Source organism: Nicotiana tabacum, chromosome 19, assembly GCF_000715075.1.
Source record: "Nicotiana tabacum cultivar K326 chromosome 19, ASM71507v2, whole genome shotgun sequence".
Lineage (NCBI taxonomy): Eukaryota > Viridiplantae > Streptophyta > Magnoliopsida > Solanales > Solanaceae > Nicotiana > Nicotiana tabacum.
The window spans coordinates 85,607,598-85,751,776 of NC_134098.1; the positions used below are offsets into that span (position 1 = coordinate 85,607,598).

The 144,179-nt window shown below is 38.2% G+C and overlaps 6 protein-coding genes and 1 non-coding gene across 12 annotated transcripts; 2 read left to right on the top strand and 5 right to left on the bottom strand.

The window, feature by feature from the left end:
• Nucleotides 1-21,473: 21,473 nt before the first annotated feature.
• Nucleotides 21,474-21,580, top strand: LOC142173983 (small nucleolar RNA R71). The gene has a single exon (XR_012703347.1). It is a non-coding gene; the product is annotated as a small nucleolar RNA R71 (small nucleolar RNA).
• A 6,492-nt stretch (nucleotides 21,581-28,072) lies between these two features.
• LOC107781589 (transportin-1) lies at nucleotides 28,073-53,946 on the top strand. Of its 6 annotated transcripts, none has more exons than XM_075238134.1 (29): nucleotides 28,073-28,436; nucleotides 29,212-29,605; nucleotides 29,945-30,034; nucleotides 30,179-30,256; nucleotides 30,356-30,436; nucleotides 31,803-31,853; nucleotides 32,485-32,570; nucleotides 33,790-33,856; nucleotides 33,957-34,013; nucleotides 34,111-34,140; nucleotides 34,232-34,294; nucleotides 34,383-34,496; nucleotides 35,827-35,940; nucleotides 36,187-36,285; nucleotides 37,379-37,504; nucleotides 37,578-37,652; nucleotides 37,735-37,806; nucleotides 37,959-38,069; nucleotides 45,054-45,137; nucleotides 47,701-47,808; nucleotides 48,005-48,106; nucleotides 48,284-48,346; nucleotides 48,428-48,502; nucleotides 50,109-50,180; nucleotides 50,498-50,622; nucleotides 51,448-51,499; nucleotides 52,131-52,199; nucleotides 52,287-52,346; nucleotides 53,065-53,946. In XM_075238134.1, exons 2-29 carry the CDS (start codon nucleotides 29,390-29,392, stop codon nucleotides 53,146-53,148), a joined length of 2,424 nt encoding a protein of 807 aa, XP_075094235.1. In that variant the 5' UTR covers nucleotides 28,073-28,436; nucleotides 29,212-29,389; the 3' UTR covers nucleotides 53,149-53,946. The 6 variants fall into 6 exon arrangements, with proteins under 6 accessions (XP_075094235.1, XP_075094232.1, XP_075094234.1 ...); XM_075238131.1 differs by having other exon boundaries at nucleotides 29,318-29,605; XM_075238133.1 differs by lacking the exon at nucleotides 34,111-34,140 and having other exon boundaries at nucleotides 33,957-34,039; nucleotides 34,219-34,294.
• A 259-nt stretch (nucleotides 53,947-54,205) lies between these two features.
• Nucleotides 54,206-56,310, bottom strand: LOC107800096 (serine/threonine protein phosphatase 2A 57 kDa regulatory subunit B' beta isoform). Its single transcript, XM_016623243.2, has 2 exons — nucleotides 55,132-56,310; nucleotides 54,206-54,627 (listed from the first exon to the last, which is right to left on the bottom strand). Exons 1-2 carry the CDS (start codon nucleotides 56,188-56,190, stop codon nucleotides 54,334-54,336), a joined length of 1,353 nt encoding a protein of 450 aa, XP_016478729.2. The 5' UTR covers nucleotides 56,191-56,310; the 3' UTR covers nucleotides 54,206-54,333.
• Nucleotides 56,311-68,886: 12,576 nt separating this feature from the next.
• Nucleotides 68,887-70,474, bottom strand: LOC107800095 (putative polyamine transporter At1g31830). The gene is made up of 3 exons (XM_016623242.1): nucleotides 70,401-70,474; nucleotides 70,248-70,359; nucleotides 68,887-69,501 (listed from the first exon to the last, which is right to left on the bottom strand). Exons 1-3 carry the CDS (start codon nucleotides 70,472-70,474, stop codon nucleotides 68,887-68,889), a joined length of 801 nt encoding a protein of 266 aa, XP_016478728.1.
• Nucleotides 70,165-72,520, bottom strand: LOC107800102 (tyrosine--tRNA ligase, chloroplastic/mitochondrial-like). Its single transcript, XM_016623248.2, is given in 2 exon segments — nucleotides 70,165-71,932; nucleotides 71,935-72,520. Coding segments are annotated over 2 exon segments (1,563 nt in total). The 5' UTR covers nucleotides 72,323-72,520; the 3' UTR covers nucleotides 70,165-70,757.
• A 2,520-nt stretch (nucleotides 72,521-75,040) lies between these two features.
• On the bottom strand, nucleotides 75,041-76,720 carry LOC107800099 (putative polyamine transporter At1g31830). Its single transcript, XM_016623246.2, has one exon. The coding sequence runs from the start codon at nucleotides 76,639-76,641 to the stop codon at nucleotides 75,241-75,243; it is 1,401 nt and encodes a 466-aa protein (XP_016478732.2). The 5' UTR covers nucleotides 76,642-76,720; the 3' UTR covers nucleotides 75,041-75,240.
• A 44,449-nt stretch (nucleotides 76,721-121,169) lies between these two features.
• Nucleotides 121,170-122,652, bottom strand: LOC107800100 (24-methylenesterol C-methyltransferase 2-like). The gene has a single exon (XM_016623247.2). It carries the CDS (start codon nucleotides 122,510-122,512, stop codon nucleotides 121,439-121,441), a length of 1,074 nt encoding a protein of 357 aa, XP_016478733.1. The 5' UTR covers nucleotides 122,513-122,652; the 3' UTR covers nucleotides 121,170-121,438.
• Between the last annotated feature and the right edge of the window lie 21,527 nt (nucleotides 122,653-144,179).

The window sequence follows — 144,179 nt, forward strand, 5'->3', positions numbered from 1 at the left end:
CCTCACGGTTTCAGAAGTTGCGGTGAGTGCAGTTTTAGTCCGAGAGTACGAAGGTACGTAATCTCCCATTTATTATGTTAGCAAGATTATAACGGGAGTAGAAACTCTCTACCTATACCTGGAAAAGCTGGCCTTAGCTCTCGTAGTCGCCGCTCGGAAGCTGAGGCCCTACTTCCAATGCCACCCGATAGTTGTGGTAACTACTTTCCCATTGAGGAATATCCTCCATAAACCAGATCTGTCATGTAGATTGGCCAAATGGGCCGTCGAAATGAGCGAATTTGATATAGAATATAAATCGAGGACTGCAATTAAGTCGCAAGTCTTAGCTGACTTCGTGGCCGACTTTAGTCCGGGACTATTGCCTCTGGTAGCTAAGGAGGCAATAATGGTATCAGAATCGACATCGGGAGTTTGGACCTTATTTACGGACAGAGTTTCAAACGTAAAAAGGCCCGGGCTCGGAATAGTTTTAATCACGCCTTCGGGGGAAACCTTAAGGCAAGCCATCAGAATGATTCCTTTAACTAACAATGAAGCAGAGTATGAAGCTTTGATTGCAGGGCTCGAATTGGCCCAGGGACTTGACTCCGAAGTCATCAAAATCAAATGTGATTCGCAGTTGGTGGTAAATCAGGTCTACGAAATTTTTGACACCAAAGAGAAATGTATGTAACAATATGTGGTAAAGGTTCAAGCTATATTTGCACGATTTCGGGAGTGGTCAATAACTCATATCCCGAGGGAAGATAACGCAGAGGTAGATGCATCGGCAAATTTGGGCTCATTAACAGAAATCCAACGATCGGAATTAGGGACGGTAGTACAACTGATGAAATCAGCCTTGGACACAGATGGTTGCTATCAGGTGAATTCGACTAGTTTATTTTGTGACTGGAGAAATGAAATAATCAATTATCTCAAGCATGGAAATTTGCCTGAAGACCCAAAGCATCAAGAGTGTTGCGCGCTAAAGCTGCACGTTATAGCTTCAAGAAAGAGCAATTGTACAGAAAATCCTTTCAAGGCCCGTTGTCCCGGTGCTTTGGGGCATCATAATCTAACTATGTCATGAGGAAAGTCCATGAAGGGATATGCAGCAACCACTCGGGTGCAGATTCTTTGGTGCTGAAATTAGTTCAGACAGGATATTACTGGCCCCATATGGAACAAGATGCCAAAGACTTCGTACGAAAATGTGATAAGTGCCAATGCTACGCACCACTAGTACATCAACCGACAGAACCCCTATATTCAGTTCTGTCCCCGTGGCCATTCATAAAATGGGGGATGGACATCGTCGGACCACTACCACCGGCTCCTGGAAAGGTAAGGTTTTTTTTAATTTTGACTGACTATTTTTCTAAATGGGTGGAAGCATGTACTTATCAGAAGATAGGAGAACGCGAAGTGGTCGACTTCCTGTGGAAAAATAGAATTTGCAGGTTTGGAATACCAAAAGAGATTGCATGCGACAATGGGCCGCAGTTTATCGGCGCTAAAGTTACAAAGTTCCTTGAAGACTTAAAGATAAAGAGGACTACTTCTTCACCTTATCATCCAAGCGCAAATGGTCAAGCGGAGTCAACAAACAAAGTGATTATTCAAAACCTCAAGAAAAGGTTGGAAGCAGCAAAAGTCAACTGGCCCGAAGAATTACCTAGGGTTCTATGATCCTACCGAACAACGGCCAAGTAAAGCACGGAAGAGACCCATTTTTCCCTTGTATACGGTGCAAAAGCTTTGATACCATTGGAAGTGGGGGAACCAACCTTAAGGTATTTTGAGGCGAGCGAAGGATCGAACAACGAAGAATTGATAATCAACTTGGAGCTACTTGAGGAACGCAGGGACTTGGCACATGTCACAATGGCAGCCCAAAAGTAAAGAATGAAGTGTTATTATAATCGAAATTCCAACCTTTGATATTTCAAAGTAGGAGACTTGGTCTTGAAAAGGGTAACTCAAAACATACAGGAACTCAACTCGGGTAAGTTAGGCCCAACATGGGAAGGCCCTTATCGGATTTCAGCTATCATTGGGAAATGATCATACGAGTTGAAGAACCAAAACGGAGACAAGTTGCCCAGCAACCAGAACGTGGCTCACTGATCTCGCCCAAGTCACACCTCAAATTGGGGTTGTGAAGCGGTCGATTGCAATAATAATACCCAACTAGAATTCAGGATCGAATCCACAGGGAGCGTAGATGGGATTAGTGGTATGTATTTGATTTAAGCCCGTGAATTGTCTAAGTTGCACTACCACAAAATTTGTTTTGATTTTACTTCAAAAATTATACTAAAAATTGAAATTGAAAAATATGAAACTAGAGAAGAATGTTTTTGTTGTTGTATTTCAAATGTGTAAAAGGCCTAAGGCTATGGCTTCCACCTAGGTGTTTGCCTAACAGGTTTTGGGCTTTAGAGTTGTAACGACCCGGCCAGTTGCTTTGAGAGTAATAGCCTCGATTCCCTATTTATTGTTTCCCCCGTATCTTTTTTCTTCTTATGTGACTTGTCGGGAGGTTTCGTTTTTGGTTTCGGAGTATTTTGTGACACTTAGTCCCTAAAACGGAAGCTTTAGTCTAAGAATTTTGACCGTAGTCAGAACTGTGTGAAGACAACTCCGTAATGGAGTTCCGTCGATTCTGTTAGCTCCGTTGGGTGACTTTGGACTTAGGAGCATGTCCGAACTGTGAATGTGAGGTCTGTAGCTGATTTAGGCTTGAATTGGCAAAAGTTAAAATTTTGGAGATTTTGACCGGTAGTGGACTCTTTGATATCGGGGTCGGATTTCAATTTCGGAAGTTGGATAGGTCTGTAATGTTGAATACGACTTGTGTGCAAAATTTGAGGTCAATCAGACGTGATTTGATAGGTTTCGGCATCGGTTATGTAAATTTGAAGTTTCAAGTTCTTTAAGTTTGAATTGGAGGGTGATTCGTGATTTTAGCATTGTCTGATGTGATTTGAGGGGTCGACTAAGTTCGTATGGTGATTTAGGACTAGTTGGCATGTTTGGTTGAGGTCCCAGGGGCCTCGCGTGTGCTTCGGATGCTCAACGGGCCATTTTGGACTTAAGGAAGATAGTAGATTTTCTGGTATTTTGTTGCAGACTTTTCTTCATCGCGTTCACGAGGGAGGTCTCGCGATCGCATAAGGCAATATGAGAGGCCATCCAAAGTTGTTCTTCGCATTCAGGAATTTGAGGACGCGAGCGCGTAGTCTTAGCTGGGCAGAGGAAGTTTTGTTCTTCGCGTTAGCGGGCAGAAGGATGTGAATGTGTAGTGGTGTGAAGTGGTGCTTCGTGAACGCATAGAGTTAAGGAGGCTAAAGCTGGGCCACGCGCTTTGCTCATCGCGAACGCGTGAGGTCATTCGCGATCGAGTAAGTCTGAGAGTCAGAGCATCGCGTTCGTGTGGTGTTTTACGCGTTCGCGTAGAGTAAATTTCTGGGGCAGCAAAGTTGAGCTTAGCGATCGCGAGGCTATTCCCGCGATCACGATTCAGGAATCACTGGGCAGACTTATATCTTTCCAAAAACGAGGGTTGGCCATTTTTATCAAAACTTGAGTTTGGGAGCTCGGATTTGGACGAGATTTTGAGGGATTTTCAGAGATATCAATTGGCTAATGATTCTACACTCCATTTTGGTTATATCCCACTAAGCTATCATTAATTTCCTCTTTAATTTCGGATTTTGGGGTTGAAATTGGGAAAATTTTGGAAGAACTTCTTCAACAAAGATTTCGAGTTTTGAAAGGGGATTTGTGGTCGGATTTGAGTAATTTTTATATGGTTAGACTCATGAGTGAATGGGTGTTCGTATTTTGTGACTTTTACCTGATTTCGAGACGTGGGCCTGGGTCGACTTTTTAGGACGGATTTCGGAATTTTTATTAAAACCTTGATTTCAATATTTCATTAATTAGATTAGTTTATTATAGTTGTATTTATGATATGTAATTATTTTTGGCTAGATTTGGGCCATTTGGAGTCGGATATTCATGGAAAAGGCATTGTTACCGATTGACCTTAATTGTTTATCTCAACTTCGTGCAGCATGGTTTTAGTGAAATTCCTGTTTTTCCCTTACTTGAACTTAGTCTCAATTGTAGTATTTCCTGTTGTAATTGTTATTTCTGTTAGTTGAGCTACATATTTACTTTGGGACTATGGAACGGTATTCCGAGAGATCCCCTTGTACTGCATATTTACTTTAGGACTACGGAACGGTACTCCGGGAGATCCTCCTGTCTTGCATATTTACTTTGGGATTACGGAACGGTATTCCAGGAGATCCCTCTATGCATTACGTTTGGGACTACGAGACGGTATCTCGGGAGATCCCCTGTTATATTTCTATGCACTGAGTTGTTACCTTCTATGAATTCTTTCTTGTTAAAAATTATGCCTTTATTTTTCTATGATATTTCTTTTTTGACTTGCCTTATTATTATTTATACTAGTAGGGTCCTGACCTGACCTCATCACTACTCGACCGAGGTTAGGCTTGGCACTCATTATGTACCGATTGTGATGTACTCATGCTACTCTTCTGCACATGTTTTTCGTGTGCAGATCCAGGTGCTCCTTATCAGCCGCACTATCAGTGAGCCGGAACAGCTTTGGAGACTTCAAGGTATATCTGTCGCGTCCGCAGACCTCGAAGACCCATTTTACTCTTTCACTTGTCCATTATCTTCTGTAATTTTCTTTTGTTAGACTCTGATATATAGAGACACTAGATTTTCCTTCTGTAGTTTATGATTCACGATGTTCCGGGTTTTGGGATTGCTGTGTATTTTTTTTTTGAATAGTTGGTTATTGTACATGCCAAGTGGCATGGTACCTAGTATGTTGCTATTGTTACAGTTAGTTGTTAAATTTATGTTTTCATTCCATTATTCCGCAAATGTTAGGCTTAACTAGTCGTAGAGACTAGGTGCCATCACGACGTCATAAGGAGGGAAAATTGGGTCATGACAAGTTGGTATCAGAGCTCTAGGTTCGTAGGTGTCGTGAGTCACAAGCCGGTTTATTAGAGTCTCGCGAATCGGTACAGAGATGTCTGTACTTATCTTCGGGAGGCTATGGAACTGTTAGGAAAATTTCACTACTTTTATTCCTTGTCATGCGAAAATTGTTGACTTTAAAAGTTCTAAACTTCTGTATTCTATTCTCTCACAGATGGTGAGGACACATACAAGCGGATTTGATGACCAGGCACCCGCACCCCCTGCTAGAGCCGCGAGAGGCCGGGGCCTTTTATAGGCCAAGGACGTCCATGCGGTGTAGCCAGAGCACCCGCACAAGCTGCTATAGAGGAGCCCCTAGTAGCTCCAGCTGGAGGGCAGACACCTCAGGTACTTGTTTCTGCACCAGCCCTCCAGGAGACTCTAGCCCAGTTTCTAAGCATGTTCAACACCTTAGCTCAGGCTGGATTGATTCCACTTACTCCTGCCACATCTCAGGTCGAGGGATGAGCACAGACTCCCGTCGTCGGTACTCTAGAGCAACGGGTTCAAGTCGACCAGGTTCCAAAGATTGTACCAATGCAGCCGGTAGCTCCAGATCAGCCCGAGGTTAGGGTAGCAGCTTCTGAGGTGGAGCAGCTCAGACTTGAGAGGTACAAGAATTACCACCCACCTACCTTCAGCGGATTAGCTACAAATGATGCTCAGGGTTTTCTGGAGGAGTGTCATCGTTTTCTCCGTACTATGGGCATAGCAGAGACGAGTGGGGTTTCTTTTACTACATTCCAGCTTAGAGGAGCAGCCTATCAGTGGTGGCGTGCTTATGAGCTGAGTAGTCCGGATGAGGCAGTTTCACTTACATGGACTCAGTTTTCGGACATATTTTTGAGAGAGTATGTTCCTCAGAGCCTCAAAGACTCATGGCCCGCAGTATTTGAGCAGTCGCTCCAGGGATCTATGACTGTGTCAGAGTATGCAGTCCGTTTCAGTGATTTGGCCCAACATGCACTGGCCTTGGTTGCCACAGTTCGAGAGAGGGTTTGATGGTTTATTTAAGGACTCCACCCCAGCATCCGGATTAGTATGGCCAGGGAGTTGGAAATGGATATTTCTTATCAGCAGGTTGTAAGTATTGCCAGGAGATTGGAGGGCATGCTTGCCCGGGATAGAGAGGAGAGAGAGGCCAAGAGGTCTCGAGAGACTGGTTATTATTCTGGTGCTCGTGCCCCAGCAGCTCGCCATGGTAGGGGTTATGTGAGTCGCCCCGTTCATTCAGCTCTTCCAACCACTAGTGGTTTTCCAGCCCCTTCTAGGCCCCAGGAGCCTTATTATGTGCTACCAGTATCTAGTGTGCCTCCTGCACTGGGTGTTTCTAGAGGCCAGTCTAGCAGATCTGGCCCGAGCCAGCCACAGCAGCCACGCCCTCTCAGAGCTTGTTTTGAGTGTGGCGACACTCGCCATATAGTGAGGGGTTGCCCCAGATTTAGGAGGGGTGCACCTCCATAGACTTCTCAGGCACAACGTGCTCCACTGGGTCCTCAAGCTATGATTACAGCACCAGCTTCCACCCCACCTGCTCAGCCAGCCCAAGGTGGAGGTCGGGGAGGTAGAGGTCACCCTAGAGGAGGAGGCCAGGCTAGATACTATGCCCTTCCTGCTCGTACAGAGGCAGTTGCTTCTGCTTCTGTCATTACAGGTATTGTTCCAGTCTGTCATAGAGATGTGTCGGTATTATTTGACCCAGGCTCTACATATTCCTATGTGTCCTCTTATTTTGCCCCATATTTGGGAGTATCTCGGGATTTTTTGAGTTCCCCTATTTATGTGTCTACTCCTGTAGGAGATTCTCTTGTTGTGAACCGTGTGTATCGGTCGTGTTTGATTGCTCTTAGTGGTTTTGAGACCAGAGCCTATTTATTATTGCTCAGCATGGTGGACTTTGATATTATTTTGGGCATGGACTGGTTGTCGCCCCATTATGCTATTCTTGATTGTCACGCTAAGACTGTGATGCTGGCTATGCCAGGATTTCTGCGATTAGAGTGGAGAGGTACCTTAGAGTATACTCCAAGCATAGTTATTTCATTTCTTAAATCTCAACGAATGGTTGAGAAGGGGTGTGACGCGTATCTAGCTTACGTGAGAGATGTCAGTATTGATACCCCTATAGTTGAGTCAGTTCCAGTAGTGAGGGACTTTCTAGATGTGTTTCTAGCTGATCTTTCGGGCATGCCGCCCGACAGAGATATTGATTTTGGCATTAATCTGTTGCCGGGCACTCAGACCATCTCTATTCCTCTGTACTGTATGGCTCCTCCTAAGTTGAAGGAGTTGAAGGAGCAGTTACAGGAGTTGCTTGATAAGGGCTTCATTCGGCCCAGTGTATCACCTTGGGGTGCTCCTGTTTTGTTTGTGAAGAAAAATGATGGTTCTATGCGTATGCGCATTGATTATCGCCAGTTGAACAAAGTCACAGTGAAGAACCGATATACTTTGCCTCGTATTGATGACCTATTTGATCCGTTACAGGGTGTCAGAGTGTTTTCCAAGATTGACTTGCGTTCAGGGTATCATCAGATGAAGATTTGGGAGCCAAATATCCCGAAGACTGCTTTCAAGACCAGATATGGTCACTATGAGTTTCTTGTTATGTCTTTTAGGCTGACCAATGCCCCGGCAGCTTTTATGCACTTGATGCAGAGTGTGTTCCGGCCTTATCTTTACTCATTCATCATAGTGTTTATTGACGACATTCTGGTGTACTCCCGGAGTCAGGAGGATCATGAGCAGCACCTGAGGACTACGCTTCAGACCTTAAGAGAAAAGAAGTTATATGCAAAATTTTCAAAGTGTGAGTTTTGGCTAGACTCAGTGGCATTCTTGGGTCATATAGTATCGAGTGAGGGGATCCAGGTGGATCCGAAGAAGATTGAAGTAGTGCAGAGTTGGCCCAGACCATCATAAGCTACAGAGATCCAGAGTTTTCTTGGTTTGGCGGGGTATTACCGTCGATTTGTAGAGGGTTTCTCATCTACTGCAGCTCCTATGACCAGGCTAACCCGGAAGGGTGCTCCGTTAAAGTGGACAGAGGAATGTGAGAAGAGCTTTCAGAAGCTCAAGACAGTTTTGACTACATCCCCAATATTGGTATTGCCTACAGATTCGGGGTCTTATATTGTATATTGTAATGCATCGCGGATTGGTCTCGGAGCGGTGTTGATGCAGGACGGTAGGGTGATTGCCTACGCATCCAAACAGCTGAAGGTGCATGAAAAAAAACCATCATGTCCATGACCTTGAGTTAGCAGCTATTGTTCAAGCCTTGAAGATTTGGCGGCATTATTTGTACGGTGTTCCTTGTGATATTTACACCGATCACCAGAGTTTGCAGCATCTGTTCAAGTAGAAGGATCTTAATTTGCGTCAGAGGGGGTGGTTGGAGCTGCTTAAGGATTATGATATCACCATTTTGTACCACCTTGGGAAGGCCAATGTGGTGGCCGATGCTTTGAGTCGCCAGGCAGAGAGTTTGGGGAGCTTAGCATATCTACCAGCAGCAGAAAGGCCCATGGCTTTGGATGTTCAGACCTTAGCCAGCCAGTTTGTGAGATTGGATATTTATGAGCCGAGTCGAGTATTGGCTTGTGTGGTCTCTCGGTCTTCTCTTTATGATCGTATCAGGGAGCGTCAGTATGCTGAGTAGGCTATGTATGCCCAATTTAGATGGTTTGTGTGAGTTGATTCTCCAGGAGGCTCACAGTTCGCGGTACTCTATTTATCCCGATGCCGCAAAGATGTATCAGGACTTGAGACAACATTACTGGAGGAGGAGAATGAAGAAGGGCATAGTAGAGTATGTGGCTCGATGTCTGAATTGCCAACAGGTAAAATATGAGCATCAACGACCAGGTGCATTGCTTCAAAAGTTAGAGATTCCGGATTGGAAATGGGAGAGGATCACGATGGATTTTGTTGTTGGACTTCCATTGACTCAACGAAAGTTTGATGCAGTTTGGGTGATTGTAGATAGGCTGACTAAGTCAGCTCATTTCATTCCTATGATGATACCTATTCTTCCGAGCAGTTGGCTCGAATTTATATCTGCGAGATCATCAGGCTTCATGGCGTACCGGTATCTATCATCTATGACCGGGGTACGCAGTTTACATCACGGTTCTAGAGGGATGTACAACAGGAGTTGGGTACTCAGGTTGAGTTGAGCACAGCATTTCACCCTCAAACGGATGGACAGTCCGAGCGCACTATTCAGATACTGGAGGATATGCTTCGCGCTTGTGTGATAGATTTTGGGGGTGCTTGGGACCAGTTCTTGCCACTTGCAGAGTTTTCTTACAATAACAATTATCAGTCCAGCATTCAGATGGCACAGTATGAGGCTCTGTATGGTAGGCGGTATCGGTCCCTAGTGGGTAGGTTCGAGCCGGGCAAGGCCAGATTAATGGGTACGGACTTGGTTCAGGATGCCTTGGAAAATGTTAAGGTGATTCAGGATAGACTTTGCACAGCCTAGTCCAGATAGAAGAGTTACGCGGACCGAAAGGTTCGCGATGTTGCATTCATGGTTGGAGAGCGGTTCTTGCTCCGGGTTTCGCCTATGAAAGGCGTTATGAGGTTCGGAAAGAGGGGCAAGTTGAGCCCAAGGTTTATTGGTCCCTTTGAGGTGTTGCGGAGAGTTGGGGAAGTTGCTTATGAGCTTGCCTTACCTCCCAGCCTAGCAGGAGTTCATCCGGTATTTAATGTTTCGATGCTCCAGAAGTATCACGACGATCCGTCTCATGTATTGGATTTTAGCTTAGTCCAGTTGGACAAGGATCTATCTTATGTTGAGGAGCCAGTGGCTATTTTAGACAGGCAGGTCAGAAAGCTAAAGTGAAAGAACATTGCTTCCGTGAAGGTTCGGTGGAGGGGACAGCCGATCGAGGAGGCGACTTGGGAGACTGAGCAGGATATGGACAGTCGTTATCCTCATCTTTTCACCACTTTAGGTATGTCTCTATACTCGTTCGAGGACGAACAATTGTTTTAAGAGGGGGAGGATATAACGATCCGGCCGGTTGTTTTGAGAGTAATAGGCCTGATTCCCTATTTACTATTTCCCTTGTATCTTTTTTCTGTTTATGTGACTTGTCAGGAGGTTTCGTTTTTTGGTTTCGGAGTGTTTTGGGACACTTAGCCCCTAAAACGGAAGCTTTAGTCTTAGGATTTTGATCGTAGTCAGAACTATGTGAAGACGACTCTAGAATGGAGTTTTGTCAGTTCCGTTAGCTCCGTTGGGTGATTTTGGCCTTAGGAGCATGTCCGGACTACGAATTTGAGGTATGTAGCTGATTTAGGCTTGAATTGGCGAAAGTCGAATTTTTGGAGATTTTGACCGGTAGTGGACTTTTTGATATTGGGGTCGGATTCTAATTACGGAAGTTGGAGTAGGTCCGTAATGTTAAATACGACTTGTGTGAAAAATTTGAGGTCAATCAGACGTGATTTGTTAGGTTTCGGCATTGGTTGTGGAAAATTGAAGTTTCAAGTTCTTTAAGTTTGAATTGGAGGGTGATTCGTGATTTTAGCGTTGTCTAATGTGATTTAAAGGCTCGACTAAGTTCGTATGGTGATTTAGGACGGGTTGGTATGTTTGGTTGAGGTCCTGGGGGCCTCGGGTGTGTTTCGGATGCTCAACATACCATTTTGGACTTAAGGAAGATAGCAGATTTTCTGGTGTTTTGTTGCAGACTTTTTCTTCATCGCGTTCATGAGGGAGGTCTCGTGATCACGTAAGGCCATCTGAGAGGCCACCCAAAGTTGTTCTTCACGTTCGCGAATTTGAGGACGTGATCGCGTAGGCTTAGCTGGGCAGAGGAAGTTTTGTTCTTCGCATTCGCGGATAGTAGGATGCGAACGCGTAGTGGTGTGAAGTGGTGCTTCGCAAAAGCGTGGCCAAGGTCGTGTTCGCGTAGAGTTAAGGAGGCTAAAGTTTGGGAGCTTGGATTTGGACGAGATTTTGAGGGATTTTCAGAGATATAGATTGGGTAATGATTCTACACTCCATTTTTGTTATATCCCACTAAGCTATCATTAATTTCCTCTTTAATTTCGCATTTTGGGGTTGAAATTGGAAAATTTTGGAAGAACTTCTTCAACAAAGATTTCGAGTTTTGAAAGGGGATTTGTGGTCGGATTTGAGTAATTTTTATATGGTTAGACTCGTGAGTGAATGTGTGTTCAAATTTTGTGACTTTTACCCGATTCCGAGACGTGGGCCCGGGTCGACTTTTTAGGACGGATTTCGGAATTTTATTAAAATCTTGATTTCAATATTTTATTAATTAGATTAGTCTATTATAGTTGTATTTATGATATGTAATTGTTTTTGACTAGATTTGGGCCATTCGGAGTGGGATATTCATGGAAAAGGCATTGTTACTGATTGATTGAGTTAGTTCAAGGTAAGTGGCTTGCCTAACCTTGTTGGGGGGGGGGAATCCCCTTAGGATTTGGTACTGTTTTGATATGTGAGTGTCGTGTACGTGAGGTGACGAGTACGTACACGGGCTAATTTCTTTAAAACCCCGATTTCTACTAAGTAATAACCTGTTTTTCCTTCTTATTTGAGTCTTATCAACATGTGTAGTATCCTGTTACTGCATATTTACTTTGGGACTATGAAACGGTATTCTGGGAGATTCCCTTATCTTACATATTTACTTTGGGACTATGGAACGGTATTCTAGGAGATCCCCATGTCTTGCATATTTACTTTGGGACTACGGAACGGTATTCCGAGAGATCCCCCGCGCATTACGTTTGGGATTACGAGACAGTATCTCGGGAGATCCCCTGTTGTATTTCTGTGTACTGAGCTGTTACCTTCTATGAATTCTTTCTTGTTAAAAATTCAGCATTTATTTTACTGCGATATTTCATTCTTGCCTTGCCTTATTATTATTTATACCAGTAGGGTCCTGACCTGACTTCGTCACTACTCGACTGAGGTTAGGCTTGGCACTTACTGGGTACCGATTGTGGTGTACTCATGCTACTCTTCTGCACATGTTTTTCGTGTGCAGATCCAGGTGCTCCTTATCAGCCGCACTATCAGTGAGTCGGGACAGCTTTGGAGACTTCAAGGTATATTTGTCGCGTCCGCAGACCTCAGAGTCCCCTTCTCCTCTTTCACATGTCCATTATCTTCTGTATTTTTCTTTTGTTAGACTTTAATGTATAGAGATACTAGATTTTTCTTCTGTAGTTTGTGATTCACGATGTTTCGAGTTTTGGGATTGCGGTGTATTTTTTTTTGGAATAGTTGGTTATTGTACATGATAAGCGGCATGGTATCCAGTATGTTGCTATTGTTATAGTTAGTTGTTAAATTTATATTTTCATTTTATTATTCCGCAAATATTAGGCTTACCTAGTCGTAGAGACTATGTGCCATCACGACGTCATACGGAGGGGAAATTGGGTCGTGACAAGAGCGAGTTTCGTTGGTTGGGGTGCATTATAGCATTCAACACTCAAATACCCTCTCAGTACCTCTCGGTAAGAGAGTGATTTTGCCCAATTTGGTTTTCTCAAGTCCAAATGGGGATTAAACTAAACAGTTGACAAATTGCTCAAGTCGGGTTTTACTATCTCTAGGTTCAACCCTTTAATTGGGACTATCAATCTCTTGATTTCATCCCAAACTCTTGTTAGCCAAGTTTTTCTATACTAAGTCTCTCTTTCTCAATTAGAGACCAAATCAAATAGGCTTGAACCAATGTTTGCAACCATTAATTCTACAATTATAGCAAGAACTATGCTAAATAATACACACCCAACCATAAACAAGCCCTAAATCAAACACCCATTAGGTTCTCACACTAGGGTTAGGTCACAACCCTAGCTAGAAATTTAGCTACTCATAGTGCGTAATGAAGAAAATAAAGAAGAAAAGATGATAAAACTCATATTGAAAGATAAATAGATGAAAATCCAGTGTAAAATCAACAAGATGAGCTAAAGTTGCCTAAAAGAGTAAATAAAAACAGCTACAAACTTTCTGGTATTCAAAACTTGACCTAATTTCGTCAAAAAAGACTATTTATACATAGCTGATATTTTCGAACAAAATTGCCCTTTCGGAGGTTTTGCGGCTGCACAATTCTCTGTGTGGTCCGCACTTTGCTGCAACTCTTGATAGGAGTGGTTTTTGCGGCTGCACAATTCTGAACTACGGCCGCACTTCTTGAGTTCCACGGACCGCACAATTCTGGGTGCGGACGCACATTTGATTTCTGCGGCCGCACAATTATAGTGTGGTCCGCAGGTCTTGATTGTCTTGAATGCCCAACTCTCTAAACCTTGACTTCTACGGCCGCGTAATTATTGTGCAAATTTTCTTCTTGTTGTGCAGTCGCAAACAGAATTCTGCGGTCCGTACTTTAGCCTTTTTGCTTGATTTTTGTCCTTGTTCAAAATCACTCCTCTTGAATTGAATTTCATCATTTTGGCTTATTTTCCAATACTCCTGCAAGTAAGCTTTTCATCAGTTTTCGGGAATACCTTAAATCATTTTTGAACTAAAACGAAATTTAAAAGGCGCAAATAAGTAGTCAAAATCTCCACTTATCACTCACCTCAAAAGATATTACTGCTGGCGAACAACAGTCAAACGGAAAGTATGTGCTGCACTATTTTTCACTTCGTTCAGTTTTTGCCCAATTGGGTTTTTCTGGCAAGGTTTTTAGAGAGGCAGCGACGGAAATCTTACTACGAAGACAGCAGTGATAAGACCTTTGATAACTAGGCAAATAAGCAAGTTTCCACTCGGGGACGATTAGATAATCTTTGCTTCGATAGCAAATTCCCACCAGAAAGTTAAGTTTGCTACCGAAAAGAGGTTGCTCGATCATTCACGAGCGTAAACCACTAGACGATTGTTAGGTATTCTTTCGCTCAATAGCATGGGTTCCTAATGGGAAACAACATATGTTGCCGAGTGAAGAATTACCTAGCAATTCATTGGTGAGATCTTCGAAGGTGCAAGGCTTCCAGTGTTCCAATTTGCATTCTTCGCATTCGAACACTGGGGGGGATGATATGAGGTTACGGCAACACTAAATGCCACGTCAACCGAGGAACGTAAATCCGAAATAGAATACATCATCGGGACCGGAGACTGCACAGCGAGCCCCGTAGAAACAAGTTGTACAAGATAGCCACAAGTCATGGCAATTTCTTTATAGTCACAAGTCATGGCAATTTCTTTTCTGCATAGCAAAATGCTTATGTACGTTTGAAAATATAAGGAATTAAATAAAATGAAATCCCTTTGTTTTATCTTGTTTCTTATCTAAACGGTGATTAATTTTACCATTTGAAAGTTAAACAAGTACTTCAAATATTTGTGCGTAGTGAACAGGAGACGTTCCCTTCAAGAGCACTGTAAACATAAGAGGTCCCTCTCTTATAAAAACCCTCACGTTAAAGGGTTGGTTCCGGAAGAATCAATGCCCGGAATCCATAATGCCATCGGGGAAAAATATACATGAAGCTGCATACGGAAAAGACGCAAAAAGCAAACTTGCACAAATACTTATTTAAACCCTCATGTAAAAGGGATAATTCTCGAAACCGAAATACTTCGAAGAGAAAGCATCCGAGATTACACACAATAAAGCACGAACAGAATAACATGCGCAGAATACTTAAGCAAGTACGAAGTTAAAGACTTGCATGAATATTCAAAACGAAAATAAGACTCAAACGGTACTTGCGCAAAAAATATGTTTTTATTTACAAGGACGCGTCAGAGTGATAAAGGTACAAAATAGAAAAATAAAGAAAAAGGTAAGCTACAGCGTCTCCGGAATCAGGAGGAAGAGAAGTATCCGCATTCCCGGGAGTTGGTTCCACTGATGTCTCAACATTTTCCTTAGCTTGGTCTTCGGCATCATCACCTTCCGATCCCTCTGCAGTTTCCGAAAACTTGAAACCGGAATCAGAAGAACCTGGAGCGTCAAACTGCGTCGGGAGTTCATTCTTTGCAGCCAATTCAAGCTCTCTGGCCTTAGCAATTTCGGCATCAACATCAATGATACCGGTCTTGGCCTCTTCCAAGGTTTTTCTCCTCATACTATACATAGAATAAGTTTTTTCAACAATGAGGGAAGCCGCTCGGCACTTGAGTTCTTCTTTGAGTTGAGTAATTTCGGCGGAAATGTTTTCTCGGGCGGACCTAGCAGATTTGAGACTGACGTCCAGCTCACGAACAGTTGAATTATAGGGCCTATTATGCTCGATAGTTTTCATGTACTTATCCTCCAACTGGGCATGTTTCGCTACCACAGCAACAACCTCTTCGCTTTTGGAGTTTAAGGCTGCCTCTAAGTTAATCACTTTTTCATCGGAGGCAGTCTCACGGTTGCAGCAAGAATGACATCCTGGACTTCAACCCATTTAGCCTTGGCTTCATCAAATCTAATCCTTAGCGGGCCAACTTCTTGGATGGGGGTTATCATTTCTTACTCACTTTGCTACAAACGAGCTTCCAAAACATAGACCTTGGTGGCTCTGTTTTCTAGTTACGAGAGGCGGAGAACAGTCTGATCCCGTTCCGCCAAAAGCTGATCCCGTTCAGAAGTAAGTTCTTCCTTCTCACGAATCAGCCTTTCAAGGCCCTCAGAAGCAAGAAAATTGGCTTGCAAAACAAGAAGAGGTAAAACTCAAAATACATTCATTCAAAAGTAGGGGAAATAACAGAGAAAGAAAGAAATGTACCGTTGTGGCGTTATGCATAGCAATGTTCAACAAACACTCCCCCGAGAGTGTCTGAATCTTTTCCCAATCTTTTTCTGAAGCCAAAGGCTTCAGATAGTTAGCAAGCTCCACCGGCCTCGAAAGCAAGTTGCACACGGTGGAGACTGAAAGAGTAACACTCCTCCTCCTTTGTGGATGTTCAGAAGGGGCAGCATAATTTTGCCCCAAATTCCCATGAACTGGGGACTGTGAAAGAGGAACACCTTCTTCATGGTCAGGTGTATGCTCGCTAGTTAAATATAGTATAATATAATATTGTATCCACAAAGATGGAGTTAAACAGTATTTTTGTAGTTTATAGCTTGGTTGCTATCCAAGATGATCAACAGTTGAGAATTATGTGATTAAAAACTAAAATTAAATAAGAATCTAGAGCTAATTGACTATGATAATCGCAACAAAAATAAGCAAGGAAGATATCAATGGGAGAAAATAGGGGTTGATTGGATAGGTGCAAGGTAATTGTCTGGGATTTAACTCTAGTTAATTCACTTCTAATGTTCAAGTGAGTCTCTTGAATTCACTCAATTATTAGTTCAAGCGTTTAGTAGAAACTCCTCTCTCGATTAAGTCTCAACCTCACAATGTGAACCAATTTAAGCTCGGTGAAGATATCCAAGAGTCTGTAGTGGATTGGTCTTTAGGAGAACCTCTCTCGATTATTCTCCTAACTAGGTTTAAAAAATAATTCAACTAGCCTCTTTCAATTACTAAGAAGAATTAATGAATTCAACCAACAAGATAATGCAAAGATATCACAAGTATGCCTCTCTCGATTACATGAACATGTGAATATAGATGCAATAATTAAAACACCCAAAACGATTCAATGCATAAAAACTAGAGTTAATATCCATAAACAAATATCAATACACCAAATTCATCAATCCCTAAAGAGAACTACTCCATAGATATGGAGTAATTCATCACAAATATAAAGAAAAACATAAAGCGATCCAAACTCTTGTCTTGAGTGAGAATTGAATGATGAATTCTTGTGCTTTCGCTTCTCCCCCCTCCTTCTTAGCCTCATTAGGTCTTAGATATGTCAAAAGTCCCAAAAATAACATTTTTTCATGTATATAATCCGAGTAGGATCGGGCCCAGACAAAGATACCTTCTTTCGCGTGAAATAGGAAAATACTCTGTAAAAATTGCACAGGCACGTCGCATGGGGCGACGCGCCATGCGGGGCATTAGTGGGAAAGTTCAGAGAGTTAAAATCTATCAGGCAGCCGAATAATGTACAGGTGCGCCGCGCCACGCGCCACGGGTGTACACTTTTCTCAGAGTTCGGCTTTTTGCTTCGATTTTTGACATCCAGACGTGGTATTCGACCCCCTAACGCGATCCCGGTTTAATCCCTTGGGCTTTTACTTAGACTTCAAAGCTCCAAATAGCTCAAATTATCTCCATAATATTTACATAGCTCGGAATTCTCCTACAAGTCATAAAATACACAATTAGTGCAGAACACTAGCGATTAAAGCTCAAACTCAATTAAAGTGCAGTACATTAGAGTGCAATAAGCGACTAAAATTCGAGATTATAGCCTACCATCAACACCCCACACTTAAACCATTGCTCGTCCTCGAGCAATCAAACTACACTTCATATAGACACGACCTTTTTTAAATAACTCTCATAACTCATCAAACCAATAATATTTAAAATAGATTAAGCACAATAACGTAACATCATAGCCTCAAAATTTGACTCAAAAGCACCACACATTATTTATAACCCGCTCACTTACTCTAACTTAGAGGTCAACGATATTAAATTTCCTTCAGGAATCAAGTGCCCTCACTAGGGGTGTTCATAGTTCGGTTTGGGTCGACTTTTCCCTAAAAAGAAACCAAACCAAGTAAGACGGGTTTTCAAATATTGGAACCAAACCAAACCAATTAAGTCGGTTTTTTATCGATTCAGTTTTTGTCGGTTTTTCGGTTTTTTCGGTTATTTATCGATTTTTTCTTAAATATGAGACATACACTACCAAACGCATATTCCGGCGACTACATTTTCAACGTAACACTATCAAACTAATTGCTCTTTGATGATAATTGACTCAAATGGTGATGAATAATTTAAGTACTCAATTAAAAATCGATTATTTTTAACATGAAATAAAGTCTTGTACTTAGCAAAAGAAAACTACCGGTCAAACTAGAAGACAAAGAATTAGATTATTATAATAGCAAAGAACTAGACCAAAAATGCAAATGACTAATATGTACCATAAAATTTCAGAAACTTTATATAAAAATATACATATATATATATATATATGTGTAATAATAAATTTATATAGCTACTTTTATAGTCGGTTTGGTTTATTTTTTTCGGTTATTTTTTTATTAAAACCAAAATCAAACCAAATTTGATCGGTTTTTAAAATTTAAAGCCAAAACCAAACCAAACCTAAAAAGTATCGTTTTTTTTAGTTGGTTTGGTTTGATTTTCTATTTGGTTCGGTTTTTCGGTTTTTTATGAACACCCACAGTAGAAAGTCATTCCACACACCATATAAATTAAGAACAATTAGGAACTCAAGATAAAAAGAATTCACTCACTCTCAGAAACAACATTCATATGCCACGAAAGATGCACCATAGGCTTGCCCGTAGTGTACTAATACTCAACTAATCGAGCTCATTCAGTCAAGGATCAAGTAGGACTTTAATTGGTTGTAATGTAGGCTGCGGGACGGGTAGGATACATTTAGATATAAGAGTGACTACACCTCCCTAAGCACTTTAATACATACATTTTATTGTTCAAAACCCCCACACTTATGTCAAATCATAACTCCACATTCACATCAATATACATTAACTCCCAACTTCTTTAAGCACAATTACATCAAAAGTTACCACTATCAAAGAATATTTTTGCACATCAATACAATAATTTTTCCTTTTCCTATTCAATTCAAGTGGCTCTTACTTACTTTTTTTTTCAAAACAAGTGCACCTTTCTCCTTAATTTATTAGTTCCACTCAAAAGCCAAACCAATCACCCACACTTCAACTTTTGCAAAGTTCATATCAAATTCAAGTGCTCATGGGAGGTAAATGATTCAAATATATGGTCAATTTAAATAATTGGGTAAAGCTTGTAATGTGGTTGCCAAAGAAACATGATTACAGGCTCAAAAGAGGTAACTAAGATACATAACAATTAGGTGGCTAAAATCATACGACTGGTTCAACAAAGAAATGCCTAAATCACTTCCAAGACTGAACAACATTACTATTTCGCTTTGCAAACACACGAGGCAAGTTCTAGTCATCAAATGCAATGCACGGAATATACAAAACCTCACACTCACATGGCATATAAATCACTCAGGATTGGATTCATCAATACACTCTAGTCAAAGAAGTTAAGCAAAGTTAAAATCATACAATTTAAGGTGCTTATGCAAGAGTCAAAAACTGAGCCTAAGCGTCACAACTAAAACACTTACTATTCTCAAAGTATAATAGAGTCAAGAGATATTGCTTTCAATTCAAAACACAGCACAAGGTTCCCTACTACTAACAAAAATTAAAAAATTAACTACACCCTGTTCAAACAAAACCCTTGGAAAAGAACCGCGACACAAAAAATAACCAGGGGAAATTATTACACTACCTAACAAAATAAATTTTTTTTTTGTCTTTTTCTTTCAACTTTAATCCCTCAAGAAACCCGTCGAATGATATTCATCGTCGGGAAAAGTCAAAAATTTTAAATTTTTATGGTTTTTCTCATTTTCCTATCTCTTACTACTAAAACAGCAAAACCAAATTACTAACACAAATACATACAACATATAATTTTTTCCACCCCACACTTTAAGTTGTGGCATTTCCCCATGACACACAATTAAAAAGTATAAGGTAAAGGAAACTTTCCTGAATTTTTAGTCGGGGTCTGAGTCGAAGTCGGGCTTCATTCTACGTGCCCGAACCAATGCACACATCCATGCATACAACTTTTTCTCAGCCTTCTTGGGGTACACCCCACACTTATCTTTTCCAATCACCGGAGCCTTCTCATTCGAACTCTTCACTTTTTACTCAACACTTGCAGCTGGCTTCTCCTTTATCACCCCCGTCTCTACATTCATCTCGAACGTCACAGTCTCCTCACCCACTCTAAGCATGAGTTTTCTATCATGTATATCCAATATTACTCTACCTGTTGCTAAGAGTGGTCTTCCTAAGATAAGGGCCTATTTGTTCTCTTCCATCCTCACGACTATGAAATCTACATTAAATACAAACTGATCTACCCGAACTAAGACATCTTCCACTATCCCATCGAGTATGATAGTTGTTTGGTCTGCCAACTGCAAAGAAATTAGTGCAGACCTTATCTCTCCAAGCTAATTCTCCAGTTTTCTGTAAATAGACAAAGGCATTAAATTAATTGAGGCACTGGAATCACACAAAGACTTATCAAAATTAAGAGTGTCTAACGAGCAAGGTATAATAAAACTCCCTGGATCTCCACACTTTTGTGGGAGTTTGTTTTGCAAGATTACATTGCAATGCTCTAAGAGCTTGACTACTAATATTTCTTCTATCTTTCTCTTCTTTGTCAGGATTTCCTTCAAGAATTTGGCATAAGCTGACATTTGTGAAAGCACTTATGTGAATGGCAAGTTTACATTAACATGTCTCAGCATATCTAAAAATTTCTCAAATTGGTTGTCCAGCTTTTTTCTATATAGCTTTTGGAGAAAAGGTAGAGCATGCATGTGCTCGCTCTCATTCTGATCTTCCTTTCTCGAATTCTCTTCCTTCTTCTTTTTCTCAGTTCCCTTCTTGCCTTTCTTCTTCTTATCAACTTCATTTTTCAGCTGCTCCCCACTTTCTTTTTCATGTACCACCTCTTTTTGGATAGGGGTAGGCTCTTTCAACACTTGCCCGTTTCTCAGAGTTACAGCATTCACCGTTTCTTTGGGTTTTTTTCCAGTATCATCTGGTAGAGTACCTGGGATCATTTCAGACAATATGGTGGCAATTTGTCCCACTTGCTTTTCCAAGTTTCGCAACCCTGTGCCAAGTTCTTTGATGGCTGCTCCGGTGTATATCTAATCTCCCATCTGTCTTGATAATGAAATACTTCATCAGATCTTCTAGCCCAGGCTGATTGGATTGTTGAGGTTGAAACTGCTGCCTTTGCTAATTTTGGAAGCCTGGAGCTCCTTGTCCCTAGAATCTGGAGTTGTTTTATTACCATGCATTTGCAGTACCCCAAGTGAACTCCATGAAAAATCGGGGTGCTTCTGACCTATTGCATTGAAGTTATAATTCCCTACATCATTTACTTCCTCAGTTGAGGCTTGATACTCATAAGTAGGGTGTCCTCTTCCACATATATCACAAGCTGCATGATTCTCACTTTGTATAAAAGCTAAGGTCAGCTTCCTTATCTCTTTCGCCATGGCATCAAGTTGTACCTACACAGATGTGTTAGCATCAACCTGGTGAATACCATTCGCCCTTCTTCTTTCAGCACTTTCAGAGGGCCACTGATTTGCATCTTCAGACAATTCATCGATTATAATGACTATCTCCTCTGGTGTCTTTTTCATCAAAGGGCCTCCAGCTGTATTACTCAATATTCTACATGAGGCCGGTGTCAAACCATAGCAAAAATCCTAAAGTTGCATCCAGAGTTTAATTCCGCTATGTTGACACTTTCGAACTAATTCCTTGAACCTCTCCCACGCTTCAAACACAGTTTCAGTATCTTTCTGGCAGAAGTTATGGATCCCTCTTCTAAACTTTCCCGTATTAGCCGAGGAGAAATAATTATCAAGAAATTTTCTGGTCATCTCCTCCCATGTTCTAATTGATCCCTGGGGCAAGCTTCGAAGCCACTGCTTTGCATCGTCTTTGAGGTGAAGGGGAATGCCCTTAAGTACACTGCATCTTGTGACATACCATTATATTGAAAGGTGTTCATAATCTACTCGAAGTCCATTAGATGTGTATTTGGATCTTCGTTTGGCTTCCCTCTGAAGACACAACAATTTTGAAGAGTTTGGAGCAACCCTTGCTTCAATTCGAAATTGTTCGCAGCCACTAGAAGTGGTCTAACACTTGATAAGCCTTGGTTGTAAACCGGTCTAGCATAATCGCCAAGTGGTCTCCCAACACCCAAAGGTTGATTCTGAATAATTCTCCGAGCTCTCTCCTCCTCATAGACAAGTTGTGCATTCCAAAGAGCATCTTCCTCCGCATCTTGTGCAGCTTTTTCCCATTGTTGGACTACCTCTCTTGCAGCTAAATCAACATTATCATCATCTCCCACCATAATTTCTTTGGTTAAGGATTGCCCAACCTTCTCTATATTCTCCCGAAGATTTCTTTCCTTCCTCAGTTGTCGTAATTTTTTCTCGATTTCTGATTCGTATGGTAGCACTTCCTTCCTAGAAGATCGAGTCATGCACCAACATAACCTGCAGCCTGCGCATAGTCAAAGAACACTAGGCATAAAAAGGGAAAAATAAAATAAAATAAAATAAAAATTTCTGAATTAGCACTACAAACTATTTCAAACACTATTGATTGCCAATCCCATGTAACGACGCCAAAATTTGACAAGCGCAGAACATACACTAAAATATGCTCGCTAGTCGAATATAGTATAATATAATATCGTATCCACAGAGATTTGAGTTAAACAGTATTTTCGTAGTTTATAGCTTGGTTGCTATCCAAGATGATCAATAATTGAGAAATATGTGATTAAAAACTAAAATTAACTAAGAATCTAGATCTAATTGACTATGGCAATCGCAACAAAAGTAAGCAAGGAATATATCAATGGGAGAAAATATGGGTTGATTGGATAGGTGCAAGATAATTATCTGGGATTTAACTCTAGTTAATTCACTTCAAATGTTCAAGCGAGTCTCTCGAATTCACTTAATTATTAGTTCAAGTGTTTAGTAGAAACTTCTCTCTCGATTAAGTCTCAACCTCACAATGTGAACCAATTTAAGCTAGGTGAAGATATGCAAGAATTCATATTGGATTGATCTTTAGGAGAACCTCTCTCGATTATCCTTCTAACTAGGTCTAAACAATAATTCAACTAGCCTCTTTCGATTACTAAGAAGAATTAATGAATTCAACCAACAAGATATTGCAGAGATATCACAAGTATGCCTCTCTCGATTACATGAACATGTGAATATAGATGCAACAATTAAAACACCCAAAATGATTCAATGCATAAAAACTAGAGTTAATATCCATAAACAAATATCAGTACACCAAATCCATCAATCCCTAAAGAGAACTACTCCACGGATATGGAGTAATTCATCACAAATATAAAGAAAAACATAAAGCGATCCAAACTCTTGTCTTGAGAGAGGATTGAATGATGATTCCCTTGTGCTTTCGCTTCTCCCCCTCCTTCTTAGCCTCCTTAGGTCTTAGATATGTCAAAAGTCCCAAAAATAACATTTTCCATGTATTTATACCAAGTAGGGTCGGGCCAGACGAAGATACCTTCTCATGCGCGAAATAGGAAAATACTCTGTAAAAATTGCACATGCGCCTTTTGCTTCGATTTTTGACATCCAGACGTGGTATTCAACCCCCAAACACGATCCCAGCTTAATCCCTTGGGCTTTTACTCATACTTCAAAGCTCCAAATATCTCAAATTAGCTCCATAACATTTACATAGCTCAAAATTCTCCTACAAGGCATAAAATACACAATTAGTGCAGAACACTAGCGATTAAAGCTCAAACTCAATTAAAGTGCAGTAAATTAGAGTGCAATAAACGACTAAAATGCGAGATTATAGCCTACCATCAGGATACCTTCTTCATGGTCAGGTGCGTCTGATGGAAATGATGTAGCAACCGCTGTTTGAAAAGGGGACGAAGATGGAAATGATGTAGCAGTTGTTAGTGATGGTGAATGTGAAGCTGAAGCTGATGGAGTTGAAAAGTGTGAAGCAACTGCATCAAATGCAATGCTAGTTGTTTGATGCTCGCCAACCAAAGATAGCACAGACCCGATACTCTGCCTTGCAGTACCGAGCACAACAATTGGGGCCCGAGAACGGGAGTTGACATTATCTACCAAATCAAATTCTCCCTAATATGCCGAGACATCATCCTCGGTTGGTATGACTGTCTCAACAGGTTGAGCATCTTGTTGAGATGATGAGGATCGTCGCCTTCTATGTAAAGAAGCTCCCTCATCATTAGCTTTTTCATAATCATCGATCATCACAGTGTCTATGACAGGCCCGGAAGGAGGACCAATCATCATCGCCACCGAAGATGACTCGAGGGCATCAATCTTTGCCCTCTTATTCTTTTCCCCGACCATAAAGGAATGTAATTTTTTTGGTTGCTTGTTCTCTAGCCGGGGACTCCGTAAAGAAACATTTGCGCACGAAGCAGGCCCGGAGATGCCTGTTCGAGTAAGTGCCTCCTGAAGTAGCCTCGCCGCATCAGCAAGGTTAGCCAAAACATCCTCCTCGGGGACATCAACTGAGCCCGCAGGTAGACCTAATTTCGTGAGCAAGCCAGAAGGGTTCGACCAAGTTCTTCATATACAAAAAGTGGAAACGAGCTAAATTAAAGTTACCATGATTTTTGGCCTTCCACACGTATTTAATGGACAATTCTTTCCACAAACGGTTTTCGGGCATTGTGATGTTCAAGATCTTCTAAACCCACCGGTCCAAGCTTTCTATCACCGATAGGATCCACTGAGTTGCTGTAACAAACGAAGATTGAAGGATCAATACAAGCATGAAAGAATATTTAGTAAGAAAAGATGTATTAAAGAGAACTTACGAGAGCGATTCCAAGCAACCAGAAAGGATGATGTCGTTGTTGGAATAATGTCACTGGTGGCAATTGCAACGATCCGTTACATCCACCCACAGTTGTTGTTATCGTCCATGCTAGACAGCAAAGCTTGGTGGCCACGCTTGCAAAGGTTTATCATTCCCCCGCGAAAAATTTTGGGGGAATAAAGATTCATCATATGAGTTAGGGTTAGCTCCTCTCTAGTTTCTAGGCACAAACGCCGAAGGCAGGCGAGCGTCCTCTACACCGAAGGACTTACCTGTGCCAAACACACTTGGTAGCGAAGGCAAAACTCCTGCAATCACGGAACCAAGCTCTCCGTTCAAAGAAAATGCACCCAAAGTAAATGGATACGTGAAAAAATATGTAAACCCTTCCCTGGGAAAGGTCACTCGCTCCGATAGGTCAGGAGCAATGATGTCCAACTCATGGCAGCGACAGTCCTCCTTTACAGCAGGAATACTGGAAGGGCGAATAGAAGAAAGGTATCTACTAACAGCCTATGTGCGAGGGTTAGCAGTAGGAAATTTCTCTTCAAAATCATTCGAAATACTAAGCCTTCTTGGGATGATGGAACCCACTGTTGGAGGAACAAAATCCTCAGTTTTGTTCTTGCCATTTGAAGAACTAGCACGTTTTGAAAAGGAAGCCATTGAATAGAAGGAAAGAAAATTTTTGGTTCGAAGAAGTTTCTAGTTCGAAGAAGATCAGAGGAAAGTTGGGAAATAAAAAATGCAAATTAGAAGTTTGAGAGATTATGAAGTACATAAGAGAAGGATGATGCGTATAACTAAAATTTTGGCGGCTAAATTCATGGCCATGATTACCTCGATAATCGACAAAAGGCATGCTAAATCATGGGAAGATACGTGTTCGGGGCATGTAATGCGGAGAGACAGGCGTCTAATCAACTGTTAGTGGCCTTCAAAAGGAATTATAGCGCCAAAAGAGTATTTCTACCAACTTCCCAGTAACACAAAGTTATGTCACCGGAAAGTAGGAGGACTATCGGTATAGGAAAAAATACGACATGTCACGTGGCTGCTTAAAGGAAGAACACGTGGAACACAAGATGGAGACGGCCACCGAACATAGCTATTCCGCTTATCACCGGAAGGAATAACGATCATAAAAGGAGTATTAAATATTTTGCGCCCGGTAACATTTAATACGGAATATTTTGCAGCATTAAGGATGATGTCCCGTTACAAGGAATTTGGTATTTATGTCTAACGTTATATTTTCATCAATGGCCCTCATAATTGACATTAAAGAAGGGCATGATCCTAGGACTTCCTTCCTAGGCATATTTATAAATAGAGAGATCAAGCTCTCCGCTAAAAGAAAACGCACCCAAAGTAAATGGATACGTGAAAAAATATGTAAACCCTTCCCTGGGAAGGGTCACTCGCTCCGATAGGTCAGGAGCAATGATGTCCAACTCATGGCAGCGATAGTCCTCCTTCACAGCAGGAATACTAGAAGGGCGAATAGAATAAATGTATCTATTAACAGCCCATGTGCGAGGGTTAGCAGTAGGAAATTTCTCTTCAAAATCCTTCGAAGTACTAAGCCTTCTTGGGATGATGGAACCCACTGTTGGAGGAACGAAATCCTCGGTTTTGTTCTTGCCATTTGAAGAACTAGCACGTTTGAAGAGGAAGCCATTGAATAGAAGGAAGGAAAATTTCTGGTTCGAAGAAGTTTCTAGTTCGAAAAAGATCAGAGGAAAGTTGAGAAATAAAAATGCAAATTAGAAGTTTGAGAGATTATGAAGTACATAAAAGAAGGATGATGCGTATAACTAAAATTTTGGCGGCTAAATTCATGGCCATGATTACCTCGATAATCGACAAAAGGCATGCTAAATCATGGGAAGACACGTGTTCGGGGCATTTAATGCGGAGAGACAGGCGTCTAATCAACTATTAGTTGCCTTCAAAAGGAATTATAGCGCCAAAAGAGTATTTCTACCAACTTCCCGGTAATACAAAGTTATGTCACCGGAAAGCAGGAGGACTATCTGTATAGGAAAAAATACGACATGTCACGTGGCCGCTTAAAGGAAGGACACGTGGAACACAAGATGGAGATGGCCACCGAACATAGCTATTCCGCTTATCACCGGAAGGAATAACGATCATAAAAGGAGTATTAAATGTTTTGCGCCCGGTAACATTTAATACAGAATATTTGGTAACATTTAATACAGAATATTTTACAGCATTAAAGATGATGTCCTGTTACAAGGAATTTGGTATTTATGTCTAACGTTATATCTTCATCAATGACCCTCATAATTGACATTAAAGAAGGGCATGATCCTAGGACTTCCTTCCTAGGCATATCTATAAATAGAGTGCTGAGTTATCATTGTAAGGACACGAATTTTCTGGCCAACTTATGTTACATTCTATACAACATTTTAATATAATTTGATTCTCTCGCTTTTGATCTTATCATTGTTGTGCCCGAAAACCTTATTCCCGGACTCATTAGCTCTGCTATTTCATCTACATTCTAAGGCTAAGTATTTCATATTTCATTAGTTATTTCATTATTTTTGGATCAAATTAATCCACTTGCCTAGAAATTATGAAAAAATTCAACTGTACCGTTTTTCGGGTAAACAAATTTTTCTTAAAGAATATTTATTGTTTAAAGGAGAAGTATAATTATGTAGGACTGTTTAGCATAACTTTGGAAAAAGAAATCTTCCTTTCGATAAATATCTGTATGGGAATCACTCTAAGCGCAAATATTTTCTTGCCTTATTTACATTTTGACCACTAACTTCATTGATGGACCCGTTTTTCTTTTTAAATCCTTTTTAGCTTACTCTTCAAAGACTTGATATTACACTTTTATATTCTCTTTGTCCAAGTTTTGAGAGTGCTATTCCTAAAAACTAGAGTCAAGGACCCAAAACATCTTCTTAGTGAGTCTCTTCTTACCTTTCTTTTCTTTATTATTTTTCCTTAATATTTTAAGCATTGCAGCGATCATATTTAAGGAGCTAACGTCAATTATGATTTCAAGATATTAACTTCTTGAATCAAATTTTATTATTTTAATTTGATATTATTTTTTCAGCTAAAATTTGATAACGTTGAGATAATAGTACAAGTAGAAGATATACTTTAATGATATATCTATCTAGATTAAGAAAATTAATTATTTTCAGAAACGTATATTGCTTATAGAATAATGTTAACAATTTTTACTGTCGCCTCAACGGAAAAGAGTTTTTCAAAATTAAAACTAAGAATATCTTACCTAAGATCAATTGAAAAAGAGTTATCAGAAGAAATCGGCTATACAAAATTAATTTTGCATCTAATAATTTTAACGACAAATTTAATGACTCTTATTAAAGTTTGGTTTTAGTATCTATCCGCGTGTTTAATTTGGGTTGGGAGCGACACAATCCCACACCGTAAACCCTCACACAGACGATCCAACCTTTTCCACAAATGCCTGAAAGGCCGAAACCCCTCTCTTCTTTTGAAAAACACAAAAGCCTCGTCGTCGGCTCTCCTTTCTCTCTGTAAAAAAAAAAAAAAAAATCCTTTTCGCTGATTAATCACTTGCTGCGATCATTATCGTTATTGGAGATGGCGGCGGCGAGTGGAACAACATGGCAACCACAAGAGGAAGGGTTCAAAGAGATCTGTGGATTATTGGAGCAACAGATGTCTCCGACTTCAGATAAGTCTCAGATTTGGCAACAACTTCAACACTACTCTCACTTCCCTGATTTCAATAACTACCTCGCTTTTATCTTCGCTCGTGCTGAGGTATCACTCCTTTATCATAGACTCTTCTTTCGTGATAAAATTCATTGACTCTTAGCTAATAATTCAATTATTTAACGGATTGACTTTTTTCTTACTTAGTTCGAAATCTTCCTTGTTGAAATGGTTGTGGTGTGGATTCTTTTAGCAAAGTTATCCCTAAGTGCTTACTTGAAAGTTAAATTGACTTTTGGATGCGTTTTAAACTTAGTTGTTACATAAGTTATTAGTCTTCTTTATGGAGTTAGCAAAGTCATACCTATGTGCTTCCTTGATAGTTGAATTGCTCTTTGGACAATGGCAATGAAACTTAACTGTTGCATTTAGTCTTAAGTCTTCTTTATGGCGATGCTGTGAGGAGTGGCGTAGCCAGGATTGTAACAAGGGGATTTTAAAAAATTTGAACTTGTGACCTCAAGCAATTTTTGAACTGCCTTTGCCACTACAAGGGGATTCAAAAGTTAATCTATTTACGAAAAAGTTGTTTTTGTCCTGTTTGCACAGAACGATTTTCCAACGAAGGGGATTCAATTGAACCTCCTTCCTTGGCAGTGGCGGAGCCACTGACAGTGAGTTCTCTCTCCATTTCTTTCATTCTCTGATTTAAATATTGCATTGAGTCCTAGGTCTTCTTTGTTGGCGGCATTGTGATCTCTCTCTCTCTTTCATTCCCTGATATTCTATAGGATTATAACTTTCTTATGTTGCTAGCATGTAGTGGATTTCACAACAGTGAAAAGATGGCTTGTATTGACATCTATTTTTTGATGCATGGTAGATCATCTTGTTCATATTGCAATTGGAACGGGTTTGGTCTAAACATGGTGATATTTTGGAAAGCTACTATATTTTCCACTCAACAATCTGGTTGGTCCTTATAACAGGGGAAGTCAGTGGACGTTCGGCAAGCAGCTGGGTTGCTACTGAAAAATAACCTGAGAACTGCCTTCAAAAACATGCCTCCTGCTAATCAGCAGTACATAAAATCTGAGTTGCTACCTTCTCTCGGGGCGGCAGATAGACACATCAGGTCTACAACTGGGACTATCATTAGTGTTCTTGTACAGATTGACGGAGTTGCTGGATGGCCAGAGTTGCTACAGGCACTTGTCAATAGCTTGGATAGTAATGACATAAATCACATGGAAGGAGCCATGGATGCCTTATCAAAGGTATCATTTTACTGTTATTTAACTAATATTTCACTCGATAATATTTCACGGGATACAGTGTGAAACTTGGTGTCAATATCTGTATTTGAAAATGTTGCATAACTATAATAAAAAAGAACTATTTCTTCTGTAGTGTGCTCATTATGTGAGATCCTCAAAGATTGCTAAATTCTCTTTGCAACATATGTTGTAAGGGCGATGAACTTAGCCTCGTGTTACATTGTTAGTGAACGTGAGTGTAAAGTGACAACAGTGGTAAAAATAGCCACAGTGGGACATGTGTCAGATCTTTGTTAAACTAACACATAACTGGCCTGCTGAACATTTTCTGTAATGCAGATCTGTGAGGACGTTCCTCAACTTCTTGATTCTGATATTTCTGGATTATCTGATCGACCCATTACTGTTTTCCTTCCAAGGTTTCTCCTGGTAAGCGAACTCTTCCCTTTCCTTATATTCACTTCTTTGCCCAATTTTATCTGATGTTGCTTCATTTATTATATAGTTTGCTGTATATTTGATATTCGATGCTAAATTCATAGTATCATTCTAACTTGACCTTTGCACGGACAGCTTTTCCAGTCACCTCATGCTACTATCAGAAAGCTTTCACTGAGTTCTGTGAATCAATTTATAATGCTGATGCCTAAAGTGAGTACCTCTTCTGTTGGGCTATCTAGTTATTACCCTTTCTGCTGCCTTTGTGCCATTTTGACTCCATTGCTCATCTGATCAGTGCTACTGTTATAGGTTTTGTATCTATCCATGGATAAATATCTTCAAGGTTTGTTTCTTCTTGCCAATGACCCTGCTCCAGAGGTGCGGAAGTTGGTAAGTAACTGCTGGGATATCTTTCATATACATTCTCTCTCTTCTGTGGTGCACATCATCAAAATTGCTATCAATATCATTTGATGTACGCTTATTTATGATAGCTGTAGCAGGATAAATTGAGCTCGTAAGACTGAATTAAATCTGTTAAGAGATTTATGACTTTAGTTCACAGATCAAGCATCTGGTGTATTAATAGGTTAAAATGGTCTTTGTAGTAGGCACCTGGTAGATGGGATGTTTCTTCTGAGTGTTTTTTTCTAGTTGTTTAGCTTCGTCGTAAGAGGTAATGGTAAATTTGTATGTCTATTAGAACTTAGCTGTCTTTTGTGCTAGGGCTATGATTTTTCTATTTCAAGAATGATGGGAGTCATATGTTCAGTTCTCTATTAAATAGTGTTATTAAAGACGTGCTTAAAGCGCGCTTGAGCCCTGAAGCAAGGCTCAAAGCATGTTGAGCGCTTCGCCTCGCGTAGCGGGCGCTTCAGTGTCGTCATCAAGGCTATAAGGCATACTTTTCCTTGCCAATGAGCGTAATGCTGAAGAGGCGACACTAAACAATTGATATTTTCTTCAATTTCTTGGTCTATATATTTGGTATTCATGCTTATAGATATTAGTCCTGGAATACACATACATATTTGTAATTTTTCTCCATTTGCGCCTTTCTTCATTAAAGCGCATGCTTTATTTGCGCTTAAAGCCCCAACAGACCTTGGAGCTTTTTTGCGCTTTTCGCTTTTGATAACACTGCCAGTGTTGTCAAAGGCGAAAAGCTCTCTTGGTCTGCTGGGGCTTTAAGCGCACTGAAAGTGTGGGCTCAAGTAATAAAAGACGTAATGAAGGAGATAATATATGTAATTCAAGAACAAAGTACCAAATTCATTCATAATATTTTCCTTTACAACTAGTACACTTATTTTCCGATTATGTTTGCTGTTTAGAACCGCTTAATTTACGACAAAACTCATGGAGAATGAGGTGCATGTCTTAGTGCCTTGCCTTAGGCTGAGGTGCAACTTAAGCGAGGCGAAGCGCCCTCCCTGAGCTTTTCTGAGCTTCAGGGCTTAAGCGCGCCATAAGTGAGCCTTTGACAACACTGTAGTGTTAAATGACATGGAAGATGGTTTTCTAACTGACATGATTGTTCTACTTATTTGTCACTCGTTCTTTCTTATATCACTCTTCTCTACAAAATCTATTTTTTTTTAATTTTTATTTTAGCATGCCCACCTGCAAAGAGATTTTGAAGTCTGCTCCTGTGATATCAATTATGCTTTTGACTGTTGTAGAGAGTTTTCTTCTGCTACCTTAGTAAAAAAAATAGTTTTGGCACCAATTACTCAGTTTGCCTTTTTCTCAATAGGTTTGTGCAGCGTTTGTTCAACTAATTGAAGTTCGTCCTGCCTTTTTGGAGGTGACATCTCTTTCCATTCTAAATTAATTGCCTATTCTCTTATTTGTCACATCTCCTTTCCACTTGCACTTGCTTTTATTTGCCGAAAGAGTTCCAGGTTTCTAAAAGTTTTAAATTTTTAAATACAATGAAGTTAAAACATTTTGAAGGAACAGTATTTTTAACTGTAAGTTTATTTTGATTCGTACTTTTTGATTGTTTGAGGCTTATTATTGCCTTTTTTTTACAAGTGAAGATATCATTGAACTGCACCAAGTAAGTCTTATTATTGTCTTATTGGGGTTAGGGGGAATGTGGGCAAAATGCCGCATCACTTGTACACTGTCAATGAATCAATTAAGCAATCAACTATACCCCAAACTATTTAGGCTTAGCGATATGAATCCTCTATATTAGGATACCGTGTGGAAGTTGAATTCATTATAGAAGGTTTAAACTACTGGTTCCACTTCCTGATTTCCCTTTTAGGTATTACATATATGTTATATGCAGTGAGATTTAGGAAAACGAAAAACTGAACAGTCTGTACACTTTAATTAATGGTCTTGCCTGAGAGAGTGAGAGGAACATGGAACAGCATACTTCTATTCTTTTAACATGTTCTTAATCAACTTCTGGTCCTTTGACACAGCCACACTTAAGGAATGTTATAGAATATATATTGCAAGTCAACAAGGATCCAGATGAAGAAGTGGCACTTGAAGCTTGTGAATTTTGGTAACCTTCCCCTTTTTCAGTGCTTCAATTTTAGATATTCATATTGCTCACTGGCATGATAATTGTGTCAACGGTGGAGGAAGAATACACCATTTTGCTGGAAATTCTTTACTAATCTTTGCATTGAGAGCACAATATTCATCATTATTATGCTATAGATTTATTCTGTTTTTGATAAAATGGTTGATGGAATTGTAAAGATGATATACTATTTAACATGGTTTGGGAACCTTTAGTGACATGTTATGTTGGTGGTAAGATTTTGTCTCTATTTTGAAGTGTGACTAGGTTTCCTTTGCCTGAATGGACTGAATTCAAATTTCAATAAGCTGGTTGGCGAAAATATACAATTATCATTCGTTTTAAAGCTATATTTGATATTAGAGATCACATGAGCTCCGTGCACCTTCCACTTAATATATTTTGGATACGCGTGCATTGTTAGAAGAATTTTAGCTAGCATGGTGAGGACTCAAAGAAGTTAGGCGAGATTATTGTATTAGAGAGTTAGTAAGAGATGTTTGTAAACAATAGTTAAATCATTTTAGGATGAAAGGACTAGATGCCAAATAAATTGGAGGGAGAACATAGATTAGGAAAAGAGTCTCTACACTAATGAAGAGGGAGTTAAGGAATAGGGAGATCATTAAGATTATACTTAATTTTTTAAATATTAAGATTATACTTAATTGAGAGGGAAGAGCCAGAGCAATGTGAGAATTGTTTTAGATACTGTGTGAGAGAGAATGAGTTAATAGATACTGACTGCTTGAAATTTGGTCTAATGACACTGTAAACCTTTCCAGTTACCTTGCAAGTCATGGAAGTGTACCATAGAAATAATGTGAGTAATGATATGTGGTGAGCCCCAAATAGAGACCCCTCTGAGTATTTTTTTTTTCTTTATGTGAAATATGTAGAAAATGTTCTGGCACCCAAGAATTGCACCTATTATTAATACAGCAGGATGGATTTGCTTAAGTTCTTCTAGAGTTCTACTTGCTGGATATCTTCCTCTTTTTTGTGGTTGGGGCTGCATTATGTTTCATAAATAAATTATGCTCTTGGGTGCTCGAAGTTTTTGCTTTTACCTGTTCTGTCTGCTCTCAAAAATCTCACGTTATGGTTGAGAATTGTTGCTTTGTTTTGGATAATTGGGAATCTTCTATTGCGAATTGATCTCTTGTCAAATTTGATTGGATGTGGGTGTCATTGACAGGTCCGCATACTTTGATGCTCAGTTGCCCCCCGAAAACTTGAGAGAATTCTTGCCACGGTTGATTCCGGTATGCTTTATCCACAAACTAATTATCTTTTTCATATTGGTATTATGTGTCTTTTGTCTTAGCATATTCTTATGCATAATGCTTCCTGCACCACTTTTAGGTTTTGCTGTCTAACATGGTTTATGCTGATGATGACGAGTCACTTCTGGAGGCTGAGGTTTGGTGTTTAGTTCATCTTCAGATGTCAAATAAGTCTGAAATGATTTGTTGTGTTCTGTTTTTGCTTAACCAAACATTATTACGTTTTATTACAGGAGGATGGATCTCTGCCAGATCGTGATCAGGTTTGGTCGTCATTTCTCCTTTTTAGCTAAAAAACTAATCCTCTCCATTTGGCAACTTGGCATTAATTACATTGGAAGTCATTATGGACAGGATATCAAACCTAGATTTCATTCTTCACGTTTTCATGGTTCAGAGGATGGTGAAGATGATGATGTATGTGGTTTAATTGACCAATCATTTTCTTAATTAGTGCTCACTTTTCTATGGCCTTTGATATCAGCATTATGCTTCCTAATTATAGGATGAAGACATAGTAAATATGTGGAACTTACGCAAGTGCAGTGCAGCTGCTCTGGACATTCTCTCAAATGTGTTCGGTGATGATATTCTACCAATGTTGATGCCTGTTGTTCAGGTGATTGATTATTTGTGAAATTAAATCCAGCTATTCATTCCTAGCTTTCATCTCTCTCTCTCTCTCTCTCTCAAAAAGGTAAAGAAAGGAAATTCTTTACTCAGATGTTTGCATACTGATGTAGATTGGTATTAGATTCCCAAGAAGGTTGTGTCTCTGAATTTTATGCTTCTGGTGGATGGCAACTGAATTTTAAAAAAGATTTCAATGATTTGGAGATGGAGGAAGTTGGACAATTAATACAATTATTGAGTACAGCAGTGGTAGAAGGAGATAAGGAGGGTGTTATGCTATGGGCAGCAGACAGTGATATGAAATACTCTGTTAAAGCAGTTGTAGCATTTTGCAAAAGCAGTCAGAGTACTTTGAGCCAAATTGGCCATGGAAAATGATATGGAAGTCCAAAGCACCTGTCAAGGAAGCTTGTTTTGGGTGGGTTGCGATCAGAGAAGCATGCTTAACCCAAGACAATTTGCAGAGGAGAGGTTTCATGTTAAGTAATACATGTTATCTTTGTGAAGAGGATCTGGAATCAGTCAATAACCTTTTTATCCATTGCAAAGTGGTCAAGCAGTGTTGGGAGCTCTTCCTAAATTTGTGTGGTGTAGTTTGGGTAATGCCTTCAGATGTTAGAAGTCTACTGGAAAGCTGGAATGGGCAGAAGATAGCAAACAACCAGAAGAAGTTTTGGAGGACTATCCCTTGGTGTATTTTCAGGACAATTTGGACTGAGAGAAATAGTGCTTGCTTTGAGAACAAAAAGAATCATATTTCTAGAGTCAATGACCTTTGTCTACAAAATTTGTTATTTTTTGGCGTGAGTGGAAGATCAGTATATGGATTTCTTTGAATCACTTGGGAATTATGTAACTTGAAATTATTGCAGGGGTTGTTTGTTTTTGTTGTGTACCTTCTTGGTACCTTTATTAATTAAACTTTAACCTTATAAAATATGCTAGGTTAAATTATATGTTAAGATGCTATAGATAAATGATTGTGAAAATAGTCTTGTGCAATTTAAAATAAAGGGGAACAAATAAATTATCATTAATGGTCTATATTTTGACGGGCCTGTTCTCATCAAATAAGTGGTTGTTGCCCATAACAATGGCAGAACTCTTCCCTCTAGGCAGCAACTCCCTTAGAGGATCAATATAACATCAATTTGAAGAATTAAAGTTTTATCGTCGTGTGTTGAAACACTGATCATACTAATGAAAGAAGGAAACGAGAGAAACTAGAACTGAAGTTAATTTTGTCCTTTTACCTTTTGGTTAGTAGTTCGCGATAAATGGATCTAATACATTGCAACTTTCTTGTATCTGGACAGACTAAATTGTCAAATACGAGTGATGAAGCCTGGAAGGAAAGGGAAGCAGCTGTACTAGCTCTGGGTGCTATAGCTGAAGGCTGCCTAAATGGGCTTTTCCCTCATTTATCCGAGGTAATCCTATCATTGGCAAGCATCCTAGACCTAGAAAAAGAATTTATGTTGATGAAGGAGATTGTATATAAAATGTATGAGAAGTTTGGTTTCTGAGCGACCACCACGTCATGTCTTTCTTTGCAATTTATTGCTGGTTTTTTTTTCGGGAAGTGAGTGGTATATATGTTCTGAGATATGCACATATTGAAGAAACTTGTCTTTTAAAAGTTCTTTCTTTTCATTTCTTTTTTTTTTCCCATTCAGATCATTACCTTTCTCATCCCACTTTTAGATGACAAGTATCCTCTAATCCGAAGCATCTCTTGTTGGACACTGTCCCGCTTCAGCAAATATATCGTTCAGGTTGGTAATAAATGCTCCTTTTCTAGCTCTAAGCTACATTATCATACATGTGACTTAAATGGCCAACATATTTACATAGAGTTTGTGGCGATCCTAAACCACCAACCCTTCTTGGGTCAAATTCATCACAATGATGTGGTATTTTCTCGTTTCAGGGTTTAGTGTTTAGTTGTCACCCTCAAATAGATATATTTGTAGGAATGTTGTTTATACTTTCAGTTGTAATAGAGAATGGGTAAAGCAGTGGTTACAAACTGGAAAATAGTTTTCAGCCCCGAGCCTTGCCTGACGTGGGGGTATGAGGTGTTGTTTAAGTTGCTGATATATCTACATTTGTTGATCTTAGGGTTAAGAATATTGTGAGCAGTGTTATCAAAGGCGAAAAGCGCAAAAAAGCTCCAAGATCCGTTGGGGCTTTGAGCGCAAAGCGCAAATAAAGCGTGGGCTTTAATGAAAAAGACGCAACTAGAGAAAGAGTAAAAATATGTATATGTAGTGTAAGACCAATAATTATAAGCATGAATAACAAATATATGGACAAAGAAATTGAAAAAAAATTACGATAAAGTGAAATATCAATTATTTAGTGTCGCCTTTTCAGGATTACACTCGTTGGCATACTTAGCCTTGATGCAACACTGAAGTGCCCATAAAGCGAGGCGAAGCGCTCAACATGTTTTGAGCCACGCTTCAGGGCTTAAACACGCCTTTAACAACACTTTGTGAGATGTAGATGAACGGTCCAATGTGGTCATCGTGTATCCGACTAATCTGGCTGCCCCAATATTGACTGTTAAATTAAGTTTTGATGCTTTTACTAATTATCAAGTACATAATTATTATATATACTTAATGTTATATCACTTATATATGTTAGCTTATTGAAGTTATCCTGCACCAATTCCTATTCAGAAAAAGTTATCATGCACTACTTGTTTCCGACTGTTGAAGTTTTTATTTGCTGCTTGAGACCCTTTTTCCTTTTTGTTAATTTCAGTTCTCCATTTGACTGAAATTAAGTTTCCTTTTGCAATATGTTGGCGTCACTGGATAATTTTTAAGTTTTCGTGCTGTTTGTTTGACTTTCTTTTAGGGCACTGATCATCCAGAAGGCCGTGAACAATTCAACAAAATTTTGATGGGTCTTCTGCGGAGAGTATTGGATGATAATAAACGAGTGCAAGAAGCTGCTTGTTCAGCTTTTGCTACTCTTGAAGAGGTTTTTGTGCTAAGCTGTTGTAATATTCAGGTTCTTTTATATGTATACCTAACTGATGGTTTACTTTTTGCAGGAGGCTGCAGAAGAGTTAGCACCATGCTTGGAAATCATTCTGCAACATTTGATGTGTGCATTCGGAAAATACCAGGTCTTTTTGTCTTCCCTACATTGGCTGACACCTTGCTGTGTTTCTGTTTGTTAAAAGCGTCTGACCTTTTATTTGTCCATAGAGACGGAACCTTAGAATCGTGTATGATGCCATTGGAACATTGGCAGATGCAGTTGGAGGGGAACTTAATCAGGTAGATTATGCGCATCACTCTTTTTGTGTTAGCTAACATGTTAACTCGTTAGTGCTCCTTTTGTTTTATGATTTTAGGTTATGTTTAAAGAAATTTAGTCGGCTTGTGATATCTGATTTTTGCTTTTTTAATTCTTTTGCTGGTTTACACAGCCAAGGTATCTCGAGATTTTGATGCCCCCATTAATTGAAAAGTGGCAGCAAATACCAAATTCAGACAAGGATCTTTTCCCGCTGCTGGAGTGCTTTACGTCAATAGCCCAGGTTGATTTTTTATTTTTTTTTGATGAAAAAATGTTGTGCACATGGCATTTATTGCTGTTAGTACTGCCTTAAATGCGTCTTAACTTTTTCAAGTAAATGTTTTGCATGTTTTTATGGTTCCCTTCTCTTTGTGAGCTGATATATCATTGTCATTTAGTATTGCTGCAGGTTCTTATCAGTGATTGGTTAAATTACTTTTTCTTTTTGGTGTGGTCTTGTAAAATATTTGGATGAATATATTGACTTATTGTTATTCGTAAGCCTCTGGTCTGATGTTCTTGCATCTTATAGTTTCTGGACTGAAATTATAGGTGCATTACTTTGTTATTTTACAGCCTCTCTACTCTTCGGGGTAGAGGTAAGGTCTGCGTACACACTACCCTCCCCAGACCCCACCAATGGGAGTGGGATTTTACTGGTTTGTTGTTGTACTTTGTTATTTGTCTTTATTATCCTGTTGGTTGGTTTTTTTTTTTTGTGGGGGGAGTGGGGAGTGGGGAGGTTGAGTTTTCAATTTTAAGCATAATGGTCATTTACAAGACTTTTTTTTTTTTTTGATGAAGTAAGATGTTATATTGCTGGCATCAGGAAGATGCAAATCATTACAAAAGAGGTTGGTTAGCTCCATTTACACAAAAATACAATTCTGACCAGGGAGCTAAACCAGAATCACCAAAAGCCTTTGGTTGTCAATCAAGCCAAAGACAGAGAGCTAATAAAATCTAGAAATGGAATTAAATCATTTACAGAGGAAAGGTTGCTCCAGCTATATAGATTCCTAAGGCACTTTGCTTTCAGGTAGCTGTTGGGAGTTGATATTCCATCAAAGCATCTGCGATTCCTTTCTGCCCAAATACACCAAAATATACTTGCTGGGATCATCTGCCAGATCTTCTTGATGGTTCTCTCAACTTTCCACTGACTCCAACTTTCAACTGCTTCTTTTATCCCTTGTGGTGTTGTCCAACTTATGCCAATCGTTGAGAGGAACATGTGCCACAAATCTGCAGCCACTCTGCAGTGCAATAGCAGATGGTTTATAGATTCTGAGTTGTCTAGACACATGTAACATCTATTCACCAGCTGGAAATTCCTTCTACACAAGTTGTCTTGGATTAAAATCGCACCTTTAAGAGCTATCCAGGTGAAGCACATGACCTTTGTGGGGAGTTTTGTCTTCCAAATTAGCTTCCATGGCCAAAGCTCAGTTACTTCATTGCTAGCACACAATTTCTTGTATCCTTCCTTGACTGAATAACAACCTTCGTTCAGATTGCCCCACCTTAAACTGTCTTGAGCTTGTGTATTCATTTGAAAGCTTTCCAGTAGCCGGAAAAGATCAAAGAGTTCTCCAAGTTCCCATTCCTGCATGTGTCTTCTGAAGAGGGGGTCCCATATGTTCCTTGATCTACATACATTGGGCAACTTTTGAGTCCTGATTGATTGCTATCTGGTACAGGGCTGGATGAGTGTTTTAATGGTTGATTGTGAAGCCATTTATCCTTCCAGAACCTAACTGAGGTGCCATCTCCAATTCTAAATGAAACGTCCCGAAAGAATTCCTCTTTCAGACTGTTGATAAATTTCCAAGAACCAACACCATGAGGGGCTCTACTCTGTTTGGTACTCCAGTGGTTTAGCTTCCCGTACTTGGCATTCACTACTGCCTTCCATAAACATGTTCCTACCTGACCATATCTCCACCACCACTTCATAAGCAAACTCTTATTGTGCTTGGCTAAGTCTCTAACACCCAATCCACCTTGATCCTTAGGTTGAATTACCTTAGACCATTTTACCAGATGAAACTTGTGGCCTTCACTGTTCCCTTTCCAAAGAAAGGATCTTCTGATTTTGTCCAGTTGTCTTTGGATCTTTCTAGGCATAGGGAATAAGGACATGATATAGGTTGGTAGGCTGTCCAAGACACTATTGATCAGTGTCAGTCTTCCTCCCATGGATAGGTATTGCATTTGCCAAGTTGCCAATCTTTTTTCCACCTTCTCAAGAACTCCATTCCAAACCCCTATTGCTTTGTATTTTGCTCCCAGTGGAAGGCCTAGATATGTTGTTGGAAAGGAGCCAATTACACAACTCATAATACTAGCCAACTCTTCCAAGTTAGGCACTGTATTCACAGGGTAAATCATACTTTTTTGCATATTAATGTGTAATCCTGAGATAGCTTCAAAAATCAGTAAAGTCAAATTTAGGTACTGGACCTGAAGCTTCTCCACCCCACAGAAGATTAAAGTATCATCTGCATAGAGTAAATGTGACACTGCAACTGGGTCAATTATGTTGTTTCCCACCCTGAACCCTTCAATCCACTGCATTTGTTTTGCCTTATCAAGCATTCTGCTCAAACCCTCCATTGCAAGGATAAAAAGAAAAGGAGAAAGTGGATCTCCTTGTCTAATTCCTTTCTGTGGTGAAAAAAAACCAACTGGAGCTCTATTCACCAAGATGGAATACTTAACAGTAGTAAGGCTGTACCTGATCCATCTTATCCATCTGTCACCAAACCCCATTCCTTTCAAAATAGAAAGAAGGTATGACCAATTAACTTGATCAAAGGCCTTTTCTATGTCCAACTTACAAAGAATACCTGGAACACCACTTTTCAACCTCCCATCTAGCAGCTCATTAGCTATCAATGATGTATTTGTGATCTGTCTATTTTTCAAAAAAGCATTTTGCTATTTTGAAATCAGCTTGTCGATGACTGTTTTGATCCTCTCAGCTAGGAGTTTAGCAATTATCTTATAGACACTTCCAATGAGACTTATGGGCCTAAAATCTCTGAGCTCTATAGCACCTTTCCTCTTGGGAACTAGAGCAATTAAAGAAGCATTATTGGACCTCACCATATAACAGTGTTGATGGAAATGATTAACAGCACCCATTAAATCCGATTTAACGAAGACCCATGACCTTTGAAAAAAAGCCATTGTAAAACCGTCCGGACCTGGACTTTTGTCTGGAGCACAAGAGTTGATTGCAGCCCACACCTCATCTTCCTCAAAATCTCTCTCTAACCATGCCTTCTCTGTGGGAGAAAGACTTGGTAGATTTGAACAGTTATATTCTGGCCTCCATTGTTCATTCTCAGTGTAAAGGTCTTGATAGAAACTCAAAATTTCTGCTTTAATGACTTCCTTGTCTTCACATAGCTCATCTTCTATCATTAGCTTATCTATGATGTTATTTCTTCTATTGGAGTTTGCCATTCTTTGGAAGAACTTGGTGTTCTTATCCCCTTCTTTGAGCCAAAGACACCTGGACTTTTGTCTCCGTGAGACTTCCTCAGCCTTTGCCATTTTTTTGAGGTCTAATTTCAGCTGCATGGATTTCTCCTTTTCTGCTTGGGACATATGTCTTGTTTCAGTTGCTTGTTCTAATAATGCGAGTTCCTCTAGCAGTTTGATCCTTTGTGCTTCCACTCTGCCAAATGACTCCTTGTTCCAAACTGTAATGTCCTTTTTCAAACTTCTCAATTTTTGAGTTAGAATGAAATCTGGACTGCCCCCAATTGTATAGTTCTGCCACCATCCTTTGACCTTGTCCATAAAACCATCTACTTGAAGCCACATATTTTCAAACTTGAAATACGATGGATTGGCTTCCCAGTCACCACACCCCAACAATAAAGGCCTATGATCAGAAGTAACTCTTGGAAGAGCTAATTGCTTAATTGCCTTGAAGTTGTCATTTCACTCTGGAGATATTAAGAACCTATCAATTCTTGAGGCTTGCATGGAATCTTCTCCTCTGTACCATGTGTAGTGAGCTCCTTGAAGGGGAAGATCAATGATACCTAAATCTTGAATTGTATCTGTAAAAGATCTCATCGCCCTGGACCTTCTGACACAATTATATCTTTTGCTCTCAAATCTGCGGACGTTAAAGTCACCCCCTATAACCCACTGCTCCTCCCATATACCTCTGATAGCTGCTAGTTCATGCCATAAAATCTCTCTTTCTGGATTTGTATGGGGGCCATACACCCCAGTGAAACACCATCTAAAATCCTCCTGTGTGCTTTCCAACATGCAAGATGAAGTGTAGAGGCCTTGATGCACTCCCACATTAACCCATTGCCTCTTATCCCATAAGACTATGATGCCACCACTTCTCCCATTTAACTTTAATTCTGCCCACTCAATCCACTTGTTGCCCCAAAGTTGCCTAATGAAAGAGGTTGTCCACTCTTCAATTTTCGTTTCTTGTAGGCACACTATATCTGCTCTCCACTTGTGCACTAATGATTTTATTGTGCTCCTTTTCTCTGCCTCGTTCAGTCCCTGCACATTCCAACTTAAGATTTTAACTTTCATTCGAAAAATGCTTTGAATGCCTGTCCCTATCCCCTACTTTTCCCCCCCATAATTCATCCCCCATTTCAATCTTTCCGGTTCTAGTGACTGCTTCTTCTTCCCTTTGCTGCTAGCTTTTATTGTTGCCTTTTGCTTCTGCTTCTGAATTTGCCTTTTTTGCTCCATTCGCAGAATGATGTTAAGTATTTCGTGCTCAAAACCAGCCACATTTATCCCAAAGACTTTGCATGCCCTAAGCATAACTGATTTGGTCCATCTAGAAGACTCAATTACTTCTGGAGTGTTGATAATTTGTGAGCTTTGAGGCCCCAAATCGTACCATGGAAGTGAGAGAGTGTCGCAAGAAGAGGCTTCGGCTTCAGATCTACTTACTGATAGAAATTCCTTCATGGATGGTTGACGTGGGATGACAAGGCTCAATGGCTCTGCTTTGTCGTCTGCTTCAGATGAGAGTTGGCTTTGCTGAGTTCTAGAATCTCCTGTTGCTTCTATCTCAACTGATAATGGGTCGAAATAGTTTTCTTGAGCAAAAGGGCTGATTTTATTAAGACATGGGTCCAAAACTGGCCCTTTAGGCAACCATATCTGCATAGGCTTTTTATCATTCTTAGAAGACTTAGAATTTGGGCCTTTTGAATAATAAGTATGGTCTAGGGTTTGGCCCAAATTTTTCCCAGCCTTCTTACTAACTGATCCAGGGACTGAAAAGCTTGTTGACTGGGGTTGGTCAGTCAAATTAACTTTGGCCTTTGGAAATTTTGAATTAAAGTGCTTCTGACCAACACGTGCTCTGCTATTATTGAGTGGTTCTTTTGAGAAGCTCGAGGTTGGAACCTCCAGAATTGTTGTCACTGTAGCATTCATCTTCTTCCCCTCTTCATCAGCTACACCCCCAGCACCGGAAAGTATAGACGTGTGGACATCCTCCAGAATCGAGATTTTATATCTCAGATCTCCAAGAGACAGCTCTAATTCACGCGGATGATCTAAAAAAAAGTTTTTAACACAAATTCTTGCCCAGTGGAGGTGAGATCTGCTTTTTGTATCTTCATCAATGCCCACGAAACCTCCACATAAATCTCCAATATAGCGAAAGGTGCTAGTGGTCCAGCCATGAAGAGGAATTCCGAAGACTTTTAACCATTTTTGATCCGCAACTTCACTCGCCGGAGTTGACCCAGATTCCGGCGACCACCACTCAAGAGTTAAATGTCTTGCCATTCAAGAACCAGTCACCTGCTTTAACTCGAACTGCTTCTTGCCTCGAGGGGAGTTCAAAGAGGAACTGGTTGTGGGAGATGAAAGTAACTCTAAGGCCTGCTGTCACCTGCCACCGGGAGATGAACCATTTCTGTATGACTTCAATATTTGGACTGTGGTTGAAAGAATCATTGAAGCGACCAACCAGACATTTAGAGATAAATCAAGAGCTAGCATCTGTAAATCCACTTGGATCTTTCTCGTCTGAGGTGTCTTGCTGAGTGGGCCATCTTAAAATTTCTGCAGCATCTAAGTAGGATTTATTTTGTAAGTCTGTGTATCTCCTGTATTTGTAGTTGGAAGCTTCTCCCAGAAAGTGTAATATTTTCCCAGCTATATCTCCCCATCCCCAGTTGTAATCATTTTCCGGAATAATTAATGCTGGTTTCCTGTCCCCCATCCAAGTTTCAACTCTGAGATACCTTCCGTAGGAATTGTAGTTCTGGTAGACTCTGTAAGTGTATGCCTGAATCTTCCTCCCCCATCTTCTGTAGAGATCTCCATACCCTCTTGAAGCTTGCATCATCTGCTCACAGACCCATCTTAGATTTTCTTCGTCGATCTTGATTCTACTTGTAAACCTGCGACCACGCTCCACCCATATGAACCATCTGTCTACATCCTCGCTAATTTCGAAAATCTCGAAAGATTTGTCACCTGAAATGAAGAATATTTTCTTCTCCATGTTAGCGTACTGTCTCGCTGGAGATATGACTTACCGGAGAGAAAGCCAGGAAGAGAGAATTTTTCTGTGTAGTTTCGGATTGAGAAATTAAAATTTTTGGTTTTTTTGGTATGCATGTTGTTGTTGTTGTTGATTTTTTTGGTATGCTTTACAAGACTTTTTTGCATCATCCTATGTTGAGGAGCTAAAAACTAATTGAGTAGGGTATCTCTTGTGTGTCTGAGTTACATTGGGCATTCTAGCTTAAATTTTTAGCAGGAGCTTTCTTTTATTGTTTATTTTGCATGCTTCAAAGTGTCTGCAGTAGTTTGGTAAATGATGCTGTTTGACTATCGTAAACTGCAGGGATATAAAAAGGGTCTGGTTGACAAATTGTGGAGGTTTACTTATTATTTATATGTCTAGGTGGTAGGATCTTTGTCAATCTTAGTTACTTTCTCTCCAAATTATGGTTGCTTTCTCTCCAAATCACGCTTGTACATTATGGCTTTTCATTATTTGGCAGGGAACTTCCCTGTTTAGTCCTGAATCTGGGGCATACCTTCAAAGTTTCAGAGAATAACTTCTGTTTCATTATTTTATATTGCTAGCACGTTATGTGACCATGCTAACTTATTGTTGTAGAAAACTACATATGCAAGTACTCTCAGATGTGAAACAGCATAGAACCACATATTATAGATATCCATTCTTTTCTTTCAGGCATTGGGTACTGGATTTGCATCGTTTGCTCAACCAGTATTTCAGAGGTGCATTACCATCATCCAGTCGCAACAATTGGCGAAGGTTTTATACGATACTATATCCCGTTGTTTTCTATCTCTGATTTGAGTGCTTCGTTTATTTTGTTTCTTTTATATTTGTTGATAGATATAAATTGGCTAATACTTTCTATGAAAGACAAGTTTTTCACTATTTATATTAGATGGTCTAAGTCATCCTTCTAGTCACCTACATGCACATTTTGGACCCCCCCCCCCACACCCCACCCAAAAAAAAAAAAAACCAAGGAAAAAGCAGAGAGAACGAGGCACAGAGCAACACATGTTGGCCTTGGAAGTCTATAGTGATGTCTGCAATCTTTTTGAGTGTGTTGCACTCTCTCTACATTCACAACCATACATATAACACAACAACAAACCCAATGTAATCCCGTAGGTGGGGTCTGGGGAGGATAGTGTGTACACAAACCTTATTCTTACCTTGTGAAGGTAGAGAAACTGTTTCTAATAGATTTTCAGCTCAAAGAAAGACGAAAAAGAAGCTGTAGCAATAAACAGTAACAACAAGAAGATACTAAGACACCGGAGCGAAAGAGACAACATGGAGTAGTAGAAATCTATGAATCAGAAAATATGAGAATATAGGACAGCCAGAGTGAAATTGGAGAATACAAGAATAATACTAATACTACTGGTATGGAAAAGAAATACGTCCCTACTAACCATCTACCCTAATTCTCGATCTCCACACCCTCCTATCAAGGATTATGTCCTCGGTAAGATGGAGCTGTGCCATCTTCTGCCTAATCACCTCTCCCCAATACTTCTTTGGCCTACCTCTGCCTCTCCTTAACCCACCTAGGCCAACCTCGCACACCTCATCAATTGGGCATCTTTGTCTCTCCTCTTCACATGCCCCAACCATCGTAGCCTCATTTCCGCATCTTTTTCTCCACGGGGCCACTCCCACCTTGTCTCGGTTATCTTCATTCCTAATCTTATCCCTCCTGGTATGTCAATATATCCATCTCAACATCTTCATTTCTGCTGCTTTCATTTTTTGGATATGTGATTTCTTGACTGGCCAACACTCAGCCCCATACAACATAGTCAGTCCAACCACCACTTTGTAGAACTTACCTTTAAGTCTTAGTGGCACATTCTTATCTCACAAAGCACTGGATACGAGCCTCCATTTCATCCACCCCGCTCAGATACGATGTGTGACATCCTCGTCAATCTCCCCATCACCTTGGATTACTGATCTAAGATACTTGAAACTTCCTTTCTTAGGGATGATTTATGAGTCCAGCATAATGTCCACGTCCGCTTTTAGTCACATCATTGAACTTGCACTCCAAGTATTCCATTTTGGTCCTGCTCAACTTGAAACCTTTTGACTCCAAGGCTGTATCCAAACCTCCAGCCTCGCATTAACACCACCTCGCGTCTCGTCAATCAATACTATGTCATCTGCAAATAACATGCACCATGGAACCTCCCCTTGGATGTCTCGCGTCAGAACGTCCATTGCCAAGGCAAATGAAAACGGACTAAGGGTTGAGCCTTGGTGCAACACCATCACATCTGGGAAGTGTTTTGAGTCTCCTCCCATAGTCCTAATCCGGGTTTTAGCATCATTATACATGTCCTTAATCAGCCTAGTGTAAGCTACAAGGACACCTTTAACCTCCAAGCACCTCCATAGAACCTCTCTCGTTCTTTGTTGTATGTTCTTTAGGTTAATAAACACCATATGCAAGTCCCTCTTCCTCTCCTTATACTGTTCCACCGATCTCCTTACCAGGTGAATGGCCTCCGTAGTTGATCGGTCCGGCATGAACCGAATTGGTCCTCGGAAATACACACTCCTCCTCAACCCCGCTTAGACCACCCTTTCCCAAACTTTCATAGTGTGGCTTAACAACTTGATACCCCTATAATTGTTGCAATTCTAGATATCACCTTTGTTCTTGTACAACGGAATCATCGTACTCCACCTCCATTCTTCGGGGATCATTTTTATCCTAAGAATGACATCAGACAATGCAGTAAGCTACTCCAAGCCTGCCAGCCAGTGTTCTTCCAAAATTCTACCGCGATTTCGTCTGGCCCGGTCGCTCTACCACTGCTCATCTTACGCATAGCCCCCTCAACCTCCTCAACTTTTGTACACCTACGGTACCCAAAATCACGACGACTCTCGGAGTGCTCCAGCTCACCCATCACAATGTTCCTGTCCCCCTCCTCATTCAAGAGTTTATAAAAGTATGTCCGCCATCTTCGTCTAATCACAACCTCACATATATATTATATTGTTTCTATTTTGTTTGTATATTTGAATTTGGGGAGTTCTCTTATTAAGTCTTACTATTTACTTTGTAGTATATTGCGGTAATTTTCTGAATTTGGGGTGTCCTCTTTTAACTTTTCGCATAGTTTATATTTGTATTTTACGGTTGCTATAATGAGAAGGTTGAACCCTTTTCATTGCAAGGTCAGAGGGTTATGCTTCTTTCAGTTGCATGCTTTTTGTTCTTGATAAGCAACTTATTCATTTACCCCTCTGAGCCCCGACTTCTAAGATGCTCTCTTCTCTGCTCACTATTACTGAGTTTTGATTGCAGGTTGATCCTGCTTCAGCTGGATTACAATATGACCGAGAATTTATTGTTTGTTCTTTGGACCTGCTGTCTGGACTTGCTGAAGGTCTTGGCACTAGTTTTGAGAGTTTGGTAATTCTTTTTCCTCCAAAACTGATGCATGCATTGAATTTCAAGTTGGTTTTCTCTGATTGTTCTTTCCAACCACTATATGTCACTTGTTTCACACTTTGGTTTCTGTGCTTGAAATAGTACTTGCAGTATTCTGATACCAAGCTGCATGGACAATCTTATTTTATGTTTCAATGTGGAATTGCAATTTCTCTAGGTTTCACAAGGTAATTTAAGGGATTTGCTGCTGCAATGTTGCTTGGATGATGCACCTGATGTTCGGCAGAGTGCCTTTGCTTTGCTTGGTGACCTTGCAAGGGTAAGTTGATACCTAACCTTTGAGCTTGAGCCCACTTCATAGGCTTCAGCTTGTATCTGAATTTCTGTAGTACGGTCTTAATGTGGTTAGCATTGTGATTTCTGTTTGGAAATCCAAATGCCTTGAAAAGGCAGTCTTTCTTTTCGCAGCTAACATTCCTTTGCTTGTTGCTACTAGGTTTGTTCCATTCATTTGCGGCCTCGGTTGACGGAATTTCTTGATGTTGCCACTAAGCAACTGGTATGAACTACTCTTCTCTTTCTTAATGTGTTTCCAGCTGTTTGATTCCTTGTCATATTTACTCTATAGATGCTTTTACAGGACACTTCCAAGCTGAAGGAAACCATTTCTGTGGCCAACAACGCCTGTTGGGCGATTGGTGAATTAGCAATCAAGGTAATTTTGACAAATTTGTTGCTCCCAAGATCATTAGATCTGGATTAGATGAAGAAGTGATGTAATGTTAGTAGAATGTGGTAATACTCGAAAACTCTCCACTACGTTTATCTAAAAAGAAAAAGGGAGGAAGAAAGAAAAAGTTAAGAAAAACACAAAGAAGCCCTTTTATGTCACATAATCCAACTTCATATTTGGGTATTCCTTATTTTCCTCGTCTGCAAGATCATTGTGTCAGAGAGCACTTGTTCTTTTATGCTCTTGTGACTAAAATCATGTGTATAGACATCAATCAATAAGATAGTTTTTCCTTATGACAGACTTATCTGAAAATAGGATATAACAGGAACAAAAACTGATTGATAACACTGAAAAAACAGAATTTACTTCAGCAAGTCTGAAATAACCACGCCCACACTGAGAATTCCCTAATTACAGCATAAAACACGAAATGACATTCAGACAGAATAGAATAATTACTGAAATGGATACAAGTGACAGAGACACAGTACATAACATTGAAATTGTACAGACATGACACTTCTAGACATTTGAGAGGCTAGAACTCTCCCAAGGATTAGTTTTATTGTTTGAATACTTGTCTGCAAAAATTCCCTGCCGCCTTTCTCCAGAAAAAAACTACCCAATACATGAGTAACTGTCTCATGGCAGTTACTAACTTTTCAATTTGTTATTTTTGGCCTCCTGGAGTAAGAATTTATAAAATGAGGTCCATCACCTTATCAGGTAACAAGAATCTTATTGAAGATGAGAATAAACCTGTATGGATATGCCAAAAAGTAGAGTATATGAAAGTATGGTTCTTTGCAAAGTGCACCTAATCTTTCATATAGACTGGCAATCCCAGGTGCAGCAAAAGGAAATTAGAAGAGGCAATTTCTGATATGTACGGAATCCGACTCTACACCGTCAATATATCATTCCTCTCCGTCAATGTTGTTAAAGTATCCCACGTTGGTTGAGGGAATGAGTCGTTGTCCCCTTACATGATTATGGACAATCTTTACCTCATGAGCTAGCATTTGTGGTTGAGTTGGGTCTAAGGTCCATTTTCTTAACATGCTATTAGAGTCTCTCCTACTCAGACTGGCATGTCTCCAGTCATTTAGGCCTTTATTAATACTCATTCCATCAAGTAGAGTGTTAAAATGGGAAATAGGAGAGTTGTGGGCTGGCTTTGAATCCAGTGCAGTTTAGGTTTTCTGCCAAAGTAAAAGCAAGATATCCCTAGATCTAGTGTAGAAGCATCATCCCGAGCTATGACTCTTGGAAGTAGTGAGCTTCTTTGGTTGAGACTTCTCCAAGAGACTCCCTAGCTGACAAACTGATGAAGCTAATATGTGACGCTCAAGTTGTCTGTCACATAGTCAGTTTTTCATGAGAGGACAAAACATTCAGAGGTGCACTTACATTTTTCTCAAGACAAATATATATACCTTTCATGTGTGCTGTGCTGGTCATCTTCTTTTGGTTCCTTTTATGCTCCGTCTTTTGTGTCTGGACTTAAATTTCCAATAGATACCATGTGTTTTCTTTGGTCTTGTTTTATGGACCACAAGTTTGATGTGAGACGCCATAATTTCAGGTTCAGAAAGAGATATCTCCAGTAGTCCTGTCTGTCGTCTCGTGCTTAGTACCAATCCTTCAACATGCTGAGGTAATTATCTGTTTTATATCTAAGATTGAAATATTTTATGATTATTATGCCAGTAGGACATATAGAGAACTTCTAGTATTTTTCGTTTTTATTTTTCATGTTTGTTTCGTATGATTTTGGCCTGGGATGACTTTAAATGTGGAACATGGTTTGTGAGTATTCATATGGCCAGTCCCAGCTTGTTTGGGGCTGAGGCGTAGTTATTGTTGTTGTTTGTTTGGTTAATTCTGTTGTTTGTATATGCATACCTGCATGTACGTTGTGACCAAGTTTGTGTTTTGTATTGTCTTGCTCATTTTATATTTGATTCTGAAAAGGGTCTCAACAAGTCACTGATAGAAAACAGTGCAATCACCCTTGGAAGACTTGCATGGGTTTGTCCGGAGCTTGTGTCACCGCATATGGAGCATTTTATGCAAGCATGGTGCTTTGCCCTGTCTATGTAAGTTTACTCCAATTGCAATTGTTCCATTCGTTTGTGACTGGCGGTTTGCATCGTACAAGAATGAACTGTTAGTTTTTTGCATTAAACATAGAGAATTGCAGTCAAGCTGGCCAAATATGTCTTAACGAATGTTAGACTGGCTTACTCCATTTACTTAAACGAATGTCACTTAACATACCTCCATCCGAGCATGGTAATACTGTTTAACTGAAGTTGGGTAGCTAAATCCCAAAAGACCTGCTTTAGAATTTTTTTGCTTTAACTTGTTTAACATCAAAGTGAAATTATTTTAGTGACTGATAGTGCATGGTTAAAAGTAAGAACGTTTTCTTCGAAGCCATGGTATGTGTTTGTGTTTTTTATTCGTACGTAATGGGAGTGGATGCATATGTGTGAGGTCGTAGAGCAGATGGTTGAATGTAAGTAGTTTCTGTAGTGTTGTTTTTCTTTTTAAGTTCATCTTGTTTTGGGAGGTGGAAAAAACGAAAAAGGTGATAAAAACTTTGGCTACCCATTTTTCCTTTGCCGCAGTACTAGTGCACTAGTTAGTCAAGTTTGCCTGAGAAGAAAACCCCCATTTCACAATGTGAAGCTAGTGAACTTGTCTTTTTGTTTTCCAATTCATGAAAATGAATGTTAATATGTGATGAAGATCTCTGATTGGTAACCCGCACATTCCTGATCTCCTCCGCACCTATCATTGTTGTTGTGTTAGTTCTGGGGTGTTCACATCAAGTATTGATGTTTGAGCTGTGTTCAGCACTATTATAGTGCACAAAATGCCTTGTTGATGACCGACAACTTGCGCTCTTTTTCTGGCAGGATACGTGATGATATTGAGAAGGAGGATGCCTTTCATGGTTTATGTGCAATGGTAGTTTTGTCTTTTAATATTGCCTCTTTAGTTCAGATCACAATGACTGAATACTGCTAAACTCTTATGAATATCCTATTATTGACAGCTTTGGATTTCTGCCTTTTTAAGCCTGAAAATCTTTATAGCCCAACCTCAAGCACTGAACTGGTTTGACAAGACTAAATTCTGAATGCCATAAAATTGGGAAAGTATCTCTTTGTATATTTTTAAAATTTAACTTTACTTTGTCCTCTCTCTTGGCCACTTACATCACTTTGTAAATTGGGACACTATCTCTTTGTGAATGCGATGAAGAAGATGCCAATTGGCTTAGAGGTAGTCATGATTTTATATCAAACTAGAGATTTGGTACTACAGGTGCAATATCATTCAGTATAATCAACTATAACTTTATTTAAGTGAAGCAAAAATTTAATGAAAGACTTCAGATTATGACAGATATGGATTTATCAAAATATTTTTGGCAGAATATCAATGTATCGTGGAAAATTATGGCAGAATATCCATGATGGATACAAATACTATAGAAATGCAAGACGTTCTCATAAATTCAAAACCAGTGAAGAGTTATTCTTTAGAACCTGTTAAATTTATTATCTGAATGGAGGAGCGGTTTCATTTTTTCCAGGTTAAGGCAAATCCATCAGGTGCAATGAATTCACTTGTCTTTATGTGTAAAGCCATTGCAAGTTGGCATGTAAGCTTTCTATTTTCTGTTGTATTTCAATAGTGGAGGGAAATACGAAATTCGGAGAACTTTCCTTATGGTTGTGATCCTTTTCAGGAGATAAGAAGCGAAGATTTACACAAAGAAATCTGTCTGGTTCTGCAAGGATATAAGCAAGTAAGCACTGCTTGATATAATACTCCCTCCATCCCAATTCATGTGAAGTGTTTGACTAGGCACGGAGTTTAAGAAATAAAGGAAGACTTTTGAAACTTATGTTCTGAAACAAATCATAGATATTTTTGTGGCTAGAAATCATCTCATAAAGGGTAAAAAGGAAAATTTAAAGTTGAAATTGTTACTAAATATAGGAAGGTGTTATTCTTTTTGGAACTGACTAAAAATGAAAGAATGTCACATAAATTGGGATGGAGGGAGTAGTTTATTGTGGCATAATACCTAACTACCCTCCTGAGGTTGAAATTATTTATTTGGTGCGCAGTGCATAAGACAAAAATAGTTCAGGTGTTCACCGAATAAACAGTGCCAAGTTCGGGTTATATTTTTGCATTAAGCTTTTCTTTTTTTAATCTGCTAGAAGGGTATCTTTTCATGATGTCTTTATCGTTTTACTCGCTAATTTGTGAGTAGATCTTTGAGGGGTTTCCTGACCAATTTGCTCCTGGGATGCCACTAGTTTAACATCGGCTCTGATGAAATTATCTTTCTGTTTCCTTAATGAATTATTTTGTTGTTTCATCTGGAGATGAACCTGGTGAATAAATGGGGAAAAAGAAGAAAAGTATCTCATTTTTCTCATGAGCTCTCACTGGTATATTATCTGGAGGTATAAGATGTCTAATGCATTATTCTGAGGTTGGAAATATTTTGCCAGATGCTCAAGGATGGTGCTTGGGAACAGTTCATGTCAGCTTTGGAGCCCTCAGTGAAGGACAAGTTGTTAAAGTATCAAGTTTAATTTCTTATTGACAGAGAATGTCTTCCAAGTTCCAATGCTTGTTGTCATGGCTATATTATACTTCAGATCTATGGATCTATTGGCTTCGTGTTCGTTTGAGTATTAGCATTATCTGATTGTTGTTGAGCCGTGCATGTGGAGCAAGACAAAGTTTTGGGTTCAATTTCCTCCATGGAACATTCTCATTGAAGATTGAAGCTATTCATATTCTTTTGAAGCTTCAGTTGCTCTGGTTTTGGGCACAGCAGTTATCCCGGAAGCTGAGGTTCATCATATTAAGTGTACAGGTGTGCTTTGTTACAATTGCATTTTATTTTTTGTGTCTGTCCTGAATCTATTGAAGGGGGTGATCCTAAGTTCTTGGGTAATTGGGTTTGATAATTTCTTCTCGGGTTAAGGAGCAATTTTTCTTATTTTTAACTTTACAATTGTAAGGTTCCATTTGGTGGTTTAAGTCTACATAGCATGTCTGAGAATTTGTTTATTTACCTTTTCTTCTGGAGGATAGGACTAGATGGTCTGTTGGGAGGTCGAATGAGGTAAGCAATAATAATAGTCTGTACTTTGTGGTTTATTGGTGGGGGTTTACATATACGTACCTTTGAAAGGAATTATTGTAACATTTTTATCCTGCGATAATGTCTTCAATTCCCCGTCTATAGAAAATATGAAAAATATTCGATAGTTATGATTCGAACGAAAATGCCAAAGTGACATTGTATTCAAAGATGCTTTATTGAAGATTCTGAGTGTAAATGTTCGATTGAGTTTTGTTAAGAATTGCTAAATTGGTTTTAATGTCTGCTTGTGCTGGTGAACTGTATACCTCTCCCCCACTCTCTAATCTGATCACATCATAGCCTCTGAAAATGGGGCATTCGAAGCATCACTCTCATTCTATACTCAGCAACGCGATTGAAACAATCTACTTGTAACCTTGAGGAAGTATTGCCCCTTTAATGAAATCTAAGACATTGTATATATAGTTGTCTCCATATGGAAAAATGTTTTGGCCAATGGCAGCTGCATGAACATTTGATTGAAACGACTAATACTCAGATAAGATTGAAGTTGTTTCCTAGATTGTGGTGTGTGATGGAATATGGTGCTGTTGAAACACTCACTAGCAAGGCCACTTTTGTGTCTGTTGAATATGAAATGCAGATATACAGTATATTCTGTTTACTACTTTGCTGCATTTTCTAACTTTTCCCAAATTTCTTTTCTTCTCATGTCTTCTATGCGTTCCACGGCTTCTTGGATTTCAAGTTGTAAAAGGCACTTGGAATAGAGAAATGGTGCTAGAGCTTCAAGCATTCCCTTAACATTTTCTGTCAATTGTCGAACACTTTTGCTCCAATGCCCCTCCAGATTCTTCTCCATCCCTTCAACTAGAATTGGAAAAACCTCTTCCATTGCTTGTGATGCCATCTTCCAGAATTGCTCATTGTTCCACACATACAATGCGCGTTCTGCAACCTAAAATCAAAACATTTAGTAGTCTCCAAAATCATCTCTTTACATAAGGTGTGTTTAGTACGATTGAAACACTTTCTAGAGAGTCGGTTTGTGGTGTTTGGTTTAGAAAAAATGTTTTCCTTTGAAAAACATCTATCATAAAAATGGAGAATATGAATTCCCTCACTTATGGGCGGAAGTTATATTTCTTACAAAAATCTTACCTTTTAACTACCACTTAGGCATTATTATTATTATAATTATTATTATTAATAATCTTTAATACTCAAATGTTTTATCAAAACACTCTCTGGTTTACTAATAAAATTGTTGATCCTTAATATATGTATTTTTCTCAAGATATTTTCTTTCACCAACAGAACACCGGCAACCATTTTTCATGGACAACATATTGGAGAAAAACATTTTCCATGGAAAATATGACTTTCGGCGTACCAAACACACTGATAGTGGTTATCCAAATAGTCTTAGGCTGGAAGCTAAAGGGGAGGCACTGGCTTTTACCTGTGAGTTCCAACTGTTTAAACACTTGCTAATTTTGGTGCACAAAGGCAGTGCTAGTTCTTTGTACAGTTGAGGATGTAGAGTTTCCACAAGTTCTTCCAATTCACCAATAAGCAGAACTTCCTTCTGGCAATTTGTTACTGGCCAATACCTCAAAATACCTCTAATAACAACCTCACCAAGCTTTGGCTCTTTCTGCACAAACTGAGATACACAATAGGCCAATTGCCTGTGGTAAACTTGCATCCCTTTTGGCTTATGCAAAGGGACAAGAACTCTCACTAAAAATAGTTTATGCTCTTCTTTCAAAGGAACACTAAAGCCATTGATAATTGTGCCCCATATCTCAAGAAGTTCTCCTATTCCAGGGTTCCTTTGATCAGTCTCAAAAACATAGTGCAAAAATACATCATTCATTTCCTTTCTCATGAATGGTCTATAGAATGTTAATTTTGAATAAATTCTGTGGAACACATTCTTCAAGCTGTCACGTTCCCTTTGGTCTTCAGATTGGAACAATGTGAGGAGATTAAGAAGGAAAGAATGGTCAATGTAAATTCGGAGCGATTCGACACTTGTTCTAGTGACAATCCTGAGGAAAATGTCATAAACTATTTGCAAATGTGGCCAAGAGGGTGTAGGATTACTCACAAGGTCATCGTCGTCGGGTAATATTGAGGCAACATAGTAAATTGGTGGAGAAAGTGGCCTAAAAAGATTAGTGGACAACATTTTGAAAAGGGGTGAAAGTACTTGATCATCAAGTGGTTGTATGATAGTCTTGATTATTGAAAGGAGTTGAATGAGTTTTAGCCTCTTTAAATCCTGTTGTGAAGGGGATTCTTGTGGATCAGTGAAAGTGTAAGTGAAAGAACAGTAAGAAATAAGAGAGAGCAATTCCTCTGTTTCAGAATCAAGAAAATTTGACATGTTCCTGGAATCTAAAAGGAGTTGTTTTAGAGTTGTGGGTGTTTTTCTTGGAGAGTTTTTTGGGCTGTATGTTTTTCTTGGGGAAGATCTTGGAGAGTTTTTTGGGCTATTTCCATTAAACCCACCCATTTTTTCTTTTTGCCTCTTGCGAGTCGTCTGACAAAAAAGACTTTCTAACTTGATAAAAGAACTTGAAATCGTCGATCTCTTTCTTAAAGATTGAGATGAGTGGTCCTCACCTCAAAAGAGTATTTGGAGGCAAATGCAGAAGGTGGGAGCGAATGGTTAATGGTTTATTTAAAGCAAAGATTAGTATAATTCTTTCTCATAGATTAGTGTAAAGAGGAACAAGAAACACGATGTTTAAGAGAAAAGACTCTTGGAAATGTCCGATGATTAGGAGGTTTTTAAAGTAAAGACAGATAGGTAAAAGATAAGGTAAACTTTGTTTCTGGAATATTAATGGCCAGCTCTTCTATGCTCCTGGTTAATTTTTTTAGAGATATTGATGCTTCATTACTTAGTCATCAAAGCAAAGCTCTTGGCTAATTTTCCATTACTTCAATTTTTTTTTTTATTTATAAATATAGTAGGAGGTACCAAAAAAGATTTTTATTCGGTTCAACAAAAGAAACAACAAATATCATTCGAATGTATGCACATAGTTGGATATTCCTGTAACCATTACTTTTAAATTTGTGAAATGAAATAATGCATGTAACATTTGACGATTGTGTAACGTTAAACTTGTAAAATTGAAAAAGATATATGCAGGTAATTTACATGAATTTGTTCAAAACTACATTCTTCCGTTATATTCCTTACATTAAGATACACTCTTATATAGAATCATGGTAAGTAGTTTGAGGGAAGCCACAAGCGCAGACTGTCAAGGCATTTTATAAAGTTCTTATATGCGCGCTCATGCAGTAAGAAGGATGCTGTTTATCACTATGGTAAACTAATATAATTTGATTTAAATATGGGGTATCACTAAATTGTTTTCGGGAGATATATACCATGCATGATTATATGCGTTCAAAGCCACTTATGTTCCTTCATCGATAAATTACACTGTATAGTTAGGTAATTTTTATATACTTATGTACATATATATACTTGTTTACCCGAAAAATGGATAACAATTGAATTTATACGTGATTTTAAGGATACGTGATATAACTTGGCACAAATTGAGAAAATATATATATATATTAGTATTGAAATTAACTGTAAAAGAAATAAATGCAAACCAAATGAATCAAATAGCCTTGGCCCTCAAGTTCGATCACCCTCAAACCAAGTGGAGAATAAACTGACACAAGAATAAAATGACTAGATATTGAAAACCAAAAGAAAGACAGTATATTGCTTTGTATTGCATAAAATATGTCCTACTCTACAAATGATCAGACCCCCTTTATATAGTAGGGAAGTCCTACTCTTGATATAATTCTAAATATAGTAAGAAATCTCATGATAGGTTAATTAATTGGTCTTTCCTTGATATGTGTCGGGATTTCCGCCGTGATTCTCGCCCAATTGCGGATATTTCGGCTTTCTATTTTTTGGCTCGATAAGCTTCTCTCAGTCTCGCTCGATCTCTATCGTGTTCGATCCCGATCTTGGACAGTTCCAAGCTCGATCGGTCTCTAGGTTACGAGCTCGGCACTCAAACCTTACATCACGGTTCGATATTACACGAGTTCGAACCTTGTCCTATTATGTTTCAATCTCGATTAGTCATACGAAGGGCAATCTTGATTTTGACCGTATACAGATAGTCCCCTCGTTTCTCAGAAAGAAGATGGAGAGAAACGATATGAATTGCTGAACTCCGACTAGATAGGTAATGGCATCAGCGACGAGCCCGATTATGATGTATGCGACGAAACGTCCCGTCGGTCCAGTTACCAAGACATTAAATGCCTGTCAGTCGTTGGTCGGCCATTACCGGTTCCGAACCGCCGCTAGCAACCTATAAGAACCCTAGCTTTTCTCATTTCAAACTTTTACACTCAAAGCTCTTTCTACTCTTGCTTCTTCTTCTTCAGAAAATCCCTTTGCTTCACAATTTTCACACCCAAATTTCTAAAACTCTAATCAAACCGCATACCATCCTAATTCTCTTTTCCCTTGTTCATTAATGGAAAAACTTCCAAAACCGTGCCGCAAAATGAGGCCGCTTCTACATCACGATCCGCCGGTGGTGAGGCTGCGGCGGAGCCCCTCCCTGAGGAATTCATTCCGGTAGGGTGCCCAACCGTCATTGACTTTAAGGTCGAAAAGGTCTCCTTGGTACCGGGATGATGTGAGCCGGTCTCGAGGTACATATGCTCAATCACCGAAAAGATCCTCGACAAAGTCAAAGAGGAATGCAACTAGGACAAAAAACATGTAGTAGTCCCATTGCATGAGGAATCTATTACTACCCATGTAGAGGGGTTTCTAAGTGTTTACACTTACCCCTTCATGTTAGGTCCCTTAGACCCTGTCATCGCCGCCTTCTGCAAGAGATACGACATGACCCTTGGCCAGATCCATCCTTCCTTTTGGAGAATAGTGATTCTCCTCCGATTTTTCATAAGCAAAATCGAGGGATGTCTTTTCACCCTCGGTCACTTTATGCGCCTTTACAGTCCCCGACTCTATCGGGGAGGGCTAATCAAGCTCGCTCGCCGGGCCAATAAAGCCCCATTTTCGAGCATAGACGAGGCTCGTGACCGAGGTTGGATGGGCTGATTTGTCCGAATAAGGACTTCTGACCTGATCCCTGCTGAAGACATGCCGTTTTCTGAGAAATGGAACATGAACCGTGAGTAATATTTCGCCTTGAATGTTCAATTTTGCTATTTTTCTTCTTATCCTCTTTCTTCATCTATGTTTTTGGTGTTGTAGCTGTGGCCCAGATGCCGGACCCGATTCCGAAACTCAAGCAATGGGTCGAGGGACTGGTGTCGCAGAAAACATACTCCGAACATGCTTGGATGGAGTTATCAAAGGGTCGATGAGAGGCCCGCAATCATGGTAAGTTTCTCTTAGAACGGTTACCGTTCGGGCTTCTTCTCTTGCTTACTCCCTTTTTTTCCTTTGTAGGCCTCGGGAAGGATGTTGCAATGAGGCCCCCATCTGGTGAAGAAGAAGTCCTTCTACCTGCTCCGAAGCAGGCCAAAGAGAAGAAGAGAAAAGGGGCTCCGAGTTCCCCGGTCTCGGAAAAGAAAAAACCGGCGAGGAAGTCTCGCAAGCCCAAAGGGGATACTCGTGTTATGCCTTCGGACTTAATCCGCCGACTAAGGGACGAGTCTGAAGAAGGAGAAAAGGAATATAACTCCAAACTAGTGGGCCGTGTGCGGGCTGGTGCTTTGATACAAAAGTACTCTGAACTAGCGGAGGCTGATGAGGGAGCTTTGGCCGAAGTTCCTGAACCAGGTAGAGTTGAGGCCACTCCATCCCAAGCCGAGATGGTCGAGAGAGAGACCGGGAGCGAGGCTTCCCGGGCAGCGGAAGATGTCTCGAGGGACGAGGTCAGAATAATCGACATTTTTGGATGCCCTCAGATTTTGTACGCTATGATCCGTGAAGCCAATATGTTGGAAGGTCGCTCTTACGAATGTATCTAGGGGCGACTGGTATCCATGGCTTCTTGGATGGGTTCGAGTCCGCTGCCTCGGAGGATGTCACCGGGTTTGGTGGTTTATCAGTACCGAAGAAAGTACCATCATCGGGCGCTACCGGGTCTTCATTGAGCCCAAAACTGGTGGACCGATTCCCGACCCCAAGTATTAACTCCGATCGAAGGCGAAATATAGTGCTTTCTGTCCCGGAGGATGCCCGGGTTTTCTCTCCCCCATAGGGATTGCTAGCTACCTTAGATCCTTAGTGACCGAGGAAGACCAAGCAGTGATGAACGCGGTGGAAGACGCTTGCTTGTTTAATGAGGCCCAACATGCTCTGAATCGGGTAACTTCGTGGGTCTCTCAATTATTTCTTTTAAACTTGGAGTTGTAGATAATTCTAATATCTTCTTCCTTGTTTGAAGGCTTCGGTGTTATATCACGAGGCTTTCCTCCTAATCCGGGAGGAGCACGAGGATGAGGTTCGGGACCTCACTGAAAAAAGTGACATATACAAGCTTCTCTGTGAGAAGTTTCAGGCCGATTTAGTAACGGCTCGAGATGAGCATGCCGAGATGGCCGAGCAGGTATTCCGAATGATTCACGATAGTGGAGACGAATTGGAGATAATACTAACGATCCGATTCTGCAGGTCCGGCAGAGGCTTGAACAAATTGGACGACTCGAAAAAGGAAACCGTCCAAGCGCAATTGGAGTCGGCCAAGACCCAACTCCAAGCTTTAAAAGAGAAGGCCTCGGTGCAGGTTGAGAAGATCAAGGAGCTTCAGTCTCAGTTGGGTTTGTCCATATCTGATAAGGCAAGCTTGGCCAACGAACTTGAAGTGGCTAGATCTGAGGTGGTCGTGGCCAACACAAAAGCTGATGCTAAAGTGGCCCAGTTTAAGGTCGACGTCGAGGCCATCCAGGCCAAGGGCATGGTAGATCATGCAAAATGGCAAGCTCGAAGGGAAGCCTTCGAGGGAGTTCATGCCCAGGGCTTCGATATTATGGCCGAAATCGAAAATGCCAAAGGAAAGGAAGCCAGGGCCCGGAGGTTGGCCTTCCCTAAGGAAGACTCCGAGAGCTCAAGTGAATCCGAAGACGGAGAAGATCCCGAGGATGGAGATGCAACCTCCGATGAGGACCAAGCCACTTAGGACTTTTTTTATTTTTCTTTTGTATTTTTTCTGAGGCCATTTTTGGCTGTTGTAACTTTTGCATTAGACCTATTTGACCTTTGTAAAAAACTATTGTATATAAATATAAGGCTTTTCGTTCTCTTTCGTCTCTCATAATTTTCCTTTGCTTTATTATTTGTATTCACAAAGGTTGAAATGCCTTAGCATGAAACAATAAGGTTGTGTTCAAGGGTTCGAACAAACCTTACCTTTATTGCCTTTATGGGTTAAGGCGTTATTGGGGTTCGATGTTACCAAAGTTTTTTCCCCAAAAATATCTTAGGTTTGAGACTTTGCCGAGAGTAGCCTTTAGAACCGGTTGTGAAAGAGTTTTCTCTTTTTTGAAGGCTTATTTTTGTTACGGATTTCGGACGTCTCTGAGCCGTGTTAAATTATCTGTAGCCTCTTAGTTCGGAAGCTACCCATTGGGCTTGTTTTCGTATTTTCTCCGGGCTTGCTCGAGATAATAGTCCCTGAGTGGGGTGGTCGTGAACTTTAGAAATCGGGGAGTTTCCTATTAGGTCTTTTTCTCCCGAGGCCCGATGACTTGGGCTGTTTTAGTCGGACGGCAGTCCCCGAGTGAGGATCGTTCGTATTTCGATTAAGTATTGCCCTTAGGCTTGTTATTTTCGGAAGTACGAAGCTCTTTTAAGGAGGTGTAAAGAGGGAAAAAAATTAAAACATAAGATGATTGCAAGAAAAGTACTTCTCTTTATTGTCGATTGAAACAATCATACATGCGTACATGTTTTATGTCATGGTTCAAGCGATCTACATGGGCACGACTTGTTTTGACCGTTTGGCCCTTACAATAAATCCTGTCTATCGAGACCCTCCCTTTATGAAGTAGTTTCCTTGCTAAAGTTAATGTTTAAAGATAGTGCATATCCGAGGGTAGCCCCCAGTATTCGATATTGATTGCAAAGGAACCTCGGATATTGTTGAATTGATCTTCGGTGTCGATTCGTAATCCGGCTTGATTCTAAGTTAGCACGATTCATTGTTGCCTCATTAAAAACCTCGTCGAAAAAACCCATTTGGGACAAAACCGGTCTAAGGAAAAAAGAGAGCAATACATGCTTTCAGACCTAAAGACTTCGTGCCGCTCGCCCGAAAAAAAAAATCCATCGTCGTTTCTTGTCGGCCACCTACAAGTGTTATTCTGAAATGAATAGGAAATGTAAAGAGGTCGTACCTTAGTAGTAGTACCATTTTAGGTGAGATACGTTCCAATTGCTCGATAGTTGTTTTCCATTCAACGTTCTGAGCTTGTAGGACCCTTTTCCGGTGACCTCGAGAATCTAGTACGGTCCTTCCCAGTTCGGACCCAATTTTCCTTCGTTCGAATTTCGGGTTTAAGAGTGACTTTCCTTAGCACTAAGTCCCCGATGTTAAAATATTGAAGATTGGCTCTTCGATTGTAGTATCTCTCGATCCGTTATTTTTGGGCAGCCAATCGGATGAGGGCGGCTTCATGCCTTTCATCCAATAGTTCTAGTCTCGTATTCATGGCCTCGTCATTTGACTCCTTTGTTGCATATCGGAACCTGATACTCGACTCTCCGACTTCGACCGATATTAGAGCTTCGACGCCATAAACTAATGAGAATAGGGTAGCCACGGTACTGGACTTCGAGGTTGTGCGGTATGCCCAAAGAACTTTGGGCAGAATTTCCTTCCACTTTCTTTTGGCGTCGGTTAGCCTCTTCTTAAGATTTTGGATGATGATTTTGTTGGTCGATTCGGCTTGTCCATTCCCGCTAGGATGATAAGGTGTTGATAGAATTCGTTTAATCTTATGATCTTCGAGGAATTTGGTCACTTTGTTGCCGATGAACTGTTTCCCGTTATCACACACAATTTCGGACGGCATCCCGAATCGACATATGATGTGATCCAAATTGAAGTCGATGACTTCCTTCTCCCTATTTTTCTCGAAGGCTTGTGCTTCAACCCACTTAGAAAATTAGTCAGTCATAAATAAAATAAATTAAACTTTACCTGGTGCCCACGGAAGATGGCCAACGATGTCTATTCCCCACTTCATGAATGGACATGGTGATAAGACTGAATGGAGCAGTTCCCCGGGTTGGTGAATCACTGGTGCATGCCTTTGGCATTTGTCATATTTTCGAACAAACTCTTTCGCATCTTTTTCCATGTCGATTCAGTAATAGCCGACTCTGATTATCTTTTGAACCAATGATTCGGCACCGGAATGATTTCCGCAACTGCCCTCGTGAACTTCCCTCAGAACATACTCTGTGTCTCCCGGTACCAAACATATCGCTAGTGGACCATCGAATATCCTTCTGAACAAGGTTCCGTCTTCGGACAAGGTGAATCGTGCTGCCTTCGTGTGCAGGGTCCTCGATTCTTTTGGATCTGAGAGAAGCTTTCCGATTTTTAAATACTCTATGTATTTATTTCTCCAATTCTAAGTCAAGCTTGTGGAGTTTATCTCGGCGTGGCCTTCTTCGACTACTGACCTCATGAGTTTCACGAAGGCCCCCGAACTAACTTCGTTGTCCTCGACCGATGACCCTAAGTTTGCGAGGGCATCGACCTCACTATTCTGATCTCGAGGCACATATTGCAAAGTCCACTTCTTAAATCGGTGCAAAGTTACTTGTAACTTATCTAGGTATCTTTGCATCCGTTCTTCCCTAACTTTGAAGGTTCCGTTAACCCGATTCACCACGGGGAGGGAGTCGCATTTGGCTTCGATCACTTCCGCTCCCAAGCCTTTGGCTAATTCGAGACCTGCAATCATGGCCTCATATTCGGCCTCGTTGTTAGTCAATTTTATAGTTCTAATTGATTGTCTAACCACGTTGCATGTGGGTGGTTTTAGCACGATGCCGAGTCCAGACCCCTTTGCGTTCGAAGCACCGTCAGTAAAGAGGGTCTAGATTCCCGAGGACGTACCCGAGTTTACCAATAACTCTCTTTCAACCTCGGGTACTAGGGCCGGCGTGAAGTCAACCACGAAGTCTGCCAAAATTTGAGACTTAATGGTCGTTCAGGGTCAATATTCAATATCATACCCGCTGATTTCTACGACCTATTTGGCCAACCGTACCGAAAGCTCGGGTTTATGCAAAATATTTCGAAGTAGATAAGTTGTTACAATACATATAAGGTGACATTGGAATTACGATTTTAGTTTCCTAGAGGCGCGTATCAAAGCGAGCGCCAACTTTTCTAGGTGGGGATACCTAGTTTCGGCTTCACCTAAGGTTCGGCTAACGTAATAAATTGGAAATTGCATACCTTTTCCTTCTCGGACTAGGACTCCACTTACCGCTATCTCTGATACTGCCAAATATAAGTACAACTGTTCGTCCGCCCTCGGCGTGCGAAGCAGCGGCAGACTCGATAAGTAACATTTAAGTTCTTCCAAGGCATGCTGGAACTTCGGGGTCCATGTGAAGTCATTTTTCTTCTTTAGTGATGAGAAATATCTATGGCTTTTATCGGAGGACCTCGAGATGAATCGCCCCAAGGCTGCTATGCGCCCGGTTAACCTATGCACGACATTTACGTTGTCAACTGCCGTGATGTCCTCGATAGATTTAATTTTATCAGGGTTAATCTCGATTCCTCTGTTGGACACCATGAATCCGAGAAATTTTCCTGACCCGACCCCGAACGCGCATTTTTCCGGGTTCAGCTTCATGTTATATTTCCTCAAGATACTGAAGGTCTCCTGCAAATGCTTCAAATGGTCCTCTTCTCACAGTGACTTAACTAACATATCATCAATGTAAACTTCCATAGATTTCCCTATTTGTTCTTCGAATATCCGGCTTACTAGGCGTTAGTACGTGGCACCGGCATTTTTTAATCCAAATGGCATTACAATATATGAGTAGGTTCCATATTTAGTGATGAACGAGGTCTTTTCCTGATCATCCGGGTTCATTTGTAATTGGTTGTACCCGGAATAAGCATCGAGAAAACTGAGGATCTCGTGGTCGGATGTGGCATCGATCATGCGATCGATATTAGGCAAAGGAAAAGAATCTTTGGGGCATGCTTTATTTAGGTCTTTGTAATCTACACATATTCTAAGTTTATTTTCTTTTTTAGGAACTACAACTATGTTTGCTAACCATTCAGGGTATTTTACTTCCTCGGATGGACCCTATTTTAAGGAACTTGGTTACCTCATTTTTGATGAAGGTGTGCTTGATCTCGGACTGGGGTCTTCTTTTCTGCTTCACCGGATGGAACTTCGAGTTCAAGCTTAGTTTATGGGTGGTGATTTCTGGTGGGATCCCTGTCATGTCGAGATGGGACCAAGCGAAACAATCAATGTTAGCTATAAGAAATTGAATAAGCTTTTTTCTGAGCTCAGGATGTAACCCCGTACCCAGGTATACCTTTCTTCCGTACAGACATTCGATTAGTATGATTTGCTCCAACCTTCGACCGTTGATTTGGTAGCGTCGGAGTCATCGGGGACTATGAAGGATCTAGGGACTCCATAATCATCATCTTCGCCAGTCCCCTGTTTCTGTGGTTGGGTCGAGGCTGGCGTTTGTGATTGCTATTTGGCCTCATGTTTTTCCTTCGAATTTGGCCCTTTTGTCGATGAAAGTGTCGATATCGGAATCACTTCGTCAACGACAAACATTTCCTTTGTGGCGGGTTATTCCCCGTAGACTGTTTTGATTCCCTCTGGTGTTGGGAATTTTAGAACCTGGTGAAGGGTCGAGGCCACTGCTCTCATGTTGTGAATCCATAGTCTCCCGAATAGGGCGTTATACCTCATGTCGCCCTAGATCACATGGAACTTCGTCTCTTGGATGGTCCCGACCACGTTTACTGGCAAAGTTATTTCGCCCTTAGTGGTTTCACATGCCATGTTGAATCCGTTTAGCATTCAAGCCACGAGCACGACTTGGTCTTGTAGACCGAGTTGTTCTACAACCCTCGGTCGAATGATGTTGGCTGAACTACCTAGATCAATTAACACACTAACAACTTGAGTCTTATTCATGAGTATAGATATTACCAGTGCATCGTTATGGGGCAGTATGATTCCTTTTGCGTCTTCGTCGTTGAAGGACAAGATTCATTTCGGTATGTAATCTTGATCCCGAGATCGCTTCTCCCTTGTGACCGACACCTTAGTGCATTTTAATACTGGCCCTTGGGGAACATCGATCCCTCCGGCAATCACGTGAACAAAGTGTTGTGGTTCTTCTTGCCCGTTTTGTCTGTTAAATTCTCTATTTTTGAAATGTTTCTTGGCCCGATCACTTAGAAACTCCTGAAGGTGCCCTAAATTGAATAACCGCGCTACTTCTTCTCTCAACTGTCTGCAATCTTCCTTTCTGTGGCCATGGGTGCCATGATACTTGTATACTTGATTGGGATTTCTCCAGGCTGGGTCGGTTTGCAGAGGTCGAGTCCATTTAGTATCCTTGATGCGTTCGATGGCTGATACGATGGCAAATGCATCAATATTGAAGTTATATTCTTACAATAGCGGTGCTTCCTTAGATCCGGTATGCCTGTCGAAATCATTCTTGCTTAAGAGCACTCGAGAGTTCTGGCCTCGATCATTTCTCCTTTCACCTCGTACGGAGTTGTGCCCAGGTCCGTTGCCCCTACGATCTCTATTATACGGCTTGTATCGATCCCTGTTCGACCTTGGTTCTCGATCAACGTCCCTTTTGGTAACGGACCCGGAAGGAGCCCCCAGCTGGTCGTCTTCAACTCTAATCTTCGATTGATATCGATTATGTACATCGTCTCAGGTAACAGCCGGGTACTCAATCAAGTTCTGCTTCAACTGTTGTGAAGCCACTGAACTTCGTTCATTTAGTCCTTGAGTGAAAGCTTGAACGGTCCAATCATCGGCAACCGGTGGTAGATCCATTCGTTCCACTTGGAGCCGAGACACAAACTCTCTGAGCTGCTTTACCTTGAAAAGGTCTGACTTCCTAGTCTCGATCTTTATGGCTCTGGCATGTGCTTTTACAAAAAAGTTTGCAAGCATGGCAAAAGAATCAATAGAGTTAGGTGATAAATTATGGTACCATATCATTGCTCCCTTTGACAGGGTCTCCCCAAATTTCTTTAGTAACACAGATTCGATCTCGTCGTCCTCTAGATCATTCCCTTTTATTGCACACGTGTAAGAGGTGGCATGCTCGTTGGGGTCGGTCGTTCCATTATACTTGAGAATTTCGGGCATGCGAAACTTCTTGGGGATCGGTTTGGGAGCCGCGCTCAGGGGGAAGGGATTTTGTACAAACTTTTTGGAATCCAAACCCTTCAGTATTGGTGGTATCCTCGGGATCTGATCAACCCTGAAGTTATAAGTTTCCACCTTCTTGTCGTTTGCTTCGATCTTCTTTTCCCCCGATTCAACTCGCTTCGTTAGTTCCTCGAGCATCTTCATGATAGCGGGATCGGTCCCCGATTCATTTCCGTTCGATTTCCTTGACATCGATTCGACCCTGTGAACAACTTCCTGGGATGGCTTGGGCTCGATCCTGCTTGGTGAATGGTTCTGGTTTTGGAGCTGTGCTATCGCGGCCTGCTGAGCCTGCAACATCTCGAAGATCCTTCGGAGGCTGATTCCGTCTTCGTCGCCGCCATGTATGCTCTGAGCGGCTGATCGAACATCCCTGCGGACGCTATTCTCAGGATCGACGGCCAAAGTTGCATTAATGGCTACATGCGAGCTGGCGTCGATCGGATCTATTGTCGGGACTCCATCGAGACCAACTGGAGGTACGCCGTTCCCTGGTGCTATGTTGTCATTTTCATCATGGTGACCGAAGTCATTGTCCACGTGTACGGGCGATGCATGAGAGTTCGACATGTTGATCCTTGAATCAAAGATACTATTATCCTTAGCCCCATGGTGGGCGCCAAACTGTTTACCCGAAAAATGAATAACAATTGAATTTATACGTGGTTTGAAGGATATGTGATATAACTTGACACAAATTGAGAAAATATATATATTAGTATTGAAATTAACTGTAAAAGAAACAAATGCAAACCAAATGAATCAATAAGCCTTGGCCCTCAAGTTCGATCACCCTCAAACCAAGTGGAGAATAAACTGATACAAGAACAAAATGACTAGATATTAAAAACCAGAAGAAAGGTAGTATATTGCTTTGTATTGCATAAAATATGTCCCACTCTACAAATGATTAGACCCCCCTTTATATAGTAAAGAAGTCCTACTCTTGATATAATTCTAAATACAGTAAGGAATCTCATGATAGGTTAATTAATTGGTCTTTCCTTGATATGCGTCGGGATTTCAGTCGTGATTCTCGACCAATTGCGGATATTTCGGCTTTCTATTTTTCGGCTCGATAAGCTTCCCTCGGTCTCGCTCGATCTCTATCTTATTCGATCCCGATCTTGGACGGTTCCGATCTCGATCAGTCTCTAGGTTACGAGCTCGGCACTCAAACCTCGCATCACAGTTCGATATTACACGAGTTCGAACCTTGTCCTATTATCTTCCAATCTCGATTAGTCATACGAAAGGCAAGCTCGATTTTGACCGCATACAATACTATATTATTAAAGCCCTTAACTTTTCGTTTATTTTTTTCTTTAAATTTTACACCTCTAAATAAACCGACTCCGCCACAAATCATATCCTTGTTTTTTATCTAAAGAGTGAGTCGTTAGCATATAGCATTTGCATTTTTGAAAGCAAACAAATCATAGCACAATGATAGTGATTCAAACACTTGAATACAAACCAATTAAGCAGAGTGAGTTGCACACTCAATGTTTACAATTGTCATGGGCTCAACATACTAAGATATCCCACAACCAACAAAAAAGAAAATATACAGCAAATTCAATGCTTCTAACATCAAGAAAACACAAGGATCTTTTTTTTCTTTCTTTGTTGTGATTTCCCACTGGGTGTCCGGTACCCGCTTTGGGCCCGACTAATCTGAGTATGCGCCGGAAAATCTCATTCACCATTTTAGGCCTCACCAACCGGATGATAACTTGACTGCAGATCTACAAGATCAGAGCTAACAGAGAAACAACCATTTCTTTTTGTCACAACAAACTAGGCAAGGCTGCAAAATAAATCCAACAAGAATAGCCAAGAAACTGACAATCATGACCTTACATGTACACAGTGCCATAACCACAAGAATATATAATGTTGGTGGCACACACATTAAAATTGAACCAACTGTGCCTAAGGGAATCCTATAAGGTCTTGACGCTGCAGGGTATTTTATCCTTAACTTCACAAAAGCTATAAATTCCACAATCATTCCACAACAATACTGAAAGTTCGCTGCAGCCACAATCTCTTGGAAACTAAGCCATGACAGAAGTATAACACCTGATGCAGAAAACAATATTCCAATAAGAGGAGCTCCATAACGCAATCTCTTGGCGAAAAAATCAGGAAGCATTCCTCGTTCTGCCATTCCCAAAAGCTGAAAAGAGTCACCACTCATTTCAGCCAAAAACATTCCCATATTTGACACAGCCAACGCCCCTTGAACCCATAATCTTAACCATACTCCTCCAATAATCTTAGCAATATAGAAATAACCATCACTCCTAAGTTTGCGATGCAATGGAACAGCTCCGGTGCCACCCCTCAAACTTCTCTGTGCTAATACACGAAACTTGCAAAGCAGTTACAAATAACTGTTCAATAATGAAGCATAAGAGATCAAAGGGCCACAGCATCATTCCTTTACATGTTGTAAAGCTACCCCACATCAGCTTATAAAGATTTATCATACACATTCAGCACACTTGTACTCCTATAAAGGTACCTTTAATACCCTTGAGTGGTAGGACAAAGACATTTGCAAGAAGTCATGTATCAACGGCAACATAACGCCCTGACCGAGGAAACCCCATTGAGTTATGAGTTACAGAAGGAAATCCAAAGGTAAATCACCAGGAATGATATAAGCAACTTCCCTTTTAATTTTCCAAAGACAAAATTGCGCCAGATGGTCCTCCTCCTTCCATTATTCTATGTTTCTTCTTCTTCCTAATTCATGTCATTTTTGGTTCTCCATGTTCTTCTTTTGCAACAATATGAGCAAATTTAATATTGGCGCAATTTCCATCCTCAATATGTCAGCCAACAGACAACTAACTCTAAGCTGATGCAATTTCTCCTTTCCCGAAAAAATACACTATCTACCAGCTGGGCTCGGTGCTCAAACAAAAACCAATACAAGTTATTCCACGGTTTACACAAGACTATGTAAATGCACATGTTAATAACGGGACACAACTAACAAAGTTTTGCTGAAGTATACCAAAATCAGAGAAAACTAAAGTGTCTTTTTCAAATCACATATCATCAAACCAGCATACACTACTAGTCAGCTTAGATAATTATTATGTGTCTTACAAGATCTCTAAACAATTTGCAAAGCCGCTTATAATTAGCACCTGGCTTCCAACAAATAATTGAAGCATATATAAGGAGTCCTAACTGCAATAGGACGTCATGCCTGTCAAAACTGAAAGAAAAAAGAGTGCAACAGGACCTCACAGATACAACTTGATAGACAATCCATAGAGTCCAGAGTAATTCTTAACACTTGCATAGTCATCTTCTTCTCCCACCTTGACCATTATTGTTCTGAGCAATAAAAAAAATACCAACACGAAGTGATGGAAAAAATTTCAACTTTTTTTTTAATCGGTGAAATAATTTTAATATCATAACGTACATAACGCTGCTTTACTTCCTTTCAATGCTTGGCTGCTCTCCCCTCTTCCTATCATATGCATACCAAGTAAAATCTTGTGTCTCGTCCAACTCAGAAAGCTTTGTTTGAACATTGAACTGCTATCTTTAACCATTATCAAAAAATAAAATATTAATGCAATCAAATATTAGACTGACAGCAGCAAGTCAGGATATTCTTACAACCATCTTGTTCTTTTTCCCTGCAGATAAAAGGATAACTTTGTCATCGACAATATCATCCGCTTCAATCTTCTTACTCTCACTATCAACTTTACCATTGTTCAAGTAAAGGCCCCCTTGCTTAAGCATCCGTCGTGCAGCTGATTTGCTCTCAAGCAAACCACCGGAAACATAAAGATCCAAGATCGGTATGTTCAACACCTGATCATATTTCATGGAGCAAGACGGAACATCAGCTGCAATACCCTCAATAGTTTTCCAATCCAATTTGGTATCAGCATTTCCAGGCTTCAGTGCCTCTGTAGCCTTAAGCGCCTCTTCCAATCCCTCTTGTCCATGAACAAACCGTGTAACCTCCTCAGCCAACCTACGTTGAGCTGTGTTAGGAACATATCCAGGTTTTCCCATATCCCTCTCCAACTCTGCAATTTCTTCAATGCTCAGAAAAGTAAGAATCTTGAGAAACCTCACTACATCATCATCAGGGACAGTAAAGAAATACTGATAGAACTTATATGGCGACAAAAGTGAAGGGGCTAGCCAAATTGCACCGTCTTCTGATTTTCCAAACTTTGTACCATCACTCTTGAGAAGCAAAGGAAAAGTAAGCCCAAAAACAACAGGAGCATTGCCTACAACAGCTCCATTTTCGGGAGATTTCCCAATAAGCCTACGAATAAGATCAGTACCAGCAGTGATATTACCCCATTGATCACTACCACCAATTTGGACACTCACACCTTCTTTTTCATACAAATGCACAAAATCGTACCCTTGTAAAAGCTGATATGTAAACTCAGCATAACTCATCCCCTGCTCTGCATTCTCCAACCTTTTCTTCACACTTTCCTTAGACATCATAGTCCCAACTCTTGCATACCTCCCTACATTCCTCAAAAAATCCAAAAACTTCACATCCTTCCACCAATCATAATTATTCAAAATTTTCACCTCTCCGGCATTTTCACAAACACCTGGTGCGCAGACCAAAATCTTTTGAATAACCCCGCTAATCCCAGATATATTCTTCTCAAGTGTCACTAAATCAAGCTCGGGTCGCTCCAAACTCTTCCCAGACGGGTCACCGATTCGACCCGTAGCGCCGCCAATGAGCGCAACAGCATTATGCCCACAACGTAAAAACCAAGAAAGCACAATATGCCCAAAAGATTCCCAAGGTGTAAGCTTTCGGCAGTCGGGTCAAACCCGCAGTACACTTTCAACGGACCCAAATTCGGGTCGGAGCAAACGGAGCGAAGAGAGTCGTTAGTCACTGATTCCAGTAATCCTCTCTCTTCAAGAATTTGTAAAACATTGGGTCGGGTTTTTTTATTCGAGTGTTGAAAATTTTCGGGTTGTGGAGTGTCTTCTTGGGATGTTAATTGGGTAGAGATAGAGCAAAAGGGGCGATGGGAAAAACTGCGGAGGGAAAGGCAATTGTGGAGAAAAAGGCATGTGGGTAGGGAAATGTTTTTCAAGAAAGAGGAAGTGAAAGGTTTTTGAGTTGCGTTGAGAAGAAAAGTTCGAATGGCACCGGCGCCGGCGGCCATATTTTCTGTGTTTTTGACTGTTGAGTGTTATCTGATTGGGGTGAGTTTAACCGGAGACACAGATTTCTTGAAAAAAACTACGTAGAACATTACAAACCAAAGGAGTCGTTTGAAAAAGGAAAAAAATATAGTCGATGGCAATTAAACCACTTTTGATCGAAATTATATTTTATAAATACGATAAAAATAAATCTTTTTGCTTACATATATGTTGTTGATTCCTTGGGTATAAGAATTTTTCTTTTAAACTTCCTTATTTGAATTCCTAGCTTTGTTAGTGATATGAACTTTTATCTTCTCAACTACTCAATTATCTATTACTATATTAAAAATACAAAAGTTTATTCGCATTTTTTATCCTTTAAAAATATATTTCACATTAGACAAAATCGTTATTTAATTATTTCTCTAATTTTTAGAATTTTGAAATCAACTAAAATATTTTTTATTTAATTTTTTCTTATTTGAATTATATAGAAAGTCAATCTATATTTTACCTTATTTAAATTCTTAGCTAATGTGAACCAGGTAACATAACTATTATAATACCTTGCCTACTACTTATTCTAATGCTTAAAAATCTAGGCACGAAGAGTAATCGTCAATATATTTGCCGTTCTTTAAATTATGGCTTATTATTGAAAATTCATCGTGTGATGAATTGTATATTGCTTTTTATGATTAATTAAAATTAGAAGTTATTTTAAATTTACTTTCTGTTTATTTGAAAGTTGGTGAGCTCCTTCTTTTCTTTTATTTTTTTTATGTGCTTATTATGTTAGGATGAATTTATATTATGATAAGATTTGGTTTTGCGTGCAGGAAATAAATTATAAAATCTTGCATCATAGATAAAAACAGGAAAAAATTATGGTATGTGGAGCTATTTTAGACCTGATCAAAATTAATGTTATAGCAGCACCATGAAATACTAAACAAGCTCTGATTTCTTTAAAAGTCTTTAGTCAATAAGGAATTATAGTTCTACTCTTTTTTATTCGTGAATATAATATTATTGATTTATTATACATATGTGCTTGATGAGATAATTGAAAGAATTAACTAAATCAACTTATTTTGCAACGGTGTATGTTTTAATTTGTTTATTTGACTCATTGATTGTAAGAGTTTGTTTTATGTTGTGCGGCCATATAAGCTTGATTCAGTGAAATTGTCCTACAAGTTCATACATGTATTTTACGCATGGTATAAAATAAAAAAAGTTACTACTTAATTATTAAGAGAATTTGTTTAAAGGAGTAAAACTTTGTAAGTGAATTTTTTGTTAACTTTGTAGGCATCTGTTAAATCAAAAGAAGATTCTTACGAAAATAAACTCAACGCTTAACAGTTGGAAGCATTTGTTGAAACCAATAAAATAATAGACTATCAAATCATAGACGAGATATATATCAATGATTGTTCATCATGTCATAAATACAAAATATAGAAGCCATAAATTAGTTAAATAAACACTACTTCGCTCAACTCCAGAGAATGTGAAGATGTTTAGATAATTTAATATCTATTGTATAACTCAAAAAAATTCTTGATATGTATGTAATAAAATTTTTATAATTTTTAGATATTAATTTTGTAATGCTTGTCAAATAAGTTATATTACACGTGCAACACACGTACACTAAATCTAGTCCTTAAAAAAAGAACCAAAAAGTTAAATAGATACCTGTAATTGCACAAAATTATGTTCCCGATACACAATTCCATGAGATTTTATCTAAGCACCTGAAATGTTCAAAACATGAGTTATTATTTTTCCTTAAACAGAAGGCAAAATTATTGAGAATTTTAAAACTTGTATCACTGAAGTAGAATCAATAGAAATATCTTGTTAAACTTGTATCATCAAAGCAAAACTCTTGGCTAATTTTCCATTACTTCAAAATTTTATTTATTTTTATAAAATATAGTAGGAGGTACCAAAAAAGATTTCTTTTTCGATTCAACAAAACAAACAAAAAATATCATTCGAACGTATACACATAGTTGGATTAATATTCCTGTATCCATTACTTTTCAATTTGTGAAATGAAATAAAGGATGTAACATTTGACGATTGTGTAACGTTAAACTTGTAAAATTGAAAAAAATATATGCAGGTAATGTACATGAATTTGTTCAAAATTACATTCTTCTGTTATATTCCTTACATTAATATACACTCTTATATAGAATCATGGTAAGTAGTTTGAGGGAAGCCACAAGCAAAAAGTGTCAAGGCATTTTATAAAGTTATTATATGCGCGCTCATGCAGTAAGAAGGATGTTGTTTATCACTATGGTAAACTAATATAATTTGATGTAAATATGGGGTATCGCTAAATTTATTTCGGGAGATATATACTATGCATGTTATATTCAGTCGAAGTTACTTATGTTCCTTCATTCATAACTTCCAATCTCGATTAGTCATACGAAAGGCAAGCTCGATTTTGACCGCATACAATACTATATTATTAAAGCCCTTAACTTTTCGTTTATTTTTTTCTTTAAATTTTACACCTCTAAATAAACCGACTCCGCCACAAATCATATTCTTGTTTTTATTTAAAGAGTGAGTCGTTAGCATATAGCATATGCTCAACTAAGAATCAGGTTTGCATTGTTGAAAGCAGAAAAATCATAGCACAATGACAGCGATTCAAACACTTGAATACAAACCAATTAAGCAGAGTGAGTTGCACACTCAATGTTTACAATTGTCATGGGCTCAACATACTAAGATATCCCACAACCAACAAAAAAGAAAATATACAGCAAATTCATTGCTTCTAACATCAAGAAAACAGAAGGCTCTTTTTTTTCTTTTCTTTTTTTGTGATTTCCCACCGGGTGTCCGGTACCCCCTTTGGGACCCGACTAATCCGAGTTTGCCCCGGGAACTCTCATTCGCCATTTTAGGCCTCACCAACCGGATGATAACTTGACTGCAGATCTACAAGATCAGAGCTAACAGAGAAACTTAACCATTTCTTTTTGTCACAATAAACTAGGCAAGGCTGCAAAATAAGTCCAACAAGAATAGCCAAGAAACTCACAATCATGACCTTAAATGTACACAGTGCCATAACCACAAGAATAAAGAATGTTGGTGGCACACACATTAAAATTGAACCAACTGTGCCTAAGGGAATCATATAGGGCCTTGATACTGCAGGGTATTTTATCCTTAACTTCACAAAAGCTATAAATTCTACAATCATTCCACAACAATACATAAAGTTCTCTGCAGCCACAATCTCTTGAAAACTAAGCCAGGACAGAAGTATAACACCTGATGCAGAAAACAATATTCCAATAAGAGGAGTTCCATAATGCGATCTCTTAGCAAAAAAATCAGGAAGCATTCCTCGTTCTGCCATTCCCAAAAGCTGAAAAGAGTCACCACTCATTTCGGCCAAAAACATTCCCATATTTGACACAGCCGACGCCCCTTGAACCCATAATCTTAACCAAACTCCTCCAATGATCTTAGCAATATCCGAGAAATAACCATCACTCCAAAGATCGCGATGTAATGGAACAGCTCCGGTGCCAAATAAAAGAGGAAAAAAATAGCCAGAGACAACTAAGGGAAGTGCATAGAATATAGCCTTGGGAAGTGTTTTCCCAGGATTCTCTACTTCTCCTGACATACAACTAACTGCATCCCAATAGTTCAAATTCCAGAAAAGTGTATTTAGATACAATCCCCATTGTACATTTTCCAAGTCCACTACAAACCATCTTGAAGGCTCTAACTTAGGAAGCGCAATAAGTCCCATAATTCCAAAAGGAAGGAGTGTAAATACCCCTAATATTGTAGCAACCCAACCAACTAAAGTTAAACCTCTGTAGTTCAAATAAGTGAGCGCTATAATTATAGCTAGGATCGCGATCGTTCTTGGAACACCATTTGCCAATGCTGGAACAGCAGATTTAATGTAATCTAGAAACAAAACGGGGTACAATGCATTATCAACTACACCACTCATCCATTTCACCCATCCTAATTGAAATCCCCAATAAGGACCTAAAGTCGTCGAAACCCAAACAACATAACCTCCATTTTCAGGGAACATTGTGCTCATTTCTGCAGTTATTAAGGACTCTGGTATACTCCATATAAAAGGAAAGATTAGAAAACCGAGTAGTGCTAAAAGAGGACCGGCTGCACGGACAGTGTCTTCAACGCCAAATGGTCCACCAGAGACTCCGTAGAATATAAGGAATGTGAGAGGGATAAATGAAACCTTAGTGCAGTTCTTCACATTTGGAGAACCTCCCGAATATTCAGTGTTGTTATCTTCAACTCCCATTTATCCAGATTTTAGCTTAGCTATTGGAACTTATTGTTTCTGTATATATGCAGTATCAAATTATGAGTGCCTCGGTAATCTATGGGGGGAAAAATGCTGTAAATACAAACTACTGAGATAAAGATGAGATATTGGCCTTACTGGATTTTCCTTGTCAAACAAGTTAGTTCAAATTTCCATCAAACTAGTGGCCAAGGGTTTATCGAAAACAATCTATGTTTATGCATATTATTACTAGTGCACCAAGCATCTTGTAAACTTTATGTTATAATTACATTATATAATTTGCGCTGCAGAACATTTTCTCTCCCATAGGATAACAGCCTTGCAGTTAAACTTTGTGGCAAACATTTGGTCATTCTCTTTATCTTATTAGTGTACTCAAACATCGTTTGCTGATTATCTAATTTTTTTCAAATAAAATTTGAAATATTAATTTTGTTAATTTTAGTTTACACCTTATATTTATTTTTCTCCTAAATTTGTTGCATATTTGAGATAATTAAAAATTCATAATTATATTTATTAAAAATAAAAAATTTCATCATTAAGGATTTAATCTTTATTTAATTATAACATGTTAGTAGTTGTTATCAATCATATAAGATAAAAATTAAATACTAGGCCATACATACCAATTACCATATCGCAAATCTTTATCCAGCTTTAAACCAAATTATATAACAACGTACCTACCACCTTCAAGCTAAAAGACATCACACTTATCCCTCATTTTCTTTTCAATCTTTTCTCATCGGAAGTGGATTCAGATTCAAGTTTAAAATTTTATCATAGCTCATTTGATTTGTTGAGTTCGAATTTTATTATTTAAACTTATTTAGTGGATTTTTTTAACATTTATATAGAAACAAAGTCCATAACTTTTACACCTCTCATTGTTGTTTTCCCTTCTTCTTATACACGCTATGACGATACTACCTAAGCTTACTGTACTTTTCATTCTACGTCTAATCAAGCCAGTATGAATTAAATCACACAAAAAATTAAAAGGCTATGATGCTATTAGTGTAATTAAATAGCTTATTATATTGCAAAGTTATCAATCACTACTTATTAAGCTAGCGTCTGACCATAGATTCCCAAATTTATTCTGAAAAATCTTATTTGGGTGAAGTTTAATTTGAAGATGAAAATGTGTTTGGACATCAGTTTTGGGTGAAGTCTGGTTTGGAAAAATATGAAACATGACTTATACCCACAAGTTCTAAAAACTATCACAAATATCAAACAGTACCATTATCAATAACATTCATTATATTATCGCAAACTATAGTCCTGAACATAAATAAATTTGATACAAAATTATCATTTTTATAATGAACTATATGATACTGTTGAGGTTTTTTGTTTTTAAGATGAAATAGTCTTAAAATGAGGGTGAATGGGAAATGGAGGGAAAATGAAATTTTTGAGTAAAATTTTAAGTTTCCCCTCTTGACAATGAGACATTGTCCCATATTGGAAGAGGAAAAGATTTTTGGTGGGTATATATATAATTGCTCTTCTTGTAACTCTTAAACAGTTAAGAAGAAAGCAAGCCTCGCGCCGCCGTCGTCGTCGCTCGGCTCGGCTTCGGCTACGGCTTCGGCTTCAGATTTGGATTTGGTCAAATGATTGATTGATTAATTTTTTAGACCAAATTTATTTGTTAATAGTAAATATTAACGTAAGATTATCCGCATTTATAACGGATATTTTTCAATCCGTGTATTGACCACCAGCTACAATAGCAGCCGCCTAATGCTCTTTCCACCATGAATGTGCTTGCTCCACAAACAAGCTAATGCTTGCTCCACCATGGAGGGTGGACGATTGTTCTTCTTCAATACTGGCTGCTATATATATGTGCAGCAGCTGTTGAAGAAAGACACACACAATACACAAGACTGAAATCGCTCAACAGATTTGGCTATACATTGCACTCCTTCCTCTCAGCATTTCCATACGATTTTCTGAGTTTCTACTCCTTCGTTCTACATTGTTTTTAACTTCAAACAAAGCAACTGTAAGTGTGATTTGCTACCGAACTTTGTGTTCGCTGAAACACTGGGGTTTGAAGTACCGCTACACCAGTGTGTGATTCGTTCTATCCTGGGAGGAAATAATCCATTACCTTGGGTACTAGGAGGGGATTAAATTCCTTAAGGAAACACTGTGAATTCAATGGGCTCGAATTAATTACTGTTTCATTACGATAACTTATATTTTACAGAATTATTATTTACAAATACAGCAATATTGGCGGGAATAACAGATACACTATCAGATGACCGAGAAGACGAAGCAACATCGTTACAAAATAATAAATGGTGGGCTCTTTTATAAAATATAAAAATTTGGGATAATTTTTAAAAAATATAATAGTGATATTTTGGCCCAAAACCAGCTATTGAGCTGGTTTTGGGATTTGGGATTTAGGACTTGGGATTTGGCCAAAATATAGGCAAAATCTATGGCCAAACATGTGTTTGCCAAATAAAATCCAAGTTTATTTTGACAAAATCTATGACCAAACGGGTCCTAAATCTTTGGTACAAAGTTAAACTCCAAGAAAAAGTAAGTTAGATAGCTCAAAACTTGTAAAAACAATATAGGAAAATATAAATCAGAGAACTAAGAAGCATGCTCGAAAATAGAGACAGCTAGAGCATCTGTTACCAACTTACCATCAAAATAATAAATTTCACTACTGAAATTGAGCAAAGAGGAATTGAAATAAAAGATGAAAACTTAATTTACCTCCAAATCCACAGACAAGGAGAACAAAATCAACAGTTCATAAGTGAGAATTACTAATTACTAATGTGAAGAAGAAAAGGACATATCATGTGAATCACGAAGGGCTGTGATTATGAGTTATGCCACGTGTCAGTTATCGGCAGGTCCATGAATCTGTCGCCGTCCCAGAATCCCAATATGTAATATGGAGAATCAATGAGCACATGTTGAAATTTGATGAAGAACGTGCTTGATAAATTATTAGGGGTGGGGCTCCGATGGTTCAGTCAGTGGCTTCGAATTCACTATATGTTATCACTAAATTAGTATAAGTAATAAATTTCAAAATCGGCAGATCAAATGGTATTAAAATTTTAAACTCAAATCCATAAAGTTTAAATCTTGCATCCATCTTCAACAAATATGGGTTAGTATTCTTGTTTAACCTCAAAATCGGATAACAATTAAATTTGTAAGTGGTTTTAAGGATACGCGAATTAATTTGATAAATTGAGTTAGATTAAACAAATAAAGATATGGTAAATTCGAACCATGAGAGGAGGTTGATTCCAGCCTTAGTGAAATAATTCACCCTTGATCCGGGATCATAATGGCCAGTACTGATGAACAAGAAAAAGAGCTATAATAATAGTGAGAATAATAGTGTATTGCTTTGGGATGCGTGTTACAATGTGTTTAATGAATAGTCAGACCCCCCTTTATATAGTGGAGAATCCTACTTTAGGTACAATTCTGTAAAAAGTAAAAAAAATTTTGTTTAACTGATTGTCGGTTCTCCATCGATACGTGCCGAGATCCATGTCGTGATATCTATATATTCGCGGATATTACGACCTTCTGTTGTTCGTGCTTGGTTGCCCGACAACGTCTTTTGGGATGTGGACTGATCCCGGATTATGACCCCGATATTTTTGAAGACAGGCGTCATGCTCCCGGACTCTAACTCGGTGAGACCCTTACCTCGATTCTGGCGCCTTGTCATCATGTCTCGAGCTTTGTTTACCCTATCAGAAATTGAGGTGCGCCATGAGCCCGATTTTACCCTTATACAAATCTAATGTTACGTTAGGTGAGAAGAAAGAAAATTCTAACGCCTGTCCGTTTGTGTTTATTTTTTTACTCTTCTCTCTCACTCACTATTATATTTTACAAGAAATGGTGTCAAAATTATCCCATGTATATCTAACTTAAAATAACACGCCCAAGCTATCATAGTTTGAACAGCTTGAGTTGGAAATAATTTTATTGATGGATCGATTTGGGTTTTATCTTAAATTAACTCATTCAAACATTCGGGTCGTTTTGAGTTACATAAATAGCTAAATAGACACGTATGAAAATTGTGAAACACAATTATTTTTAATTTGGTTTGTGTTCATCCATTTTCTCTTTTTATGAAGAAAAATTGTTTCAGCTTAATTTGATAATTAAGCAATTTTCAGAAGAAAAAACAATAAATGAAAAAATATATTTTGAGTCGGACAGAATGATTATAATAAATTTTAGATAAGCAACCTCGGTGTTAGCTTTAAACCCCATATTCGTCTTGTTGCTTTTTAAAGCTTATACAACTCCATTAGCAGCTGGCGAGAAACCTTACATTTAAATTGGGGGAAGTATATATATATACACGCGCACGCGCGACACCTTTGACTACACAAATTATTTGATTTATAATTGGTAATTAAAAAAGTCGCAGTTTCAAAAATAATCAAAATTTAGTTACTTTTTATGTAAAAATAAAATCTGAATAAAAATACTCTTAAAATTACGGAAAAATTCCAGCATAATATGCTTGAAGTTTATAATGTGCTGAACTTCCAACATAATATGCTGGAAGTTTATATACAGGAGCTCCAATGTTTTGCATATTATACTGAAACTTTCCGTATGCTGGAGTTTCAACATAATATTGTAAGCACGTAATTTTTGACCCGCACAACTTTTAAAAGTAATATTTTTAAAATATTTACTTATTTTCATTTTTAATAGGATTTCGGTCAACTTTTAGCTTTAATTTTAAAACATAAGTAAAAAAAAACACAAAAATAGTTTTATAACTTTTGTTTTTAGCTTACTAGTATTTTATAATATTTATAACATTTAAAAAAAATACCAAAAATATTTTTATTTTTATATATAGTTTACTTTAATAATTTATTCTTATTAATAAGATTAACTAATATATTTTGGTAGTATTTTTATTTTTATTTTTATTTTTATTTTTGCTCAATGAGAAAAAATTAAATTTGGGCCAATTTGGTCCATTCCTCCCAACTCATTAGCTCACTCTCCACTTAAATGCAAGATTTAATCTTAGCCATTAATTCCCTCCAATTTAATGGCCCACGTCAATTCTACTCGTATTTAAATTCAATTATAACCAAACTCTAACCTACCTTTCAATCTCCTGAGAGACCAAAAATACACAAGAAAAAAACGGCCACCCTCAACCCTCCTTCACGAACCAGACGCCCTTCTCAATTTCCCAATTCCAGCCGCCCCTCATTTTTGAGGTTCTGAACCCCACACTCACAATAGGACCTAAGAAGCTAAGACATCACCCCAATTTCCAAAAAGAGCCAATTGGAAACGGCAAAGAAAAAAGAAAAAACGAAAAAAGAACTCACGTCTGGTTTTTGGGAATTTCCACTGTGAAAGCTTTTGTCAAGTGTTTGGGAATTTTAGTGGGGGGCTTGTGATAAGGAAGATTGGAGTTATGTAGAAGTGGGTTTTGAGTCACTTGTAAAGTTTTTCAATTGATAAGCGTGCGAAGATCGAATTTTGAGGTCGCGTTTGGGTTTTGAGTTTTCTTGTGCCGTTTCAAAGTTCTAGTTCGCAATTTTGGCGTTTCAGCCCAACGATTGTTACTTTGTTATTCCGATTGAGTTGCAAATTTTTAGTTTTATTCATCAATATAAAGGTCCATTCGAATTCATTTGGGTGTGCATTTCATGTGACCCGACATAACTTCAAATAATAATAAAAATTAACATGTTATAAATCGCGGGTGTGTTTCACGTGGCGCGATTCGTAATGTGTACAAAAAATAAACGAGTGCGCGATATCGTAACTTGTTTCAAACAAATTTCATAAATACTAAAAGCAGTTAGAAAGTAAAAATGCACATAAAGTTTTAAAACATGTAATAAATCAGATAATTAAGCCAAGTATTAATAGTTGAGCGACCGTGCTAAAATCACAGAACTCGGAAGTGCCTCACACCTTTTCTGGGGTTAACAGAATTTCTTACCCGGTTTTCTGTGTTCGCAGACCACAAATAAGAGTCAATTTTCTCGATTTGGGATTTAAAATAAATCGGTAACTTAGGAAACCATAAATTATTCTAAGTGGCGACTCTAAACTAAATAAATAATCCCATTTCGATCAATGTCACTTTAATTGAAAAAACTCCCTAATTCCCTTCGGGAAAAAGGAGGTGTGACAGCTCTAGCGACTCTGCTGGGGAAAAGAACCCAGAATCTTTGGTTTAGGGTTCAGAATTCGAGCATAGAATAATTATGATACTTGGTTTTGTTTATTATCTGATTTTTACGTGTTTGAGCCTAATGTGCTAAATGCCGCTTTTTACCGATTTTGATATTGTTTGAATTGTATATAAAACTGTTACGAAACCCTTCTTCTCTCTCTGTCTTCTAAATCTTCTGGAAGCGTGCGCTTTGCGTGGCTTCTTTTCTGTTAGAGTCGTATCCTAATTTTAGAACGAGGTTCGGACAAGTTGCAAAGCCGGTGAAGCTTCTGTATTCCCGGTACGCTGCCTCCCTCGGCTCGAGTTGTCTGCTTGGATAAGCCGGGTCTAGAATAATACACCCAAGTTTTTAACACTTAGAATGACATTGCCTCATGCCGGATTCCTACTAGGTACGCTTGTTTGCATCACGTGCATTTGACCTTAGGGACTCAACACATGCATTGGGTCCGTCTAGGACAAGTGTACCCAAAAATTAAAAGACCATCCTGATGCATTTTACGTGCTACTTGTATATTCATTTGCTTCGGCTTGTATGTTGACCGGCTTCTAGAATAGGGAAAGAAAATCAAGAAAAAAATAAGAGTGAGGTAGGTATTTGAAACATTTCGAAACTCTATCGAAATTTTGAAAAAATAGAGAGAAAATAAGCCAATATTTTCAAAAGTCATTGTTTCCTCTGTTCCGTCAGAACTGACCGAACTACGCGGGTCTGATTCTCACCGGATGTGAGGTACGTAGGCAAACCTCATCGGTTCCGGCCCACAATTTTTAAAAATCCAAAAATATTTTCCTTTACTTCCTTCTTTAGAAAAGTCTTTCTTTGAGACCCCAACTTTTTTAAAAAAAATAAAATTCAAAAATATTTTATTTTAATTTCTTCTGAAAAATCAAAAAAATATTTTCATTCCTTTTCAGAAGTTTTTCTTTCGAAAATTGAAAAGAATTCAAGATTCAAAAATATTTTTTTTCTTTAGAAGTATTTCTTTCATAAATTCAAAATAAATGTCCAAAAATATTTCCTTTCTTCTTTAGAAGTTTTTCTTGCAAAATTCCAAAAAAAAAAAAAGAAAGTAGTTGAATATTTTTAAAAAGAATATGTATATATTTTCTTTAAACTTTAGAAAATTTTCTTATCCAAAATTCTTTTTTAAAAAAAATAAATCAAAATCTAAAAATATTTTCTTTCATCTTTATAAGTCTTTCTTTCGGAAATTCAAAATAAAAAAAAGAGTTAGTTTATTTTCTTTATTCCCGATCTTCCCGAACTACGCAAGATCTGATTCATGTTCCCACATGATATGTAGGCAACCCATATCAGGTTCAATCGAATGGTTTTAAAAAAAGGAAAAAAGAGCCGACAAAAGAAAAGAAAAAGGGGGAAAAAAAGGAAAAAAAAGAGAGTGTTCATTCTAACATGCTTGTTGTTTTGAAATAAAAGTTTTGTTCAGGTGGTTAGTTTGTTGGCATTCTGGCGAGTCAACCATACAACACCAGGTCAAAGCACCAGGCAGTCATGACTCGCAAAGGATTGGACACGGGAGTGGTTGACCCATCGAGAGATATTGTGGAGTCGGAATCTGAATTGAACGAGGAGGTCCAAAGGTTGAAACAGCAGATGGCAGAAATGTATCAGGCTTGGATCGGGGGACATCCTCCACCTTCATTTCCCCCTAAGTACACTGAAAACCTTGCCTCTATCCCACAACTGTCACAAGCTGAGGTTCCCACTGCCGATGATCTTTCCCCTCAACATACACCAGGCTCTACCCCTTACCACAACTACCATGGCAACTCATCCCAACCTTTCCATGTTCCACCAGCCTAAACAACCTTATACCCTGCTCCAATATCCAGTCCTGTCTTTGTAGCCCCTCCATAAGCTACCATCCATCGATCTTCTAGTGAACTCTCGTTCAAAGTTCCAGATGCCCAATACTATGCTCCAGAACCAATCTTCAAGGTCCTGGATCCTTATTGTTACACCCCTTCCTTTGAGCCTCATGTTGAAACCGAGAAGCCATCTAAGAACGTGGAGCAAGATGAGATATTCAGAAAAGTGAAGAGTTTGGAGCAATCTTTGAGGAATATGCAAGGGATAGGAAGCCAAGTGAGTGTGGCTTACAAGGATTTGTGCTTGTTCCCTAACGTCCAACTGCCCGCTATGTTCAAGATGCCCAAGTTTGACTTGTACGATGGACATGGAGATCTCGTGGCCCATTTGAGAGGTTTTTGCTGCAATATGAGAGGCGCCGGTTGGATGGACGAATTATTGATGGCGTATTTCAGTCAGAGTCTGAGTGGGGAGGCTCTGGAGTGGTACACCCGCCAAGACGCTAGCAGGAGGTACACATGGGACGATTTGGCTCAGGCCTTTGCCTTGCATTTTCAGTACAATTAGACATTGTCCCAAATCGCCTATCCCTGACCAAGATAGAAAAGAAGCCTAATGAAAGCTTTAGGGATTACGGGTTCAGATGAAGAGAGCAAGCTGCCCAGGTCAATCAGCCAATGGAAGAAGATGAGATAGTTGAGTACTTTCTTCAAGCTCAAGAGCCTACTTACTTTGGGCATTTGATCTCGGCCGTGGGTAAGCCTTTTAATGATGTGGTAAAAATGGGAGGAATGGTATAAGATGGGTTGAAGTCGAGCAATATCATGAGCTATTCTACTTTAAAAGCCACAACACAAGCAATTCAGAACGACACAGGAAGCTTGCCGGGTCAGAAGAAAAAGTATGATGTTGCCATGGTTGTCTCAGGATTACGACATGGTTCAAAGGGTCCGCCTCACCAATATACTCAGCCTCGACCCCAACCCCAACCTCAAACCTATCCCCGAGCTCTACATAATCCTAGCCAGTATTATCCTCCGTATAATGTCCAGTCATTTGTTCAACCACTGAGTCACTCCTTATGGCGAGCACCAGCACCGCAAAATACTAGTTCGCCTTCACAACATTTTCGAGCACCCAATAACCCTAGAAAACAGGGGCATGGAGGGGAACAAAGGCAAAGATATAGATTTACGCCAATAGGGGAATCCTACACAAGCTTGTTTGAAAAGTTAAAACATTCTGGCCTGATTGAGCCGCTTCTCGGCTATACTCCGGACCCATGCGCAAAAATTTTTGATCCTACTGTACGGTGCATGTACCATTCTAATGTCCAAGGGCATAACACTGAAGATTGCCATGCTTTGAAAAGGTAAATAGAAAGAATGATTCAAGAAGGGATAATTGTGATCCAGGACAGTGACACCCAGAATATCACGCAGAATCTTTTACCTGCACATGATGATGCACCATTTGTGGGGATGATGCGTGGTGACAGGAAGTATGAGAATCCTCTTGGGAATTTGCTGACTAAAGTTAATGATTTTGAAATATGAGAAGGCCTTGTTGATTCTGATGAGCAAATTGGTGGCTAAGTGTCAAGCTTAGCAATGGAAAGGTCATTCTCTCCTTACTCAGAAGGAATCTTGGTAGCTTGTTTTGATGTTTTTTCTATTATCTGGGTTATTTTAGGGTTGTGATCCAGATTTTATTTATTTTATTGAGTCAAACCCTTCTATCCCTCTATTTGTGTGAATCTTGTATGTCTGTTCTGTTGTATTTTCATTATCCGGGTTATTTTAGGGTTGTAACTCGGATCTTAGGTTGTTTGTCTTGTTCTTAAACCCTTCCATCCTTTACTCAATGAAATACAGTTTGACATTTTGTGTCATTCTGTGTTTAGTTCTTTTCCCGCTAGTTCTAATGACATGACATGCATTCGGAGTTTTTAGCTATATCTTGAAATCCAGTCTAATCATGGAATAATGAAACATAATTTTGAATATGATAAAAAGATGCATTTGAGGAAACAAGTAAAGATTCACGAATTCTATGATAACCTGTAGCTTGAATTGAGTGAAACTGAGGCAGTTAATCTGGGAAATCAAGAGGTGGATAAGAGGACGCAACAAGGAAATGTCTCTCAAGTAGTTTGAGGTAGATCAGTCAATGTTGAAATGCATCATTCCACATCAAGATAAGGTTGAGTCAAGTCTGCTTCGAACTAGCAAGGGTCATTCATTGGGACGAAGGTATTGCCCATTGGAACTTTTTGTTTGTGTTGATGCCATCAATAGATACTATGTATGATTTCTTTGCTTATCTTCAATTGCATGTTTGTACTTGGCATTTTTAAAGTTTGGAATGACAAATGCATTTTATTCTGCTACCCCAAACACTTTTATCCTCTGTTACCCCTTTTGAGCCTTATTTATTTTCTTTCATACCCCTCTTTTGGAATTAGAAGTAGAGTTAGAAAATAGAAAAGAAAAAAAAAGAAGAGAAAAATAGAAAAAAAAGAAAAAAAGGGAAGCAACAAAAACAAAACAACTCTTAATTTTGAACTGCGTTCAACCTGATTCTTGTCACCACAAGATACGTAGGTAGCCTTACGGTTCGGTCACACCAAATAAAATATTTTATAATTCCATGAAGTCAAGAGCCAAATTTTCTTAGAAATTCCATCTCAAAAAGGAAAAAAGAAGAAAAAACAAATTTTCAAAATTCCTCACTTCAAAAGAAACTGGGGCAGGAGTTTCGTTTTCTATAAAAAAACGGTTCCAAAAGAAAGTTATACCCTATTTTGTCTTAGTTTGAATTTTAGCCTTCATGCCTTTCTTTCTTTCTAACCCTGTCCAAAAGCCACATTACAGTCCAAAAAAGACCTTCCAGATAATCTTTGAGAGTGCCGAGTTAGACATGCCAGGAACATATGATATTTTTACCATGGTTAATGCCTTGTCAACTGCAAAATCAGAGGAAATAAGAAGAAAAGAACAAACTGAGAGTCTTATCGGTGAAAACCTTCACAGGCACCATAAGGCGATGGTGAGTTGAAAGAAATAACAAAATGAGAGAGGCTTGATGGTGAAAACTCTTCGGGCACTACAAGTCGAATAAGGATCGTGAATCAGATAGGGATAATCGGTGCATTGAAGCCTAGTTTCACGGCTTAGAGATACAACAAGAGTTGAACATTAGACTTGCTTGACAAATTAGGCCACTTAATCCAAAATGCATGTCACGGTCATTAGAGTTGGTATCCACATCTGATAAGTTTCTACTTAGTGATTTTCTTGTTAGTTGTCATCTCTTTCCATTGTCCCCTTACTCTGTTCTTCTTGCTTTGTTTAAGTCCTCTTTTTGAGTCTGTTTTGTCAAAATAAGTGAGAAATGACTTCAAAATTTGCTACCAGCTTTCCAATTGCACAAAGTGGAGTCTGGCTAGCACATAAAAGTGGCACAAGTCAGGAAACAATAGTATGCGCCGTGGGTTTGTGACAATTGACGTGTTTTGGGATTCATGTGAAATTCAAAGGTTCAGTAAATGTCACTTTATGAGCAAAAATGCAACAGATAGAGGGTATTAGGCTTGAATGGATCAAAGGTGTTTTCTATGATAAGGGTTGACAGAAAAGTGTTTGGCCAATAACAAGCAAGGTCCCCAAGTTGAATTCAAAGTTGTCATGGCAAGTGCAAGAGAAATCGCCCTCGAAGTCAAAGCCACAAACTAACCACCATGTTTAAAACTCACAAGTTTTCTTTGTCTAAAACAGGGATGAAGGCTATGATCATATCAAAGCTTGAATTTTTCATGTGTGATGCCCCAGTTCTGCTAACGCAAAGGCTATTGAGAAGATCATACCTCCTAGGCATGTTCCCTAGTTGAGAAGCACCATACCTTCTAGGCATGTTCCCTAGTTGAGAAGCACCATACGTCCTAGGCATATCCCTAGTTGAGAGGAATCTTTGGCTTTTCTTAAAGTTCAGGGGTCCCACCTGGAGAATAGGGTCAGTTTTTACTTTAGTCAAGCTTAGTTTATAATTTTTCTCAAGCTGAGTCTCACCCCTAGGAGACACACTTCCTAGTCTGGGTCTTTCAAGTTATATTTTTGTTTTAGGAGACGCACTTCCTAAATTGAGATATCACCCCTAGGAGACGTAGTTCCTAGTTTGGTACATTCAAGTTTCATCCCTAGGAGACACACTTCCTAGTCTGAGTCATTCGAGTTTTACCCCTAAGAGACGCACTTCCTAGTTTGAGTCATTGAAGTTTCGCTCCTAGGAGACACATTTCCTAGTCTGGGTCTTTCAGGATATACTTTTAGGAGACACATTTCCTAAATTGAGATTTCACCCCTAGGAGACGCACTTCCTAGTTTGGTTCATCCAAGTTTCATCCCTAGAAGACACACTTCCTAGTTTGAGTCATTCGAGTTTTACCCCTAGGAGACGCACTTCCTAGTTTGGGTCATTAAAGTTTCACCCATAGGAGACGCACTTTCTAATCTGGGTTTTGAAGTTATACTTTTAGGAGACGCAATTCCTAAATTGAAATTTCACCCCTAGGAGACGCAGTTCCTAGTTTGGTTCATTCAAGTTTCATCCCTAGGAGACGCACTTCCTAGTTTGAGTCATTCGAGTTTTACCCCTAGGAGACGCACTTTCTAATTTGAGTCATTGAAGTTTCGCCCCTAGGAGAAGCATTTCTTAATTTGGTCTTTCAGGATATACTTTTAAGAGACACACTTCCTAAATTGAGATTTCACCCCTAGGAGACGTAATTCCTAGTTTGGTTCATTCAAGTTTTATCCCTAGGAGACGCACTTCCTAGTTTGAGTCATTCGAATTTTACCCCTAGGAGACGCACTTCTTAGTTTGAGTTATTGATGTTTCGCCCCTAGGAGACGCATTTCCTAGTTTGAGTCATTGAAGTTTCACCCCTAGGAGATGCACTTCCTAGTCTGGGTCTTTCAGGATATACTTTTAGGAAACACACTTCCTAAATTTAGATTTCACCCTTAGGAGACGCACTTCCTAGTTTGGTTCGTTCAAGTTTCACCCGTAGGAGACACACTTCCTAATATTGGTCTTTCAGGTTACTCTTTTAGGAGACGCACTTCCTAGTTTGGGTCGTTTGAGTCCATCCCTAGGAGACACACTTCCTAGTTTGGGTCATTTAGGTTTTATTTTTAGCAGACGCATTTGCTTGTCAAATTATCTTGGTTTTACTCACAGGAGACGCACATCCTAGTCGAGTCTTTAGTCTTACTCTCATCATTGCATCAATAGCATAAGTGGTTTACAGTTTTGCTAACAACTCACAAATCTTCCTAGTGCAAACTGGGGTAGAAAATTTTGTTTGTTTTGTTGTTTTGATTGCAGGCACCCACCTGGAGGACGAGGGTCAATATTTCAGAAATCGATTTTAAGTTCAAATCAGAGAGGCATCAGGAGCCTGCCTGAAGAACATGATCAACTTTCAATTTTCAAGTTCAAGAGGCATCAGGAGCCCACCTGAAGAACAAGGTTAACTTTCAATTTTCAAGTTCAAGAGGCATCAGGAGCCGCCTGAAGAACATGTTCAGCGTTCAGTTTTCAAGTTCAAGTTAGAGAAGCATCAGGAGAATCCAGTAATCAGGAGAATCTCGCCTGAAGAACATGGTCAACTTTCGGTTTACAAGTTCAAGTAAGAGAGGCATCAGGAGGCCGCTTGAAGAACAGAGTCAACTTTCAATTTTCAAGTTCAAGAGACATCAGGAGCCTGCCTAAAGAACATGGTCAATTTTCAGTTTACAATTTCAAGTCAGAGAGGCATCAGGAGCCCGCCTGAAGAACAGGGTCAACTTTCAATTTTCAAGTTCAAGAAGCATCAGGAGCCTGCATGAAGAACAGGGTCAATTTTCAGTTTACAATTTCAAGTCAGAGAGGCATCAGGAGCCCGCCTGAAGAACAGGGTCAACTTTCAATTTTCAAGTTCAAGAAGCATCAGGAACCCGCCTGAAGAATAGGGTCAGCTTTCAGTTTACAATTTCAAGTCAGAGAGGCATCAGGAGCCCACCTGAAGAACTGGGTCAACTTTCAATTTTCAAGTTCAAGAAGCATCAGAAGCCCACCTGGAGAACGGGGGAATTCATTTCAAAGTTACTTCAAATTTCAAGTCAGTAGCAGGCGCCCACCTGGAGAACGAGGGAAGTCATCTCAGAATTCAATTCAAGTTAGAAGTAGCAGAAGCTCGCCTTAAGAATACGAGTCGACAATCCGAGATGACCAAAAGAAGAAGTCTCAATCCAGAATAAAAGAAAAAAAGAAGAAGTGAATCTAAAATGCAGAAGCAAATGAAAGATGTAAACTGCTCAAGACATGGTTGAAGTCACGAGCACTGCATGTCCGGTCTTGATCCCAAGAAGACGTGGAAGAACGAATCAACACCTACAGCTAGCAAGCATCTAAGGTTCAAATCAAAAGTCTACATGAAGAATCATTCAAGACTCAATATTAAGTTTCAGAAGACTTATAGATAGGAATCTTGTAACTCATAGCTGATAAGTTTGTTTACTTCTTTTAGATTTTGATTCTGATGTAATAACAGGAACCGCGGACCGGAACCTCGACGGAACCTCACTCGACTCTCCACATATTCCATCACTTCACTCACCTCTGAACTACACGTGGCCTGATTCCTTTATAGCTAAGGATATGTAGGCAGCTCAGATACCACGGCTCGGTCACAATCTTTTGTCCATCTTTATTTCGTTTTGAATAAGCGTCGGGTCATAAATCAATTAAGTTGCTTATTGTTCTTTGCTCCGAAAACTCTTCGTGTTTCCAAGCAAAGAGGGACAGCTGTAAGCACATAATTTTTGACCCGCGCAACTTTTAAAAGTAATATTTTAAAAATATTTACTTATTTTTATTTTTAATAGGATTTCGGTCAACTTTTAGTTTTAATTTTAAAACATAAGTTTAAAAAACACAAAAATAGTTTTATAACTTTTTTTTAGCTTATTAGTATTTTATAATATTTATAACATTTAAAAAAAATACCAAAAATATTTTTATTTTTATATATAGTTCACTTTAATAATTTATTCTTATTAATTAAGATTAACTAATATATTTTGGTAGTATTTTTTTTTATTTTTTTTTATATTTGTTCAATGAGAAAGAATTAAATTTGGGCCAATTGTAAGCTCATTTTCGGATTTTAGTGGCCCGGCAAGACAAATATGCATTCCTCTCAACTCATTAGCCACTCTCCACTTAAATGCAAGATTTAATCTTAACCATTAATTCCCTCCAATTTAATGGCCCACGTCAATTCTACTCGTATTTAAATTCAATTATAACCAAACTCTAACCTACCTTTCAATCTCCTGAGAGACCAAAAATACACAAGAAAAAAACGGCCACCCTCAACCCTCCTTCACGAACCAGACGCCCTTCTCAATTTCCCAATTCCAGCCGCCCCTCATTTTTGAGGTTCTGAACCCCACACTCACAATAGGACCTAAGAAGCTAAGACATCACCCCAATTTCCAAAAAGAGCCAATTGGAAACGGCAAAGAAAAAAGAAAAAACGAAAAAAGAACTCACGTCTGGTTTTTGGGAATTTCCACTGTGAAAGCTTTTGTCAAGTGTTTGGGAATTTTAGTGGGGGTTTGTGATAAGGAAGATTGGAGTTATGTGGAAGTGGGTTTTGAGTCACTTGTAAAGTTTTTCAATTGATAAGCGTCCGGAGATCGAATTTTGAGGTCGCGTTTGGGTTTTGAGTTTTCTGGTGCCGATTCGAGGTTCTAATTCGCAATTTTTGCGTTTCAGTTCAACAATTGTTACTTTGTTATTCCGATTGAGTTACAAATTTTCAGCTTTATTTATCAATATAAAGGTCTATTCGAATTCATTCTTCTCACTATTTGTTTACCTTTTAAGTATACACTTGCTTTGATATATTAGTGTTTCTATTTGCTCTTGATGGATTTCATTTGCTCTATGAAAAATACCTTATCTCTTTCGTATTAATTGTGTACTGATTGCGTATTATTTGGGTTATATATTGGCTTTAAAGATTAATTCATTTGAATATATGTAAGTTTGGTTGGACAATTTCTGTTAAATACGCTATGGATTTTGATTTAGTTTTCTTACTTATATGGTTATGTTTCGTTGCCTTTGTTTTAGCATGTTGAAGTGGTGATTTAAGTGAGTTATTAAATTAGATAGATGGAAAAATTGGAGTCGTTTCTTTCTTGGCAAGGAATAAGAATGGGCCATAAGGTGGGTCTTGAACCATAAGGAATTTGGGCCAAGTAATAGATCATGTTAGCTAGCCTCTTTACTCCCCAATAATATCTTCTCCATAAATTCGGCATCACAACAACCTCAAAGATTAGGAAAATAATTCGTAAATACCGTAGTTTGCTTTAGGCGCGCTAATAAATCATCGTGGACATGGGTACGGTTCCCGTGGCATGGTCACGATACGTAAATCCCATTCGGGTGTGCATTTTATGTGACCTGACATAACTTCAAATAATAATAAAAATTAACATGTTGTAAATCGCGGGTGCGTTTCACGTGGCGCGATTCGTAATATGTACAAAAAATAAATGAGTGCGCGATATCGCGACTTGTTTCAAACAAATTCCATAAATACTAAAAGCAGTTAGAAAGTAAAAATGCACATAAGGTTTTAAAACATGTGATAAATCAGATAATTAAGCTAATTATTAATAGTTGAGCGACCGTGCTAAAACCACGGAACTCGGGAGTGCCTTACACCTTTTCCGGGGTTAACAGAATTCCTTACCCGGTCTTCTGTATTCGCAGACCACAAATAAGAGTCAATTTCCTTGATTTGGGATTTAAAATAAATCGGTGACTAGGGACACCATAAATTATTCCAAGTGGAGACTCTGAACTAAATAAATAATCTCATTTCGATCAATGTCACTTTAATTGGAAAAACTCCCTAATTCCCTTCGGGAAAAATGAGGTGTGACAGCTCTAGAGACTTTGCTGGGGAAAAGAACCCATAATCTTTCGTTCAGGGTTCAGAATTCGAGCTTAGAATAATTGTGATACTTGGTTTTATTTATTACTGATTGTTACGTGTTTGAGCCTAATGTGCTAAATGCCGCTTTTTATTGCTTTGATATTATTTGAACTGTATATAAAACTATTACGAAACCCTTCTTCTCTCTGAGTCTTCTAAATCTACTGGGAAGCATGCGCTTTGCGTGGCTTCTTTTCTGTTAGAGTCGTATCCTAATTTTAGAACGAGGTTCAGACAAGTTGTAAAATCGGTGAAGCTTTTGTATTCCCGGTACGCTGCCCTCCCTCAGCTCGAGTTGTCCGCTCAGGTAAGCCGTGTCTAGAATAATACACCCAGGTTTTTAAAACTTAGAATGACATAGCCTCATGCCGGATCCCTACTAGGTACGCTTGTTTGCATCACGTGCATTTGACCTTAGGGACTCAACACATGCATTGGGTCCGTCTAGGACAGGTGTACCCAAAAATTAAAAGACCATCGTGATGCGTTTTACGTGCTACTTGCGTATTCATTTGCTTCGGCTTGTATGTTGACCGGCTTCTAGAATAGGGAAAGAAAATCAAGAACAAAATAAGAGTGAGGTAGGTATTTGAAACATTTCGAAACTCTGCCGAAATTTTGAAAAAAAGAGAGAGAAAATATGCCAATGTTTTCAAAAATCATTGTTTCCTCTGTTCCGTCAGAACTGACCGAACTACGCGGGTCTGATTCTCACCGGATGTGAGGTACGTAGGCAAACCTCATCGGTTCCGGCCCACAATTTTTAAAAATCCAAAAATATTTTTCTTTACTTCTTTCTTTAGAAAAGTCTTTCTTTGAGACCCCAACATTTTTAAAAAAAACAAAATCCAAAAATATTTTCTTTTAATTTCTTCTGAAAAATTCAAAAAATATTTTCATTCCTTTTCAGAAGTTTTTCTTTCGAAAATTGAAAAGAAAATTCAAAATTCAAAAATATTTTCTTTTTTTTATTTAGAAGTATTTCTTTCATAAATTCAAAATAAAAGTCCAAAATTTTCTTTCTTCTTTAGAAGTTGAATATTTTTTAAAAAAATATGTATATATTTTCTTTCTTCTTTAGAAAATTTTCTTTTCCAAAATTCTTTAAAAAAAAAAAAAAATCAAAATCCAAATTTTTTTTCTTTCATCTTTATAAGTCTTTCTTTCGAAAATTTAAAATAAAAAAAAAAGAGTTAGTTTATTTCCTTTATTCCCGATCTTCCCGAACTACGCAAGATCTGATTTATTTTTCCACATGATACGTAGGCAACCCATATCAGGTTCGATCGAATGGTTTAAAAAAAGGAAAAAAGAGCGACAAAAGAAAAGAAAAAGAAAAAAAAGAAAGGAATAAAAGAGTGTTCATTCTAACATGCTTGTTGTTTTGAAATAAAGGTTCTATTTAGGTGGTTAGTTTGTTGGCATTCTGGCGAGTCATCCATACAACACCAGGTCAAAGCAACAAGCAGTCATGACTGGCAAAGAATTGGGCACATGAGTGGTTAACCCATTGAGAGATATTGTGGAGTCGGAATCTGAATTGAAAGAGGAGGTCCAAAGGTTGAAACAACAGATGACAGAAATGTATTAGGCTTGGATCGGGGGACATCCTCCACCCTCATTTCCCACTAACTACACTGAAAACCCTGCTTCTATCCCACAACTGTCACAAGCTCAGGTTCCCACTGCCGGTGATCTTTCCCCTCAACATGCACCAGGCTCTATCCCTTACCTCAACTACCCTGGCACCTCGTCCCAACCTTTCCATGCTCCACCAGCCTAAACAACCTCATACCCTGCTCCAATATCCAATCCTGTCTTTGTAGCCCCTCCACAAGCTATCATCCATCGATCTTCTAGTGAACTCCCATTCAAAGTTCTAGATGCCCAATACTATGCTCCAAAACCAACCTTCAAGGTCTCAGATCCTTATTGTTACACCCCTTCCTTTGAGCCTCCTGTTGAAACTGAGAAACCATCTAAGAACGTGGAGCAAAATGAGATATTCAGGAAAGTGAAGAGTTTGGAGCAATCTTTGAGGAATATGCAAGGGATAGGAAGCCAAGTGAGTGTGGCCTACAAGGATTTGTGCTTGTTCCCTAACGTCCAATTGCCCGCCAGGTTCAAGATGCCCAAGTTTGACCTGTACGATGGACATGGAGATCCTGTGGCCCATTTGAGAGGTTTTTGCTGCAAGATGAGAGGCACCGGTGGGAAAGACGAATTATTGATGGCGTACTTCAGTCAGAGTCTGAGTGGGGCGGTTCTGGAGTGGTACACCCGCCAAGACGCTAGCAGGTGGTACACATTCAGTCTTTTTGCCAAGACGTATTTTAGTCATTTGCTCTATGAAAAATACCTTATCTCTTTCGTATTAATTGTGTACTGATTGCGTATTATTTGGGTTATATATTGGATTTAAAGATTGATTTATTTGAATACATATAAGTTTGGTTGGACGATTTCTGTTAAATACGCTATGAATTTTGATTTAGTTTTCTTACTTATATGATTATGTTACGCTACCTTTGTTTTAGCATGTTGAAGTAGTGATTTAAGTGAGTTATTCAATTGGATAGATGAAAAAATTAGAGTCGTTTGTTTCTTGGCAAGGAATAAGAATGGGCCATAAGGTGGGTCTTGAACCATAAGGAATTTAGGCCAAGTAATAGATCATGTTAGCTAGCCTATTTACTCCCCAATAATATCTTTTCCATAAATTCGGCATCACAACAATCTCAAAGATTAGGAAAATAATTCGTAAATACTGTAGTTTGCTTTAGGCGTGCTAATAAATTATCGTGGCCATGGGTACGGTTCCCGTGGCATGGTCTCGATACGTAACTCCCATTCGGGTGTTGCATTTCATGTGACCCGACATAACTTCAAATAATAATAAAAATTAACATGTTGTAAATCATGAGTGCGTTTCAGTGGCGCAATTCGCAATGTGTACAAAAAATAAATGAGTGCGCGACATCGCGACTTGTTTCAAACAAATTTCATAAATACTAAAAGCAGTTAGAAAGTAAAAATGCACGTAAGGTTTTAAAACATGTGATAAATCAGATAATTAAGTTAATTATTAATAGTTGAGCGACCATGCTAAAACCACGGAACTCGGGAGTGCCTCACACCTTCTCCCGAGTTAACAGAATTTCTTACCCGATCTTCTGTGTTCACAAACCACAAATAAGAGTCAATTTCTTCGATTTGGGATTTAAAATAAATCGGTGACTTGGGACATCATAAATTATTCCAAGTGGCGACTCTGAACTAAATAAATAATCCCATTCCGATCAATGTCACTTTAATTGGAAAAACTCCCTAATACTAATTGAAGGAGGAGAAAATGACAAAAGTACAACAACAACAACAACCCAGTATAATCCCACTAGTGGGGTCTGAGGAAACCTTACCCCTACCCCCTAGAGTAGAGAAACTGTTTCCGATAGACCCTCGGCTCCCTCTCTCCAAGAACTCCCCACCTTGCTCTTGGGGTGACTCGAACTCACAATCTCTTGGTTGGAAGTGAAGGATGCTCACCACTAGAGCAACCCACTCTTGTCCAACATAATATGCTGTTTTCGATTGTTCCAACATAATATGCTGGAAGTTTATGCGCAGAAGCTCCATAATCCAGCATATTATGCTAGAACTTTCCGTGTTTTAGCAAAATAGTGACTATTTTTTAATGACTTGCAAATGCTGGCTATTTTTTAATTATCGGTCTAAAAACTGGCTAACCCGTGCTATTTTTACAAATTATTTGGATCACACCGAATACTGGATCAGTGGATCATCAAATGAGCTTTCAATGTCGAACGCTATTGTAGAAATAGCACCCACCGGCCAATTATCGGCCGTATCTTTGAAAAATAGTAACTATTCTTGAGATTCAAATTTCACAAGTGAAGCGCTATTTTCAGATATGTCTTTAAATAATAGTCACTGTCCTTAGAGTTACAAATTTTACAAGTGAAGCACTATTTTACAAGTTATCTAAAATTCAGTTTGAAAGACGTATCCACATAAACTTATATCGGTAGAATCAAAGGCGGATCTAAAAATTTTAGAACATGAATGAACTACTAAAAAAAATAGAGAAAAGGAAGTATTTAGTGGGAAATAATTCATCTTCCTTTGGGTAAATAACTCAACAATTAACCAGATGGACCATTCAACATTTTTAGAGGTCAAGGGCCAACAAATAATATTAGATTAATTCTATAAAATGTGTACATAAAATACTTAGATTGGCCGAAAAACCATGAGTTCACGTGTCCCATAATTTGGGCTTAAATACTCCCCTGATTGGCACCCTATTTTCTAGAAGTTTAATATTGTAAAGACTGATGCCATAAAAGCTAGAAATGATAAGCGGAAATGCACAATGTCAAAATACTGGAATCTAGAGGATTTTTTTAAGATCCGAAGTTGAATCACATAGATCAAGCATTACTTGGAGTCACAGTTGATTCTTTTTAATTCTTCTTTTATTTATCCACCTAATTTTAGTTTTGATTTATCTTAATTTATAATTGATGAAGCAAAACAAAACGTACCTTGTAGCAGCAGAGTAATAAAGCATAGTATCTACAGTCTAGGCAGGGGCAGATCTATATAGTTGATTTAGGATACCACGTCATCCGGTAGCTCGAATAAATTCTTTTACCTATGTACTGCTATTTTACATTAAAAAGATGAGATATATAAAGCTTGGCACACAAAGTACTAAATTGACCCCGGGCGCCATGGCTAAAATGCTGAACCTCGAATCCCATTAGATTTCAAAGCGAGTTCCTTGCATATTCCGTTTTCTTTCATTTCTTTCTCAATTTTAATTCTTTTTTAATTTATGCATCTTTGTATTTCCTCTCTTTACACAACCTCATTTTTATTATGCATTAAATAATATTTTGCCTTCCGTTTTTTCCAAAATCTTCAAATTTTTGTTTGAATGTGATTTTTGTTATTTTCTCTTTATATCCATATAATGTTATTCCCTGATTTCCAAAATTTTCTGAAATGATGGCATCAATACACATAATATTCATCTAGTCATATGAAGATTGAAGGGGTGTATTTGTTAATGTAGAATTTTATTTTTATTTTATATTTTTAATCACATTGTTCAATGGAATTTAAATCGATAGAATTAGATCGAATTGGACAAAATTTATTCAATAGAATTTTCTGAAATGATGGCATCAATACACGTGATATTAATCTAGTCATATGAAATATTATCTCGACCGAGCTGATTGTGAAGAGAAATTACAACGACTAAACCGATTAAAAAAATATAATTTTTATTATGCGCATCAGTTTCTCAAAAAATTGTATAGTATATTCTTAAAATACCCAATTGAATTGAGTCATTGACACAGCTACAACTCAGCTCATTTATCTGTTTTCCCAATCTGTAATTTTTTAAAATAAGTAGATAAATTATTAACTTAATCAAATTACTTATTACAAGAAAAGAGATCTAAATTTGTCAACTAATTTAGCAAGATCCTCCTGGTGACAGAGAGTTGACGTGGCATAATTTCCCAGAAAAGACAAGAGTTTACTCCATAGGTCACGGCGTGCTCTCACTCGCCACTTGTCCTCTTTAAACCCTTTTCACATTAGCGCGTGGACCCTACGTCCTCCACACAGTCACACCTAAAACACTATGCTACGTCACTTCCCTTAATCCCCTTCTCATTATTTTTTATGAGAATAGGATAAAAATTTGCATTTTTTAATATGATGAATTTTGATTTCTATTTAATTTTTGGTCTAATATTATTATGTCATTTGAAATATTTTATTTTTGATCTTGCCCCGTAACGCTTAAACCTAAGATTACTTTTGAATCAGAATACAAAATTGAGATCGTTTAAAAAATTTGAACACATGTAGTCTATTTTTTTACGTTAGTATTTGTTAATGAAAATGACAAATACTAGACCATTTACTAATGCCCTTCTCCCTCTTTTTTTTTTTTATAAAGCTGCTCTTCAGATTAGAAAAAATTCTCTCTTCCACCCAAATTAATACAAGCAATGGACACAAATCTCCTTACATATCACTAAATTCCTTCCATATTAAAATTGTGATTTGTATGGAAATCATAATCTCTTGCTAATATGGAAAGTACTTTAATTAAGTACATGTATGATCCTCCTCTTATACACAGGGGCATTCTCCATTTCCTTTTTTCCGACATAGAGATGGTTACTATCGAGTCCCTAACATATACAAGCCTTAAGGACCTGTTACCGGCGTCACCGCCGGCGATTATGTCGCCGACGAATGGACGGAAAGACAGCTGGCGAGAGATTCCGATGAAGGATCCGCTGTTACAGCACGCGGCGTGGGCGTACCTTCAGCCGATGGCGATACCGGAGGCTGATCGGAGTTTCTCTGAGAAGGTGAAGGAGAAATGCTTTGGATCGTTTAATTGCTTCAATGATGTTGTTTACGTCATGTTTAGGGGTTTGTTTTCGACGCCGGAAGTGGAGAATCAGAATGGAAAAGATACAATCGACTGACAATGAGTGGCGGATGCAGAATTCTCGCCGACGGATACTAAATGCTTATTTTCACCAACAGATATTGATTTAGCAAAAGCTGCATTTTTTGTGTGACTGGTTGATAGGGTGCTCATTTTCTCATGTACATACGTTCTTCTTCTTTAAACTTTTTTTTTAAACTTCATACCATTGTTTTTAATATACAAGGGTTAACATTTCTTGGGCAACTTAAATGGTGATAGATATAGATAATTTATATAGTCGATTTAAATAGCTTAAAATTGAAGCGTAGTTAATTTATTGATGAATGGTGATATTTAAGTAGGTTCATTCAATATTACATCTCGATAAATGATAGTAATATAGTTATGTCGGAAGTCAAAACAAAAATATCTTTGACTACGTTTTTGTCAAATATTTATGAAGCATTTTAAAAACAAATATTCATGTTAAAATTTGAATGTATCGCTTTTTACGATCTTGTATTTCAAATTCCATCATTCTTTTTAAAACAGATAATATATCTATTTCTTATTAGCTACATTATAATGACATTAAATGGAGGGAAAAATTGATTTACATTGAACGTAATATTATATAGAAGAATTAACCTAAATAGCCATCTACCCAACTATTTAAACTAAAAATAGCCAGTGAATGTATAATTTATGTATTATATGTGTATAGTTGTGTATAATCATGATATATAATTTATGTATATGCCTAAAAAAAGTAAACAATGAATATGATCAGCTATTTGTGTAAAAATCCCTATTATATATATAGGCAATTATTAGGTATTATTTTTTCGTGAATTTTTTGGATATCCAGGTGTTGTAAATAAAATTAATTTGTAGTGCTTACTTATGTGATTTCTAAGAGTTAATATATTTCATGTTGGAATTTGGATGTGTTGTTTCTGATGGTCTTGTACTTTAAAATTTGTCATTTTCTTAAAACGGATAATGTATTTATTTCTTGTTAGCTACATCATGACATTAATGGAGTAAGAAAATCGATTTATAATTTATAGACATTGATTTTCTTTTGTTAAATTTTGGGATAGCCAAGTGTTCTTATTTGGTTCGAAGCTGTAATCAAGAGGAGTAAGAAGTGAAAACAGACAGAAGTAGGTTTCAGTTTTCTTCTTCAGCTGAACAAATAGGTTGTTCGTTACTTTAATATGATAAAAGATGTTTCAGACAATGACAGTATGATATGTTCATACAGAGAGATTTCGTGACATAATACTAAATATTTAATTATTTCTTGCTTCGTGTCATCATTTAAAAGAATCAACTCTATCTTAGTAATTAAGTTCCAGTTTGGACATTAATGTTTTCTCTTTATTAAAATTGCAGTAGGGGCTTTGGTCGCTCCATGTGTATTATTTGTTTTTCAATCCAATAAAGGCAATGTTGCTTATCTTTAATGGATATGTTAATTTGTAGTGGTATATTGTCTATTGGAACATTCAATGCTGCTTGTCAACCCCTATTAATTGCAGATTAATCCTCATCATGAACGTATTTAAAATATATATTAAGTTCATATTCTTTATCGCAAAAGAATAAAATGTGAGGTCATTTTGTACTCATTAACTTTAATGTGTGTGGCATTGGTGCCCCTAGTAATTTTGGTGAACGACACGTGTGCCTTGGAGATCAAAATCAAATTCCAGTGGAGAGAAATATTAGGAGTAATGTTTTTCATACGCTTAATTTTTAATGAGTAGAGTTATTTTGTATGGTGGGAGATAGGAGATCGAAGTGCATCCGGACGAGTTATGTATAAAAAGAAATTTAGTGGCATGAGAAGGTGTTGTCATTTAGATGACTACAACGCTAAATAAGAATGCTTTATTTACAACATGTTGATCTTCCACCTGTTTTTAATTTTTTTTTGTTATATATATACATTTTTGTCCTTGGATTTGGAGTCTTCACTAGTAGCAAAATCAGTTTAAATCGCAGTAAATTGTAAATCTATGTATTAATTTGCTATATAAGTTCCTTTAATCTGCAAAATGTTGGTTTTCCTGTAATAGAACGCAAGCAGGCTGGCTTCTAAGTTGTAACCATAGAAGAGAAATGGAAATTCGAAAATGGCCAGCCTGGAACCCAGCTCTAGCCAGTTATAAACATCTCGTGTTTCTTTCTCTCTTTACACAATTAAATGAGCTTTTGCCAAATTTGTCTATCAATTATGGTAGACACAATTCAAAAATCAATTAGGATGAAGCGACATGCACAATTCTTGTCACTATTATTTATATCTTCTTTAACTAGAATTCCATGTTACCACTCCCCCACCCCCACCTGCAAAAAACATATTAGTAACATAAAATTATAGTAGTAATGAAGAAATGAGTTGGTATTAAATCCCCTCAAATCCTATAATACAACAACAATAGCTAAAATGTTAGCTAGTTACAGATTAGTTTTGCATCAGTATCAATAACTAATCAATGATATATTATCCATAATTAATACTTCTATTCTATAAAAATGGATAGCAAGACAAAATATTGTCAATGATTTAACTAACGTCATTAAGTTATTATGCTACATGTATGTATGTATATATGTATGTCTAAATGATAATTATTATGATCCATTAAGTTCGAGATTGGACATTAATATTTTCTCTTTATTAAAATTAATTGCCAAGGAGCTATGTTTATAGTACTATTTGTTTTTCAATTCAATAAAAGCAATGTTGCTTATGTTCGATGGATAAGTTAATTGGTAGTGCTATACGATCTATCATTCTCTATTGGAACATTCAATGCTGTAATGGCACATTGCAGACCTAATAAAATACGGAAATCAATCAATTTGCTCTTATACTATTCGAAATTCAGCATCCATTTATACTATATATGTGTCTAATGAAAAGTCTCATTTTAATGTGAGATAAATTTTGAACATGCACCCATTTTACGTTGGAGTGTTGTTAATATCATAATCATTTGGGGTAGTTGCATCTCATTTACGTCATCTATATGACTACAAAGCTAAATAAAAGTTGGCTCTAGCACGTACAATTTACAACCTGTTGATCCTCCAAATATTCATCAATATATTTTTAGTTAAATACATTTATTATCCTTAAATTTTGAGTCTTCTCTTGTAGCAAAATCAGTTTTAAACCACAGTAAATGCAAATCTATGTTAGCTAAGTTTTCTTTTATCTTCAAACTGTTGGTTTTCCTGCAATAGAACGCAACCAGCCTGGAGCCCAGCTCTAGCCGGTTATAAATACTCACATTTCTCTCTTATACAATTGAATGGCCTATTTCAAATTTGTCTATCAATTACGTGAGACATAATTCAACTAACATGCACAATTCTTGATGCAATTAGCAACGAATTAATGCACAATCGTTATCACTATTTTTGTATTTTCTTTAACATAAATTTCCATGATACCACTCCCCACCAAACCTTCAAAAAAGAAAAAAAAAGTAAAAGAAATGAATTGGTGTTCCCTTCAAATCCTATAAATCGCGTGGCAATTGGGCACCAATAGCAGTATCAACTACTAATATACTTGCATAAATTTGGCTTCATTCTCTATCTAAAATGTTGGTTACAGATTGGTTTTGCATCACTGTCTATAAGTATTCAAATATATCGATAATTAATATATTTCTATTAACAAAATGGATAACAAGACAGCAATTTTGCCAAAGATCTAACAAACATCATTCAGTTATTAAGCACATCTATAACTCTGGCTTTATGATGGTGACTCACTTGGACTCACTCTAAAGACAAACACAGAGGTGACTCGAGTTTTAAATTATATGGGTTCATATTTCAAAATGAGAATTTTTAGTATAATTTGAATGTATTATATTTTTAAAATTATGGGCTCAGACCTACTATTTATCAGTGAATTTTATATATAAATTTATACTTTGCTGTCAAAATTATTGGGTTCATATGAACGTGGTACTATAAGACTGCAATCGCCTCTGGACAAATGCATGGTCCCTTGTGGCCAAAATAATGCAAAATGCCAAGATACAAGTAGCAATTAAAACCACTGTTATCTGAAGACACTTTGATTTGTATGTCACATTTATGTAGAGTCGTTTACATATGGATTTTCTGTTGGATTATATATCGTAGTGGAAAGCAATTTCAGTATCATATTTACGTGTAAATTAAACAATTAGCACATATGAAGATTATACGAGTTACTTCTTGAAGCGTGAACAAAGCAGATTAATCTCTCTCGCTCCAGAGTAGCAAGATCGCGATCTTAGCAAAACGTTCCACAGTCTTTTACTGTGTTACCCAAATAATATCCGGAAAGAGAGAATTTTGGGTAAACGAAATTCCAAGGCAAAAACGGCCAGCCCTATATGGGATATATATAGCCACGTTTTTTTAGGTTAAAACCCTTTTTCAAAACTTGTTAGGTTTTCTTCTTCCACTGAGAAAATATTCCCTTTATTTTCTATTATTTAGGCACAGTAGGGACCACCGAATTTAATTAACAAGGCTCCCTATTATGGAATTAATTTCGAAATTAATTTCTACCATAATAAATTACAAATTATTCCACTAAAAACTCGTAATTGCACTCCCTAGTTCAATTTCGAAATTCTTCCATATAACCTTATTTAACTCCTCATGTTAAGATTCAAATACTAATCAATCAAATTAAATTACTGACAATTTAATTTATTGATTACTTCCTTTAGACTTTCGCTTAACTTATTTTATGTGTCGGATACAAAATTCACCGGCCTGGTTTACACACGAAAACTTATAAGCTTTCATAAAGGAGTATCATCAATCTCAAAAATCGAGACATGGATTCTATCAACTAATTATTACTTCACCAATGTGTTTCATTATTGTCTAATTTACCAGGTTTATTGACTCACGAAAGAATCTCGTCTTTTAATAAATCAAAATAATAAATGACACACACAACTAATAATAATTATATCAAGATTAAGAGTATAAATACATTGAATGAACCAGAGATATTATTTTATTACGTCAGTATAAAATACTTATCTCTACTTGATCCGTTCAATACATATAAAATGTACTAGCACAAGGAGTCATAATTAAACCATACCCATAATCAAGATAAATTATATTTAATCTTGTGCTACAACCATTCCAATGGTTTGTCCAATTCCATCATTAAATTGTGAACATAAACTTTATGACTTATAAGAACCGATAATTTAATCTTCCGTATATAAGCTAAACTCTATACACTAAATCATCTACTATATAAGCAAAGGACACACAGACAAACACATGATCTATTTAAAATAAAAACTTTATTGAATTAAATAAATAAATAAATAATTATTCCATAAAAAATACTATAACAATACACATGGTTTATAGTATATCCTAATATCTTCTTCTCACCGATAACCACCACAACCAGCCTATTCCTAAATTAGTCATACATCTTTGGATGCCTACTGGCAACTAATACTATATCTCTAGTTTAAAAGTTTGTGCTTTCTGTATTGTTATCTCACACCATCTAATTAATACAGAGTGTTCAATTGATGTGGATGTTAAACAAAAGTTGAGCTAATCATACACACCATGGAACATAGGAAAAGAAGTAATGCAATTGACGGTCACGTCAGTTGTGGATATAGACGAGGTTATCTATAAGGAACGGAGCCGTAAACTATGAGCCGCGATTACACCGAGGGGTCATTTGATATATGAGATAAGAATAATAATCTCCAGATAAAGTTTGTGATTAGCTTTTGTATACGGTCGAAATCGAGCTCGTAGTGCATTCTAACCTCCGACATGGTAAGCCAGGCTCGAGACATGACAATAAAGGACTGAAGATCGACCCCAAGTCCCACCGGGCTAGAACCCGGAGATAGGACGTCTGCCTTCGAGAATATCGAGGCCATGATCTCGGAACCGGTCCTAGCCTCAAACGACTTTGAAGAAACATTGTCAACATAACCAACGAAAGACCTAAATATCCGTGTCCGGCCAGATATTACGGCGGAAATCTCGGCACGTCTCGATAAAGAACCGACAATCAATAAATCAAAATATTGTTTTTACCTTTTATAGAATTATACCTAAAGTAAGACTCCTCTATTATATAAAGAGGGTCTGATAATTCATAAAGTACATTGTAACACGCATTCCAAGGCAATATATCATTATTTGTCCTATTATTAGTTCTTCTGCTTTCGTTCGTCGGTGCTTATTGTTACGAGCCCAGATCAAGGGCAAATATTTCACTAAGGCTTAAATCGTCTTCCTCGTGTGGTTTGAACTTACTCCATCCTTATTTATTTAATTTGTGTTTATTTACTGCTCTGTCTCAAATAAATCCGCGTATCCTCAAAATCACTTACAAATTTAATTATTTTCTTATTTTGAGGGTAAACAGTTTGGCGCCCACCGTGGGGCTAGGGATAATAGTGACTATTTGATACAAATTTCTGTAACACACATTACTTTACACTTGTTCTTTGGAGTGTCTTTGATTTCAGGTTAAAGCTCAAAATGTCAAACTCCTAGTCAGCATCTCTACATGTTAATGATGAGTCCGGTTATCACGACGAAAATAACAACATAGTGCCCAGTGACGAGATACCACCTGTTGATCCCGTCGGAATTCTGGTTGTTGACCCGATTGATGCCAACTCGCATATGGCCATCAACGCAAATCTGCCTACCGACCCCGAGAATAGCGTCTGTGGTGAAGCCCGATCAGCAGCCCGAAATACACAAGACGTTGGAGGGAACAAGATCAATTTACGGGTGATTTTCGTAATGTTGTAGGCTTAACAGTCGAAGATACCCCAGTTACAGAACCAAAGCTGCGCGCCGAGCATAATTGAACCCGTTCCATCCCGGGAAGTCACCCGCAGAAACGAACCGGTCGTAGAGAGGTCAAATGAAAATGACTCGGGGACCAACCCCGAGATCATAAAGATGCTCGAGGAACTGATGAAACGGGTAGAATCAGGAGAGAAGAAAATCGAAGCTAATGACAAAAAGGTGAAAACCTACAATTCCAGGAGCACCGCCGATATTAAAAGGCCTGGATTCCAAGAAGTTCGTTCATAAACCTTTTCCTCCGAGCGCGGCTCCAAAGACGATCCCTAAGAAGTTCCGCATGCCCGAGATTCCCAAGTACAACGGAACGACCGACCCAAATGAGCATGTGACTTCCTATACATGTGCCATCAAAGGGAATGACTTGGAAGATGATGAGATCGAGTCTATCTTGTTGAAAAAGATCGGGGAGACCCTGACAAAATGAGTTATGATATGGTATCACAACTTACCTCCTAATTCTATTGACTCGTTTACTATGCTTGCAGATTCCTTCGTAAAAGCACACTCCGGGGCTATCAAGATCGAGACCAGGAAGTCATACCTTTTCAAAGTAAAGCAGAAGGATAATGAGATGCTCAGGGAATTAGTGTCCCGGTTTCAAATGGAACGGATGGACTTGCCCCCAGTCGCGGATGATTGGGCCGTTCAGGATTTCACTCAAGGACTCAACATTCAAAGCTCGTTGGCTTCATAACAGTTGAAACAAAACTTGGTAGAATATCCGGCCGTCACTTGGGCCGATGTCCATAACCGGTATTAATCGAAAATCAGGGTCAAAGATGATGAGCTTGGTGCCCCTTTCGGGCCCGTGTATCCCGTCAGAACTATCGACAGAGCCAAGAGAGACATCGATCGTGAACCGAGATCAAACAGGGATCAGTATCAGCCGTATAATGGAGACCGAAAAAGCAGTGGGTTCGGGCGGAACCCTAAGATAAATGAAAAGAGAAACGACCGAGGTCAAAGCAACTGGGGACTCATGAGCAAAAATAGCTTCGACAGGCCCATCGGGCCTAACGAGGCGCCAAGATTATCAGAATACAACTTCAATGTCGATGCCGCCGCTATCGTATCTGCCATCGGATGGATCAAAGATACCAATTGGACTCGACCTTTACAGTCTGATCCATGCCAAAGGGATCCTAACCTAATGTGCAAATATCAAGGCACTCATGGCCACAGAAAAGAAGACTGCCGATAATTAAGAGAGGAGGTGGCCTGACTGTTCAACAACAGACATCTCCGAGAGTTCCTGAGTGATCGGGCGAAGAACCACTTTAGGAACATGGATTCTAATAAGCAGACCGAACAGGAGGAACCTCAGCAAGTCATTAACATGATCATCGGTGTGGTCGACATTCCCTAGGGGCCAATGCTGCAGCACACCAAAGTATCCATCACAAGAGAAAAATGGACTCGGGATTACGTACCGGAAGGAACCTTGTCTTTCAATGACGAAGACGATGAGGGGATCGTACAGCCCCACAATGATGTACTGGTAATATCGGTACTCATAAATAAATCTCGAGTTAAGTGCGTGTTAATTGATCCAGGTAGCTCAGCCAACATCATCAGATCGAGGGTCGTGGAATAACTCGGTCTACAAGATCAGATCGTACATGCGGTCCGAGTCCTGAATGGGTTCAACATGGCATGTGAGACCACTAAAGGGGAGATAACATTACCGGTGAACGTCGCCGGAACCATTTAGGAAGCCAAGCTCTATGTAATCGAAGGAGATATGAGATACAACGCTTTGTTCGGGAGGCCATAGATTCACAACATGAGAGCAATGCTCTCAATACTGCACCAGGTGCTGAAATTCCCAACACCTGGAGGAATGAAAATAGTTTACGGGGAACAACTGGCCGCTAAGGAAATGTTCGCGGTCGATAAGTTGATCCCCGCATCCACACTCTCGACATCTAAGGGTCCGAATCCGATGGCCAAAGACGAGGCCAAATAGCAATTACCGGTACCAGCCTTGACAGAACCGAAGAAACAAGGGGTAGACTAGGACGATGACTACGGAGTTCCCAGATCTTTCATTGCCCCCGATGATTCCAACGCTACCAAATCAACGATCTAGGAACTGGAGCAAGTCGTACTAACCGAACACTTGCCCGATCGAAAGGTATACCCGGGCACGAGGTTAAGCCCCGAGCACAGGAAAAAACTCATTCAATTTCTTATAGCTAATGAAGATTATTTCGCTTGATCCCATATTGATATGGCAGGGATCCTGCCAGAAATAACCACTCACAAGCTAAGCCTGGACCCGAAGTTCCACCCGGTGAAGCAAAAGAGGGGACCCTAGTCCGAGGTCAAACATGATTTCATCAAGGATGAGGTATCTAAACTCCTTAAAATAAGGTCCATTCGGAAGGTTAAATACCCGGATTGGTTCGCAAACATAGTGGTAATCAGCAAAAAAGGGAATAAATTAAGAATATGTGTAGACTATAAAGACTTGAATAAGGCATGTCCCAAGGACTCCTTCCCTTTGCCCAATATCGATCGCATGATCGATGCAACGGCCGTCCACGGGATCCTTAGTTTTCTCGATGCCTATTCCGGGTACTACCAAATGCGGATGAACCCGGTCGATCAGGAAAAAACCTCCTTCATCACTAATTATGACACTTATTGTTATAACGCGATGCCATTTAGACTAAAAAATATTGGTGCCACCTACCAATGCCTAATAAAGCGGATGTTCGAGGAACAAATAGGAAAATAAATGGATGTTTACATTGACGATATGCTGGTTAAGTCCCTGCGAGCAGAGGACCATTAGAAATATTTGCAGGAAACCTTCAGTATATTGAAGAAATACAATGTGAAGTTGAATCTGGAGAAGTGTGCATTTGGAGTCGGATCCGGTAAATTTCTCAGATTCATAGTATCCAACCGGGGAATCGAGATCAACCCCGATAAGATCTAAGCCATCGAAGATATCACTGTTGTGGACAACGTGAAGGCCGTACACAGATTAACCGGATGCATAGATGCCCTGGGGCGATTCATCTCGAAGTCTTCCGACAAGAGACACTAGTTCTTCTCACTGTTGAAAAAGAAGAATAACTTCTCGTGGAACCTGGAGTGCCAACGGGCCTTGGAGAAGCTCAAGCGTTATCTATCGAGCCCACCGCTGCTCCACACGCCGAAGACAGACGAGTAGCTATACTTGTACCTGGCAGTATCAGAGATAGCGGTATATGGAGTCCTAGTCCGAAAAGAGAAAGGTACGCAATTTCCAATTTACTATGTTAGCAAGACTTTAGGCGAGGCCGAAACTAGATACCCTCACCTAGAAAAATTGGCGCTTGCTTTGCTAAGCACCTCCAGGAAGTTGAAATCGTATTTTCAATGTCACCCCATATGTGTTGTGACTACTTACCCATTGAGGATTGTAATGCGTAAACACGAGATCTCGGGACTGTTGGCCAAATGGGCCGTGGAGATCAGCGGATACTATATTGAATATCGGCCCTGGACCGCTATTAAGTCTCAAATTTTGGCAGACTTTGTGTCCAACTTTATGCCGGCCCTGATACCCGAGTTCGAAAGAGAGTTATTGTTGAACTCGAGGACTTCTTGGGGATATGGACCCTCTTACAAACGGCGCCTCGAACGCAAAAGGGTCCGGACTTGGCATCGTATTGAAGCCACCAACATGCAATGTAGTTAGACAATCTATTAGGACTGTAAAATTAACTAACAACAAGGCCGAATATGAGGCCATGATTGCAGGTCTCGAACTAGCTAAAAGCTTGGGGGAGGAGAAAATCAAAGCTAAGTGTGACTCCTTCCTTGTGGTGAACCAAGTTAACGGGATGTTCGAGGTCATAGAGGAACGAATGCAAAGGTACCTGGATAAGTTCCAGGTAACATTACATCGATTCAAGGAGTGGACTCTACAACACGTACCTCGAGACCAAAATAGTGAGGTCTATGCCCTTGCTAACTTGGGGTCGTCGGTCGAGGATGATGAGTTCAACTCGGGGGCAGTCGTACAACTCATGAGATCGATAGTGAAAGAAGGCCACACTGAGATAAACTCAAAAAGCCTAACTTGGGACTGGAGAAAAAAATACATAGAATATCTTAAGACCGAAAAACTGCCCTCGGATCCAAAAGAATCGAGGGCCATGTGTACGAAGGTAGCCCAGTTTAACTTGTCCAAAGACGGAACCCTGTTCAGAAGAACATTCGATGGCCCACTCGCGATATGTCTAGAACCGGGAGATACCGAGTACGTTCTGAGTGAAATTCACGAAGGTACCTACGGAAATCATTCAGGCGTCGAATCATTAGATAAAAAAGTAATCAGATCCGGCTACTACTGGATCGACATGGAAAAGGACGTGAAGGAGTTCGTACGAAAATATGATGAATGTCAAAGGTATGCTCCGATGATTCATTAACCCGGGGAGCTGCTGCATTCAGTCTTGTCACCCTGGCCGTTCATGAAATGGGGGATGGACATCATTGGCCCTCTTCCATGGGCACCCGGTAAGGCTCAATTTATATTATTTATGACTGACTATTTTTCTAAGTGGGTGGAAGCCCAGGCATATGAGAAGGGCATGGAGAAGGAAGTCATGGATTTCATCTGGGACCACATCATATGCTGGTTCGAAATGCCGACCGAGATTGTGTGCGACAATGGCCCTAAAAGCACGCGTTGCACTCTTTTTCCCTTGAACCGATTTTGTCTCAAATGTTTATTCCGGCAAGATTTTTAACGAGGCAACAGTAAATTGTGCTAACTTGGAATAGAAGGCCGGTTACGAACCGGTGTCGAAGATCACGACAACAGTATTCAAGGCTTCTCTATGATCGGCCTCGAACACTTGGGGGGCATTACCCTCGGATAATGACTTTAGCAAGGAAAGAAACTTTGTGATTTAATGGTCTCGACTCGATCAATAGGATTTACTGTAAGGGCCAAACGGTCAAATGAACCGTACCCACATAGACTGCTCGAGCCCTGACACAAAGCTTGTACAAATTTGTAACCATATATACTACGCACAGAAATAAAAAGAAGTTTCTACCTTGCGGATAGATATCTTGTCCCTTAATAATTTTTTCTTTCTTTCTTTTCTCTTAAGGAATTTCCTACATTCGATCCCCTAAAGATATCGAGCCCAAGGGCCGCCTTTATCTGGGTTGAAAGAATCGCTCTCACTCGGGGATTGACGTCCAAAGACAAACTTGGACAATCCAGGCTATCAGAGTCCGGCGGCATGAGACCTATTAGGCAGTGCCCAAACCTTAAAGTCAATGGCCATCCCCATTCGAGGACTGTTATCTTGGGCAAGCCCGGATAACTTGGGGTAACAAGCTGACTGGGCAACATCCGAACTAAAAAGGCTACGGCCATATTAAAACGGCTCGGAGATGTCCGAGACCCGTAACAAAAAATAAGGCCTTCAAAAATTTCTAAACCGGTTCAAAAAGCTACCCTCGGCAAAATTATCATCTAAAAAGTTTTAAGTATTTTGGTGAAATCTTCCGGTCATACCGAGCCCTTACGAATCGTAAATGAAATAATATCGAAAGAAAGGCATGTTCGAACCTCCGAACAAGACCTAATTATTACATGCTAAGGCATTTCGATCTTTGCAAACATAAAGAATAAAGCGAAGGCAAACAAACTTTAGAAAAAGTCGAAGGGAAAAAGAAGCCTTATATTATATATATAAAAAGTCTTTACAAAGGACAAACGACCTTAACAAAAAGTACAAAAGTACAAAAATACAAAAAGCAAAGGAAAATATACAAGGCACTTAAACATCCTGGTCTTCACCGGAGCCCGTCTGGTTGCTAGGGTCTTCGGAGTCCCCTCTACCCTCGGATCCGCTCGAACCCTTGGAGTCTTCTTCATCCTCGGGATACGCCAACTTCTTGGCCTCGGATTCGAGTCCCTTAGCACTCTCAATCTCAACCGATAAGTCGAAACCCCGAGCATGAATTTCCTCGTGGGCCTCTCTTCGGGATTCCCGCTTCGCGTGCTCGACGACATCTTTCAGTCGATCTTGGGCCGCCTCGGCATCGACTTTGTATTGAGACACCATCTCGTCTGCATCAACTTTTACCACCGCAGCCACCGATTTGGCCATTTCGATCTCCTAGGCAATAGTTTCTCGATCGGAGACGGACGAGCTAAGCTGAGACCGGAGCGCCTCAGCTTTTTGGGCCCACACCTCGACCTTTTATTTTGCCCCTGAAGCTGGACCTCTGCCGAAGTCAACTGCGCCCGAGAAGTACCTTTTCCGAGGCCAGGCGGTCCATCTCGCCTCTCCATTCTTCGGCCTCGACCTTAATTGCATCCATCTAAGCTCGGAGTTGGTCGATCCGATCGATCTTCTGTTGGACCTGCGGATTCTGACCATTAGTCACCGTGTCTTGCTCATCGTCACTAACTTCAAATATTTTTACATGTTCGACCAGATCAGCATGCTCCTTCCAAGCCACCTCCAGCTCAACTCGGAGGCACTTAGCCTCCCCTTCACACTACTAGCTGAGGAGTTTGTAAGTATCTCTCTTCTCAGTGAGCGCTCGGCTTCAAGCTGGTTTAGCTAGTCCCGATATCGAAGGAAAGTTTCACGGTAAAGTACCGATGTCACGATACAAAATCCAACTAGTCGTGATGGTACCTAACCTAACTCGCTAGATAAGCCAGTTAACCACTAACCAATTTCAATAACAATTAATAAAGCAATTAAGTAATAAAATATCTGAATCTGATACATTCCCCAAGAACTGGTAGTACAAATCATGAGCTTCTAAGAATAGAGTTTACAAAGCTGGTATGAAGTAAATACATCATATGTTTGAAAATTACATAAATAGAGTTTTGTAAATCTAAGGCTACCATGAATAAGAGGCAACTACAACCGGAACGCAGGTACATCTTCAGATCTAGCTCCCAACGAACACAGCAACATCAGCAGCCAGCATCAGCAAGCAAGGTGCAGAAGTGTAGTATGAGTATAACCGACCCCATGTACTCAATAAGTAACAAACCTAACCTTAGGTTGAAAGTAGTGACGAACTTGTACCAAGGTCAGAGTCCAATTCAAGTAACCAACAACAATTCATAACAACATAGTGCAAGTAATAAAAGAAGTAACTCAAAGATAAAATGCTCAGCTTAATCATGATATCTGAAAATAGTTCTGCCTTTCAAGTATATCAGTGAAAACTCAAATCGTTCACCGAAGTTGCTAAAAATATGAGTAAGTTTGAAAACAGTAATTTTTCCAAAAATTCTTTCAATAATAAATAAGATGTCTCATTTTCTTTCTAGATAGCCAGTGTAAAACAAATATATCAATATGCCCATATATCAACATGTGTGAGAAGTCATGAATGATGCGATACCGTACAACACGGGCTAGAACCTAGAGACAAGACGCCTGCCTTCGAGAATATCGAGGCCATGATCCCGGAACCGGTCCTAGCCTCAAACGACTTTGAAGAAACATTGTCAGCATAGCTAATAGAAGAACGAAATATTCGTGACCAGCCGGATATTATGGCGGGAATCTCGGCACGTACCGATAAAGAACTGAAAATCAGTAAATCAAAAGGTTTTTTTATCTTTTATACAATTGTACCTAAAGTATGACTCCTCTATTATATTAAAGGGGTATGATAATTCATAAAGTACATTGTAATACGCATTTCAAGGTAATATATCATTATTTATTATGTTATTAATTCTTCTACTTTCGTTTTTCATTGCTTGTTGTTACGAGCACAGATCGATGGCAAATATTTCACTAAGGCTTAAATTGTCTTCCTCGTGTGGTTTGAACTTACTTCATTCTTATTTATTTAATTTGTCTTTATTTATTATTTTGTGTCAAATAAATCCGCGTATCCTCAAAACCACTTACAAATTTAATTGTTATCCGATTTTGAGGATAAACAACTTTATCCCATGTTTGATTTGGGGTATAACTAATCGTGGGATAATTTTTACATTAAAATGATGAAATTAGTTATCCCATATAAAAACCGGAATAACTAATCCCATGATGTATTCCACCCCATGAAATATTTTAGAATATCTCACCGTTGTACCAAACGATTCCTTAGGAATTTGGGGTATTAAATGTTTTAGAAAGCAAAAGAGAAGCAATAAATGTTTGTCATATATTTTGTCTGCAATAGCTCAGCCAGCTCTATGTTTTTGCTTCAGCACAGTACATATCTGGATATTCTTGAACTTGGGATCAACAACATTTCATGTGATAGGCATCACGCATAGTCGAATATAGGATTTAGAATCGATGAGTTTAAAATAATACGTGTGATCTTATTGTACGTATATAACAATAACAATCCAGCATAATTTCGTTAGTGGGGTTTGGGGAGGGTAGTGTGTACGCAGACTTTACCCCTACCCTAGGTTAGAAAGGTTATTTCCGATAGATCATCGGCTTCCTCCCTCTAAAAACTCCACACCTTGCTCTTGAGGTGACTCGAACTCACAACATCTTATTGTAGGTATACATTTTAAAATTCTTTTCCAATGCATACATAATTTGAGTCAGAGCAAACTATTAAACTCATTGAATTCAAATTTGTCAGGTCTCACCGAATGGTTAAACAATATATATATAAAATTGAGAGAAGAAAGCATAAATTTGTCTTCAAATCGCCGAATACGGAATAAAATGAATATTCTGCTAAAGATACTATAAGGCTTTAATAAGAAGATCAATGCAATAGTACAAGCAAATTTTAAGTGAAAAAGAAATTCTACGTAAAATGTGCAACTCTTTATGTGTAAGTATATATAGAGAGCACAAAATAATTGGAGAACCAAATTAAAAAAGCAGAGGAATTAAAGATTAAAAGTCCTCAGGAATGCTTTGAAGCACAGGCATCCAATTAGAGGAATTGTTTCTAAGCTTGAGCTGATTGGCTTTTCTAATTTGCTGTCTTTTTCTCATGAAATTCAAGCGTTGCTCCAAAGACAAAACAGCAGCCTGCGAAGGAGAAATTTGGCTTCTATTTTCATTAATATTACCATCTCTTAATGCTTCAAGAACTTGCTTTAAATCTTCTTTTTTCACCACAATTTTCATCCTCACCACCTCTCCTTTTTCTTGACTTGAGAAATCTTTTGCAATGGCATCCAAAATATTGCTCATCACATTTGCTTTTTGGCTCCTTGTTCTTGAAATCTTTGATTCTGATGATCTCTTTGGCCACGCGCATCTGTCTTCTGCAAATTTCACTTCCATTTTCCCTTAGCTTAATTCTTTTTTCTGTTCCTTCCTTCTTTTTGTAATAGTGCTTTGCTTGAATTTCTTTATGATTGCCTTATATATAGATTGATGATTCGTTAGAATAACAGAAATACGTAATAAATATAATAAACAAAAAATGGAGGTCGGTAGATTAAATATGATTTGATAAAGTACAGCACATACAGAGATATCCCAAGTTCATAAATAAATATTTGACTTTGGAGAAGATTATCATGAAGTTAGATGCTAAGTTGGCATTCGCCTGGAAAATAACGTACGAAGTCCACTACGTGTTATGTCAATATATATTCTCAAACATGAGTATGCAAATGTGAATGATAAAATGCTAGCTGTGATTCCTTTGATTTGAAATTTTAATATATAAGCATAGTTATACTATTTGTTGCACAGGGAAGCTGAAAGCAGCTTAATTTGATGTTTAAACAACGTCCTTTTAACGGCAAAGGAATTAGAGGGGCTAGAGGCAGGATTCCAACTTTATGGTTTTGAATTTTAGAATAACATTTTAAGTGTCAATAACTGGTTCTAATTCTAATATTTATATATATTTAATGAATTTTATAACGCAAATATATTATTTCACCAAAAGCTACTGAATTTGGCCAAATTCGTAGAGACTTCTATCCCCGCTGCTGAGAAAGGCATTGGATTTTACATTCTGAAATAACTTAATGATTTTCGTTTTAGCAAACTAATCCAAATTTAACGTGTATCACATCAGATTAATATGATTCTTACCGTGATTTCTTTTTCTTGATTTATAGCAGGATTGAATTTTATCATGCTCGTGTATCATGCTCTATGGCACTTCAGGATTGACAAATGCTTGAAGTTAATTTGTGAACCCATTTCTTACTTCCTCATCGATTATACTTCAGGGTTATGATTACCAACAATTTGGTATTATTGTTGGCATAATTTGATGGGCTGTTATTTCAAATATACACCAACGGCTCACATGCAAATCCTGATTCGACGGAGCTACAGTTAATGATTACGAAACCAAAACCAACGCGTCTGCCTACCTTTTAAGTTGAAGATTTTCCTTCAACTTATTAATTATGGTTTCGTAAACTACTTTAATTTTCAAATATTTTATTGATACCTTATAATAATAGCTGTTCTTGATAACATAATTATATGTGCGTATATATTTGTTGGTGAATATAGTTGTTGATACCAATTATAGCGAGGAAGTAGGAGTGTTAGTATTGATTAGCAATGGCAATGAGTAGTTGTTAAGAGCATAATTAGCAGCTGATCGATGAGATCATATTTCTGGAGAAGCGAAGAGCCAATTAATGGCAGTTGCATGTTGTGTATGCTTTTCTGTCATGTAGATCCTTGTTTCTTTTTAAACGATTATATACAACATAATCCCTATATAATAGTCATTCACTATAAAAGCCGAGTTTTTTTCGGAACCGATTATTATATTATGTTATAATGTATGTCCTCGATAATAACACTTTACTGTAACATCCAAAAAGTGAGACCAATATTGTGTTCAGAGAAATGTGTGAACTGTGAACTGTGAACTCTTCGTAGTAATTTCCTTGGGCCAATTTAAGAAGCATACATCTCTACCTGGATGGACTAATCTTTTTATTTTGATTTGATTGTCACAGCCCAATAGCGGAGCATATACCCAAAACTAATTTCGACTTTATGCTGCTCCGAATTCATTCACGTTCAATTAAAGACTTGACTAGTTAAAGTTATTGTCCCCAGCTCAAATTCTATTACGAATTCTTTATCCTTTACTATAGTTTTTTAGGGGTCTAATAGAATTGGTCAAACTTTTAAATTTAAATTAAAAATTAGATATACTAAAATGGTAAAAAAGTTTGCTATTTTGTGAATAAGCAGAAAATACTCCTATTATTTATGAGAAAACTCTTTAAAAAGTGAGCAACTGTGTAAAAATCTCATGAAAAGTTAACCGAAAGAAAAACGCACCAGAACAAAGAAGCTGAAAAAGACACAGCGCTAAGGACTGTGACAGAACCATAATATGGACCACCCACTATTCCCTGGAACGGACCACGTTGAAACAATTTATACAGTTTTACTAGGCATCAAGTTTAATTAAATAGTAATAATTATTTTTCAAAACTATGATTTTAAACCTATCATATCATTTGTTTAGCTATATATTTTTGAAATTTGTGATTTTAAATTTGTTTGTGGCTTATAAACTCTTATTTGGTTTAGCTACTATCCCATGTCTAATCCAAAGGCCTAAACCTTTCACCACAATGCTGACAATATTTTATTTTATTTTGAAAAAAAATGTCTAATCCAAAGTCAATCCGAGATTCAGGTGCACACTTGCGAGCATTATAACATGTTTGGCCAAACTTTTAAAAAAAGTAATTTTCTCTATAAACACTTTTCTGATAAATATTTTTGATAAAAATACAATTAGAAATAATTTTTAAAAGTTTGGTCAAACACAAATTAATGCTCAAAAGTATTTTTCAAATTAATTAGCCAAACACAAACTGTTTATCACCAAAAATACTTTTTTGAAAAGTACTTCTCAAAATAAGCTGATTTTAGAAGTTTGGCCAAACCGGCTATTAGTGAGTCGGAGCCTGGAGGGTTGACAGATAAACACTGATATTTGCTAGTATTTTGACACAAGATTTCAACTTTATAGGTTTTGGATTTTAAAATTTCGTCGAATATATATATATATATATATATATATATATATATATATATAACAGCAGTGGCCATTAGCGAGTGTATTATGCGGTCCGGAAGCACAGTGTGTTTCTTTTGGATTTAAAACGATAAAAATAGGTAGAAAAAAAAATTGATTACTCCTTCTGATCCACAATAAGTGGCCGGTTTGTTTTAGGCACGCCCATTAAGAAAATATTAAATTCTATAAAAAAATACCTAGTATAACTAAACTACCCTTAATTAAATATTGGTCACATAATTATAGTAGATTTAATGTGAGGAGTAAGAAAACTTTTTAGGAATATGCACATAAAAGTAAAAAAGTAAAAATAAATTAATTTTTTTTTTAATTATATGAATAGACACTTATTTTGAATCAAAATAAAAAAATAAATTACTCACTTATCATGGACCGGAGGAAGTAACACTCAAAGCATTTAATTCGCTTCTCAATCCACTGTGTCACTTCATGTTTCAGGTAATGATAGGGAATTATATGCATCTTCTATTAATGTTGTTTGTTTCATTCCTCTGTTTCAATAAATGCTTCACATTTCTTTCTTTTCATTATCACGCCAAAGAAAGAGAAAGAAAAAGAAGATCAAAACATGAAAGCTGGCTTGTTTTGGAACTTTCGGTAAATTCACGGGTTAATATCTTTGGATTATTTGCCAGCAGTATTGTTGAAGGGTTCATTTTTTTGCCAGAGAGGAAGCTCTCGGATCTAAACCCAATGCACCCGCCTGATTTATGATATTTTCCATTAATGCAAAAATATCGTTAAGGCTGTTGTTACTTTGTGACAACACAAACGTACGAGAAATATATTTCTTCTAAAAATATCCTATATTTAATAAAATCGCTGTGTACTCACAAACAAAAAAGAAAAATTAGACGATAATTTCTATTTTTCACATTTACAACTTCCAAGATACACTAGGACATCATCAACTAGAAATAACAACGATACACATAAAAAAAAAAGCTACAATTTAGAACATTAAGAAATTCAGTTAAGTCAACACTATAATACTGTATTTGTTATTCCAACAAGTATATTATCAATCTGTAGTTCTTAACTTAGATCATCATTATAATTAATGTATTTTTATATTCAAGGGTGTGAACTAATGGTTAATAAAATAAAAGAAGAACCAGGAGGTTCATATTTTTCGCTGTCATAAAAAAAAAATCGAATGCAGTTTTACAGATATTTACCATGCGCAATGAATCTAGACAGTCGATAGAGATACATCACATGCCCCTCAAAATATATTTCATTTTTTTAAAGAGTGAAGCTAGGAAGAAGTCGTTTATTTGATTAATCAAACACATGTATGACTGAGTGGATCTAACGTAACTTTCCAATTAACGGTAGTATGCACATACACTATTTAATTTAATCCAAATTCAAAATCTTAGGCACATGCCACCAATATTTTAGTAACTAATTACTCGTTCAAAGTGCCGTTTAACATCATTCTCGCCACTGCAAAATATTCTTAAACACAACATATATACGCACAACTTTAACAACAAAGTATGTCTAGTGCCCTGCAAACAAAAGCTAAAGCTGCAACTTTTACCCAGCAAAACAATAAAGCAGAGGACCACTACAAGAGGACCCGATCTAATCCCTAACTCAAATTATGTTAGTACTACTACATTTGTGAATTCATTTTCAAAGTACTAGAGGACCACTACAAGAGGGAGGGGAGTGACTCAAATGAGAAAGTAGATCATACAGCTAATCAAATCACATGCTATGTCTACTCAAATAATAAAGCAGCCACGTAATATGTACAGAAGTTCCACTACATACAAACACATAAAAGAACAAATTCAGTCAGAAATCTCAATCAGACACCATTAATTCACCAGCCTAGAAAATATCTAAAGATACCACAAACATCAGAGTACCACAGAAAGTGGGAAACAGAACATGTAATAAGCACCATCGGTAATTCCGAAATTACCACGTAATCAGAAACTTAAGTTAAGAGGACATTGTCAAATTACCAAGTGAATAATTATTACTTAATAAATAAAGATGGATCCTTTCTAGTTTTTAGGTCGAAACAGCAGCAAAAAGAAAGAGATCTAACACATCAGAAGCCAAATATTCAAGCTAGAAACAAGAAAAAGAAAGAAAAAAACGACATAAAATTAAATCGTCCAAAAAGAAAACCAAAAAAAGAGGGACAACAGAGCGAAATTAACCTACATGGTCAATCTCTACATCATACTTGTAACTGCTAATCAGAATTTGAAAGAGAGCTTAATTTTACTCTACAGGTTTTCTGCAGAGAATCATATGCATAGGAGAAAAAATGCCTTTCTCACCACCTTTAGACAAATAATCAGCAGTCACGAACAACATCTCGTGCACATCAACTGTACCTTTTGGTGCAATTCCAAGAAAAGCAAGAATTGTGACCAAAATATGGTTCCTCCAGTAAGCAATTCTCCCCATTTTCAGCCTCGTCCACCACGGGTTCGATGGCGGCTTAGACAAATCCTTTTCCTTCACTACTTCAAATCCCACTTTCTTAGCAACTTCAGCTATGTCCTTGTAACTCCTCAGCCCTGGTAAAGCATCACCCCTTTCAATCCCGTGAATAATTTCGACATGTTCCGGGTCTTCGGGTTTGTACAATTCGGTTGTGACCCATTCATAGGAAACGTAAAGGGATCCGGGTTTCATTACCCGGTAGATCTCCTTGTACACTTCTTCAAGCTTAGGAGCGTGACACGTAGCTTCAATTGAATAAGCTCCGTCGAAGCTGTTGTCTGGAAAGGGCATTTGCAGGAAATTGCCGCAAACAACTTCGCAAAGTGAATCGAGGCCAGCCTTTTTGTTGTGCATCCGGGCTCGTTTCACCTGATACTCATTAATTGTGATGCCCACAACGTTAGCGCGTGAATGGGCCGCGATAGCCCTCATCGGCCCGCCCACACCACAACCCGCGTCGAGAATGCGGGCTCCGGGCTTAACACCTATTAGATCTACGGCCATTTCTTCGTGAATACGTGTGGCTTCGCGGTGAGATTTCCCAGGGATAGATGGGGAAAAGTGAAAAGACTGACCCCAACCCCATTCGTAAATATCAGTGACGAGATTATAGAACGTATCGACGAAGGCCGGGACTTTATCGGCGGTTTCGATTTCTTTAGGGCGGCGGAAGAAAGACCAGTACTGTTTATAATTGTCTTGGACATTCTCTTTCTCGATGGACCCGCCGGAAAGTTGGACGGCGCGTTTACCCTTAACCTCGGCGGAGCCAAGGATGCATACGAACCAGTAAAGTCCACCAGCAGCTAGAAGAGCGGCGGTGCAAATGAGAGTGAGAGAGTCCATTGGTGGGACTGTGGAAGTGAGAAAAGAGGAAAGTGATGAGAAGAGAGCAAAGTGAAGGGTGAGAAGCGGAGTGGCTTTTTATGAAGAGTGTGTGTGAAAAGTATTTAGCAGAGGGCGCATGAGGACAAAGTGACAACCAAGTAACCAACTGACCAAGTGATATGACACGTCAAACATAATTACATTCAACCCGAAGAGATCAAAATGTGATTCATTTGTACTCAAAAAAATTAAAATGTGTGAAAAAAATATAGAAATTAAAATATATATATAATGATGCGTTAAGGTATAACGCTTTTTAAAAGTCCGCTATAATATATATATATATATATATATATATATATATATATATATATATATATATATAGAGCCTTATATAAAGGCGTTATATATATTATGTGGACCCACCAATAATTTTTTTGAGCTTAACTGATATAGCAATAATTCAAGTCGGTATAGTACCCTTATTTAAAGTGCTATAGCTAAAAAAAATTGTACCCCCAGATTTGTTTTTTCCTTATTTAAAGAGGTTAAGGATTTTTTAAAAATCCATTCACACATATTCTCAAGTCTTCTGATATATTTCTTCGTTAAGTTGTTTTGCATTTTGTCATAATGTCTGAAGAGCGAAGAATAAGGTTTTCATTATATTGGGAGGGGGGGATGAGGTTGTGGTGGCGAATAACTCAGTAACCTATAGTTTATCTCCACAGTGTCATGTTAAGTTGCCAGTTACAATGGAGTACGATACATTGGTATCGTTGTTATGTAAAAAAAATGAGTGTGAGCAAACATTCGGTGAACCTTAAAGTAACCAGAAGATATCCGTATTCTGTCACTCCGCAAAGGGTTGCTTGTTATGCTGAGTTTAACATCGAGGACGATGAAACTCTAAGAGATTTTTTGAGGACTCCGGATGAATACCGGGAATTTCTTGTAATAAAAATATTGAAAATGTACGTCAAGGTTGAAGACATTCGCAATAATGAGGTTGTACAAAGCAGGGATATCCCTCAGTCATCGGGTGGTTATTTTAGAGCACTTTTAGCCGAACAGGTTCCGGCTGAAAGAGTTTGGCGTGATCTAAACTTATCTCCATGGGCGAATGAGGAGCGAGGAAATAATTTCTCTCCTAGTTTACATAATCCACAAGACGAGTGGTAAACTTCAATTTTCCTTTGTGTTACGATGTTTATTTTTGCAGTATTGAATTTGTATTAACACAGGGGGTACCGGCCAGATATGAATTTTACAAGTTATCAACCAACACCCAGTTGAAATATGCCTAGTTCTGGTGTGTTGGATCATGATGATCCATCTTGGAGTCATCACCAACAGGATAATATCCATCATGGGATGTCAACACATTACGATTTGTAAGTGAAGTGATATAGCTATATGTAAAGTATTTATCAATTTGAGTAACTCATTATTTTGTTGGTTGTGTAGTGAAAACGAGCATCCTGAAGGTCCTGTCCTTACTCAATTGCCTGAAGGCGGCATATTTAATCAGGATCTGGCAGATGCACAGAGTCAGGAAGAGAATATGGATTATGGCAACAATGCCGATGAATCTGGAGATGACACACCCTTTCGTGATGAGGGTGATGATGAGGAGGAAGAGAATACTGGACCTGATTTGACGAGGGAACATGCTCCACCCCCGTTAGACCAAGAGTATACGAGTCCCATGTTCTGTTTCATTCAAGGGAGATTCCCTACCTTGATTATTTGCCAAGTATGCCGGATGTGGATGCCCTCACAAGGGATATTGACGAAATTCAGACAGCAATGTGGGATGAATCTAGAGCAACGGTGCTGTCAAATGGCATGCTTTTTCTCGATAAAGCGCGCCTAACCCGGGTAGTGCTAATGTATAGCGTAAAAGAGTGTCGTGAGATCACGGTATGCGAGTCATCTCCAGATGTATACAAGGTAGTCTGTCGTAGATGGTTTACGGATTGTAATTGGATGCTGCGTGCGAGGAAGAAGTATGTTAATTAGCACCAATTAATACTAATTAGTCCCAAAGTATGTTAATTAGCACCAATTAACCACGTGGCCTTTTGTCAAACTCTCCCTCTATTTCATTTTTATTTTTCTCTTTAGCAAAAACCTTACCTCTTCTCTCCCGTTTCCTCTCTGAAAATATCAAAAATTCTTATAGGCAAGATTCGATTCAATGATTAATACATGTAATATAATACAGATTTATGGCATGGAAAGAGGAAAATAGAATGAAGGAAGAATGTTTTCATACGAAAGAAGCCATTGTGTTGGATAAGTTTATGTAATTATTCTTAAATTTCTCATTTTTAATTGTATAAATTTTTGTGAAGAAATTGGTAAATTTATTTTGTGGGTTTCTAAGATAACTATAATTTGCCAAAGTTCTCTTTTCTTTTTTATGGAAGAAACTTATTCAATACTTTGTTGGGTTTGTTAGTTTATTGTAACTTTGTCTTAAATTAATTATTTTTGATGAAGAAATGGTTCAAGAATTTATTGTGTTTGTAAAAAAATTAAGATTAATGGAAGAGAGCGGTTGGAACATTGTCTACAATGGCGGCTGCTTCTCTGAAATAAAATACATGGCAATGGAAATTTCATTCCAAGCTATTATATTTCTTTATTTTCTAGATTCTTGCTTAGTTTTTATTTTTAAAAAAATTTAAATTTGTTACTTGGTTCTTTACTGTAGAAGGTTGGATTTATTTAGCAACAAAGATAATAATGGTGATAGAAGAGGAAGAGAGAAGGGGTGGATGATAAGGGGCAGGGGAGGGTAGGAAAGTAGTGTAAGAGAAACCAGTTATGGCAGTGATGAAGGAAAAGGGAAGTCCTATATGGAGGAAGGGAGATAACTGATTTGATAAAAATAAGGAGGATGTTTGTAGGAGGGTTAAAGAGTTTAAATTAAAAATTAAAAACTAAAATTAAGCCATATGGCAGTCATAGATGTTAACCCAATTGATTAGAGGCTAATTAGTCTTTAATAGTGAACGGTTAGTGACTAGAGTTATTTTTAGCCCTAAAGTTAAATGACAAGGGTATTATTGAGCCAAACTTTAAACGGAGGGTATATCTAGATATTTTTGTAAAGTATACGGGTATTTTAGCCCTTTTCCCTTTCGATAATTTTTGAAGATAAACTTTACCCATAACACTACGAACTTAAATATATGATTTATTCCTAATTCCATATCTAATTTCGTGGTCAAAATTCAAATATGCCAATTTCTAGATTTTCTACCAAAATCCTAATTTTTATAAATTTTCATGCTTAAATCCATATATAAACCATGTATTTAACTCACAATGTGAAGAAATCACTTACCCCATAATAGTTGATGAAGATGGCACTCCAAAAGTGCTCCAAAATTGGCTCCCATGGACGAAATGACGTGAAATTGAGCCAAACCCTCGTTTTAAAAGAACACATTGCCCAGCGACCTTTCGCAACTGTGGTCTCCTAGCCGCTTCTGCGGATCCGCACCTGCGGCAATCCCCATCGCAAGTGCGATTTCAACTAGACCCAGCCAAGTTCTCTTCTACGGATAAAATACCGCACCTGCGGCCTCGCTTTTGCGGCCACTCTTCCGCTTCAACGGAAAATCCCCTAACACAAGGTCTCACACCTGCGGAAACATACCCCGCTTCTGCGGCATCGCGTGTGCGAGATTTCTCGCTTCTGCGCCTTCACCCGCTTCTGCGCCCAGGGCTCCGCTCATGCGCTTGCGCAGATGCGACCAAGGCTCCACACCTGCGGCCCTCCTCCTCGCCGGCTTTCTTCGCTTCTGCGACTCCTGGGCCACTTCTGCGGTCTCGCACCTGAGACCCTTTCCACGCAGCTGTGATTGCACTAGATCCAGTTGCCTCAACATTTCTCCCAAGTTCAAACTCGATCCGTTAAACATCCGGAATCCACCCAAACCCCCCGGGACCTTGACCAAATATACCAACACGTCCCAAAATACAATACGGACTTAGTCGAAGCCTTAAACCACGTCAAACAACATCAAAATCATGAATCACACCCCAATTCAAGTTTAATGAATTTTAGAATTTCAAACTTTTACATTCGACGCCGAAGCCTCAAATTTTGCACGCATTTTATATTTGACATTACGGACCTACTCCCACTTTCGAAATCAGAATCCAACCCCGATATCAAAGAGTCTACTCCCGGTCAAACTTCCCAAAAATTATCCAATTTCTAACTTTCGCCAATTGACACCAAAATAACCTACGGACCTTCAAATCAACATCCGGACACGATACTAAGACCAAAATCATCATACGAACCTGTTAGAACCTTCAGATCTCGATTTCGAGGTCGTTTACTCCAAAAATCGAATCTTAGTCAATCCTTCCAACTTAAAGCTTCCGAAATTAGAATTTTCTTTCCAAATCAATCTCGAACTTCCTGAAATTCAATTCCAACCACTCGTACAAGTTATAATAACTGAAGTGAAGCTACTCAAGGCTTCAAACCACCGAACGACGTGCTAGAGCTCAAAACGACCAGTCAGGTCGTTAAAGTTATTATTGGATTTGGGTGTAATTGGTGTAATTACACAGTTTTGACATGTTTGTCTGACTAAGTAACTACTTGGTCAACATGTAATTGAGTGTAATTGATACGGTGTAGTTATACTCTACAATTCTCAAAAGGGGCTGTGAATTGCTGGTAATTACAAGGTTATTTTATGAGTTTCTTTTCTGTTCTTTTTAATTTACTTTTTATTTCTATTCTTTTTTTTAATTTATTTTTTATTTTAACTTTTTAAATTCTTTTTTTCAAATATTATTATTTTTACACTATTTATCTTTTATTTTTTATTTCTCATTTTCCAACCTTTACTTTAAGTATTTCTACATAATTTCTCATATTCTATTATTTTCTTAATTATTTTTATTACACCTAGATATGTTATTATTTTAATTATTTTTAAAAATTATATCTCGTAATCTTAGAAAGAATAAGTCATCCACAAACTTGACTTATAATGAGTGATGTCATTAAAGTTGAATTATTGGATGAGGTTGTATGCAAACTTAACTTTGTTATAATTATAGATTACTTTTTAATATTTAGATGATATTCTCATTTTTCATCCTTTATGTTTTGTGATTCCATGTAGTTTCTCATATTTTTTATTTTTTTTTATTTTTTTCATTTGGCGTAATTGTGCTATTATTCTAGTTTTGAAACTACACCTCCTAATATTAGAAACAATGAGTCATTAATAAAATTAACATATAATGAGTGATGTCATTAAAGTAGAATCTCATTGTTGAATAAAGTTATAAATTTACTTATGTTTTTATTTTCTTTTGAATTATATTTACTTAAATTATATTGAAACTTTTTTTATGTTATGTTGTAATTTTACATAAGAATATTATGTTAATTTTTTTTTGGATTATGAATTTATGTTATAATTTTGGTTCCACTTTATTTGCTTTAGTAGTATTAACTTATTAATTCAGATCGCATTTCATTCATTTTTCAGTTAGAATTGATAGATTAATTTTTCGTAAAATATTTGAGTAATATTATGATATTGTTTTTATAAATATTAATTTTTTTATCAAACATGCAGTCGATGATGTACGTACAAAATATGTACTTTTTAGTTTTATAATTAATTAAATAAAATATTATTAATTTGAAAAATATTGGGCAATTATTATGACAATATTAGTTACAAATATATGATTAGTAATTAATATATTTTCAAGAAACATATGTATCTTAAATATCAAATTTAATATTATTTATAAAGGCATATATTTGTTAAATTTTTATCTTTTATATTTTTGATAATCAAACAGTACACTTGTAATTACACTGTAATTGTATTTTGACAAACAAACAGGTCGTCATAATTACAATATTATATAATTACTAGGATGTATAATTACTAGGTCCATGTAATTACTTCTCTAGTAATTACACTAATTCTAATTATTCAGTGACTTTCCAAACAGACCCTAAGAGAATAGTGAAGATTGTCATAACTTGACTTTTGTATATTTAAAAAGAATTGAGTAGATAGGTAAAATTATTCTGAAAATGTGCTTATTTTTAAAAGATCTTCAACTAAGTTTTATAAAATTAGACTTAGAGAGAGAAAATCCTCCTTCTCTCTTCTCTTTCTTCTTTACTCTTGAACCTTCATTAAAACCCCCCAAAGCCATCCATGTCAGTAGATGAACTAACTTTGCCATGCATGATGGATATCCCACCTAAACCACCAGATCCTAACATAGACCCTATTACCAATTCCATAACAAATGAAAAGTTCTCTTTTAGAGACAAGCTACTTGCTAGCGACCCGATGCACTTCAATCCCTTCGCATACGTGCCTGCTATGTCTTCAGAGAAAGATCATGCAATCGAAATCGTCTGATGAAACGTTACAAATGAGGCAGGCATACAAAGATTCCAAGGCAGGTGGCAATGACGTGGCCAATGCTAAAAGTGCCAAGTCAATTCCTATCTAACCATTACATAGTATAAGTAATATTATTAATAATGATTTTAACAATAGCTCTACCAAGGTGTCACCCTCAAAAAATAACTACTCTACTAATAAAAAATAAGTGGCAAATATCGGTGGGAATATTCAGGATACTACTAACCAAACAAAAGTGGCTAATACTGGTGGCAATACTCAGGACACCCAATTAGAACAATGGGCTAATATTCACACGATTCATAATACAAAAACCATGCAAATCGATATTACTTTCATAGATTTGCACTCTCTTTCTGCTAGTAACCAATCTTATCCCATAAGTGGTTCCAATGTATACTCTCCAACCAACACAATTCTAGGAACCAAATTTTATCTTTATCTCAGTACGAGACTTTACAAAATACTTCCCAACCCTACTCGCCATAATCCAATCTTTCCGCCTTAGACTCTAATAACCACAGGCCTAATCTTCTTACCATGGCAATAGAACAATCAAGTAAGATAGATAAGCTAATCTCTATAGACCAATTACCCACAGATGCCTGTCAATCCAGTCTCACTAGATAAACTACTATCTCCCAATGCATAAGACATGACAAATCATGTGATGGGAGAACAAGGGAAAGCTATATGACCCATAAGAAAATCTCGCACAAAGACTTCAAGCCCAAGAGAAATAACAATATTGTTATTCAAGGAGAAGCAAGATAAGAAGTATATTCTCAAATGCCCAGTAGCAGTATTCAAAAGCTTGATGGACATAAGGCTACTAATAAGCCGACCAGTAGAAAAACATGCAGTAATACTAAGCCTATCCATGAGGAGAAGTGCACTTTCTTTTATGGAGGAGAATCCAATGACTCCTACAAAACCCATCATTTCAAATGAATAGAGCAACCACCTTTGTTATCCGGAATATACGTGGTGCGAATAATGCAAACTTCCGTAGAAATTGTAGGAAAATTATAGAGACTCATAAACCTTGCATGGTAACTCTCCTTGAAACTAGAGTGCATGACCATGCTCCCATTCAACAAGAATTTTATTTTAGTAAAATGATCGAAATCCCCGCCGAGGGTCGTTCTGGTGGCTTAGTGATTATGTAGATGCATAACTTGGTGATTGTAGATGAGATAGAGAGAATGGATTAAGAACTTCATGCTATGATTAAGGTACTTCCGAATCACAAACCTTGGCTTTTTCTTGCCCTATATGCCAGTACTACTGTTAATAATAGAAATATTATATGAAATAATTTAAAAATTTTACATGAGACTTATGTTGGTCCATGGTTGGTCGGAGGTGATTTTAATGGTATTTTAATATCTGATGACAAGTGGGAAGGACCCTATAAATAATGCTAGAGCCTCCAAGATTTGGAACTGTATTAACAAGTATAAGTTATTAGATCTTGGTTTTAAGGGATGTAAATATACCTGGTCGAATTGTAGGAAAAGAAGTACTGGCCTGATTATGGAGAGATTAGATAGATATTTTGTTAATGATGAATGTCTTAATATTTATCCAAATGCTATAGTGAACCATCTCCCCAGAACCTACTCAGATCACAACCCTCTCCTTATTAGACTAAGTTCTAATTTTAAGAGCAACACTAGCAAACTTTTTAGGCTTGAAACCATGTGGTGCTCCCATCCGGACTTTATCAATATAGTGGAAAAATATTGGAGTAACAAACATCTCTTAGAAGCAGTCAATTATTTTGAGCATGAAGTTACTCGGTGGAACAACGAAGTCTTTAATAACATCTTTCATAAGAAGCGTAGACTTCTTGCTAGACTTAATGGTATTTAATCCTCCGACAAGTACACTTCGAGCCCCTTTTGTGCAGCAGCTTGAATCTACTCTAGTTAATGAGTACAATAATGTGCTTAGGATGGAAGAAGATTTTTGGAAGCTTCGATCTAAAATTAATTGGCTCAATGAGGGGGATGCAAATAATAGATTTTTTCATATCTCCACCATCAATAGGCGTAGGCAGAATAGAAATACGCACTTCGTGATATGGAAAATTGGATTGAGGACCCCGCTTAGGTAGTTGACCATACATTAAACTTGTTTAGGGATATCTTCACCACAAGTCACATTAGTTCGGATTGGAAAGGCATCAACTCTAGTATTAGGTCCACCTAGACAAACCGATTGCTGATCAAGAAATTATTTCCGCTCTCTTCTCCTTTAAACCCTTTAAAGCTCCTGGACCGAATGGGTTTCATACTTTCTTTTACCAAAAATATTGGACCATTGTTGGTCTTGCGGCGCTTAGTTATTGCAAAAATATCTTTAACACTCAACAAATCCCTGAATTCCTTAATAACACTTTTATCTGCCTTATTCCAAAAATACCGAATGCAAATGATCTCAAACTTTTTAGACCAATAGGTCTATGTAATTGTCAGGACCCCAATTTTCCTCCGTAGGAGGTCGTGATGTCACTTAGTCTCTACGACTAGGTAAGCCTAACAATTTGCGGAAAAACTGAATATAAAACTAAACTCCAGTCTCAACACATGATATATAAATAGAATCTGCAATTTAAATAATTACAACTCTTAAAATCCGGTAGAAATAAGTCACAAGCTTCTAAGAGAAAACAATAAGTGTTTCTATATATCAGAGTCTAAGGAGAATAAGGAAAACAACATAAAAAGGATAGAGGGGGACTCCAAGGTTTGCGGACGCTGGCAGATATACCTTGAAGTCTCCACGTGCGGCCCAGCTCACTGGTATCTGATCTGGTAGGAAGAACCTGGATCTGCACAAAAGATGTGCAGAAGTGTAATATGAGTACACCACAGCTGTACCCAGTAAGTGCCAAGCCTAACCTCGGTAGAGTAGTGACGAGGTCATGTCAGGGCCCTACTGGTATAAAATAAAGGCAAGGTAGGAGATAATAATAATATTTTGAAATAAATGAGAATTTAAACAACGAGAAATTTCAGAAAATAACAGCACAACAAATAGAGGTAAACAACAGGGGTGCTCCTGAGGTATCGCCTCATAAACCCAAATGTAAATTCTCAACAAGGGAATCTCCCGAGGTACCGCCTCGTAGTCCCAAAAGTAAATATACAAACAGAGGGATCTCCCAAGGTACCGCCTCGTAGTCCCAAAAGTAAATATATAAACAGGGAAATTTCTCGAGATATCGCCTCGTAGTCTCAAAAGTAAATATGCAAGACATAGGGGATCTCTCGAGGTATCGCCTCGTAGTCCCAAAAGTAAATATGCAATTCATAAATTATGGAACCACGAATTTTACGGCAAGGAATCCTATGGTTAAAAACTGAATACAATAATCAAGGAAACATGTAATTCAACTAAGCATGTTGCACGAATTTCAAGTAAGGTTAAGACACGTAGACATGCGATACTAGGCTAAACATGACAGCTACACACGCTAAGGCAACTCGGTTAATGAATTTAAAAGAATCTACTCATCAAGAATCAAAATTTTCACAATTAGACCGTGTACGCACTCGTCACCTCGCGTACACGGCGCTCACATATTACAAAATTGTTACAACATTACCAAATCCTAAGGGGATTTCCCCCACACAAGGTTAGACAAGTCACTTACCTCAAATCTCGCTCAATCAATCGATAAGGATGCCTTTCCCCGATTTTCAAACTCCGTATAGCCCAAATCTAGTCAAAAGCAATTACATAACATAAATACGACTACAAGAAACTAATTTAAATCATAAATCTATGACTTTAGCAAAGAATCAAAAAATCGCCCCAAAAGGTCATCACGAGCCCATGTGTCGGAATCGGGTAAAAGTCACAAAATACGAACACCCATTTGATATCGAGTTCACCCATGCCAAAATTATCAAAATCCGACACCAAGACGCTACTCAAATCCCCAAATTTAGCTCTCCAAATCCCTAGCCTCAAGCTCTCAAATTCCACCTTAAACACACATAATCTAGATGGGAAAATCAATGAGGAAACAAGGTTATTGATCAAAAATAAGTACGAGAGACATACCTCAAGAAATCCCTCGAAACTGCTCTCAAGAATCGCCAAAACCCGATCTCAAAATATTTAAAATGAGGCAAAATCACGAACACTTGTATTTAAGTGTTCTGTCTAGAACTTCCGCTTCTGCGGAAACTTAGCCGCATCTGCGGCGTCGCAGAAGCAACAACATACCCGCTTCTATGAATTTCCTCACTCCTGCGGTCAACTTTGTCGCACCTGCGGAACTTCCGTTCTGCGGTCCTAAATCCGCTTCTGCGGACTCGCTTCTGCGAGATGAAGATCGCTCCTGCGGAGTCCCGATGCTAGGTCCCTTCCGCTTCTGCGCTGCCTCCTTTGCATCTGCGATCTTACGGATGCGGAACTTCCCTTGCATTTGTGACCTCTACCCATACTGCTCCATCCCACTTCTGCGATCAACATGTCGCTTCTGCGGGCTCGTACCTGCGGTCAATCTTGCGCAAGTGCGATTACACCAGAGCTGGTGCCTTCAACCATTCTCACAAGTCCAAATTGATCTATTTACCATTCGGAATCCACTCAAGGCCTCTAGGACCTCAAGCAACGTAACAACAAGTCCTAAAATATCATACGAACTTAGTCGAGCCTTTAGATCATATCAAACAATGCTAAAAATACGATTTGCACATCGATTCAAGCCTAATGAATTTTAATACTTTAAACTTCTACATCTGACGACGAAACCTATCAAATCAAGTCCTATTGACCTCAAATTTTGCACACAAGTCATAATTGATATTACGGACCTACTCCAACTTTCGAAATCGGAACCCGACTCCAATATCAAAAAGTCTACTCCCTGTCAAACTTCCCAAAAATTATCCAACTTTCACCAATTGACGCTAAAATGACCTACGGGCCCCCAATTCAACACCCGAACACGCTCCTAAGACCAAAATCACCCTACGGAGCTATTGGAGCATTCGAAACTCCATTCTAGAATTGTCTTCACACAGTTCAAACTACGGTCAAATCCTACGACTTAAACTTTCCTTTTTAAGGACTATGTGTCCTATTTCACTCTGAAACCAAAATCAAATCCTCCCAGTGAGTTAAGTAACCACAAAATAAAATAGAGGGAGAAATAAATAGGGGTTCGGGGTTAGAACTCTCAAAATGACCGGTCGGGTCGTTACAGTAATACTATCTATAAAATCATTACCAAGATTATTGCTAATCGTATAAAGCCCTATTTGGATGAACTCATCGGTCCTTATCAAGCTAGTTTCATAAAGAATAGAAGAGCTAGTGATAACTCTATTATTTTTCAAGAGGTCATTGCTAACTTTAATAAACGAAAAGGTGCTAATCATGGCATGATTCTCAAAGTTGATCTAGAAAAAGCCTTTGACAGATTGGAATGGTCATTCATCTTTAGAACCCTTCGCTACTTTAATTTTCCTCCTAATATTACTAGATTGATTATGCCTTGTGTTACTACTAGTAACATTTTCATTCTAGTTCATGGGACTAGAACTCCTTTCTTTACGCCTTCTAGGGGTATTAGACAAGGTGATCCTATGTCTCCTTACATTTTATCCTATGCATGGAAATGTTTTCTATATATATTAATCATGTAGTTGATTGTGCAAATTGGGAACCTATTAAGTTGTCTCCTATGAGCCCTCCTTTGTCACATTTATTTTTTTCTGATGATTTAACTCAAATGGCAAGAGCCAATAAAAAATCTTGCTCTACTATTTTAGAAGGCATCAATGTTTTCTGTAATTTATCAGGGAAGAAAATCAATACTACAAAATCAAAAATTATATTCTCTCTAAACTGCCCTGATAGTCTTAAAACTGAAATCTTTAACTTTTTTGGCATTAATAGTTGTAGCAACTTTGGCAAATATCTTGGATTTTCTGTCTTAAGTAGACACCCTAAAGCATCAAACTTTCAATTTGTTATTGACAGGATGAGATCCAAGCTAGCCAACTAGAAAATTAGTTGCCTTACTATGACAGGCAGATCGGCATTGATCTCATCTACTCTCTCTAACATATCTAATCATGATATATAATATATCCATCTGCCAGTTAAAATTCTTAATCACATTGATAAGATTCAACGGAACTTCCTTTAGGGGACTACTACTACTAAGAGAAAGTTGCATCTTATTAACTGGAAAATCATCACTAAGCGCCAAGGGGGGTTGGGTCTAGTAAAAGCTTCTTCAAAAAATTTGGCCTTGTTAACCGGCTTAGCTTGGAGACTTTTTATTAATCCTACTTCACTCTGGGCTAATACTCTCATTAGGCAATACTCTTCCAAAAAGAATCCTTCAAATAGCTCCTTTATTTGGAAAAATATTCTCAAAGGTTGGTCCATATGCAAGGAAGCTATTACTTGGGAGATTGGCAATGGTAAAAATATAAATTTTTGGAACCATAGATGGATCCTTAACCCTCCTCCCCTTCGAACCATTATTCATGATCCCTTAACCCCGCGCTAAGAGAGCCTTATTATCTATAATCTTTGGTCTGATGCAATATGGGATCTTTCTTCTATATCCTTCGAATTGCCTGATTATTTAAAATATTATATTACTGGCATCAACATCCCTCGTAATGAACTTTGCAAAGATCGTCCAATTTGGTCCATCAATGCAAATGGTATTTTTACCACTAAATCCACATATAGTCTTATTGACGACCATGAAAGGTCTGTCAATGACTTTGACTGGATTTGGCATCTTCGTGCTCCAAAAAAATTATCTTCTTTCGCTTTGGCTTTGTTACCATAATAGACTTCCAACTAGAACCTATCTTAATAATATTGGCATCAACATTGATAGAACGTGTCCAATCTGTAGGAGTGCTGAAGAAACCATTATCCCTGTTAACCAAAAAAAAAAGAATAAATGTAAGCCTTTGGAATTTTTTTCGTGACAAACAAAATAATAAGATTCTGCTCGAATATTCGAGGGAAAGATAAATGTATCGGATCTGACTATGGAATATGACAACGGTAAATTTACACTTCGATCTACTTTGTTAACTTTTCAAGCAAAATTATAAATCAGATCCACGTTCTTTTTCATTGTGTTACTTTTCTTATTTCACTTTTCCTTTTTTTCAAAAATAATATTATGGTGCTTTTGTATTATTATTAGTCTTTATCCTGATTGTCTCAACAAAAGTTGCCGATGTACACATCATCCTTTCATTGGCAAAAATAAAAACAATTTTAAGATAGAAATGAAAGAGAAAACGAAGTTAACGCACCCAAAGAATGGGTACTATAATCATCATTGTAATTTATCATTATGCTATTTCAGCATTATAATTTATCATTATGCAATTATTGCAAAAACTCAGCTAAAAAGGAAAGAAAAAGTTCTCGAGAAAGACTGAGATTCAAATTGTTGGCTCAAAAAATTGTAAAGTGAAATGGATTAAATGGTACAATTACTGTCAATCAACTGCTGAAACTGGCAAAAATAAAAACAATTACTATATTAATGATCACACTAATTTGTCACTGAAACTGGCAATTATTATGATTTTAAAAAAACGTTACTATTAAAAGAGACATTCACATACTTTTTAAAATATTACCGCCATGATACCAGTCACACCGTCCAGTTTAGGAGCAACAATTTTGTTCTTGTAGTAAAAGTGGACACATGGAAACATTTTAGTGTTCTTATCCACATATATCAATTGAGATTTTTGTACCCAATGGGTCCTGCAACAAATTATGTCAATGGCAAAATAAGAATTTAAATTACTTGTTAGAAAATGTGTCAATTTTACTTAGAAGGGCAACAAGGAAAATAATGTCAGATAAATTGGGATTAAGAAGATAATTATTTAACTAATGAGAGTCAAATGAAAATTAGAGAGTACAAATCCATTACTTTAACAGATTGACAAGTTTCAACAGTGTACATATGAGTCATTCTTGTGGATAGCACATATGAATTCTCTAAAGCAACATAAATTTGAAAAATGAACAAAAGCTACTCAAATCTTTTTTATTGGTCCATAAGATAAACTTCGATTATGCACTGGGGTTGCTTTCGCAAGTAGTGAAAGGAACTTCTGCGTGTGAACTGAAGCGAGGTCAAGTCTTCATTTTAACCTATACTCTATTGTTTCATAAATAGGACCCACCACTAAAAGGTGTGTTGGAACATATTCATCCATAACTAGAGGTCTCGTAGGCTAACATAATCATATTAGTGTCACGTCCCGAATTTGGGCCTGGATGTAACACGGCACTCCATGCCTGATTACTGTGACCGAGCGAACCAACTGGCTGGCTGAATCAACATGTGATATCATAACATACTGGATCGGAAGATAAACTAACACATGCTGATATGCTGAAAGTCTGAATGATATAAATCAAGTGCGGAAATACTAACATAAGTCTAATACATATATGTGGCCAACATTGCTTAACATGAAAAGCATGTGATTCTATCTAATTGTTACTCTAGTCTATGAAACCTTTAACGAAGTACTGAAAACACTGACTGCCTGAAAATACTGAAGACTGTAAGGTAATGATAATGCCCCAAAAGAACTGGGATTACCAAAATAGCCGATACGAGTATCCTAGTGCTCTGAATCGTCAACCCGTAAATCATTACATGCATCGTGAGATGCAGGCTCCAGGCAAAAGGGACGTCAGTACATTTGAATTGCACTGGTATGTAAAGCAACTGAAAGAAACAACTATAAATGCTGAAACTGAAACTAAACTGATAACTGATAACTGATAAATGAACTGAACAAAGGAAGTAAGGATATGAATACTCCCTCTTCTGAATGATGAACCGCCTATTTATATGAATATTAAACTATGGCCTCAGGCCCAATATATATGTGCACCTGCGACCTCGGGCCTAAGTATACGCATACATAACTGCGGCCTCAGGCCCAAAGATGCATAAAGCATAAAATGCGGTCTCAGGCCCAAAGATGCATAAAGCATAAACTGCGGCCTCGGGCTCAAATGCAGGTGTTCAATATTCAGGGATTTAAAATCAAGAACTGAGAATCATACTGTAATACTTGATACTGAAATACTGAACCATACTGAGTTACATGATACTGGAATGCTGAATAGAACTTGACTGAGACATGTATTCATGAACTGGTTATGAGAACTGAAGTTTCAACTGTTTATGACATGCTGAATAATCTAGACTGAGACTCATGGGCGTCAAACATAAGTCTACATTGATTACGCACTGAGCTCACAACATTAAGAATGAAAGTCATGGACGAATTATGAAGCTAGAGAATAGAAGTTTTGCAACTATTCAAGGCATTAAGCTTAGCTATATTTCAGAGGCAATTAGTAATATTGTAAAAGAAATGTAGTGTAGAGAGAATCATTAACATTCCCAAACATAGAGAGTTAGCATCACATACCTTAACTTCCTGCTCTTGAGCGTAATACAACATTCGCCAACCCTTTCAATTTTAATCTATATCAATACAAGTCAAAGTGATTCCATATTAGCAATAATACTCATGTTTTGGTCACTTAGACATTTTATCAAATACTTTATGGGCGTAAAGGCTCGTAACCCTTATTATTAATACTTCTACACCCAACAATCCATTCTCTTGCTCCTAGATAAATTCTAAAATCTCAAATTTCTTATAAACAATATCATTCTTCATCACCAATAAGATAAAACAATACCCTTAACCAATAATCAACAATCAACAACCTAAACCTATAACCGTTCATGCTTTTCTATCAAACCCATCAACTCATATCTCATGAACTAGAGTCTATAATTGTCACACCTCCTTTTCCCGAGGAATAGAAAGTTTATCCAATTAAAGTGATATTGTTCGAAATGGGATTATTTATTTAATCAGAGTCGCCACTTGGAATAATTATTATGGTGTCCCAAGTCACTGGTTTATTTTAAATCCCAAATCGAGAAAATTGACTCTATTTATGGCCTGCGAACACAGAAGATCGGGTAAGGAATTTTGTTAACCCGGTAGAAGGTGTAAGACACTCCCGAATTCTGTGGTTTTAGCACGGTCGCTTTAATCATACCTGACTTAATTAATTGCTTAATTATGTATTTTTAGAACCTATGTGTATTTTTTATTTTTACCGCTTTTAATTATGGCGTTATGAATTTATCTTTGAAACGGATCACATGTGCGTAAATCCGTTTTCTTTAGTGCGCTAAAATCATATCACGCGTACGTGTACACAAGTAATTACACTTAATATTAAGATTGTTTCACCCCAAGTTGTGCGAACGCATACCTTGATTTTACCTTTGGATATCGTAATTATGTCACGCGAACGTATACATAATCACGATGATTTGATTAATTAAGAGTGTGCCTAAAAGTATACTACCACATTCATGAGTATTTTCCTAAACTACTTTGAGATTAATGTAAGGTTATGAATTATAAAATTATTTGTTGTGAAAAATGGTGTGAATTAGCTGTAAAGGTGAGCTAGCTTGTATCTTTGGAGAATAATGGACCAGTATGTTATTCCCTATTGGCTATATGTTTAGAGGAGAAAAACAAGATCATCGCAAATGGTAATTTTTATGAAGTGGGCCTGACATAATTTCAGCGTATTAGGGCCCAGAATTATTCAAAAAGGTCCAAACCAATCCTTATTGTGAAGAATTATTTCTAGTAGCCCCCTAAACACTCTAAAACATTCTGTCGATTTGCCGATTTAACTCATCTAACAATTTAGAGAATTTATTCAAGAAAAGAGACTACACACATCACAAAATAGATAAACCAATTAAAATAACTTAAATGAAAGCTAAGACATGCTACTCAAATAAAGAAAAATCACAAATCAGTCAAAAAGCTCACCAAGATATTGTAACAAGGTGAAATAAGAATGGAAAATTGAGAAGCGGACCTTTTATTGATGAACAAAGTCAAAAATTTGCAACTCAATCGGACTAAACAGAGTAAAGACCGTCAGACTGAAAAACTGAAGCTACGAATTAGAACCTCGACATAGTTTTTCGCCGTAATGGATGGGTGTTTTATAGCTGATTTCAAGACTGTTTAGCGTCAGTTTTGGCTGGGTTTTGTGAGGTTTATGAAGGGTTTTGGGGAAGGTTTGAGCTCATGATTGCTAGGTTTGGGGAGTGTTTTTCAGCTCATTTTGGAGCTATTTTGGGGGTGATTTCGAGCAGATTTTGTGGACATTTCTCAGCTCATTTTTGGAGCGGAAATGGGGTGGCTTTGGAGGTCATTTTTTAGCAGATTTTCTATGGCATTTTTATGGAGTTTCAAGGAGCTTTACATGGTCTTAATGGAGGATGGTGGCTGATTTTTTTTTATGGATGAGATAGAAGTTTTCATGAGTTTTTCATTGTTAAAGTTTATGAGCTTTTTGCTATGAAGCTTGGAATGCAGAAGCAAGTTTTCCTCTGCCCCTTTTTTCTCTCGTGTTCTCTGTTTTTGTTTCCTTCCCCGGACCTTTTTCAAAATGGATTATGATGGCTAGGTTTAAAAAGTGAAGGTGGGAGATGGGAGTGGGAAAAAGAGAGAACGGATATGGGGTTTGGTTTGGGGGGGAGGGGGTTGCAACAAAGTAATAAGAAAAGAAAAAATAGAGGGGAGAGAAAAGTGAATAGGCTAATAATCCTTCTCAAAAAAAAAAAAAAAGAACAGGATAATAAGGATAAAAATAAATCCCTCAATTGGTGGATCTCTATTTATTTAATGAATGTGCGATTATGGACTTTGAAACTTGCTACATTTGTAAATGAAGCTGCTATTTTTGGAATAAACAAGAACGATTTTATTTATGGTAATACTCTTAAATAAGTGACCTACAATGTAGTGTCCTCCTAATTTTTCAATAGTACATTTTGTCATTTCTACTGATCTAATCAAGCCCGTATTATCTCATTGTAGTATTTCTCATTATGTAAATTGAGGATTATGATCTATAGTGATTTGTAAATTCCAAACGACTTTCCTGATAACTTTGACAAAATGCTGAAGATCAACAATGGTGATAGCTCAGATCGAGCTCTAATGGATGAAGAAGAAAAGCATTCTTCATTGAGAAGCTTCGAGAGACAGATGAATTGGAAAATAATTCTTCACTGCTCAATATACCCTTACTGACTTATTGCAGTAATAGCCTAACTAATTTGCAGAATTGGCCAATATAAAGAATAGCCTATATAGAATGTAAAGTAATTACAATGTGACTAACTATTAAACAATCTCAACACCCCCCTTCAAGTTGGAGGTGGGGAACCCACAACCAACTTGCCAAGTAGAAAAGTATACTTGTTGCCTGGCAGAGATTTGGTAAAGATGTCTGCAAGTTGTTCATGAGTAGGGATGTAATGTAGTGAAATCAGTCCATCTTGAAGCTTGTCTCGTACAAAATGGCAGTCCACTTCTATGTGCTTGGTCCGCTCATGAAATATAGGATTTTTTGCAATGTGAAGTGCTGCTTGGCTATCACAGAAAATAGGTACATGTAGAGATAAAGGTATTGTGAGTTCCTCAAGCAGTCTTGTAAGCCAGACTAATTCCTCAACTACCTTTCTTACTGCTCTATACTCAGTTTCTGCTGAGGATAATGAAATAATAGATTGCTTTTTGGATTTCCAACTAATGGGACTATCATCAAGTAGTACTATGTATCCACTGACTGACTTCCTGGTTTTAGGGCAAGCTGCCCAATCAGAGTCACAAAAGGCCCTTATCCTGTAATCTCTGTTGTTGGACAAGAAAATCCCCAGAGATAAGCTTCCTTTCAAATACCTCAATACATGTACCGCTGCCCTTAGGTGAGTATCTCTAGGATTCTGCATATATTGGCTTAAGTGTTGAACACTATAGGCAATATCAGGCCTAGTCCATGTAAGGAAATTCAATTTCCCAACTAGTTTTCTATAATGGCCAAGGTCTGAAAGGGATATTCATTCATCTGCTTTTGACTTTACTGTTGAATCAAGAGGTGAAGTCATAGTTGTACATCTTATACAGTCAAATTCTTTGAGAAGATCTTGAATGTACTTTCTTTGTGTAATCAGAACTCCATCACTCTTATAGAGTATCTCCAATCCTAGAAAGTAATGCAGTCTCCCTAGATCCTTTATTTTAAAAGTTTCATTGAGGAACTTCTTTAAGCTGGTAATCTCTTCTAAGTGAACTCCTATGATAATAACATCATCCACATATATATCTACAAAGGTTACTGAATTCCCTTTGCCTTTATAAAACAAGGAGTAATCAAATATGGAATGTGTATACCCTCTAGAACAAAGGGCTTCTGTTAGCTTAGCATACCATTGTCTACTAGCTTATTTCAATCCATACAAGGATTTATTCAACTTGCATACCATTCCAGGTTGTTCTACAAATAGACTTGATGGTGTCTCCATGTATACTTCTTCATATAAATCACCATGAAGAAAAGAATTGTTCACATCTAATTGAAATATTTCTCATCCCTTCTTAACTGCTACCCCAATCAGAACCCTTACTATTGTCATCTTTACAACAGGTGAGAAGGTTTCAGTGTAATCCACTCCAGCCTGTTGAGTATAACCCTTCACTACTAGTCTAGCTTTGAACCTCTCTACACTCTCGTATGCCTTGTGCTTTATCTTATACACCCATTTAGATCCTCTAGCCCTCTTTCCAGCTGGAAGTGGAACTAAATCCCATGTGTCATTGGTGTACAATACCTCAAATTCTTGAGTCATTGCTGCTTGCCATGCAGGCACAGCAGTTGCTTCCTCATATGAGGCAGGTTCACAATCTTGTGAAACATTCTTCATCAAATGTTGACTATCAGTGGCCAGGGCTCTAATGTCAATGGGTTGTACTTCAGGAATAAAGGTATTGAAGGATTGAGAAGAAGTGCTTTGTTCATCTTGAGATGAGTTATTCACAGGTTGTTTGGGTAGTGTACACACATAATCTTTCAAGTATGTGGGTAGTTTCTGAGTTCTAGATGGTCTATTATTTTCTGGAGGTAAGATTGGAGTATGTTGGCTATAATCAGATGAACTAGCAGTACCAAGTGGGCTGTTTTGGTCTTGAAACTGTGGAGATGGGACATTATATTCATTTGTATCCTGGCATTTTCAGAGTCTTGGTTCCCTGATACAAGTGTTGGTGACACCATATTGTGATTATGAGGTGATGTAATGGGAGATGCAATAGAGTCGTTTGTGTTGGAATCAGTTGGTGGTGCATGATTTTCTACATTCAAGTGCATTTGGGGTAATGAGAAAGAAAAACCATCAAGATTAGGAAACTGATCATCAGAATTTGATTTTGAACTAAATGGAAAGATACTTTCATGAAACAATACATCTCTTGAAATGTGTATCCTTTTTGTGACAAGATTTAACACCTTGTAGCCTTTTGTCCCAAAAGGGTATCCCAAGAATACATGTGGAGTTGATCTAGGTTCAAATTTATCCTTGTGTGTTTTGAGAGTGGTTGGGAAGCAGAGACAGCTAAAACTCCTAAGATGTGAATAAAGTGACTTTTTTCTGGTAGAGCAGTTCATATGGACACTTGTTTTTTATGGAGGATGATGGCAATCTATTTATTAGGTATGTAGAGGCAAGTATGCATTCTCCCCAGTATTTCAAAGGTAGCTTGGATTGATATAGCAATGCCCTAACTGTTTCAAGGAGATATTTGTATTTTCTCTCTACTATCCCATTTTATTGGGGAGTATAAGGACAAGTCTTTTGGTGTATGATTCCTTTACTTTGGAATAACATGGTACTGGCAGCATTGACAAACTCCAAACCATTATCTGTTCTAACATTTTTTTATGGTAGTTTGGGATTGATTTTCTACCATAACAACAAAGGCTTTGATAGTATATAAAGCATTGCTCTTGCAAGTGAGAAGATGTGTCCATGTGAACCTACTGTAATCATCTACAAGAGTAATGAAATATTTGTAGCCATCATGGGTTGGAATGTGATAGGGGCCCCAGAGGTCCACATGTAACAGTTCAAAGATTTTAAGTATTTTTGTGGTACTTTGTGGAAAAGGAGATCTGCTCTGCCTGGCCATTGGACAGACAGGACAGAAGAATGGTTGTTTTTGTGCAAAGGTAGTTGGGATGGCTGAGATGCCCCTCATTTTGACAAAATGTACATGGCCTAATCTATTATGTCACAAAATATCTACATT

Coding starts and splice junctions, on each gene's coding strand:
- LOC107800095 (XM_016623242.1), bottom strand. CDS start 70,474: ATGGTCAAGGTGGGAGAAGAAGATGACTATGCAAGTGTTAAGAATTAC. Junction 70,360..70,400: donor CTCTATGGATTGTCTATCAA/GTTGTATCTGTG, acceptor TTTTTCTTTCAG/TTTTGACAGGCATGACGTCC. Junction 69,502..70,247: donor GCAAATTGTTTAGAGATCTT/GTAAGACACATA, acceptor CTGCTTTGCAAG/TTTCGTGTATTAGCACAGAG.
- LOC107800100 (XM_016623247.2), bottom strand. CDS start 122,512: ATGGACTCTCTCACTCTCATTTGCACCGCCGCTCTTCTAGCTGCTGGT.
- LOC107781589 (XM_075238130.1), top strand. CDS start 28,254: ATGGCGGCGGCGAGTGGAACAACATGGCAACCACAAGAGGAAGGGTTC. Junction 35,941..36,186: donor TTTTCCCTCATTTATCCGAG/GTAATCCTATCA, acceptor TTTCCCATTCAG/ATCATTACCTTTCTCATCCC. Junction 48,503..50,108: donor TTGGTGAATTAGCAATCAAG/GTAATTTTGACA, acceptor CCATAATTTCAG/GTTCAGAAAGAGATATCTCC.
- LOC107800096 (XM_016623243.2), bottom strand. CDS start 56,190: ATGGGTGGGTTTAATGGAAATAGCCCAAAAAACTCTCCAAGATCTTCC. Junction 54,628..55,131: donor TAAACAGTTGGAACTCACAG/GTAAAAGCCAGT, acceptor TTTTGATTTTAG/GTTGCAGAACGCGCATTGTA.
- LOC107800099 (XM_016623246.2), bottom strand. CDS start 76,641: ATGGGAGTTGAAGATAACAACACTGAATATTCGGGAGGTTCTCCAAAT.